The 144,179-nt window shown below is 45.0% G+C and overlaps 1 protein-coding gene across 5 annotated transcripts; it reads right to left on the bottom strand.

Annotated features, from left to right (window-relative positions):
• Window positions 1-23,981: 23,981 nt before the first annotated feature.
• Window positions 23,982-138,527, bottom strand: SLC35B3 (solute carrier family 35 member B3). 5 transcript variants are annotated; one of them, XM_073566929.1, is made up of 10 exons: window positions 138,390-138,527; window positions 93,074-93,329; window positions 83,475-83,596; window positions 62,130-62,284; window positions 48,728-48,835; window positions 40,510-40,607; window positions 36,265-36,357; window positions 32,577-32,688; window positions 30,071-30,140; window positions 23,982-24,382 (listed from the first exon to the last, which is right to left on the bottom strand). In XM_073566929.1, exons 1-10 carry the CDS (start codon window positions 138,458-138,460, stop codon window positions 24,355-24,357), a joined length of 1,113 nt encoding a protein of 370 aa, XP_073423030.1. In that variant the 5' UTR covers window positions 138,461-138,527; the 3' UTR covers window positions 23,982-24,354. The 5 variants fall into 5 exon arrangements, with proteins under 5 accessions (XP_073423030.1, XP_073423021.1, XP_073423049.1 ...); XM_073566920.1 differs by having other exon boundaries at window positions 23,982-24,592; window positions 138,390-138,525; XM_073566948.1 differs by lacking the exon at window positions 138,390-138,527 and adding an exon at window positions 96,554-96,696 and having other exon boundaries at window positions 23,982-24,592.
• Window positions 138,528-144,179: the final 5,652 nt, after the last annotated feature.

The following is a 144,179-nucleotide window of genomic DNA, read 5'->3' as shown; positions in this document are numbered from 1 at the left end:
CAAGGAACTTATCTAGATATGTGGTGAGAACTTTGAACCCACAAGGGCTTCACAGAAGTTTATAACGTACAGCGGTACAATTAAAAAATCATATTTTTTCCACAAAAATGATCTTTTCACCCCCAATTTTTATTTTTCCAAGGGTAACAGGACCCTAAAAGTTATTGTGCAATTTGTCCTGAGTACGCTGATACCCCATATGTGGGTGTAAATGACTATTTGGGCGCATAGCAGAGCTCGGAAGGGAAGCTGCGCCATTTGACGTTTTTGGCTAGAATTGAGATCGGACACCATGTCGCGATTGGAAAACCCCTGATGTACCAAAACAGTGGAAACCCCCCACAAATGACACCATTTTGGAATCTAGACCCCCCAAGGAACTTATCTAGATGTGTGGTGAGAACTTTGAACCCCCAAGGGCTTCACAGAAGTTTATAACGTACAGCAGTACAATTAAAAAATCATATTTTTTCCACAAAAATGATCTTTTCACCCTCAATTCTTATTTTTCCAAAAGTAACAGGACCCTAAAAGATATTGTGCAATTTATCCTGAGTACGCTGATACCCCACATGTGGGGGTAAACCACTATTTGGGCGTATGGCAGAGCTCGGAAGGGAAGCAGCGCCATTTGACGTTTTTGGCTGGAATTGAGATCGGACACCATGTCGCGTTAGGAAAGACCCTGATGTACCAAAACAGTAGAAACCCCCCACAAATGACACCATTTTGGAAACTAGACCCCCCAAGGAACTTATCTAGATGTGTGGTGAGCACTTTGAACCCCCCAGTGCTTCACTGAAGTTTATAACGTCCGGGCGTGAAAATAAAAAAATCGTATTTTTTCCACAAACATGATCTTTTAGTCCCCATTTTTTTATTTTCCCAAGGGTAACAGGAGAAATTGGACCCCAAAAGTTGTTGTCCAATTTGTCCTGAGTACGCTGATACCTCATATGTGGGAGAAAACTACTGTATGGGCACACGTCGGGGCTCGGAAGGGAAGTAGTGACGTTTTGGAATGCAGACTTTGATGGAATGGTCTGCGGGTGTCATGTTGCGTTTGGAGAGCCCCTGATGTACCTAAATAGTGGAAACCCCCCACAAGTGACCCCATTTTGGAAACTAGATCCCCTAATGAACTTATCTAGATGTGTGGTGAGCACTTTGAACCCCCCAGTGCTTCACAGAAGTTTATAACGACCGTGCGTGAAAATAAAAATATCGTATTTTTTCAACAATCATCATCTTTTAGTCCCCATTTTTTTTATTTTCCCAAGGGTAACAGGAGAAATTGGACCCCAAAAGTTGTTGTCCAATTTGTCCTGAGTACGCTCATACCTCATATGTGGGAGAAAACTACTGTATGGGCACACATCGGGGCTCGGAAGGGAAGTAGTGACGTTTTGGAATGCACACTTTGATGGATTGGTATGCGGGTGTCATATGCGTTTGGAGAGCCCCTAATGTACCTAAACTATTGAAACTCCCCACAAGTGACCCCATTTTGGAAACTAGACCCCCCACCGAGCTTATCTAGATGTGTGGAGAGCACTTTGAACCCCCAAGTGCTTCACAGAAGTTTATAACGCCTGGGCGTGAAAATAAAAAAAACTTTTTTCCGCAAAATTATATTTTTGCCCCCAATTTTTTATTTTCCTAAGGGTAACAGGAGAAATTGGACCCCAAAAGTTGTTTTGTAATTTGTCCTGAGTAGGCTGATACCCTACATGTGGGGGTAAAACACTGTTTGGGCACATGGCAGAGCTTGGAAGGGAAGGAGCACCATTTGACTTTTTCAACGCAGAATTGGCTGGAATTGAGATCAGACGCCATGTTGCCTTTGGAGAGCACCTGATGTGCCCAAACAGTGGAAACCCCCAATTATAACTCCAACCCGAACCTCAACACACCCCTAACCCTAATCTGAGCCCTAGCCCTAACCCTAGCCCTAACCCTAGCCCTAACCTAACCCTAACCCTAGCGGGAAAATGGAAATAAATACATTTTCTTTTAGTTTTATTATTTTTCCCTAACTAAGGGGGTGATAACGGGGGGTTTGATTTACGATTTATGGCGGTTTTTATGTTTGGCGGCTGTCGCACGCTAAAAGACGCTTTTTATTGTAAAAATAGTTTTTGCATCACCACATATTGTGAGCTATAATTTTTCCGTATTTTGACCCACCGAGTCATGTGAGGTCTTATTTTTTGCGGGACGAGTTGACGTTTTTATTGGTACCATTTTCGGGCACGTGACATTTTTTGATCGCTTTTTATTCCGATTTTTGGGACGCAGAATGAACAAAAACCAGCGTTTCATGAATTTCTTTTGGGGGGGTGCGTTTACACCGTTCCGCGTGCGGTAAAATTGATAAAGCGGTTTTATTCTTCGGGTCAGTACGGTTACAGCGATACCTCATTTAGGTCGTTTTTTTATGTTTTGTCGGTTTTTTGCAATGAAAACTATTTTATATAAAAAATAATTATTTTTGTATCGCTTTATTTTGCGAGCTATAACTTTTTTATTTTTTTGCGGATGATGCTGTATGGTGGATCGTTTTTTGCGGGACAAGATGACGTTTTCAGCGGTACCATGCATATTTATATGCGTCTTTTTGATCGCGCGTTATTGCACTTTTTGTTCGGTGGTATGATAATAAATCATTATTTTTTGCTTCGTTTTTTATTTTTATTTTTTAAGGGGTTCGCTAAAGGGGTTAACTAATGGGACAGTTTTATAGGGCAGGTCATTACGGACGCGGCGATACCAAATATGTGTACTTTTATTGTTTTTGTTTTTTTTATTTTGAAAAAATGGATTTATTGGGGAATATTTTTTTTTTTTTTACTGATTTATTTAGCGATTTTTTTTTTAATTATTTTTAACACTTTTTTTTTTACTTTATTACCTTGTCCCAGGTGGGACATCACTGTCCTGTGACAGATCGCTGATCTGTCACATCACAGATCACTGTGACAGATCAGCGATCTGTCACAGGCACTGCTGCAGACTTCCTCATGCCTGCGCTTTGCAGGCAGTGAGGAAGTCAGCTCCCTGCAGGCCCCCGTCGCCATCTTGGATCCGGGGGCCTGTAGGGAAAGAGCCCCCCGCAGCAGCGCTGCACATTGCGCTGCCGTGGGGGGCTCAGGGAAGCACGGAGGGAGCCCCCTCCCTGCCGATGCTTCCCTTTAACCCCCGGTACACCGCGATCGCGTTTGATCGCGGTGTGCAAGGGGTTAACGTGTCGGGGGCGGTCCGTGACCGCCCCTGACACATTGTGCCGGGTGTCAGCTATGATAATTAGCTGACACTCGGCCGCGATCAGCGGCGCTCACCACGTGGGCGCCGCTGATCGCGATGACGTAATATTCCGTCCATGGTAATTAGGTCCATGGTCACATGGATGGAATATTACGTCAATTGTAGGTAAGGGGTTAACTGCCATTTCTTAACTACATTTCAAACTGAGGAAAGGGCAACTTGAAATCGCTTTGCCATCTTCTTATAGTCTTCTCATGCTTCATGGGCCCCCACCATTTTCAGAGTGCTAGGGAGCTGCTTAGAAGAGCTCGTGGTTGCTGTTTTTTGGCACAAACTTAGAGGCTGGGTTTTTATAAAGATGGGAAATTTGCATAATCTGGTCTTTCCTAATGATGATAGCAAACAAGCCATAACTCTAACAGGCTAATTAAGGTCTGAAATCTTTGTCAAAGTTACCTGAGCAAACAAATCTCAAGGGTGCCCAAACTTTTGCATCAGCCCATATTCCTTTTTGTAATTTTTAAAATGTAAAAGAATATAATTTTTTTTTGCCTAAAACACAAAGGAAATATGTCATCTAACTTTAGGCCTTCTAGAGATTATTTAATCTTCAACTTGCTTAACTGTTCACAATAACAATAATATTGACCGTTGTTGCCCAAACTCTTACACGGTATATAAAGACCCATTTACTCGTTAAAAAAAAATCCTTTATTCAATCTTGTCCAAAGACATTGCGGAGATAAAATTCAGACACAGGTAACAGCAGTTTTGTGATTTATCGAGTCCCTATTCGTCCTGCCCAAACATAAAATTTATAATCCTCATTAATGAAAAAAGGAAAAAAAGTCCCTGGGCTAGTGGATATGATTCAGTGAAAAGGTGATACTTTTTTTTTTTTTTAACAAAAGTTAAATAGAGATGATTTACTATAGCTATTAAGACTGTGCAAACGTACAATATATCAAAGTAACTCATATTTGAAAAATCTTACAGCATCTTTAGTATGTGTACTGTTTACACAATATATTGGTTAGCCTACTAAGTTGGGCCAAATTGTTGTGCAATTTTAGTGATCAGGATTGCGGTTTAGATCTCTGTAGTAAGGATGGCCAATGTGTTTACATTTTCCTTTGACCAAGTGACTTTTTACATTCTTTGCTTCTGGTTATCAGCATTCTGTCAGGTTGCCTGCATGTCCCCAACTGCCACTATATACCTATAAAAGGTACACATGGATTTCTTTAATCTGATAAAGTGCTTAATATTGCTGCAACATTTGAAGAATTAACTTTTTTTTGCATCAATGTACACGTGCTTCTCACAAAATTAGAATATCAAAAAGTTATTTTATTTCAGTTCTTCAAAATTAAAAGTAAAACTCAGAGTCATTACAAGCAGAATGATGTATTTCAAGTGTTTATTTCTGTTAATGTTGATGATTATGGCTTACAGTCAATGAAAACCCAAGTCATTATCTCAGTAAAGTAGAATACTTTATAACACCAGCTTGAAAAATGATTTTAAAATCCAAAATGTTGGCCTACTGAAACACCAAGGTTACTTACCGGTAGCCGTTTTTTCCGGAGCCCATGATGGCACACATGAGGGGATCCGTCCAGTCAGGACAGGAACCCTACTGAAGATAAAAGGGCGGTACCTCTCCCTCGCTTCAGCTGGTTTACAGAGCATGAGAGGCCCCCCGGGTTAGTACACATGGTAAAACTATCACATTATATTTAACTAAAAAAAAAAAAGCACCCAAACTACAGTGCACACCAAAGGAGTGATAAGGGGGGGGGGGATATACAGGTGCCGTCATGGGCTCCGGAAAAACCGGCTACCGGTAAGTAACCTTGGTGTTTTCCCGTCTCCCTTGATGGCACACAAGACTTTTGTAGAATAATACACCTTAGGGAGGGACCACCACTTGTAGCACACTTCTACCAAAGGTTAGGGAAGTAGAGGAAGATAGATCAAGTCGGTGGTGCTTAAAAAAGGTTGAAGGTGAGGACCAAGTAGTGGCTTTACAAATCTGCTCAATCGATACCTCAGCCTTCTGTGCCCAGGAGGTAGCCACGGGTCTGGAGGAGTGAGCCTTGATGCCTTCTGGAACTGGAGCGCCGCTTGCAGAGTAGGATAACATAATGACCTCCCTGATCCATCTGGCAATGGTACATTTAGCTACCCTGTACCCTTTTCTACTACCCTGAAAGGCTACAAACCGGGACTGATCTTTCCTCCACTGACTAGTCATTGACATATATTGTAATATGGCCCTCCTTACATCCAATGTAAGGAACTTTTGCTCCCCAGCATTTCTAGGATTATTACAGAATGATGGCAAGGAGATCTCCTGAGTCCTATGAAACTTGAGGACCACCTTGGGGAGGTAGGCCGGGTTCTGGTCTTAGAACCACTCCGTCATCCAAAATCTGCGTATATGGAAGGCATATAGACATAGCTTGTAGGTCGCTCACTCTACGGGCCGATGCTAAGGCTACCAGTAATACAGTTTTAAGTGTGAGTAGTTTTGGTGACAGCTCTTGTAATGGTTCAAAGGGATCTTCGGTTAAAGCCTCTAAGATTAGATTCAGATCCCAGGGTGGTACCTTTTGGGATAATGATAGGCCTCGACCTACTACAGGACTTTATGAACCGGGACACCCACCTATTGGATGCTAGGTTGCAGTTATATAGGGCCCCCAGAGCTGAGACTTGGACTTTGAGGGTGTTAGTGGCTAACCCAAGTTGCAGCCCCTACTGTAGGAATTCTAGGATAGGTACCACTGGAGCTACATCCCCTAAAGGTTCCCCCAGGAAGTCTAGGAACTTTTTCCACGTTCTACCATTGATTTTGGATGTTATAGGTTTCCTACTCTTCAACAGGGTGGAGACTAACCCTGGTGAGAATCCCTGGCGACTCAGTAGCACCTTCTCAAATTCCAGGCTGGCAGATGGAAGCCCTTCACCTGAGAGTGGACCACTGGTCCCTGGGAAAGCAGGTCTGGAACCTCCGGTAAGATCCACGGATCTGTCACTGACATGAGTCTCAGAAGGGAAAACCAAGGCCTCCTCGGCCAAAATGGAGCTATAAGAATTACTCTCGCTTGATCCTCCCTGATTTTCTGGACTGCTATTGGGATCATTGTTATCGAGGGGAACGCGTAGGCCAGGGAGAACTTCCAGGGTATTTGTAGGGCATCTACTGCAAAGGGGTATTCTTTTGGATTTAGTGAGCAGAACTTCCTAACCCTCCTGTTGCGTGAGGTGGCGAACAGGTCTATTTCCGGTTTGCCCCAAGCTTGAACTATTTGTTGGAAAACTTGGGGGTTTAGTGACCATTTCCCCTGTCTTAGGTATCTGCGACTCAGGAAGTCTGCTTGTGTATTTTCGACACCCCTTATATGCAGTGCCGTGATGGATAACAGATGTTGTTCTGCTAACTAGAAAAGTAGATTTGATATTTTCATGAGGCCCTGAGATCTCGTTCCCCCCTGGAGGTTGATGTAAGCTACCACTGCACGATTGTCCATCATGACTCGAGTTTGGCGGCCCTGAAGCAAGGGGAGAAAATGTTTCACGGCTTTCTCTACTACCCATAGTCCTTTTACATTTGAATCGTGATCCTTTTCTAGCGAGGACCAGGTTCCCTGTATTGAGTGGGATCTCCGGTGTGCTCCCCCACCCTATAGCACTCGCGTCGGTTGTAATGATGTCCTCGACAGGTTTCTACCATGGGACACAAGCTGTTAGATGCTCTTCTACAGTCCACCAGAGTAGGGAATCTCTTACAGCCATGGAGAGACATAGTTCGCCCTCTAAACGTCCTTTCAATTGTTTCTGTGCTGACAGAATTTCCCACTGCAGTTGTCTAAAGTGGTACTGTGCCCACGCTACGGTGTCAATGAGCCTAAAAGGGACATTGCGTTCCTCAGCATCATAGCCGGTCTTTGCATTGCTGTGCGAGCTAGGCCCCTTATCTTGGTCACTTTGTTCTCTGGTAGGAGGCAGCGCTGTCGCTCGGAGTCCAGTATTAACCCTAGGAAGGATTTCACTTTTACTGGTGTTAATCTTGACTTGGGGATGTTTACTATCCATCCTAACCCTATTAAAGTTGATATCACTTCCTTCACTTGGTGTGTGCAATGGGTCTCCGATCTCCCTACCACAGGGAAGTCGTCCAGGTAAGGGACGATCACTATCTCCCTTGGAACAAAGAAACGACATTACTTCGGCCATCACTTTGGTGAAAACTCTGTGGGCTGTAGACAGGCTGAATGGAAGGGCTGCGTATTGGTAGTGTTTGAACTGACCTTGGACATAGAGCGCTACTTTCAAGTACTTATGATACTCCCGATGGATTGGGATATGATAGTAGGCATCTTTTAAGTCTATCACTGCCATGAGGCAGTGCTGGAACAGGATTTTTGTGGCCGTATTGATTGACTCAATTTTGAAGGAGCAATTGTCTAACCACTGACTGAGTCTCCTCAGATTGACTATGGTCCTCCAAGAGCCATGTGGCTTTGGTATTAAAAAGAGGGGGGGGGGGGGGGGGAGTAAAACCCCCTTCCTTCTTCTTGAACTGGGACTTCCTGTAGGACTTGTTTTTGCACTAGTCCAAGACTTCTGTCTCCAGGGCCAGTTGTTGCTCTTGGGCTTTCCTTCAGGGTGTCATTATAAAAGTTTGCCTGGGCGGACGGGTGAATTATATTTTTAAACCATCCTTGATTATGCTTAGGACCCATGTACTGGGGGAGATATTTGCCCAGGCGGAAAGGAAGAGAGAAAGCCTTATCCCTACCTCCAACCTGATGTCATTGTGGAGATTTTTTGGAGGAAGTAGAGGGCCCTTTAAACATATAGCCCGATCTTCTCTTTTCTTTAAAGTCCCAATTTTTCCTATCTTCCGGGGGAAGACCCCTGTTAAATCTTCTCCTCCGAAAGGGCTGCTTTTTGGGTTATCCCGGAAATCGGGGAAAGCTTTTCTTCATATCCCCCGCATGCTCTAAAATTTCCTCTAGTTTTTTCCCCGAAGAGGAATTGGCCGTCACATGGAATGGAACAGTATGTTTCGATGGCAAATACCCCAGACACCCTTTAAGCCACAGGGCTCGTCTTGCCGCGTTTGACAAGCTCGCCGCTGTTAATCTCGCGGAATCTGCCAAGGCATCCGCTAGGAACGCCGCTGCTCCAGGTAGTGTCAGATTAGACAGTATTTTGTCTCTAGAAGCTTTATCCCTGATCTGGTCCTCTATTTGTTGTAGCCAGACCATGAGGGCACGGGCGGTACAAGTACCAGCTATTGCCGGTGTTAATCCACCTGCTGATGCTTCCCAGATGTTTCAGGAAACTATCTGCTTTTTTGTCAAGCAGGTCTTTCAGCACGCCAGATTCCTCTAATGGTAGGGATACCTTTTTTTGAGGATTTAGCTACGGCACCATCAATTTTTGATTTTTTTCCCCAGGTTTCTGAGTCTTTTTGTTTGAATGGGTACCTCCTTTTCGATGTAGAAGGTAAGGCACCCGACCTCTCCGTTTTTTTTACATTCCCTGTCAATTAAGGCCCTTATCTTATTTACAGGGAAGGTGCATTTTTTCTTTTCCTCCAGCCCTCCAAACATAACATCCTCCAATGACTTAGGCGTCTTTTCCTCCTTAAGGCCCATTGTAGACCTGACAGCTTTGACCAGCTTTTCCACATCCTCTGTTGGGAAACATGGACGGCCCCCGATATCGCTGTTCGAGGATTCTGAGGACTGAGTAGAGGAAGAGGAGGCGGACAGGGATTTTTCCCCGACCTTCCTGCACTAGCGAGGCCTCTGAATCAGAATCCCTTTTGCGGCTTCTTCTATCTGTCTTTTTGAGGGCTGCCTATAGGGAGCCTTTCACTTCCTCTTGTATTATAGCCCTAAGGCTAGTCACAAAATCAGGGGTCTCATCCCGTATGGTTTGGTTTATACAGTCAGCGCAGAGATCTTTCTGCCACTGAACTGCCAGCGGGTTTCTGCATAGGGCACATTCTCTATTCTTTGTTTTGCCGCTAGAATTCCTCGACCCCTAGAGATCAAACAGAAAAATGGAACCCCGTTACCATAAGAATGACATTCACGTAGATCACTCACCACCGCTGTCAATCAAGGGTACCAATCGCGGAGGCTCATCAGATGCACTTGACATTCTTTCTGGACGTCGCAGTCATGTCGGTCATTTTTACGACTGCCGCTCCCACCACTTGAGTGCCTACTCCTGGCGGTTTGACAAGGCATCTGGCGAGAGCTCCTGCTGATGCCGCCACTGCTCTTCTTGCCTCACTTCCATTGTGAAGTTTTAGGCATGAGTCTTCCCTTTTTAAGAGGGATCCACTGCACTCTACGCCTTCTCCGGTGCCCATTGACAGAGTCTCCCCCCCCCCCCCCCGCCACGCCGCCGGGATGATTATTTGCCGGTCGTTTTTTTTTCTTCTACATGGGCGCCACCATCTTGGATCCGGCGCCGCCCCCGACGTCCGCAGAGGGGGGGAGAGTGGCGCGGCAGCTACGGCAGAGCCTCTGGACCCAGGGCCGTGCTGCACATACGCCCGCTCGGACACTGAGCCCCTGGGGAACCCACGGATGGCGCTTCCCCCTCCACAGCGCACAGGGTCCGCCTGATCTTCCACGCCAGCACAGGAGGGGCAGGTATGTGTGACCGCTGTCTTCAGCACACGAGTCCCTATCAGGACAGGAAACCCAAATGAAGCGAGTGAGAGGTACCGCCCTTTTATCTTCAGTGGGGTTCCTGTACTGACTGGGCGGATCCCCTCTCTCGTGTCGTCATGGGAGATGGGAAAATGTATGTTCAGTAAACACACTCATTACTTGGTCGGGGCTCCTTTTGTATCAATTACTGCATAAATGCGGCATGGTGGCGATGAGCTTGTGGCACTGCTGAAGTGTTAAGGAAGCCCAGGTTAATTTATTAACAGCCGTCAGCTCGTCTGCATTGTTGGATCTGGTGTCTCATCTTCCTCTTGACAATACTCCATAGATTCTCTATGGGGATAAGGTCAGGCAAATTTGCTGGCCAATCATGAAAAGTGATACTGTTGTTTTTAAACCAGGTATTGGTACTTTGGCAGTGTGGAGAGAAGCAAAGTCCTGTCGGACAATTAAATTTCCATCTCCAAAACGCTTGTCAGCAGAGGGAAGCCTGAAGTCCTCTAAAATGTCCTGGTAGATGTTTGTGCTGACTTTGATCTTGATAAAACACAGAGGACAAACACAAATGAAATGCAAAATTTACTTTCATCTGAAAGCAAAGCTTTGGACCACCGAGCAACAGTCCAGTTCTTTTTCTCCATGGCCCAGGTAAGACGCTTCTGGCGTTGTCTATTGATCATGAGTGGCTTGACACAAGGAATGCGACACTTGTAGCCCATGTCCTTGGTACGTCTGTGTGTGGTGCCTCTTTAAGCACTGACTCCAGCAGTATTGTATGCCTTGTGAATCTCCCCCCAAATTTTTGAATGGCCTTTTCTTAATAATCCTTCCAAGGCTGCGGTTATCCCGGTTGCTTGTGCACCTTTTTCTACCACACGTTTTCCTTCCACTCAACTTTGCATTAATATGCTTAGATACAGACCTCTGTGAACAGCCAGCTTCTTTAGCAATGACCTTTTGTGGCTTATCCTCCTTCTAGAGTATGTCAATGACTGCCTTCTGGACATGTCAAGTCAGCAGTCTTCCCCATAATTGTGGAGCCTACTGAAATAGACTAAGGGACCTTTTTAAACACTCAAGAAGCCTTTGCAGGTGTTTTTGTTAATTATTCTAATTTACTGAGATAATGAGTTTTGGGCTTTCATTGGCTGTAAACCTCCCTCCGGAAAACCAAAAAAAATTCTGTAGCGTAAGCCAGGTCATATCTCACTTTTATAAATAGAGCAAACATGTACTGTGGCCCATACACTGAATGCCACTTAGCATTCTCACACACGATACTCCTTTTATGGCTATTTTCAAGTATGATGCTTCCAAAAATGCCCCCACCCAGAGTATATTTCACCACATTGAACTCCCTTCTCCATGTGCAATATGACTCCATAGTGCCTCCAACAAGGCATAACACCCCCAAAACGAACCCGACACATTGATACCCCTAAAGTGCCCCCTCTCACAATGTCCCAAAAGGTTCCCCTAACAGTGATGTCCTGTAAGTATGACTGACGTTTCCACAGCCCACCCACCACAAGTACTAATATTTAAATATATATATATATATATATACACACACACACACACTTCTTACCTACCTTTGTTTCACTAGCATTCTGCTATGGCCTGTGAGGAGTGAGGCTCCAGACGGCAGGTGCGAAGTAGTGACATCATTGTGCCTGCAGTGTGCCAACTGTCAGACACTCAGGCTGAATGCTCCCTGATCCATAATGCTATTCAACCGTATCCACATCCTAAGGATACCGCTGAAATTGTGATGCGGTGTCTGTCCTCCCTGACTCGCAAGCCCCATTGCCACTGCGCGGTATGCCGCTTGGGATCATATGCAGCTACTAATGAGGCACGACTAACCCCGTATTGACCAGGACAAGTCCTATATCGGATCTTCCTATCACACCTCCTTGGGCATGATTGTTAACCTTCATTATCGTAGGACCATTATCATGTACCGTTTAGCAGGTCCAAGGCAGGACTAGTCAAAGTAAAGAAGTACCTTGCCAGATTAGTCCAGCTTCATGTGCAGCATTGCAGGAAAAAAAAAGTTAGTTCTTTAAATATTACAGCATTGGCAAGCACATAAACTCTTTAATCTGATCAGATGTTTTAACACACAAACATTTGCGTATGGTAAAACACATTCAGCTCATTTTTAGTTTCATACTTAAATAACCATTATTGTTTCAACCTCACATATAAAAAAAAAAAAAATATATATAAAATGTAAGAAATTGTCAAATTTTTTGAGTGAAAGCTACTTCCTTCTTCATGTCAGCCACTTCTGTTACTCCTGAACTCAGTCACTTGCAGAAACTGCTCAAAGCTATTTTTGCTAAAACGAGACTGCCAGCTCATTGAGATGTCAGATTACAGCTGCCTGTTGAGGTCTATGAAGTTTAGGGGGAATACAGGATATGAAATACATGCTACAGCTTTCATGCAAGCATTTTACCGCATCTCAGAGCTGGATTCACAGCTTCAGAACTCAGTATTGTGGTCTAAAAGGTTTCCATGTTGCTTCTGACTCTGAATCATAAATATGAAAGTAGAATTCCCTGTGGTTTTACAGTGCACAGGAGACATCTTAGCACCAAGTCTAGGGCTACTAGCTCAGAGAAAGTTTAAAATTAGAACTACAGTGCCTACAAGTAGTATTCAACCCCCTGCAGATTTAGCAGGTTTGATAAGATGCAAATAAGTTAGAGCCTTCAAACTTCACACAAGAGCAGGATTTATTAACAGATGCATAAATCTTACAAACCAAAAAGTTATGTTGCTCAGTTAAATTTTAAGAAATTTTAAACATACAAGTGTGGGTCAATTATTATTCAACCCCTAGGTTAAATATTTTGTGGAATAACCCTTGTTTGCAATTACAGCTAATAATCGTCTTTTATAAGACCTGATCAGGCCGGCACAGGTCTCTAGAGTTATCTTGGCCCACTCCTCCATGCAGATCTTCTCCAAGTTATCTAGGTTCTTTGGGTGTCTCATGTGGACTTTAATCTTGAGCTCCTTCCACAAGTTTTCAATTGGGTTAAGGTCAGGAGACTGACTAGGCCACTCCAACACCTTGATTTTTTGCCTCTTGAACCAGGCCTTGGTTTTCTTGGCTGTGTGCTTTGGGTCATTGTCTTGTTGGAAGATGAAATGACGACCCATCTTAAGATCCTTGATGGAGGAGCAGAGGTTCTTGGCCAAAATCTCCAGGTAGGCCGTGCTATCCATCTTCCCATGGATGCGGACCAGATGGCCAGGCCCCTTGGCTGAGAAACAGCCCCACAGCATGATGCTGCCACCACCATGCTTGACTGTAGGGATGGTTTTCTTGGGGTCGTATGCAGTGCCATTCAGTCTCCAAACGTCACGTGTGTGGTTGGCACCAAAGATCTCGATCTTGGTCTCATCAGACCAGAGAACCTTGAACCAGTCTGTCTCAAAGTCCTCCAAGTGATCATGAGCAAACTGTAGTCGAGCCTTGACATGACGCTTTGAAAGTAAAGGTACCTTACGGGCTCGTCTGGAACGGAGACCATTGCGGTGGAGTACGTTACTTATAGTATTGACTGAAACCAATGTCCCCACTGCCATGAGATCTTCCCGGAGCTCCTTCCTTGTTGTCCTTGGGTTAGCCTTGACTCTTCGGACAAGCCTGGCCTCGGCACGGGAGGAAACTTTCAAAGGCTGTCCAGGCTGTGGAAGGCTAACAGTAGTTCCATAAGCCTTCCACTTCCGGATGATGCTCCCAACAGTGGAGACAGGTAGGCCCAACTCCTTGGAAAGGGTTTTGTACCCCTTGCCAGCCTTGTGACCCTCCACGATCTTGTCTCTGATGGCCTTGGAATGCTCCTTTGTCTTTCCCATGTTGACCATGTATGAGTGCTGTTCACAAGTTTGGGGGGGGTCTTAAATAGTCAGAAAAGGCTGGAAAAAGAGATAATTAATCCAAACATGTGAAGCTTATAGTTCTTTGTGCCTGAAATACTTCTTAATACTTTAGGGGAACCAAACAGAATTCTGGTGGTTTGAGGGGTTGAATAATAAATGACCCTCTGAATAAACTTTTCACAATTTAAAAAAAAATTAAACAAAGAAATAACATTCTTTTTTGCTGCAGTGCATTTCACACTTCCAGGCTGATCTACAGTCCAAATGTCACAATGCCAAGTTAATTCCGAAAGTGTAAACCTGCTAAATCTGCAGGGGGTTGAATACTACTTGTAGGCACTGTATATAGCATGCAGAGGAAAAAAAAATGACAAAAGCAGTATAAAAGTCATATAATGGCCTCAAATAGTGTTCTTCATTATGTACACTTACCACAGCAAAAAAAAAAAAAAGTCATGTGAAGTGACTGGTATACTTTACAGGAGTTCTCTTCATCCTGTGGCCTTCATACACTATAGCAGCAGGCATAATAGATTTCAGATCACAGCCTAACAAGGGTATATAACATTTTTTCTACTTTAATTGCTCAAATACATCTAATAAAATGAAGAATCTTTCCACATATACTTAATATAGAATACATTCTATTGTTTTTGGAACTCCTGTTCATGGTTACTGACTAAGGTTATCCACCAAATACAGTCAGATGTACTGATTCACGAATTCCCATAAGTGGTAATTTGATGAACCTCCTTCTTTCATCATGTAAGGGAATGAAAAACTAGTAAACTGAATGTACAATAGTCTTCTATAACTTATAGGTGGAATTTTGATTACTACATATACATTCAGACAGATTTAGGCAAAGTGTAAGTGCCATGAGAAAGAAGTGGGGAAAAATTCAGCAACTGTAAAAAAAAAAAAAAGTGATAAAAAAAAAAATTTGGTTCATAAAAAAGCAAGCAATTTGAAGAAAAAAAAAAAAAACATTAAAAAAGACACCCTGGGTCAACATATTTCAAGCTGCTAGCTCAGTCATATTCCTGGTGTGAAGGGGTAAAAAAAAGTCAAGAATGACAAAAGGAGGAGAGCAATGCAGGAAACCAAAGAAGACAGGGATTGGTAAGAGTATTACTACATTTATTACTCTACATAGGTAAAAACTTGTGGGAGTGTTAATTGAAATAGATCTTACTTTAATGTTATCTCTAATGTATTACGGTACTTTTCCACCATAACAATAGGATATGCCATCACTGTATCATCGGCAGGGGTCTGACCCTTTGGACCATCACTTAATAATGATGGGACACAAAATGTAGAGCACTGCAACCTCTTCTAAAATTTTCTTACACAGGAGAAAAAAAAACAGTCAAGGGGACATAGGGCTGCTAAAAGATTGACATCTCTTGGTAATATTTCATCACTATATGAAAATCCCTCTTAGCGTGTGTGTTTCTAAAGATCTAGCACGTATGTATGTATGACTTACAAAGCACAAGAAAATGAAGTATTCTCTAAAATATCAAATTTGAAATAAACTTCTTGCCTAGTTGTAATCTGAATTTACAAGTAACAAGCAAGACCATGAACATATAGCCAATATAAAAAGACTGCTGGAAACAGAGGGGAGAGAGGACAAAGGTAATGGATGTGCTGCCACTACTTCCCTGCTGTAGCAATTCTAAGAGGTTGATTCTTGCCATACAATTCTATTTGCAGTCGAGATGAGCTTTAGACAGTCGCCATTATTTATTGCACAAGTTACAGGATGTAACACAGAGGTCACAGCAGCTCCAGTAAATTAGATTATTCTGATGTAACAGGGAAGCTAAATAGGTAATAAACATTTCATTTTGTTCTCCGTTCTGCTATTTTATTAATGTATGTATTCCTATCACATTAGTAAAGTCTCACAAGTGAAAAAAAGGCCATGTGTGCAGTCTCCTGCTCAACGGTTCTTTTCTAGAGGCAGATTCTCGGGGAGATCTGTTGTGTATGGCCCAGAGATCTTAACACCTTATTTACATATGAAGAAAACACAAATTTCTTTGGAATTAGACATTGGATCACATATCAAGGTTTCATTTTATGCAACTTTCTATGTGACTTGCAAGCCCATGTAGAAGGCTTATGAGGGTTAAACCTTTAACAGATTCCCATTAATTGATTTTACAGTTTAACTTAAGTATAGAAAAGCCAGGTTATTAGCACAGTTTGATATGAAGAATGGTATTAAATTACAAAAATGCCAATACCAAACCAAGCCCCATCAGTGGCAAGGGTTACATTGTATGACATCTGCACAACTAACAATACTGCTGATGCCTACCAAATTTATATATCTTTCCAACATAGCTGCTTTCCTGAGGACAGAAATGACAGTCTGGAAGGACTGAAGCATTTTTTTAATCCATGCTTTACTAATAGAGTTGGTGTAAATCAATTCACAAGATCAGATCTAGTGGCCATGTCAGTAACCTGTGGTTGGTTGCTGGGCAGGAGCTATGTGAAACGTCTCTTACATAATGACATCCACGACTCTTCTGATTAACCAGAGATAGCTCAAATGTCCCAAGTGACATCCCGCAACGTTGACACTGCACCAGTCCAGCTAAAAAAAACACAAAAAAAAAAGAAGAGCAGCGGATGACGGTAGGAGAGGATTCTCAGTGCTTTCGTCCAGTGGCTACAGATTATTGATGTGGCCGACAGACCAAGTTTAATTTACACCAACTCTGTTTACTACCATATTTGTGTGAAGATCCTTTAAAGGGATCTCCAGTACTTTATACTGATGGCCTGTCCTTGGCATATGTCATCACTATAGATGGTTGGGGTGTGTGACATATCTGCCTCTATTCAAAATGAATAGGGGTAGAGCTGAATATTCCAGCCGCAGCCTCTATAGTTGATAAATATAAGTAGCTAAGCTACACAGCGCTTTAATCAACTATTTTTACTATATTTATTCAGTTTTCAGGACATTTTACAGCAGGTTTGTCTTTACATTTTCTGTCTCAATTTTTTTTACTCATTAGAAATGTCAAATTACTGGTATTATCTATATGCTGTCAACAGTTACTGTCAAACAGTCGATATCAATCCTGCAAGTTGTAGAACTTTAATTAGCTTAAACTGAATGATGTTGGGGAAAAGAAGGAATATGTTTTAGCTCCCAATATAAGATAATCCTTTAGATAATCCTTTAATCGTCACACCATGGGGAAATTCAGAATTAGTAATCATAAGAAAGTAGCCAACAGAAGTGTATGGGCGAGTTAGGGGAGATAACTGTCGCATGAATGAGCGTTTGGTCGCTAGTTATCTCATCTTTAGAAGTGTAAAATTTACTTGCATTTGATCTTTGGGAGATAGCGAAAGATCATCTACACCCAATTTTATCATGCTGTAGTAGTAATGGGATTAAAAAAAATATACATTTCTCCTTCGTCTCATTGGGGGACACAGAGACTGTGGGTGTGTGCTTCTGCCGTCTGGTGGCTGACACTAAGTATACAAAAAAAGAGTTAGCTCCTCCTCCGCCGCATACACCCTCGCCCCCAGACCGGGCGTAACTCAGTTTTTTGCTTAGTGTCTGATGGAGGCACACGCAGTCTGGAGCTCCAGACTAGATTTTTTTTTTTTTTTGTTTCTTTTTTTCTATGAAGATAAGACAGGGGCGACGGATCCTATAGAGAGGGTCCGATCTCCCCAAATCATCAACGGGTGACCACGTGTGAGTAACCCTCCACGTGTTTCTCTCCCGCACCGAGGGACACATCTGGGACTTTTCCCCAGACAACCATTTTTCTTTTTTATTTTGTAAAGAGGCGGCAACGCATCCTGATAAGAGGATTGCGGTTTCCCCATCGTCCCCAACAGGCGAGCACGTGTGAGTGATCCTCCACGTTGTTCTCTCCTGCAACGTGGAAATGCCCCTACCACCCCTAGGTAGTGAGTCCAGGGGTGGAGTTGGAGGCGCAGGTAAGCAAGGGATTGAAGCGGAGAGCGGAGAGCGGTACAGTAGCCTCCCCCTCCCTGCCCAGGGATGGGGTTGAGAAGCACCTCAAGAGAGCCCCCTCGGCGGCCCGGCTCACCTTTTGTTAATAGGCCGGGACCAGGTAGTCCGCCTCTCACCCGGCGCTGCCCCCGGCGGGTAACGCCACACGCGGAGTGCGGCCGGAGCCCCGCGGGCGGCCGCGGCCCCCGCTGTATGGGGAGATCCGTGAGCGCGCGCCCGCCCGCCGACTTCCGGGGGTAGCCGGAAGCCCCGCCCACTAACTTCCGGGGGCGGAGAGTGGCGGGCGCGCACAGTGACCGGGGAGCTCCCGCCCCCCTCCCTCGAACGCCGCACGTGGAGTGCGGCCAGAGCCCCGCGGGCGGCCACGGTCCCCGCTGTATGGGGAGGTCCGGAGTTCCGCGCGCCCGCCGACTTCCGGGGGTAGCGGAAGCCCCGCCCACTAACTTCCGGGGGCGGAGAGCGGCGGGCGCGCACAGTTACCGGGGACCTCCCGCCCCCCTCCTTGCATTTCCTCGCCGGTGGGGCCGGAAGCCGCCCCCTATCTCCCGGAGTGCGAGTGCCCCGGCGAGTAACGCCGCACGCCCCGTGGAAGAGACGCAAGGTGGGACATTACCAGTGGGTAAGTGCAACCCCGTTGCGAGTGCCGCACTAGTAGTCAAGGAAGGGGTTATCCTCCTCCTCCTACCCTACCTTGCAATATGTCTGGCAAAGGGAAAGCTCACTCTTTCCTATACGCTGTTTGCGTTTCCTGTGGGGTCAGGCTGCCTAAAGCGCAGCCGGGTAAATTTTGTGAAGCCTGCGAGTCGGAGCGAGCCCAGGAGCCCCCCATTGTTGCAGAGCCCAGAGGTCAGGACCCTCCAGAATGGGCGGTGTCTTTATCACACTCTATGATGTCCCTTACAAGGGCAATTGAGTCTCTCCAAGGCCCAGGCAGGGACAAGGATGGAGGTCTGCCAGCGGAAGACAGCTCGTCCACGTCTCAGGACCCTCCGACCGTTAGAGGCCGCTCCAGCACCAGACAAGCTCATAGCAAGAGAGCTCGTTCCCCGTCGGCCGGACCCTCTGGGGCTTCGGCGGCAGGTATTAGGGTATCTCGTTCCCCGTCGCCGAGCTCAGGAAGCGAGCAGGATGAGGGCGAGGAGGAGGAGGAGGCCTGGAATCCAGAAAGCCTGGGATACCAAGACTCGGTGGACAGCCTCATTGAGGCAGTCAACCAGACATTAGAGATCGAGGACGATGTGTCCACGGCCTCAGGTCACAAGGTCTCCTTCAAAAAGACCAGGCGACCGCATAGAAGGTTTGCCACGCATCCGGAGTTCGAGGAGCTAGTTCAGAAACATAGGGAACACCCGGATAAGCGTTTTGCAATGCAAAAAGCGCTGCAAGCTAAGTATCCGTTTCCTCCTGAACTCCATAAGGGATGGGTGGAGTCGCCAGTAGTGGACCCACCGGTATCACGTTTAGCGTCCAGATCGCTATTGTCGATACCCAGCGGTTCTTCTATCAAGGACCCAACTGATCGCCTTATAGAGGGGCTTGCCCGCTCGGTGTATGAGGCAGCGGGGTCGGCCCTAGCCCCCTCCTTTGCGGCTACTTGGGTGGCTAAGGCCATGGTTTCATGGGCGGACGCTCTGCAGAATGCCCTCCAAAACAGAGATCTGCCTGCGGAGGTCTTGGAGGTGACAAATCAGATCTTAGGGGCAAGTGATTTTCTCGTCAGCGCCTCTCTGGACGCGGCCGAGTGTTCTGCGGTGGCAGCAGCAAATGCGATCGCCGTTAGGCGAGCATTATGGCTGAGATTGTGGAAAGCGGATTCTATCTCCAAAAAGTCCTTGACCTCATTGCCTTTTCAGGGCAATCGGTTGTTCGGTGAGAAGCTTGATAAGCTTATCTCAGAAGCCACAGGGGGGAGGAGTAGTTTCCTCCCGCAGCAGAGGACTTGGCCAGCATTCAGGCAGACACAGAGGCGTTTTCGGCCCTTTCGTAACCCCTGGAGGGGGACTTCGGCCAGAGCATCCACCTCCGCAAATGATGGTCAGATTAGGGAAAGGCAAACCTCTTACAGAGCCAATCCGCTGGGTAGAGGCCGAGGCCGTTTGCCCAGAACAAGGGGGGCCAGATCCCAAAAGCCTCCAGCAAAATGACTCGAGGCGCTTCGTACCTACGGACGACAGAGTGGGCGGACGCCTACTAAGGTTCAGCCACGTTTGGGTCGCAGTGGCACGCGACGCTTGGGTGGCAGAATTGATATCGTCCGGGTACAAGATAGAGTTTCTCGCACTCCCGCCACGGCGATTCTTCCGTTCCCGGCTTTCCGGAACAGAATCGCAGGCGGAGGGTTTGTTACAGGCCATAATGACGCTACAGCGCAACGGGGTCATTGTCCCAGTGCCGAAAAGCGAAGAGACACAAGGTTTTTACTCCAACCTGTTTTCGGTCCCCAAAAAGGACGGGACAGTAAGGCCAGTATTAGATCTAAAAATCCTGAACAAATTCATCAGAGTCAGGCGGTTCCGGATGGAATCCCTCCGTTCGGTCATTGCAGCCATGGATCCAGGGGAGTTCCTGGCCTCGATCGACGTGCAGGATGCATATCTGCACATTCCGATTTTTCCTCCACACCAGAGGTTCCTGCGTTTTGCGATCGGAGGGCGACATTTTCAATTTGTTGCTCTGCCCTTCGGTCTGGCCACTGCTCCCAGAGTCTTTACGAAGATAATGGCGGTGGTTATGGCCATCCTGCATGCTCGGGGCATAACGGTACTACCTTACCTGGACGACCTTTTGGTAAAGGGGCCGTCGTTTCAGGCGTGCCAGGAGAATGTCAGTATCACGCTGGATACCCTGGCGCGTCTAGGCTGGTTGATCAATCGGAACAAGTCGTCTTTGGTTCCAGCCCAGAGAATCGTATTCCTAGGCATGGTTTTCAACACCTCCCGGGGGCTGGTGATCCTCCCTCAGGACAAGGCGCGAAAGATCAAACAGGGGGTACGGAACCTTCTACAGCCAGGCTCCAGATCCATCCGGTACGGCATGAGTGTGTTGGGCAGAATGGTGGCGGCGATGGAGGCAATCCCGTTTGCCCAGTTCCATCTCCGTCCGCTTCAGCATGCGCTCTTGTCAGCATGGGACAGAAGGCTGCTATCCCTCAGTTATCGGTGCAATTTGTCTCCGCTGGTCCGACGATCACTCCGATGGTGGACTCGCGACTCGTCTCTGGTCCAGGGGAAACCCTTTCCCCCGGAACAGTGGTTGGTGGTGACGACCGATGCAAGCCTGCAAGGTTGGGGAGCAGTTTTCCAGAGTCACACAGCCCAGAGGCGGTGGTCCATTCAGGAGATAATTCTCCCGATCAACATTCTGGAGATACGGGCAATACGATTGGCCCTGCGACATTTTCAGTGTTTCCTGAGACACCGGCCGGTGCGCATTCAGTCGGACAATGCTACAGCAGTAGCATATGTCAACCATCAGGGGGGCACGCGCAGCCAAGCAGCCATGCGCGAGGTTGGGCTGGTACTGCGTTGGGCCGAAAAGAACCACGTGGTAATTTCAGCGGTGCACATTCCGGGAGTCGAAAACTGGGCGGCAGATTTTCTCAGCCGACAGGGGGTCGCGGCAGGGGAATGGTCCCTGCACCCCGAGGTTTTTCAACAGATCTGCCAACGGTGGGGGACACCAGACGTGGACCTTATGGCATCCAGAGAGAACGCCAAAGTACAAAGGTTCGTCGCTCGATCCCTCGACCCGCAGGCGATCGCAGCAGACGCTCTGGTGCTTCCATGGAGCCAGTTTCGTCTCCCGTACTTGTTCCCCCCGCTACCTCTGCTACCAAGGGTCATCAGAAAGTTAAGGAGAGAGAAGGTTCCAGCAATTCTGCTAGCTCCAGACTGGCCTCGGAGGGCCTGGTATGCAGATCTGGTTCAGCTAGTGGTGGACGTACCCTGGCGTCTACCAGATCGGCCGGACTTGCTGTCCCAGGGGCCGATCTACCATCCGAACTTAGGGGCCCTGTGTTTGACGGCGTGGCCATTGAATCTTGGCTGTTAACACAGGCAGGATTCAGGCGCGATGTGGTGGCCACGATGGTGAGTGCCCGAAAGCCTTCCTCGGCGAAGGTATATCATCGGACTTGGGAAGTTTTTTTCCGTTGGTGTAGGGATCGCGGAGTGGCTCCTCTGGTTTTTTCAATCCCCAACGTACTGGCTTTTTTGCAGGCAGGGCTGGACGCAGGATTGGCTCCGAGTTCGCTCAGGACGCAAATCTCGGCCCTGTCGGTCCTTTTTCAACGAAAGGTCGCTTCGGTCTGGCAGGTTAAGACGTCTATGCAGGGGGTCGCACGTTTAGTACCCCCCTATAAGGCGCCGACGGAATCATGGGACCTGAACTTGGTGCTCAGGGCCCTTCAGGAGCCCCCCTTCGAACCCTTACAAGAAGTCTCCTTACCTTACCTGTCCAGGAAGGTCGTTTTTCTGGTAGCTATTACGTCTATTAGGCGGGTTTCGGAATTGGCGGCTTTATCTTGTAAACCGCCGTTCTTGACTTTTTATAAGGATAAGGTAGTTTTAAGGCCAGCTCCTCCCTTCTTGCCGAAGGTTGTCTCTGCATTCCATATCAACGAAGACATTGTCTTACCCTCGTTTTGCCCGGCACCGGTGCACAGGGTAGAAAAGGCTTTGCACACACTGGATCTGGTAAGAGCTCTTAGGAGGTATGTGACAAGGACAGCATCTTTCCGCCGGACAGACTCTCTATTCGTGATCCCAGAAGGGCGGCGGAAGGGGCTTGCTGCGTTCAAAGCGACTTTGGCCAGATGGGTTCGCCTGATGATTCAAGAATCTTATGAAATCAGTGGCACGCCGGTTCCGGCAGGGATCAAGGCACACTCGGCTCGAGCAGTGGGTGCCTCATGGGCACTGCGACACCAAGCTTCAGCGGAACAGGTGTGCAAAGCAGCTACCTGGTCCAGTTTGCATACGTTTGTCAAACATTATAACGTACATACCCAGGCATCCTCGGATGCAAGCCTGGGAAGAAAGATTCTCCAGGCAGCAGTTGCGCACCTCTAATCAGGGGCGCAAAATAGCATGGATTGGGTGAGCTAAGATCCCGCCCAGGGACTGCTTTAGAACGTCCCACAGTCTCTGTGTCCCCCAATGAGACGAAGGAGAAACATGGATTTTTGTGAGTACTCACCGTAAAATCCTTTTCTCCGAGACGCTCATTGGGGGACACAGCACCCACCCTACTAGCCAGTTGGCTTTTGCTTATTTTAAGTTATAAAAATCCTTATGTAAGGATCAGGGTGGTCCCTTTTCCAGACGTATAATTTCTTGCCTGAGTTTAAGGCGCGTTCTCCTACTGCTTATGCACTAAACTGAGTTACGCCCGGTCTGGGGGCGAGGGTGTATGCGGCGGAGGAGGAGCTAACTTTTTTTGTATACTTAGTGTCAGCCTCCAGACGGCAGAAGCACACACCCACAGTCTCTGTGTCCCCCAATGAGCGTCTCGGAGAAAAGGATTTGACGGTGCGCCGACGCAACCAAAATGCAGCAGGTTGCGTTTGGCACAGGTCGGCACACCGTCAAAAGGACGCATGCGCCGCCAAACGCATACTGCGCACGGCCTGCGCCCCCTGTGAGAAAGATAGGGGACGCATGGCGCATGCAGCGTCATGCGCCGGTGGGCGGAGCTACCGGCGGGGAGCGGCAGGGGCTTAGCGGCGGCCGTGCGCAGGCCGTCGCTGCGCTCCAAAACGCTAGTGTGAAACTAGCCTAAATTAATATTTTCTGTAGTGTCCTTAAGTTATTTTTCCCTAAAATTTCAGAAAATGTTTGCATTACAGTCCATTTCGAGTCACACATTGGGAAATTAACTATAACACAAAAAAAACCAACTGGAAAGAAAATGGATCAAGAGAAGTAAAAAATGTGCAGCTCACCGAACCACAAAAAAAAAAAAAAAAAAAGAAGGTAGCTGTTACATTCTGATGTCAAAAAGGCATGGTCCATATACATTTGCATGTCGCTGAACAATATGATTTAAATGCAATGTTTGCAAGTCAAAGTTACAAAACCTGTAATTCATCATTAGGATCTAAAGATGAAAACATTTATTAGAAGAGAGTCTCCATGTGCTAGACAAATATGATCCATACCTACCATGATACAGGGCAACAATATGATATATGCACTTTATACATACATATAAATTGATGTTTGAAGACTGACAGCTCTCTATTGAAACACTGACTTAAGAACAGTGAAAATAAAAATGCCATAAAAAAGTCATGGTCCACTAGTGTGTATGCCTCCAGTAGAGAGGTAATAGGTCCCAGAGTACCATACATCATATGAAGACACCACAAAGTGTCATGTCCAGTAAAATGCTCATTAGAGAGCGGAGTGAAGAAATCACCTTCTTGGCTTACACTTCAGCAGCAACAAAGCAGACAATATGCCTTCACCTTCTCATTAGTGTAGCAGATTCCCTTTGGAAAAATATAATCATTTAATGATTAAGATTACAAAAAAAAAACAAAAACATATCTTATACAGTCTGTGAGAACGTCCTTGATTTCACTTCTGTGCCCCTTCTCCTCAGAATATTATATAGATGAGTCAATTTCAATTTGTCCATGTTTTTACTGTATACATTTAAGAATATTCCAAGTACAACCAATAATCCAGACCAAATATATCTGCAAAGGCAAGAAAAGAAATGAAGGCTCAATGTATATAATCCAGAGTAAGCAATGAACAGTTCAAATCAGTAATGTTAGGAAACTAGATTAAAAACAGTGTCCCATCTGTCCCAAGTTCAGCGTTTTGTATAGAAATCAATGTACAGAAATCATGTACATAAATTTATGAGAAAGTTTGTTAGAACCCCTAAACCCATTAAAACCAAAATCTGAAAAAATGTACACTATTCAAAAAAATAAAGGGAACACAAATACCACATCCTAGATATCACTGAATTAAATATTCCAGTTGCAAATCCTTATTCACTACATAGTGGAATGTTTTTAGAACAATAAGGCTGGGTTCACACGTAACGGAACTCTCATGGAAATTACCGCGAGAATTCCGGAATTCCATTCCGCGGGAAAATCGCATTTTAAATTCCCACGATTTTCCAGCGGAAAAACTAGCATTTTGCAAGCGTAATTAGCTTGCAGAATTGCTAGTGTTTTCCAAGAGATCTGGAGCATCGCTTGGAGAACTGATTGACAGGTTGGTCACACTAGTCAAACATAGTGTTTGACGAGTGTGACCAACTTTTTACTATTGAGGCTGCCTATGCGGCATCAATAGTAAATGATAGAATGTAAAAAATAATTTAAAAAAATATTGTTATTCTCACCTTCCGACGTCCTGCGCAGCGCCTTCCCGCCTCTCTCCACGCTCCCAGTAATCCTTTGCGAGAATTACCGCGATGACATCCGTTCTCGCGGGATCGCGACGTCTTGCGTCATTCGCGAAGACGTCGCGCGAATGACCGCAAGACTTCGCGATCCCGCGAGAACGGACGTTATCGCTCGCAAAGGCTTACTGGGCCCGGGAGCGTGGAGAGAGGCGGGAAGGCTGCGCGGGACGTCGGAAGGTGAGAACAATATTTTTTATTTTAAATTCTATTTTTTACAGGGATATGGTACCCAAAGCCCGGAGGACAGTCTCCTCTCCTCCGGACCGTGGGTACCATCCGCAAATGTTCTGCTTACTTTTCGCATGGTGTGCACAGCCACATGCGGAAAGTAAGCAGAACAATGCATTCCTATGGGTGCGGGATCGCTGCGATTCCGCGTAATTAATGAGCATGCTGCGTTTTTTTAAAAACCGCAGCATTAGCACAGAATTGCGGAATCCCATAGGATTGCATGGGATGCTTATTTTTCATGTTTTCAAAATCCGCAGCGGAAACGCGAAAAAAACGCCACGTGTGAACTCAGCCTAAAGCATAAAAATGTTCAATGTAAATCAAAATGAATATCCCATGGAGGAATCATACTCAAAATCAAAGTAAAAAAATCAAATTACAGGCTGATCCAACTTCAGTGGAAATGCCTCAAGACAAGGAAATGATGCTCAGTAGTGTGTGTGGCCTCCACGAGCCTGGATAACCTCCCTACGTCAGGGCATGCACCTGTTAAGGTGGCGGATGATCTCCTGATGGATCTTCTCCCAGACCTGGATTAAAGCATCAATCAACTCCTGGACAGTCTGTGGTGCATCCGATTCATAGCAACAATGCCTTCATCATGCAAGAACTGCTGACACACATCAGTCACATGAGGCCTAGCATTGTCATGCATCAGAAGGAACCCAGAGCCCATTGCACCTGCATATGGTCTCACAATGGGTCTGGAGATCTCATCCCAGTACCCAATGGTAGTCAGAGTACTTCTGGCTAGCACATGGAGAGCTGAGCGGCCCTCCAAAGAAATGCCTCCCCACACCACTAATGACCCACTGCCAAACCGGTCATGCGGGAGGATGTTGCAGGCAGCATAACATTCTCCACGGCTTCTCTAGACACTGTCACATCTGTCACTAGTGCTCAGTATGAACCTGCTGTCATCTGTGAAGAGCACAGGGCGCCAATGTCAAATTTGCCAATCTTGGTGTTCTCTGGCAAATGCCAACCACCCTGCACGGTGTTGGGCTATAAGCACAACAGCCACTTGTGGACAGTATGAGCAGACACATGAACATTATTGGCCTGTTGCTGGGTTGTTGCCCTCCTACGGCCACCTACACGTCTCCTGGTATATAGTTCATGGTCTGCACACTGTGCTGGCAGAAACAGTTACCCTTCTTTCCCCAGCTCACACTGATGTGCTATCCTGGATGAGCTACACTACCTGAGCTACTTCTGTGGGTTATAGATACTGCCTCATACTATAGTACAGTACTTATAGGGATGAGAGCTATGGCAAAATGCAAAAGTAACAACAGGCAAAAAGGATGAGAACAGAGAAATGGTCTGTGGTCACCAACTGCAGGACTACTCCTTTATATGGGTTGTCTTGCTAATTGCTTATCATTTCTATCTGTTTGTTCCATTTGCACAACAGCAGGATAAATTGATTAACAATCAGTGTTGCTTTATAACTGTACAGGCTGATTTCACAGAAGTGTGATTGACTTGGGAGCCTACATTATGTTTAAGTGTTCCCTTTATGTTTTTGAGCAGTGTGTATACATATATATACATAATTAAAATCCCAGGGGTGGGGAAGCATACAGCCTTCTACTGTAGCATAATCTTAAGTCATCTAGGCTATATGAAATATTTGAGGCTCATAAATTTAGGGTTTCTTCGGGATAATTTCAAAGGTTACTACTTATTTATCGGCTCTGGTAGGTTAGAGAACTGCAGGGTCTACAAGGAGTCACTCAGTTTACCTCACTTTGGGAAACCCCTTGGCTTTCTAATCTTAGTCAGTAGGATTTAGGAATTGATTAAGGAATTTTCTCAACTATAAACTGAGTTTTGGACACCTACTCTCAAATGTTATAAAAACCTTCAGTTGAGACATGCATGTCAGGCACAAGGCACATACCCAATAGATTCCAACAGGAGAAAGGTTGTGTAGCCCACAATAACTTTAAAGCTTTGGCAAATCAGCTGCTGCTGAACCACAGGTCGCAAGATCTAAAGAGGAAAATTAAAATGTTTTTTGTGCGCTGCTGGTGGCATCCCACCAGAAAACACAAGGGTTGAAGCAAAGTGATTTTAATATCGATGCATTTCGAAGTTATCAAATTTCCTCCTCAGGATATAACATGAAGAAAGTTTTGTTTGTATCCTGAGGAAGAAGTTTGATAACTTTGAAACACATCAATATAAAAACCGAATTGCGTCAACCTTTGTGTTTCCTGGATCCTTCCTTTGGGACTCCAAATGCAGCGCAGAAAAAAAACATTTACATTTTCCTCGTTAGTACATACCAAAGAATATGATGGTACATAGAATTGCTACTTCACATAACCCTAGTGGTCGGATCTCCATATTATACAGTGCCTTATTAGTTCGGGTTTTGGCAAAGTACCCATCACATTCTAAAATAAAGTGGGAAAGTGTAATAGGCCCTATAAAACATGGTCAATGGCAAAAAATTTTGAAGAGGGTCCCGCAACGGTCTCTGAGTGAGTCTCATAGATTATCCCAGCTATATGAATTACATCAAGTATAAAGAATAGCAATTCTTATTCGACATAGGATTCCGGCCAAATCGTATTTGAACTAAATGTAAAATAAACTTTACAAACACATTACACATGATGTGATCCTGTCCTAATCTGGAACCTTTCTGGAAAGGGGTGCTGGAAATTATAGATAAGGATTATGCAATTCACTTACCGTATGTTTCGGACTATAAGAAGCACTTTTTCCCCAAAACATTTTTGGGGAAAATGGGGGTTTGTCTTATAGTCGGAATATACTTACAAATACTGTGGCGGCAACAGGAGTCGGGCAATTCTGTGGCGGTCCAGGTCTGACGCTGCCAAGTGATGATCACACTCCCTTCCCAGGCTGGTGCGGCTGGTGCAGCAGTGGTGCTCTGTGGTTTGGGGGGCTTCGCCGGCATTTTGTGAAAGCCCGAAGGCCCTGTACATCCATTGCTGCAATGCGGTGGCCTCTGGGAAAATGGCCGCCGGGGACGGAGCATGCTCAGATTGAGATATTGGCAACGAGATCTCGGGATGAGATCTCGATCTGAGTACGTGCAGCCCCGGTGGCCACTTTTCCGCATTGCAGCAATGAATATATGGAGCCTCCGGGCTTTCACAAGATGCCGGCGGAGCCCCCTGCACCACAGAGCACCAGCGCCGAACCTTCCGCAGCAGGCTGAGATGGGATTTCCCGGAGGCAATCACACCTGCCGCACTAGCCCGGGAGTCATATTACCGGACCACCGAACATCTCCTGTGACCCCGCTTTACCAGCACTACTGATCCCCCACGGGTAAGCTGAATTCGGTAAGACACACCCATTTGACACATTAATTTTTTTTCCCTATTTTCCTTCTGAAAATTTGGGGTGCGTCTTATGGTCCAAAAAAAAATACGGTAATTGCTATTCCTTTTGTGTGTATACTGGGGTATTTTGAGGATTTGACTACTGATGAATAAGGTAAGATGGCTGCGACTCGTATATTGTTCATGGCCAGGAAATTAAAAGCTCAATATTGGACAACGGATCAGGTCCCTACAATTCCGGAGTTTGTAAATAAAATCAATTGGTTACAGATTTTGGCAAGGGGCATTTATGTAACAAAGGTATATTACTAAAAAATTTTTAACGGTTTGGGCCCCACAGATGAATGAGTGGGGTTGGCATCAAGACACTTCGAGATACTGTCTGGGTCTCTTCTGAATACTAGGTCTATGTAGTACATCAATTCCAGATGCATTATATTTCGTAAAGACACCTTTTCCAAAATACCCGTATTCATCTGTAGTTAATCTCCAGTTAACTGTAATGAACCTAGTATGATATTTTCTCCTTTATCGAACTGTTCATCTTTTGCAATTCTTCAATATGACAGGTTATCCTGATTTGGGGGGGGGGGGGGGGGGTAGGGCTTTTTTTTTTTTTGTTTGCAATGATCCTTAAAATTTTAAAATCTTCCATAAAAAAAAAAAAAATGATAAGTGTTGTATGCATTTTTTTTTTTTACAACAGACTACTAAATATATATAGTTCAGTAGGATTATAGTTGGTACTTTATAGACCTGCATATCTTTTCAGACCTATTAAAAGGGGTTGCTGCACCATTTTAAATAAATAAATCAAGATCATAAGTAAAAACAAGCACCTTTGTTATAAAAAATCCTTTCCATTCACGAGAACAGTACTTGCAAGCTCTTTCCAACAGAGCTTAAAAGGGCTGTTCCAAAGTCGGCCAGATTGCTGGTTCCAGACAGTTTCAGTGCCACTGCACTCCTCCTATGCTGCAGAGGAAAAGCTGCCCCTGTCTGCAGCATCTGAGAGTGCACAGTTCGTGTCAGTGGGGTGACCATGCCGCTGGTAAGAACAGTCAATATGCTTCTGCTCTATCGCCCCCCAGAAAGCCAGGATAGCGGTGCGCTCCTGTTCAGCATTAGAAGAACACTTTAACTATGTAGTCTTATAAATAGTTTACATTGAAACAAGATTTAAAAATACTTACTGAATGGTGAAAGGTTTAGAAAAAAACAAGAAGGATAGTACAATGGTCATTGCCTTTCTTCCAGTTGTAACTGCAAAAATAACAAAAAATAAAAATAAATGGTTTTCTCCAATACAACCATAGTATGCACATAAAATCTGAGGCTTTAATTTGAAAATATGTTATTGAAGAGTCTACTGACATGGCTCATAAAGCTGGGTTTACATGAGCTAATTACTGATCAATAGAATGGATGTCAAGATAATAAATGATCATTGCATTCTAGTTTTCTTTACAATTTACACAGCCTTCCAACTTTTCTGAAATTAAGGTTATATTTCCAGGTGATATTCTTTGTAAAATAGCTTCAAAGAAGGAACATGCTTAAATGGGATGTCTAGGCTTAGGATTCAAGTCTGCAGCCACCAAGTTACTACAGATTTGGGAATCCTCATATTGCGCACTGTCAGGTTGCTCCAGTGCACGGAGCAGTTGGGCACAGGGCTACAAGCATGCAACTTGCATACATGTGGTCAAGTGTTGACTAGACCTGTCCGGCCTCACTTGATACACTTGTACTGAGTGAGCCTGCGCATGAGTCAGCACGTGGCTGCATGTTGTGAACCCACGGCTGCCCGCTCCAGGCAGGCAGGAGCCAGGAGAATCCCAACAGCTCACAATGTGAGGATTCGCAAATCTGCAGTCACATACAAAGACGGCAGCCTTTATAACCATCTTGGACAATTCCTTGTATATCGTATTTCTAGAAAAACAAAATCTTTATATAGTGGATAACCATTGCGTGTGGTCCACTAAGCATATTACATTATATGAAAATAAAAAAAAACAAAACTACCACCACCTTTTTTTCAGGACATGTTCAGATCTCTTTGTATTATAAATAGGAATTAGCAAATAGCTTTGGCTCCCTCCTTATCCGAATAGCTATAGCACTTACCAAATAGCTGCATCGGGAACCCGGATACCTGGAGCGCTCCCGATGATCAGCTGTTAGGCGCCGCAGCTGCATATGTCGCGGCTGTGTGACCGTCACAACAAACAGGCTCTCCATACATGTGTAGTGACTGTCACAGAGCCGCGACACATGCAGTTGCGGTGCCAAACAGCTGATCATTCTAGCGCTCCAGGTATCCGGGTTCCCAATGCAGCGATTCGATGATCGCTATAGCTGTTCGGATAAGGAGGGAGCCGAAAATATTCGCTTGTCCCTAATTATAAACTATACATCTAGTATAGTGTGTGTGTGTATGTGTGTGTATGTATGTATGTATGTATGTATGTATGTATGTGTGTGTGTATGTATGTATGGGATTGGCATCCGCACCGTCGCAGCTACAACCAAAAAATTTAGCACAGTCACACGTCTGGACCCCGAGAGCGTCATAAGCTATGTTATGAGGCAAAATTTTAACCCCGCGTGTTCCGATTCACCAAAAAATTTTGCCCCTATCTACATAATGGGGAAAAAGTGTACGTATGGGCATCTGCACCGTCGTAGTTACAGCCACAAAATTTTGCACAGTCACACGTCTGGACCCCGAGAGTGTAGTGTCCTAGGCTATGTAGTGAGGCGAAATTTTAACCCCACACGTTCCAATTCACAAAACAATTTTGCCACTATCTACATAATGGGGAAAAAGTGAAAGGAAAAGTGTTGGAGGCAAATTGACAGCTGCCAGATGTGAACAAGGGGGACTTAAAGAATGAGAGCGATGGCGCCAAAGAGTATATACCGTACAGTTGCTAACGTGGGGCCCTGACATGGGATACTCACCACACACGGGGATATGAACACACACAAAATGCGCCACACACTACCACGTGCTTCAACACATATATCACCCTCAGCACACATTTCACCACACATACACCAAACTCGCCACATAAAAGTCGAAACACAAAAGTCACCACTCAAAACTCGCCACGCTGTCCCAGAGCTGTTTAAAAGATGAAAAATGAGCTGTGATTGGTTGCCATCAGCAACAGTTTTCTTTGTAGACAGTTGTGGTATCTAAGGCCTATTATTCTTATCATTTCTATAGTGTTGTCGGCCTTCTGTAAAGGATTTATTACAATTTATTACCGTGGCAACACAGACCACCCTCTGACACAGACTGCAGGGGGAGCCCAGTATCACACAGGATAGGATTAGATACACGGCTCAGCAGTCAGTATCACACGATAGGATTAGATACACAGCTCAGCAGAAAGTATCACACAGGAGAGGATACTTGGGTAATTGTTTAATTAATTTGTGTTGCAAATCTGTAGTGTTGAATATATGATGTGAAATGTTTTTATGTGCAATATAATCATTATAATTTGTTATAACTAACCACAGTTGGTTACTATGCCCAGGCAACGCCGGGCTCTTCAGCTAGCATTTCTATAAATCTGCTATTCATCTTTCCCTGTCCGATTTTTTGATCGCCACTTATCAAGAGTCATGTTCATGTGTTTGTCAGCAACACACACTTATACGGGGACAGTTTATGAAGAAAATTACCTGTCACAGCAGCAAGAGCTCCAAAAATTTTAATCAATGCAAGAACGAACGAAATCCCAAAATAGCCAGTGAGGGAGAAAAAGAATGCATAACCGTATGTCTGAAATGGAAACTAAAGAGAGGGAAAAAAGTCAGAAAAGTTATAATAAACAACACCAATGAGGAATAGTTGCAGAACTATGGAAATCACACAGGTTATGCTCTTGGTGGGATCTGAACACCCCCCATAGCCCAGAGCTGAAAGGCTACAGTGCTAACCGCTGTGCGAATGGAGAGAAAAAAAAAAAAAAAAGAACCACCAAAATTTTCTAAATATCTCGATTCATTCAGTAATAGCACTACGTGACCTGAAGTAACATGTATTTACACACCTGGGCTGCCATGTATAAGCTTATTAACAGACTAGATGGAGGCCCGATGCTATCGCATCGGGAGGGCGGTAATGTCATGATGGGGGCAGGCTTTGCAGCGTTGAGAATCTCTCCCCCATGTGCTCACCCACCTATCCAGGCTCTCTTTCCCCATGAGCTGCCTTCTCCCATCTGTGCGCTCTTCTTTGACCTGTCTACCCCCATGTGCCATCCCCTTGTCTGCTGTCTCTCTCTCCTTCCTGTGCTGTGTTCTCCCCTCATGTGCCGTCCCGTTTGAGCGGTCTCCCCTGTGCTCTGTCTCTCTCACCCGTGTCTGACTGTGTACAGATCATACCACAGCAACTGGGCAGGGGAGGAAGCAAAAGACAATACTGACATTACAGCAGGAGATCACAGAGGATACATTTTGTGAGGTAAAATATTGTTTAAAAATAGTCAGTGAAATATTTTACCTCACAAAACGAATCCTCTGTGATCCCCTGCTGTAATGTCAGTATTGTCTTTTGCTTCCTCCCCTGCCCAGGAGATGTGGTATGCTCTGTACACGGTCAGACACAGACAATTTTTAAAATGAGCTTTCGTTCGTGGGAAAACCCCCTTAATGTGACCACTTCCTCTGCCTGTAGACACATCACAAATTTGCCGCCGGGATCAGCCGAATGATTCACTGCGCCGGTGTTCCGCTGGTGGTACTGTGCAAGAGGCTGCATGAGTGTGTGAGGTGCATACGGCGTATAGAATGCGTGTGTGTGGTGCGACAGTGTTCCGCTGGTGGTACCACACAATAGGTTGGTATCAGCAACAGTTTCCATATTGAGACACCCATCACTTGGGTGTCCCAATATGGCGGTGGGTGAAATTCCTCTGCTTGGAATTCTGGGATACAGTGACATCTGGACAGAACAGGAAATGAAAACTTTACAAGGCAATTATAATGGATGTCTTTGGAATGTTCTGCCATGACAAATGTCAGCACTCAAATAATCAAGATCCACTGGTGGCAGTTCTCTTTACAATTGAAGGTCTTGTTACCATACATTATGCCCCCTCACACCACAATCCCAGGAGTAGAGCAGATGTGATGTTCTCCCATTGCATTGCTCACATGAGTCTGGCTGATTCAATGAGTCACTTGTAGTGATCCATTTTGTATTTCAAGTGTAAATAAATGCTATATACCAAGCTTATGTAGTCAAACAGGGTATAAACAACCCATCAGAAGGCATTTGAGCTTGACATGATGGCAATGTAGGCTAGAGTGGAAGTCTATACCCTTCAGCGATGAGTCTCACTTATCTTTGACACCCTGAAAGCTGGAGATTGGTCTTGAGGCAATGTGAGCAACACCATTGAGCACATCTTGGACGTCACTGGTCAGCAATTGCAAAGGGAGATGTCAGCAGCGGATATAGAGGATTTGCGCACCGAAGTGCATTCAAGGCGGCAGAACATTCCTCAGACAACCATTATTAACCCCTTCATGACCTTGGGGTTTTCAGTTTTGGCATTTACGTTTTTGCTCTACATCTTCCCAGAGCCGTGACTTTTTAATTTTCCAGTCAATATGGCCATGTGAGGGCTTGTTTTTTGTGGGACGAATTACACTTTTGAATGAAATAATTGGTTTTACCATATTATGTACTGGAAAACATGAAAAAAAAATTCAAAAGGCAGTGAAATTCCAAAAAAAAAAAAAAAAGAAAAAAAAAGAAAAATTCAACATTTTATTTTTTTACCATAATTGCCAAATTCTAAAACTGACCTCCCATTATGATTCTCCAGGTCATTATGAGCTCACACATGACAAACATGTATAATTTATTTTTTATTCAAATGGTGAAAAAAAAAAAATTAGTAGTTCGCAAAAAAGAAAAAGGCACTAAGCTGATGTTTTCATTGATACTATTTTGGGTTAGATGTTTTCATTGCCTGTTATTGCATTTTATTGCAATGTTGCGGTGACAAAAAAAAAAACCATGCAATTTTGGCATTTTGATTTTTCTTCTCGTTACGATGGTTCCGATTGGATTATTTTATATTTTGATAGATTGGGCGTTTCTGAATGGAATGTAGGGACACAACCATTGTGTGTGTGTATGTATGTGTATATATATATATATATATATATATATATATATATATATATATATATATAAATAATCTGTGAAGCGGTTAACATGCAAAGTAATGCAAGTTTTTCAGTGCGTAGCAATCATACTTGATATCCATACTTGATTCTTAATCCTTTCCTAAAAGATGGTGTTTACTCCTGTGGTGCGCACTTGACTCAATTTTGGTACGCTGATTGGTTGTCATCACAGCTGGGGACCCATGCTCGTTATGGCAGCACTCCTGTGAATGCCAATGGCTGGCGTTCATAGGACAAAGATTTGTGCTATGTGCAGCAATACTGTAGATAGCACAAGTGATTACATGATCGCAACTCCTTTAACAAATACAATAAGTAATACAAGTAAAAAAATAAATAAATCACCCCCTTTTTTTTCCTTGAAAATTTAATTAAAAAAAAACCAAAAGAAACTTATAAGTGGTATCTAAATGTTGGTAAAAGTTTGATCTATCAAAGTGTTAAACCTGATCGGTAAATGGTGCAATGAGAAAAACTCCCCAAAACTAGAAGACGTCAGAATTAGGGTGTTTATTGGACACTGCAACATGAAAAAATGCAAGTAGAGGCGATCAAAAAATTGTATCCAATTCACAATGAACACTCTAAAGAAAAATTACAGAATTATGCTTTTTTTTAGCCCCTTAGTGATCAGGCCAATTTTGACGTTAATAACCACGCCAAATTTTCCAATTCTGATCAGTGGTACACCCCTCTATACTGAAATTACATATCTACACACATTTTCCAATGTCTTTTTGCAGTTAATCTCTTCATGTGATGTCTATATTGCCTTTAAAAGTACATTCATCTTACAGCCCCCGATAATCTACACAAGGGCAAAATACTTGAATGGATATAGGGTCTGATGCACTCTGGTCTAGGTCTAAAATGAGAAAAGGTGACATTATAAAATGAATGCACCCGGTATATATACAACCCGACTGGTGTATTAATTCTGAATAAATAAAACATGCCATTACAGTGTTTTTTTTTTATGGAAGGAAAAAAATTATTTGTGAAGCGAATATACGGCTTGAAGGTAGTGCCTATTTTGCAGCCTCTGCATAACATGACAAGTATATTTTATGCTGTCATGCACTATTGCTTTGCATTAATACAGTTCTCAGTCGTATACCAGCCATTCCTTTTCTTTTTTTTAATCAAGCAGCTCTATTTCCGCACTCACCTTGGAACAGAATGATACAGCGGGAGTCAATCCACTGGTAACGGCCAAGCCTAGTAAAATGTAAACAAATCCTATGGAATATGAATACAGAACCTGAAAATAATAATAGAAGACAGATTTTCATTGTTATATTGTATCATTATATAGTCATACAAAAAAATACAATGAGGTTGTCACTGGCTTCCAATTCCATTTTTCTCCATTCAAACAAATTAATACAACCCTCTCCCCTCAATAACACTCCAGAGAAATCTGTACTCATACTATTTTTTTTTAAATGATTTATATACATTAGAATATCTGCCATTCAGTTATAATAATTAGTTTGCACATGTAATGACCATAGCTATATAATTTAACCTGGAATGATCATATCACAAGTGTTCATGAAACCAGAAACTGCCATATGTTATCTCTCAGGAGTACTCCATATGGTAGGCCTGGAACATTCAACCAGGGTCCCCAGATGTTGTCACTAGAGTTGAGCGACTTTGGTTGGATTGGGTTTCATGAAACAAAATTTGAGTCGGATGAAATTGGTCCGACTAGGGCAATAAAAAAAAAAAAAAAAAGGAGTTTCTTCCGAAACCCGACCCCAATGCAAGTCAATGGGGAATAAAAGTCGGCATTGAGTGGATGAATGTCATCCGCTCAATGCCGACTTTTATTTCCCATTGACTTGCATTGGGGTCGGGTTTCGGACTAAACTCCTATTTTTTTTTGCCCTAGTTGGACCAGTTTCATCCGACTCAAATTTTGTTTCATGAAACCCGATCCGACCAAAGTCGCTCAACTCTAGTTGTCACATTTCTTGAATGCTTTTCTCTTTCTATATACCCCTTTTTACAACCAAATAATATTGTTTAGCTTATTTAGTAACTCATTAACCGTCAGTGGTTGTTGAGCCAATGTTGTACAATAAGTTTGTAGAGTCTGGGATTGATTAGTAGGATTCTGACTGAGAATTCTCAGTAATCTCGAGTAGAAACCCATTGTTACCAGTGTGCATTGGACTGGTAACCACATATGTACGGTCATCTACAGTGGCATATAAAAGTTTGGACACTCCTGGTAAAAGCTACTGTTATTGTGAACAGTTAAGCAAGCTGAAGATGAAATCATCTCTAAAAGTTAAAGGTGACACATTTCCTATGTGATTATATATCTAATATATAAAGCTCAAGTGTGTGTGTGTATGTATGTATGTATGTATGTATGTATGTATGTATGTATGTATGTATGTATGTATGTATGTATGTATGTCCGGGATTGGCATCCGCACGTCGCAGCTACAGCCACAAAATTTGGCACAGTCACACGTCTGGACCCTGAGAGTGTCTTAGGCTATGTTGTGAGGCAAAATTTTAACCTCGCGCGTTCCAATTCACCAAACAATTTTGCCACTATCTACATAATGGGGAAAAAGTGAAAGGAAAAGTGTTGGAGGCAAATTGACAGCTGCCAGATGTGAACAAGGGGGACTTAAAGAATGAGAGCGATGGCGCCAAACAGTACGTACCGTACAGTTGCTAAGGTGGGGCCCTGACATGGGATACTCACCACACACGGGGATATGAACACACACACAAAATGCGCCACACACTACCACGTGTTCAACACATATACCACCCTCAGCACACATTTCACCACACATACACCAACCTCGCCACATAAAAGTGTGTGTGTAAAAAGCCCCGCCCCTCATTATGATGTCATAATGGTTGCCATGGCGACACTGATGTCATCCTAGGTTGAAAGCCCTGCCGCTCATTATGATGTCATAATGGTTGACTATGGGAAGGAGGATGTGTGATGGGTATATGGGCACTGGACTATGGGATGGAGGATATGTATGACGGGTATATGGGCATGGGACTATGAGATGAAGGATGTGTGATGGGTATATGGGCACAGGACTATGGGATGGAGGATGTGTGATGGGTATATGGGCACTGGACTATGGGATGGAGGATGTGTATGACGGGTATATGGGCACTGGACTATGGGATGGAGGATATGTATGATGGGTATATGGGCACGGGACTATGGGATGGAGGATATGTATGATGGGTATATGGGCACTCGACTATGGGATGGAGGATATGTATGATGGGTATATGGGCATGGGACGGAGGATGTGCGATGGGTATATGGGCATGGGACTATGGGATGGAGGATGTGTGATGGGTATATGGGCACTCAACTATAGGATGGAGGATATGTATGATGGGTATATGGGCACCGGCCTATGGGATCGTGGATATGTATGATAGTTATATGGGCACAGGACTATGGGATGGAGGAGAATTATAATTTGCTATAACTAACCACAGTTAGTTACTATGCCCGGGCAGCGCCGGGCTCTTCAGCTAGTATATATATAGTCCCATGCCCATATACCCATCACACATCCTCCATCCCATAGTCCCATGCCCATATACCCATCATACATATTCGCCATCCTATAGTCGAGTGCCCATAAACCCATCACACATCCTTCATCTCATAGTCCCATGCCCATATACCCATCATACATATCCACGATCCCATAGGCCCGTGCACATATACCCATCATACATGTCCTCCATCCCATAGTCGAGTGCCCATATACCCATCACACATCCTCCATCCCATAGTCCCATGCCCATATACCCATCACACATCCCATAGTCCCATGCCCATATACCCATCACACATCCTCCATCCCATAGTCCCATGCCCATATACTCATAATACATATTCGCCATCCCATAGTCGAGTGCCCATATACCCATCACACATCCATCATCTCATAGTCCCATGCCCATATACCCATCATACATATCCGCCATCCCATAGTCCCGTGCCCATATACCCGTCATATATATCCTCCATCCCATAGTCCAGTGCCCATATACCCATCCCACATCCTCCATCCCATAGTCAACCATTATGACATCATAATGAGCGGCGGGGCTTGCAACCTATGATGACACCGCATCGCCATGGCAACCATTATGATATCATAATGAGGGGCGGGGCTTGATACACACACTTTTTCCCCATTATGTAGATAGGGGCAAAATTGTTTGGTGAATTGGAACGCGCGGGGTTAAAATTTCACCTCACAACATAGCCTAGGACACTCTCGGGGTCCAGACGTGTGACTGTGCCAAATTTTGTGGCTGTAACTGCGACGGTGCGGATGCCAATCCCGGACATATACATATGCACAATTGAGCTTTATATATTAGATAAAAAAAAAATAAATAAATAATAATTATATTATCGCATCGCGGAAAAAATCGCAGCATGCTCATTCTTTTGTGCGGAATCGCAAAGAATTGCCGCGATTCCGCACCCATAGGAATGCATGAGAATCGCTTACTTCCCGCATGTGGCTATGCCCACCATGTGCGAAGTAAGCGTCTCATGTGCGGTTGGTACCCACGGTGTGGAGGAGAGGAGACTGTCCTCCAGGCCCTGGGTACCATACCCCTGTAAAAAAAGAATAAAAAATAAAAAATCGGGGTATATTTACCTTCCGATGTCCCGCGCTGCATTCCCGGCCTAGCGTTCCCAGTAATGCCTTGCGGCAAGGCCCTGTAATGACGTGGTCTCGCGAGATCGCTATAGCAACGCGAGACTACGTCATCACAGGTCTCGCTAGGCATTACTGGGAACGCTGAGGCCCGGGAATGCAGCGCGGGACGCCGGAAGGTAAATATACCCCGATTTTTTTATTTTTTTTTAGCATTTTAACATCCTATCTTTTACTATTGAGGCCGCATAGGCGGCCTCAATAGTAAAAACCTGGTCACACTTGTCAAACACTATGTTTGACGAGTGTGACCAACCTGTCAATCACTTTCCAAGCGATGCTTCAAATCGCATGGAAAGTGCTTGAATATCGCACACGAAAATCACGGCAAAATCGCGATCATAATCGCGGTGAAATCGCGCGGAAAAAAACGCGCGATTTCTGGGAAGGAGTCCGGTTTTTAGTCAGCGTTTTAAAACGCTACGTGTGCCCACAGCCTTACATGCCGCTGTATCTGTCCCAAAAGGATAATGCTGGAGATGTCCCTAGTCTGTTTGGCCCGCTTAATATCATTTATAGTGGTTCCCTCTGAGGTAGGAGATACCAAGAAGAAAACATTAAACGAAAAAAATAAATAAATAATAAGGACTATAATATTCAAGGCAATTCTTTTTCCTAGATTCAAGTAATGTGCATTTTTTTTATTAACGAAATGTACCCCTTACCATTTCGGAGTTAGATCCATTGTGTAATTTCATAGCTTTTTCTTGTACATTTCCTATTACAGCATCAGCACAAAGGGCAAGAGAAATGAGCAGCACACCTTGAAACATGAAAGAACAAAATCAATCCAGCTTTACCTGCTATTACACTTAAAGCATACAAAACAGGAGTACATACTCCATACACTGTTACCTCTAAAACTGCAGCTACTTATAGGGAATCTCACCTATTTTTTGCCCTGAGCTGCCGGCACCGCCATCAGGGGCTTAGCTACAGCATTCTGTAATGCTGTAGATAAGCCCCCGATGTAACCTGAAAGATAAGAAAAACGAGTTATATTATACTTACCCGGGGGTCCGGTTCGGCGCCTCCCATCTTCTAGCGATGACGTCCTTCTTACTTTTGCCGCGGCTCCTGCGCAGGCGTACTATGTCTGCCCTATTGAGGGCAGAGCAGAGTACTGCTGGGCGCAGGTGCTGGGAAAGGTCAGAGAGGTCCGGTGCCTGCGTAGTGCAGTACTTTACTCTGCCCTCAACAGGGCAGATAAAGTACGCCTGCGCAGGGGCCGCGGCAGAAGGAGGACGTCATCGCTAGAAGATGGGAGGCGCCGGACCGGGACACCCACCGCACTGGACCGCGCCCCCCCCCACCGGTGAGTATAATCTAACTAGTTTTTCTGCTCTTTCAGGCTACATCGGGGGATTATCTACAGCATTACAGAATGCTGTAGATAAGCCCCTGATGGCGGTGCCGGCAGCTCATAGGGCAAAAAATAGGTGACAGATTCCCTTTAAAAAGATTGTCCACTACATTTTGTAATCCCCCCATCGACATCGATTTACACCTTGTAAATAAATTTAGTAAATACACACTGCTGCCATATGGCCTCTGAGCGGCGCCATCGCTGACCGCTCAGTCCACATCACGTGACCCCGGCTGCAGCCGCCGCTGACATTCGCTGATGTCACATCAAGTTCCAGAAACCCTTCATTCACCCAGGCGTGATCCAGTCGCAGGCACCACCCACTCCGATTGACTGGGCTGTGGGCGGTGTTTCACCACACGTTACAGCTGAGTATCCAAAAGTGCACTTGCGGCCAATGAAAGCAGAGGGAAAGCGCGCTCTGGACAATAGGCTGTGACGTGCGGCGATACTCTGCCCACAGCCCAGTCGGTCAGGGGGATGCCCGCGACTAGGTCACGCCTGGGTGATGCAAGGGGTTCTAGAACTTGACGTGACATCAGCGGATGTTAGTGGCGGCTGCAGCCGGGGACACGTGATGGAGACTGAGCGGTCAAGCAATAGCGCCATTAAGAGGCACATGTGCCAGTAGTATATATTTACAAGGTTTAAATCGATGGGGCATTATAAAATGTAGTGGACAACCCCTTTAAAGAGGAAGCCATTAATATTTCACCGTTTTACATAGTCTAAATGTTGAGGCTGTGTGCACACGTTTCGGATTTTTAGTGTTTTTGCCACAAAAACGTTGTGTAAATGCAAAAAATCAGAAACGCATTGCATTCAATGTCATTCCGTAATGATGTGCTAATGCAGCGTATTTTTCCGCGGCGGAATTGCATCGCGGAAAAATACACAGCAGGCTCATGTTTTTGCAGAATCGTGGGGATTCCACACACATTGGAATGCATTTTCCGCTTACTTTTTGCATGTGGCTATGCCCACCATGCGCAAAGTAAGCGGAAAATGTACGGATGGTACCCACGGTCTGGAGAGGAGACTCTCCTCCAGGCCCTGGGTACCATATCCCTGTAAAAAAAAAAAAAAATTAAAATAAAAATTCATGATATTCTCACCTTCCGGCGTCCCCCGCAGCATTCCCGCCTGTCAGCCATGCTCCCGGCATCTTCCGGTCCCATTGATGCCTTGCGACAATGACCTGTGATGACCTAGCGATCTCGTGAGATCCTACGTCATCTGGGGTCATTGTCGCAAGGCATCGCTGGGAACGGGACTTGCCGGGAGCATCGCTGAGGCCTGGGAACGCTGCGGGGGCCGCCGGAAGGTGAGAATAACACGATTTTTTTTTATTATTTTTAACATTATACATCTTTTACTACTGATGCTGCATAGGCGGCCTCAATAGTAAAAAGTTGCTCACACTTGTCAAACACTATTGTTTGATAAGTGTGACCAACCTGTCAATCAGTTTTCCAAGCGATGCAACAGATCGCTTGGAAAATGCTAGCATTCTGCAAGCTAATTACGCTTGTAAATCGTTAGTTTTTTGCGGGAAATCCGCATGTTAAAATTGCATGGCGAGCAAATCCAATTATTGATATTTGCATACATTTCCGCTCACATCTCATTTGAAGTATGCATGCGGATTTCCCGCGGCAGGGAGTTGCGGAATTGCAGGGGAAGTTTCCCCGGCAATTCCGCACGTGGGAACATAGCCTTATACTTTGTTTCTGAGATATGGCCCCCTCTTTGCTGCATATAAATCAAGTCCAGTTCATCCAAGGGGCATGGTCCTTAAAGGTACTGTCACACTTAGCGATGTACCAGCGATCCCGAGCAGCGATATGACGCGGTCAGGATCGTTGGCGCATCGCTAAGTGGTCGCTAGTGAGCTGCCACATAGGCAGATCTCACTAGCGACATCGCTGGGGACTGGGGTCGCTACTTACCTGTCACACTAGGCGATCCTGCGTCCTCCCGCCCGGCTCCACGCGTCGCTCGTCCTCACAGCAGGAAGCGCCGCAGGAAGCTGACGACGAGAACAGTCCTGGACGTTCTCGCGCGATCAGCGATAACCAGCGGGGGAGCCGGTCGTAGGTAAGTATCAGACACAGCGATATCGCTATAACGTCACTAGTTATAGCGATATTGCTAGCGATATCTCTTAGTGTGACATGCCCTTAAGAAGACAACTCATAGAAAACAGTTTAGAGGATAATGAAGAAATTTGCTAAAAATAGATTTATACATACAATACAGCCCTTTCTTCCATTTTGGGTATATCAGGAAGATAGGTGCAGAAACAAAAAATTGACACTAGATTCTGGAGAAAAGCTGACCTTACATAAGGTAAAAAATATTTATGGCAAGTGACAGGCCTTCTTTAATGGGAGCATCATTATTAAAGTCCTACAACAAAGCAAATTTATAATGCCGACTATATAAAAGTAACGTACAAAGTAAAATTCTCAGTGTTGGCTCTGCCTAAGCGCAGAGGAAGCAATGGAAGCCCTCTTCCAGGCGGGGGTTTATGATAAGAATATCTGTATGAGACAGCATAAGAGTATGCTTTGTTTATACTAGCTGAATAGTTTTGCTCCCTTTAGGCAAAAATGTCATCTGAATAGATTTGTCCCTCACAATGTTCAAAGGAATCTGATTAAATTATGTAAGTAGAGCTTCAGCTGGAATCAGACTAGTTTATGTATCAATGTTTCTGAGAAATTTATGAGTAAAAGTCAAGTGAAGTCAATTTGGCATTTAGTAACTAGCATCCAAACTGCTTCCCTTAGGCAACTGAATCCTTAAGAATTTTTCATTTGAAAGTTAATATAAAATAGAGAAAGTAGTATGTTTTCTGAAAGCCTCGATGCCTGCAAGACTTTTGCTGGTTTATGCATTTATCCATGCATATGCTAGTGTCAATACTCATTTAACATATGTTACCCTAATACACTGCCTTTGCAAAGAATAATACGTTGTAATAAACTTCAGTTCATAGCCTTCTTTTTCCCCCTTCTTATTGTCTGTTCTGCTTCACTTTTATATGCAAAAAGATACGCTACTGTGACTACAGTTACTTTTGTTAAAATTGCAAGGCGAGCAAATCCAATTATTGATATTTGCATACATTTCCGCTCACATCTCATTTGAAGTCATAGATTTTGTTTGCACTTGAGACAAGTACAGTAAAATTATGACAGCCATACATTTTTGGAAACAGAAGTTTAAAAAAAAACAAGAAACCTGCATAGAGCCAACTGGCTAAACACCATACAGATTATACTGATTAAGAGACAACTCAAATGATCAGACAAAACATTCTGATTACCGTATATAAAAAATTTACATATACTGTAGAATTAACAGATTTCATTTAATCCTATATGTTTGTTCAACCAAAAGGCCTTAATAAAACACACAGAAATCAATGTGAAAGGAAATTTGAAGAGATCATGATGAGCACTGACCTGTGTGCACTATTAAATTATATACACCTGTATTATTATAACTTACAGCTATCTGAAAACCTCCAGGCATTGTAACATATTTAATATAGTCCATTGCCCTAATGTCTTTCTGAAACATCTTGCGGAAAGATCTGCTTTAGCTGCCTAGTTCATGCTTCTTAAGTAGCTGCTTTGAACTGCACATCGACCAACAAATTATACTCAAACTCTATTTACAAACACTCCACAAATGAGCATGAATAGGGGAGCAGAGAGGCTCGCATATGGGCAAAATAAGATAATGGAGTATACAGTAGTATTTGTACTATAAGACGCACAGGACCATAAGATGCACCTAGGTTTTAGAGGAGGAAAATAGGGAAAAAAATAGAAGCAAAAAATTTGGTCTATTCTGTACTTAATATCCCCTATCCTGGTATATATGGTCTCCTCATCCCCATCCTGATACACATGGCCCCCCTCATCCCTATCCTGGTATGCCTGTCCCCCCTCATCCCTACCCTGGTATGCATGGCCCCCCTCATCCCTATCCCGGCATGCATGCCCCCCCATATCCCTACCCTGGCATGCATGGCCTCCCTCATATCCCTACCCTGGTATGCATGGCCCCCTCACCCCTACCCTGGCAAGAATGGTCCCCATCATCCCTACTCTGGTATGCATGCCCCCCCCCCCTTCATCCCTATCCTGGTATGCATAGCCCCCCTCATCCCTACCCTGGTATGCATGGCTCCCCTCATCCCTATCCTGGTATGCATAGCCCCCCCTCATCTCTACCATGGTATGCATGGCCCCCCTCATCCCTACCCTGGCATGCATGGCCCCCCTCATCCCTACTCTGGCATGCATGGCCCCCCTCATCCCTACCCTGGCATGCAAGTCTCCCTCATTGTTATACTGGTGTGCATGGCCCCCTCATCCCTATTATGATGTTCATGGCCCACATCCCCATCCTTGTATGCAAGCCTCCTCATCCCTAGCCTGGTATGTATGCCCCCCTTAACCCTATCCTGGTAGGAATGGTCCCCCTCATTCCTATCCTGGCAGGAATAATTGCTCTCATCCCTATCCTGGTATGCAGGGTCCCCATCTCGTCCTAGTATGCATGGCCCCCTCCTTAACCTGGTATGATTGGCCCCCCCATCCCGGTCTTGCATGGTCCGATCAGAAAACATATTAAAAAAAAAAAAAAAAACACATTACACTTACCTTTCTGGCACTCCCTCGCCGCATCCTATTCCGATACCAGCAATTGCTTTATGCTTGTAAGCAGAGCTTCGCAGGAATGTCATGCGCTGCTTGCAAGCTGAAGGGCAGCAGCTGAACTGCTCAATGCTCTGCACGCCGGGACTGTGTGTGCAGAGTGCATTGAGTATTCATTGCTCTTAGCGAACACAGTGTCAGCTGGAGACTTCCTGCAGCTGCCAGCGGTCATGTGTGCCGATACTTAAGAGAAATGAATAATCATGGAATGGGATGAATATTCATTGCTCTTAAGTATAAGGAAAGAATGGGACCAATCATACCAGGACTCGGATGGGGGGCCAATCATACCAGGATAAGGACAGGATGGGACCAATCATACCAGGACTGGGATGGGAGCTAATCAAACCAGGATGCCGTTAAAGAGAAATGAATATCCATTGCCCTTCATGCCCATGGGCGTGGAATGCAGGGAATATTCATTTCTCTTTAGCAGCGGGCACAGAAGTTAGCCGCAGCCGCCGGCTCCTGCCTCTGTAACCCGCTGCTCTGCCGAAACCGCTCCCCCACCTCCCAACCACAGCCAGAGCTGGTACATTGGACTATAAGACGCACCCCCCCATTTTCCTCCACATTTTTGGAGGAAAATAGTGCATCTTATAGTCCGAAAAATACGGTATATGGATAACAGCAGAATACAGTTTATGTTAAAGGGCTTTTCCAGGTACACAGACTACTAGAACATTGTAAAGCCTATGTAAAAATGAAGAAACTTCATAATTTACTAGTCAAAATTCTGCCCTGTTCTTAAAGGGAATCTGTCACCTATATTTAATGATATCATGTAAAGATATCACTAACTTGTGCGTCCCATAAGGATTCTAGTAGGGCTTTTGACTCCCCCTGACCCCACACCTTTGAGGCATAAATACCTTTTTAGCTTGTTGGGGATGCATGCAAATCGCCGCGGCCCGGTCCGATGGGCGTGGCTTAGTGGTCTTCTCCCCCCCACCTCCTCGGCTTGCTTCACGTAATCTTCGCCTGTGAATACCACAGACGCCGTTCATTTCCTCGCTTGCGCAATGTAAAGGCCCCCGGCGCCTGCGCAGTATGCTTTGCCCAACTGTGGGCGAAGCATAAAATCGCTACTGCGCAAGCGCCGGTATTTTCCAGCGCGGTCAATGCCCCGGAAGTGTTTCCTGCATGTGTGGGGAGCCCTCTATTTTTGATTACCAGCCTTGCTGAAGCCGACAACTGGGGGTTGCAGCCACAGCTGTCAGTTTTGCCTGTTTGGTTATCAAAAATACAGGGGAACCTACGTCAGTATTTTTACTTATATGAATACTCTCATCAACCACCGCCTTCTCTCGCTGTTATCAGCTGAATACAACTCAACATTGTCACCTGCTCGCGCTGATCGCAGAGCCAGCAGGGGGAAATGATAAGAGCTGTCTTCAGCACCCAGCGACGGGGAACAGCAAAAAAACAGTACTGTTTGCTTACCAGGCGCCGCTACACATGGTACTGATGCGGCACACGGTTGCCATAAGCTTTACAAAGGGACTCGGATATCTCCGGTACTAGTTTTTACAGCTACGGAAATATCAGGATGTGTGAAAAAGGCCTTAAAGAGCCAAACGTCAAGGACTATAGAATATGCATACCCTGTCTCGCAGTGCTGTGTCAGACAGGTTTGAAGCGATTCCACTACTAAGTAAGGGAATCGTCGTTCCAGGAGACGTGCAGCTTTACCATAGCAGCTGCAGATAGCAGCTGTATTAGACTTGTATGAGGAAGATAAATAATAATCTTTATTTTTATATAGCGCTAACATATTCCGCAGCGCTTTACAGTTTGCACACATTATCACCACTGTCCCCGATGGGGCTCACAATCTAAATTCCCTATCAGTATGTCTTTGGAATGTGGGAGGAAACCGGAGTACCCGGAGGAAACCCACGCAAACACGGGGAGAACATACGAACCCAGGACTCCAGCACTGCAAGACTGCAGTGCTAATCACTGAGCCACTATGCTGCCCATACGAGATGCGCGCAGCATTGTGAACTGGTATTTTCAAGAAAAACATCTTAACCTTTTACATGAAGGGGAAAAATATTCTAAATTGAAAGTCACTTCTGGGCAAAAATATGTTAAAAAAGTGTGTTGGTTCTCTAAGTAGCTTATCCACTGTGGAAGTTTGGCATACAACAGTCCATGTCTCTGCTTTTTCAATACCCATAAGTATGACTAAGCTTCTTTTACATTTACCGGGTTATTTGCGGTCCGTTATTGCAATAACGGACCGCAAAAAACTTGCGGATCGCCACTTTTCAGGTTTCCAATACTATGGAAGTAGGTAATATTGGGGAAAAAAAAAAAAACTGTGTTCCGCAAAACCGGAAGTGACGGTGCACCACAAAAACAAACTTTTGTTTGTTTTTGCGGCCCCATTGATTTTCAATGGGGGCCGTGTCCGTAAGCCGTAAAAAGGATCGAGCAGGCTCGACCTTTTTTCACGGCCGCAAATACGGCCCTCACGGTCATATAGCGCACCGTGGAGTTTTTGCGGGCCGATTTTGCAGCCCCATAGAAATCTATTGGGGCCGCAAAAACACGGTAAAAGTAAAAGAACCCTAAGAGATTGAGTGTATTTGCAACCAAACCTGACATTTCAGGTTTAACTACAGGTCAAAATAAAACACAATTACAAAAAATTATATATGAATCATGCATGTAATAAGACAAGTTAATTTGTACATCCACAGTGTCGCATGATTCACCATAAGGTTAGTAATTCAGTTGGAGAACTTTGGACTGTGTAGTCATTTTGAATCACCTTACCTGTCACATTGAAGTTTGGTGCTACAGTGCTATCCGCCAAAGTAAACCATATAAGACCAGCACTCATGCACAAAGCTGCAGTCACATCCACAGCATTATAACGCTTCCCTACAGACAAAAAAGGAAAATAAATTATGTCCACACAAAATCCTATATTAGCAGTAGTAAGGGACAAAGGGCAAGAAGAAAATACATTAGATTGGGCAGAATATGTTCACATTTACAGTGTGTTTTCAAAGTTCACAATGGAAACCACAAATCTCTGTTACAACCCTTTGTGGTGCCAACGCCAGACAGACTCCATTGATTTTTAAAGGGATCCCTTGTGTTCTACCAAGGTGTCAGTCATTTATACAGCAAATATACACTCATGTCCAATAAAAGTAAAAGGTAAAATGAATAAGATAACTCATTGTCTAGTTGCAATAGATTCTACCATAGGGTGGGCAGTGATTAGTCAGCTCTTGAGGTTGATGTGTTCAAAGCAAAAACAATGGGAAAGAAAAAGGATCTGACTGGCTTTGACAAAGAACATATCGTGATGGCTAGATCATTCTGTCAGTGCATCTCTAGAATGGCATGTCTATCAAAAGTGGTCCAAAGAAGGAAAACTGGTGAACCAGTGACAGGGTCATAGGCGCCCAAGGCTCATTAATACACACGTGGAGAGAAGGCCTGTCAGTCTGGCTGTAGGGCACAGAAATGCTACTGGAGTGCTGAAAAAGTTACTCCTGGTTAGGAAACAAAGGTGTCATAACTCACAGTCCATAGCATGCTGGTGTGGGCAGCTGCGTTACAGGCTGGTCAGTATGTCTTTGTTGATCCCTGCCCATCACTAAAAGCATCTACATTAGGCATTACACAAGATCAGCGATGGTGAAACCTATGGCACGCAGAGCCCTCTCAGCTGGTACGCTGCATCACGTCATCCTTGTTCCGATGCTGCAGCTTCCTGTCTCACACATCGAGCGGCGCGGCTGGATGACATCATTTAGCTCCACGGCCGCTGTGCCAGTGAGAGGAAGAAAGCTCCCGGCGCGCGGAGAGGTGAGTGTGGCAGTTGTGCCAGTGAAGCTGCTGTGGTGTGTGTGTGTCAATGATGGGGAGAGGGCCAATGATGGGAGTGATGGTGAGAGGGCCAGTGAAGGGAGTGATGGGGAGAGGGCAATGATGGGGAGGAGGAAATGATGGAGGTGGTGAAATGGACAATTTCTACATGAAGGGGATCATGATGGGGCATATTTCTGCATGAAGGGTATCATGATGGGCCACGTCACATTTTTTTCTTTTTTTTTTTTTTTTACCTAAAATGTTATAGCCCCAGGTTATTAACTAGAAAAAAAAGGGATAATAGGAGAACATGGACAAAAGAAATTGTTATACAATATGTCTCCTGAGAACAGAAATACCCCATATGTGGTCAAAAACTACTTTAAAAGGCACAGTGCAAAGCTTACAAGGGAAGGAACCCAATATCAGAGTGAAGATTTGAAGTGCCATGTCACACTGTTAGATCACCTAAAGGTGCCAGAACAGCAGGACCCCCAATAAATGACCCCATTTTACAAATTACACCTCGTAATGAAATCATCTTGTGGTTTAGTTACCACAATTTTCTTGGGAACATAGCAACACTCATATGTGGCTATACAATACTGACTTGGGAGGGATGGAGCACTATTTGACTCTTGAAGACCAAATTTTCATAGACTAGGTTGCAGACATATATAGTATATACAAAGCCCCCAAGTGCTAAAAAAGCAGAATCCCCCTCAATTGACCCCAATTTGGAAATTATACCCCTCTGAAAATCATTTACAGGTGTAGTGACGATTTCAATTCCATGGGTGTTTTTCAAAAACGTAGAGCGCAGAGGGAATGTGAGGAAAGTCTTACTGCAATCTTTGGGAGGCAGAATAAACAAGTCAATAGTAAGTGAAGAATCGCTTTTATTTATTGTTTTCGCCGTTCCTCGTGTGGTATAAGTGATTAGACGACTTTACTGTTTGGGTCGGTGCGATTACAGTGATACCAGATTTATATAATTTTTTATGATTGCCCGCTACTTTTACTTTTTTTTCTTTGTCCCTCTACATTAATCTGATCACCAGTTGATGCATAAAATCTGCGTTATTACATAGACAGGTCACCTGTTACACCATGCCTATGGCTGGGGCACACCAGATAATTGTTTGACCTCCGGGTGCTATGACACCATCTGCTTCCCCGTGATATAGTCGCGGGGGTGCTGATGGGGATGAGAAGACTTCCTCTCTCAACCTTCCAAATATACAGTGATTGCGGCACCTAGAGGGTTAACCAGCCAGGGGCGGTGCGGGCACCTGCCCTGGCTGTTCCCTCAGTAGCTCAGCTGTAATGAGCTCCCAGCGGTAATCATGAGGGGGAAGTGCTGATATTTCAGCACTTCTCGGCAATCACATGCTAATATCGGTCAATCAGATTGACTGACAGATTGCATCCGAGAGCAGGGACCACTCAAGTGAGTTCAGTGAGACTCCATTGGTTCCTTGGGCAGTGAGTAAGAGTCCGTGCTGTGATGGTAATTGAGGAAAAAACAGTATTGTGTGCCAGGAGAAACTGGTGACGAAGAAACACATATCTAAGTACTAAAAGGATATGGAGAGGCTCGAAGTAAAGGAAGTAAACTGCCCATGGAACCAACGGAGTCTCACTGAACTCACTTGAACCTCAAATTCTGGATTCTAGATGTAAAAAGTGGTTCATTTATCGACTTTTGCTTATCTTCAAATACGTGCTGCGACATTTCTCAGCATCGTCATATTTGTTTTATATAATTCTATTTGATTGTTAATTGCAATATTTTGCTTTTCTCTTTGAAAATATTTCACGAAGTCACGGAATTCATTACTAGCAAGACCTCCTTTGTAGTGTATGCATTGTTTTGCCCATGTGGTTTTTTCTACATTGGGAAAACGATCCGGCCCCTCTGTATAAGATTCAGGGAATATTTCAATTCTATCAGCACAGGAAAGGGTGTCCCTAGACTTATAGAACACATGAGGAAGGTGCATGGAGGGAATGCGGAAGCATTACTGTTTACGGGCATTGAAAGGGTGTCTGCACAGCAGCATGGAGGGAGTCATAAAAAACATTTTTTACGAATAGAGGCTAAATGGATCCTCCGTACAAAAGCCACAGGTCCTTTGGGTCTAATTGAAAAAGTGGATATGTCCGTATTTCTCTGAAGTGGTTATCATTGCTAGTTTTATTGCATATCGTGTGTGTAAATTATGCTTGTTTTTATTTTTGGGGTTTTTTTAAGACACGTTCAGGTAAAGGGTGGAGTTTCTTTTGTTCACACATGTGGTATAAATTAGTGTTTCCTTGAGCCTGAGCATGGGACCTGTTGAAGTGCATTGTGCATGAAACGGCTGTCGTCCGTCTTTTTGCATTTCTCCCGTGCCATTGCCTATGCTTTATTAATATGAAATAAAGTGAATCATTTCAAGAGAACGGTGAGTGCCATCCTGCTGTCTTTTTCTACTATAAAACAATAAAAAACTGTGATGTACAATGTCTGCAAGATATGTTTTCTGTTGCAATGTGCTAACAAACCCTCCATTTTCTTTGAGAAGCTGCCTGCCAGTGTCTCAGTTACATTGCACACTACAGCAGCTTCCCTTCCCCCGAGTGCCATAAACCAATTTCCTGTCACCCCATTTGGCTTCTCATGTGCCTCGGCTGAAAGAGAAGAGAAAAAAAAGTGCGGGAAAAACTTCTTTGTTTGAAACGAATAAAACTATGAGAGACTATACCATAAGAACCAAATACCCTAGAGATATGAAAATCATATTTTTGTAACCTGAGCGGTCCCAGCTTCGAGACCGCGTATGTTTCGAAGTTCTACCCTGTCCAGAACATGAGATAGGATTTGCGCCCAAATGGACGGTCATATCGCATAGATGTTTGATGTTTTCTTGATGGGCTCATTACGCTGGGAAACATGATACCACTGATGAGTCCATACCAGCTTCTCCCATAAAGTTATAGCTAATCTAAGTTTTGTAGCCAAAACATAACTTGGATAAGAGAGGTGGGATCAACCCAGAATGCACCTCTCTGTGATGTCACATAGGAAAGTCTATAAGGCATTTCCTGGGCAAACCAGCTCAGAACAGCTGCAGAGTCCGTGCTGACAAGAACTCAGATGAGCGGAGAAGTGCAGCTCCGCCTCCACCCACCTTAGCCGCATGGTCTGCCTAAGGAACAATATGGAACTGTGAGTGTAATCTCTTTGTTTTCTCCACTTTTATTTTATACCTGTACTGTACATATTTTATGTCTCAATTTTATAGCAACTTTTATCTGTAATCACTGTCCTCTTTCGGAAAATAAATGAAATAATTATTTAGATCTGTCTCTATGCTCTAAGACTCGAACTATACGCCTTTGATAGATAATCGCTACTAATTCAAGGGGTTTGCCACGGACCCTCTTAATTTAACACTGTGAATTAAGTAACCGTGACTGGTGGCAGCGCGTTGTGTACGGCTATTACGGCTTGCTGGCAGTACAGAAGGGTCTTATATTGCTGAATAAGGGTCTGCGGCCACAGCATTGATAATTCCCTTACTGCAGAAGCCTAATTGCCGGTTCACAACAGGCAGCCCGTCCGGCGACCAATTATCCTAGGTGCAGTTCCCTGACTGACCTGAGGGTAAGGGGGGCGCCGGAGAGCTGCGAGTTCCAAGGTGGAACTGAGAAAGTGGGATATACACAAATCCCCGCAGTACTTGGAAGATTGATAGCAGTGGTGGGGCATCCAAATTAAACTCCCCCTGCGGCAAATTGTAGAGCGAGATTAGCTTGCTGGATATTTTTGTCACATGGTGCCAGTGGTGGGATAACTAAGATAAGCCCCACTGCGCCTGTGATAGCCGTGTGCCGGCATTGTGTCACGTCCCTCCGTCCGCTGATACACCGGTGTCAGTGGTGGGATCGTGACATAGTGGTGACACAGGGTCCGCTGTCCGTCGCGTTTTGGTGGCAGCGGGACCCCCGTTAGTCGTCGCCCGTAAGTGGACGAACGGCCGTGGGCTGTTCGTCACATATTGGTGGCAGCGGTGGGATAATCCTAGAGCATTAGTGATTTGGCTTGAGCAATCATTCCTCTCACTAAAGACCTGCACGGTTCCTGCGGGAATCCTGCATCATAGGTTTTGGAGAACAGACTCAGTGGTTACTAGTCCTGAGACATTAGTGTGTACTTGCAAGTATCCCCCTCCCGTTTCTTCGTTTTTCTTTTTCTATCTTTTATTTGGCAACCATGGTGGCGATGACAGTGGAGTGGTATCAGAAGCAGAAAAAGGACACCCTTGCTGGGTTATGCACGTACCGAGGCATAGACGCCGCAGGCGGAACCAAAGATCAAATGATCGCGGCTCTAGTGCAGCTGGACAACGACCAGAATCCAGCGAGCGCAGAAGTTGGCCCAAGTTGCCATGGGGCTGCAGCAGAGGCTCCACTCCTGAGCGCTGGCCCCACATTCAACCAGAACGGGGTGGACCCCTATCTGCAAATGGCCTTGGACGAACTCCCCGCCGAAGACAGGGATGGGCGGGTGAGGCTGATCCAGCAATATCGGCAGGAGGCCCAAGCCGAACGTGAGCGCCAAGCTGAGGCTGAGAGGGTCGAGCGTCAAGCCCAGGCTGAGAGAGCTGAGCGCCATGCGGAAGCTCAGAGGGCCCATGAGCTGGAGATGCTCCAGCGGGGGTGGAATGCCCCCACAGCCCGAAGCCGTGAGCCCAGCAGCGTCCAGACTCCTAAACCCCGGCCAGAGCATTTTCCCATGATGGAAAAGGATGGGGACTTGGACACGTTTCTGCGAGCCTTTGAGAAAGCCTGCAGACAGTACCGACTGCCCGAAGACCAATGGGCCAGGTACTTGACCCCAGGGCTAAAGGGCAAAGCTCTGGAGGCGTTTGCTTCTCTTCCGCAAGCGCATGATGATGACTATGACGCCATAAAGCAGGCGCTGATCGCCAAATACCGTCTGACACCTGAGGTATACCGAAAGAAGTTCCGGCACCTCCAACGTGGCCCACACGATAGCTACAGTGATGTGGTGCAAGGACTCAGGACCCACTTTGACCAGTGGATCCATGGACTGTCCGTTGAAACCTTTGAGCAGCTAAGGGACCTGATGATCAAAGACCAGTTCTTGCATCTCTGCCCAGCTGAGGTCCGACAGTTCATCCTGGACCGCGAACCAACGAACGCGGACAAAGCGGCGCAGATCGCCGACAACCACGAGGCCAACCGGAAGCCCGAGACGCGGAGGCCAGTCGCCACCAGCTGGAAAGGGGGTAAGCCAGCAACCAACCCCAATGCCCCAGCTAGCCGTCCCTCCGGAGGCCCTGTCCCTGTTGCCAACAACAGGCCGGCTACTGACAGTCGCCTGTGTCACCACTGCAAGCGGCCTGGTCACTTCTCTTACACCTGTCCGGATAGGCCGAAGAACCCCCCAGCCAAGGCCCCCGGGCCCAACGCCTCTGTTCTTTTGGTGGGAGGTGTGGTTGGGAGGGCTGACGACAACGTTCAACCTGTTCAGGTGGGGGCCCGTCTTGCTACAGGCCTCAAGGACACCGGGGCTGAACGAACCCTCATCCGTCCTGGACTGGCGGCCCCTGAAGAGTTTGTTGAGGGGAAAACCCTGACTGTCACCGGGATTGGAGGCACCCGTTGTCCCTTGCCAGTGGCACGAGTTTTTCTTGACTGGGGTGCCGGGAGCGGGTTGAGGGAGGTGGGAGTGTCTGAAAATTTGCCCACTGATGTTTTATTGGGGACTGACTTGGGGAGGATGGTTGCATACTATGTCCCTGACACCCTTCCCCAAACTGATAATAAGGGTAACGTTAACCCTGATGTTGATGATGGGAAACTGAATGTGTTACCTGTTAATGCCTTGATGAGTAATGATGCAACTAACAACCATTCTTTCCCAAGGTATGATGCTGATGCTGATGTGAATGTACCAAAGCAAACTGATAACCATTCTTTTCCTAGGAATGATGATGTTGATGTATCTGTGCCGACTGAACCCGTTAACCCTTTCTTTGAAACGGTAGATGTGTCCACAGGTACCGAGGTGCTCAGCCCCGTCACTCTGCGGAGTGAGACGGCTGAGGAACCCCTGGCAGGAGCAAGCAACGGTGCTCAAGAGAATGGGGAGGTGCATGGGGACCATGAGGAAGGTAATGCCATGCAGCTGACCAGTGCCACCGAGGAAGGTAACTGGCCCATAAGTAGCACCGCTCCTGAAGTGTTGGGGGTGGATGGGGAGGTAGAGCCCAGGGCAGCACCAGCTGGTGGGTCTGAAGAAATCCCCAGGGAGACAGCATACATAGCAGCTGTCACACGCAGTCAGAGTGCCCAGATCGCAGGTAACGCACTGTCTTCTGGACCCTCTGCTGCTACAGGAGAGACTGAACCAGAGGTGAACCCAGAGCCGGTTCCAGAGGGTCCCAGTAAAGAGGGGACCCTGACGTCACTTCTGGCAGCCTCCAGCATGGAGTTCCAGGCTGCTCTGCACTCAGATGCTAGCCTGGAGAAATTGAGAGGTCTCGCCGAGACGCCCACCTCCAAGTCTGATAAGGAGAGGGTGTTCTGGGAACGAGGAAGGTTGTACCGGGAGACAGTACCCGGAGATCCTAAAAAGGAGTGGTTGAGGGAAAGACAGCTGGTCGTCCCCTATCAGTTCAGAACCGAGTTGTTGCGGATTGCCCATGAGATTCCACTCGCTGGACACTTGGGGATCAGCAAAACAAAGGCACGGCTGTCTCAACACTTCTATTGGCCCAAGATGGGGACAGATGTAACACACTACTGCCGCTCCTGCGCCACCTGTCAAAAAGTGGGTAAGGCGGGGCCTGCTCTTAAGGCTCCCCTTATTCCTTTGCCGGTGATAGAGGAGCCTTTCCAGAGAATCGCGGTGGACATTGTAGGACCGCTGTCCGTCCCCAGCAGCTCCGGAAAGCGATACATTCTCACCGTGGTAGACTACGCTACCCGGTACCCAGAGGCAGTAGCTCTGTCTTCAACCAGGGCAGATAAGGTGGCTGACGCACTGGTGACCATCTTTTCAAGAGTAGGATTTCCCAGGGAGATGCTTACCGATCAAGGGCCCCAATTCATGTCTCGCCTAATGGAGGCTCTCTGTGAGAAAATGCAGGTGACGCACCTGGTATCGAGTCCGTATCACCCACAGACTAATGGTTTGTGTGAACGCTTCAACGGTACCCTCAAACAGATGCTCCGCATACTGGTTGAGACCCAAGCGCGCGACTGGGAGCGGTACCTCCCACACCTGCTGTTCGCTTACAGAGAAGTTCCGCAGGCCTCGACCGGGTTCTCCCCCTTCGAGCTCCTGTATGGCAGGCGAGTCCGGGGACCCCTTGGGTTGATAAGAGAATCCTGGGAAGATGAGCCAAACCCCACAGAAGTGTCCATCGTGGATTATGTCATGCGCTTCCGTGACAAGATGCAGACCTTGACGCAGTTGTTGCATGACAACATGACGCAGGCTCAGGCTGACCAGAAGCGCTGGTACGACCAGAACGCCCGGGAGCGGACCTACCAGGTGGGTCAAAAGGTGTGGGTGTTGGTCCCTGTACCAACGGATAAGCTTCAGGCAGCCTGGGAAGGCCCGTACGTCGTCCACCAACAGCTCAACCCGGTCACCTACGTGGTCACGCTTGACCATGCTCGGGGTAGGCGCAAGGCCTTTCACGTCAACATGCTGAAGGCGCACTACGAACGTGAAGCTTGCGTCCTACCGGTCTGCAATCTGCCAGAGGATGGGGAGGAAGATTCCCTCCTGGACATGCTGGCCCAGGCCAAGGCCAATGGGTCCATTGAGGACATGGAGATAAGTGGTTCGCTCACCGTGTCCCAGCGGTTGCAGTTGATGGCCACCCTGGAACTCTTCCGGCCCGTGTTCACCAACCGTCCTGGGAGGACGGAGTTAGCGGTTCATGAGATGGACACCGGGAATCATGCCCCATTACGGCGAACACCTTATCGGATCTCTGAAACGGTGCAACAAGTCATGCGCCAAGAGGTCGATGAGATGTTAAGGCTGGGAGTGATTCGACGGTCAAAAGGTGCGTGGGCTTCACCTGTAGTCCTCGTGCCTAAAAAGGATCGAACCACCCGGTTCTGCGTGGACTACAGGGGGCTCAACGCCATCACAACCCCTGATGCCCACCCAATGCCGCGCATCGAGGATCTGCTCGAGCGGTTGACAAACGCCAACTACATATCCATCATGGATTTGAGTCGGGGATACTGGCAGATTCCCCTGAGCCCTGAGGCGCAGGAGAAATCCGCCTTTATCACCCCCTTTGGACTGTACGAGTCCACGGTCATGCCCTTCGGCATGAAGAATGCCCCTGCCACTTTCCAGCGGATGGTCAACCACCTGCTTCGGGGACTGGAGGAGTACGCGGTGGCGTACTTAGACGATATTGCCGTCTTCAGTTCCACCTGGGAGGAACACCTTCAGCACCTCCAGGAGGTGCTCAAGCGTCTTCACCAGGCAGGCCTGACCATCAAGCCGGGGAAGTGCCAGATAGGCATGCGCAAGGTCCACTACCTGGGGCACCGGGTAGGCGGGGGTTCCATGAGTCCGGAGCCAGGAAAAGTGGACGCAATCGTGTCCTGGCCCACCCCCAGGACCAAGAAACAGGTGAAGTCCTTCTTGGGCACTGCAGGGTACTATAGGCGGTTCGTACAGGACTATAGCGCCCTTGCCAAACCCTTGACTGACCTCACCAAGCAGAGGCTACCCCAAACAGTCAACTGGACAGATGACTGTGAGGCGGCTTTCCAAGCTTTGAAAGCAGCCCTGTGCAACTCTCCAGTGTTGAGAGCAGTCGACAGCAGTCGCCCGTTTCTGGTACAGACCGACGCCAGCGAGTTTGGCCTCGGTGCTGTGCTTAGCCAGGTCGACTCGGGGGACCAAGAGCACCCCGTGTTGTACCTGAGCCGGAAACTTTTGCCGAGGGAAGTGGCATACTCGACCATCGAGAAGGAGTGTCTGGCCATGGTGTGGGCACTGCAGCGTTTGCAGCCCTACCTGTATGGGCGCGCCTTCACGGTGGTAACCGACCACAACCCTCTGAGCTGGTTGCACACAGTGTCCGGAACCAATGGAAGATTGCTCCGCTGGAGCCTTGCCCTTCAACAGTACGATTTTACTGTAAAACACAGGAAGGGCAGTGAAAACGGCAATGCCGATGGGTTGTCCCGCCGGGGCGAACCCGCTGAGGTGCGCATGGCCGATTACCGAGAGGTAATGCCTCCTTAGCGCCCTCTTAAGGGGGGAGGTGTGATGTACAATGTCTGCAAGATATGTTTTCTGTTGCAATGTGCTAACAAACCCTCCATTTTCTTTGAGAAGCTGCCTGCCAGTGTCTCAGTTACATTGCACACTACAGCAGCTTCCCTTCCCCCGAGTGCCATAAACCAATTTCCTGTCACCCCATTTGGCTTCTCATGTGCCTCGGCTGAAAGAGAAGAGAAAAAAAAGTGCGGGAAAAACTTCTTTGTTTGAAACGAATAAAACTATGAGAGACTATACCATAAGAACCAAATACCCTAGAGATATGAAAATCATATTTTTGTAACCTGAGCGGTCCCAGCTTCGAGACCGCGTATGTTTCGAAGTTCTACCCTGTCCAGAACATGAGATAGGATTTGCGCCCAAATGGACGGTCATATCGCATAGATGTTTGATGTTTTCTTGATGGGCTCATTACGCTGGGAAACATGATACCACTGATGAGTCCATACCAGCTTCTCCCATAAAGTTATAGCTAATCTAAGTTTTGTAGCCAAAACATAACTTGGATAAGAGAGGTGGGATCAACCCAGAATGCACCTCTCTGTGATGTCACATAGGAAAGTCTATAAGGCATTTCCTGGGCAAACCAGCTCAGAACAGCTGCAGAGTCCGTGCTGACAAGAACTCAGATGAGCGGAGAAGTGCAGCTCCGCCTCCACCCACCTTAGCCGCATGGTCTGCCTAAGGAACAATATGGAACTGTGAGTGTAATCTCTTTGTTTTCTCCACTTTTATTTTATACCTGTACTGTACATATTTTATGTCTCAATTTTATAGCAACTTTTATCTGTAATCACTGTCCTCTTTCGGAAAATAAATGAAATAATTATTTAGATCTGTCTCTATGCTCTAAGACTCGAACTATACGCCTTTGATAGATAATCGCTACTAATTCAAGGGGTTTGCCACGGACCCTCTTAATTTAACACTGTGAATTAAGTAACCGTGACTGGTGGCAGCGCGTTGTGTACGGCTATTACGGCTTGCTGGCAGTACAGAAGGGTCTTATATTGCTGAATAAGGGTCTGCGGCCACAGCATTGATAATTCCCTTACTGCAGAAGCCTAATTGCCGGTTCACAACAGGCAGCCCGTCCGGCGACCAATTATCCTAGGTGCAGTTCCCTGACTGACCTGAGGGTAAGGGGGGCGCCGGAGAGCTGCGAGTTCCAAGGTGGAACTGAGAAAGTGGGATATACACAAATCCCCGCAGTACTTGGAAGATTGATAGCAGTGGTGGGGCATCCAAATTAAACTCCCCCTGCGGCAAATTGTAGAGCGAGATTAGCTTGCTGGATATTTTTGTCACATGGTGCCAGTGGTGGGATAACTAAGATAAGCCCCACTGCGCCTGTGATAGCCGTGTGCCGGCATTGTGTCACGTCCCTCCGTCCGCTGATACACCGGTGTCAGTGGTGGGATCGTGACATAGTGGTGACACAGGGTCCGCTGTCCGTCGCGTTTTGGTGGCAGCGGGACCCCCGTTAGTCGTCGCCCGTAAGTGGACGAACGGCCGTGGGCTGTTCGTCACAAAAACCATACAAATATTTGGCATCGCCACGTTCAGAATTGCCCGATCTATCAATATAAAAAGAATTAACCCGATAGAGAAAAAAGTCAAAACGCCAGAATTACTTTTTTTGGTCGCAGCAACATTGCGTTAAAATGCAATAACGGCCAATCAAAAGATGGTGTCTCCACCAAAATGGTATCATTAAAAACGTCAGCTAGGCATGCAAAAAAATAAGTCCTCACCCAACACAAGATCAAGAAAAATGGAGACGCTACGGGTATCGGAAAATGACACTTTTTTATAACAAAACGTGGAATTTTTTTTCATTACTTAAAAAAGAACCTATACATGTTTGGAGTCAATGACTTGGATAATCATAATGGCAGGTCAGTTTTAGCATTTAATGGACATGATAAAAAAAAAAAAAAAAAAAAACTGTGGGACTGCACTTTTTTTTTGCAATTACACCGCACTTGAATTTTTTTTCCCGTTTTCCAGTACATGGTATGTTAAAACCAATGATGTCGTTCAAAAGTACAACTCGTCCCGCAAGCCCTCACATGGCCATTTTGACCAAAAAAAAAATATAAAAGTAATGGCTCTGGGAAGAAGGGGAGCAAAAAAAATGAAAATGCAAAAACAAATACCCCTGGTCGTTAAGGGGTTAAAAAAACAACTTTACACATTTGATATTGCTATAATTGCACTGACCTGTAGAATCATATTACAAAGTCAATATCATGAACATTTAAAAACAAAACACTAAACAGTGGCAAGATTGTATTTTTTTTGGTTATTTCACTGCACTTGGAATTTTTTACCAATTTTTCAGTATATTGTATGGTAAAGTTTATTATGTCATTCAAAATTACAACTTGTCCTGCATAAAAGCAAACCCTTAGGTTATGTGCACATGTTGCGGATTTTGATGCGGATCCGCAGCGGGTTTTTCCGTGCGGATTTGCATCAAATCCGCAGTGTAGTGAACAGGCCATGTTAGTCTATGGTAAATGAATCACTCTCTCTCCGCACAAGGGAGAAAATTGACAAATCCAATACAACCTAAAAAATCCGCAAACCAAAAACGCATTACAATCCGCATCAATTCCGCAGGAAATCCGCACGCGTTTACACCTGCGTTTTCTGCAGAAATTCCGCAGACTAATCTGCAAATTCCGACACAGCCATGTTGATGGAAAAATGAAAAGTTAAGCCGCCTGGAAGAAGGCGAAGAAAACACAAAAGTGCTTAAACAGAAAAATTGCCCGATCATAAAGGGGTTAATGATCAATTTAGACTTATTTACAGGCATTTGTATTAAAACACAATTCATATTGTTAATTGGAAGTCATTTTCTGATAATCAGGAGTATTATTATTCAATGGTCAAACCAATAGAAGTGACACAAACATCCTATATTTTATTGGCAAAATAAAAGGATGCAACAGATATGGTCTCCCTAACCGATAGTACATTTAGTACATACAAAAAGAGACAAATTCCTACCTTGAATAAATACACCGCCAATCATGACAGGGATCAGCTTACAGCATTTAAAAATAACCTGAGTAGGATAATTCAGATACCCCAGAGAAGTGTTTGAAAGGCCCATGGTGCCCACTGTCAGGAAAGCTATGATCATGTAGGTTTTTGCAGGAATTCTGAAAAAGATAAACATTATAGTGAATATCCTTAAAAGCAATTTTATCAATTTATGTCTGTGGGTTTTATCTCCCACCTCTTCAAGACTAAGGCTATGTTCACATATTGCGTTTTTTTATGCCAATTTTAAGCTGCATTTTACAGTACCAGCAAGGGCTATATTTCAGAAATCTCATGCAGAGTTTTTTTTCCCTGGCCGATTTGGAAAACTGCTATGTTTTTGAAAACTACAGCATGTCACTTCTTTCAGCATTTTTTCACCCATAGGAAACAATGGTCAAGCGCAAATATGCAGTATATTTCGCAGGTATCAGTTTTTGCTACTTTTTTAGTGTAAAAACCTAAGGAAGTTAAATCGGGCTTTTTTGGGCCACTAAACGTTATCAACATGCAAAAGAGAACAAAAATGCAGCAAAAAAAACCAATGTGTGAATATAGCCTTAAGCTGGCCATTCACTACTTCCACAATAAATATGGCCCTGTGTGAAAGTTTTTTTTTTTTTTTTTTTTAACCCCAAATGGAAAAAAAAAAAGCTATAAGCTGCTATCTTACACCACTGGCATTGGCCATCTGCATACTCTAATATGTCCAATTTTAACGCATTGATTTTGAGAGTTTTTTGTGACACATTGTACTTTATGATAATGGTAATTTGTGTTGATATTTTCTGCATTTATTTCTAAAAATATCAGAAATGTCTCAAAAATTTCCATTTAACTTTGAATTATCCACATAGACATACCACACAAAAACATTAATGAATAACATTTCCTTCGTGTCTGCTTTACATCAGTACCATTTGTGAAATGTTGTTTTATTTTGATAGCATTTTAGAAGATTTAAAAATGTGGCAGTAATTTTTCATTTTTTTAAGGAAATTTACAAAACTTATTTTTTTAGGGACCCATTAAGTTTTGAAGTGACTTCGGGGGGTCCTATACATTGGAAACCCCCAAACGTGACACCATTTTAAAAACGTATAGAAAGAACACCGTGAGCACAACTCAAGATGTTGTTAAACCGTTAAAGCAACAAATATGAACCTAGCACTCAACTTAAAGGTATTTGTAAGGCGGTTTATTGTAGTACACGAAAAAAGATGTCTATAAGCTCTACACAATCTATATACCACACGGTATGCTTGACATTCTTATGGATTGCTGCTATATATTTTCTATGGCTCTTTTTAAATTATTTGGTGTGATATGGGCAGTGTGGGATACCTGGCGTTATCTGCGACCAATTTATCCTATTTTTGTATGACCATTTTGACTATTGTTTGTATATACTTCTGTTTTCCTTTGTTTTTGTTTCCTTTGCTATTTTTTCTGTTTTATATGAAGTTTTGCTTTGTAATTATATTTACCCTTGTAGTAACTGAAGACGGTCACATTGACAGAAACGTCTTTTTTCATGTACTACAATAAACCGCCTTACAAATACCTTTAACCCCTTCACCCCCAAGGGTGGTTTGCACGTTCATGACCGGGCCAATTTTTACAATTCTGACCACTGTACCTTTATGAGGTCATAACTCTGGAACGCTTCCATGGATCCCGGTGATTCTGACATTGTTTTCTCGTGACATATTGTACTTCATGTTAGTGGTAAAATTTCATTCAAATAACTTGCGTTTATTTGTGAGAAAAACGGAAATTTGGCGAAAATTTCACGATTTTCCAACTTTGAATTTTTATGCCCTTAAATCACAGAGATACGGCACACAAAAAACTTGATAACTAACATTTCCCACATGTTTACTTTACATCAGCACAATTTTGGAACCAAAATTTTTTTTTGTTAGGAAGTTATAAGGGTTAAAAGTTGACCAGCGATTTCTCAGTTTTACAACACCATTTTATTTTTAGGACCACATCACATTTGAAACCACTTTGAGGGGTCTATATGATAGAAAATACCCAAAAGTGACACCATTCTAAAAACTGCACCCCTTAAGGTGCTCAAAACCACATTCAAGAAGTTTATTAACCCTTTAGGTGCGTCACAGGAATTTTTTTGAATATTTAAAAAAAAATGAACATCTAACTTTTTTTCATAAAAAAAACACTTCAGGTTCAATTTTTTTTATTTTACCAAGGGTAACAGGAGAAATTGAACTGCAAAAGTTATTGTGCAATTTGTCCTGAGTACGCAGATACCTGATATGTGGGGGGGAACCACTGTTTCGGCGCATGGCAGAGCTCAGAATGGAAGGAGCGCCGTTTGACTTTTTCAATGCAAAATTGGCTGGAATTCAGATTGGACGCCATGTCACGTTTGGAGAGTCCCTGATGTACCTAAACAGTGGAAACCCCCTAAAAGTGACACCATTTTGGCAACTAGACCCCCCAAGGAACTTATCTAGATATGTGGTGAGAACTTTGAACCCACAAGGGCTTTACAGAAGTTTATAACGTACAGCGGTACAATTAAAAAATCATATTTTTTCCACAAAAATGATCTTTTCACCCCAATTTTTATTTTCCCAAGGGTAACAGGACCCTAAAAGTTATTGTGCAATTTGTCCTGAGTACGCTGATACCCCACATGTGGGGGTAAACCACTATTTGGGCGCATGGCAGAGCTCGGAAGGGAAGCAGCGCCATTTGACGTTTTGGGCTGGAATTGAGATCGGACACCATGTCGCGTTTGGAAAACTCCTGATGTACCAAAACAGTGGAACCCCCCCACAAATGACACCATTTTGGAAACTAGACCCCCTAAGGAACTTATCTAGATGTGTGGTGAGCACTTTGACCCCCCCAGTGCTTCACAGAAGTTTACAACGCCCGGGCGTGAAAATAAAAAAAATTCGTATTTTTTCCACAAACATGATCTTTTAGTCACCATTTTTTTATTTTCCCAAGGGTACCAGGAGAAATTGGACCCCAAAAGTTGTTGTCCAATTTGTCCTGAGTATGCTGATACCACATATGTGGGAGAAAACTACTGTATGGGCACACGTCGGGGCTCGGAAGGGAAGTAGTGACGTTTTGGAATGCAGACTTTGATGGAATGGTCTGCGGGTGTCATGTTGCCTTTGGAGAGCCCCTAATGTACCTAAACAGTGGAAACCCCCCACAAATGACCCGATTTTGAAAACTAGACCCACTAAGGAACGTATCTAGATGTGAGGTGAGCACTTTGAACCCCCAAGGGCTTCACAGAAGTTTATAATGCCAGGGCATGAAAATAAAAAAATCGTATTTTTTCCACAAACATGATCAATTAGTCCCCAATTTTTTCATTTTCCCAAGGGTAACATGAGAAATTGGACCCCAAAAGTTGTTGTCCAATTTGTCCTGAGTACGCTGACACCCCATATGTGGGAGAAAACTACTGTATGGACACACGTCAGGGCTCGGAAGGGAAGCAGTGACGTTTTGGAATGCAGACTTTGATGGAATGGTCTGCGGGTGTCATGTGCGTTTGGAGAGCCCCTGATGTACCTAAACTATTGAAACTCCCCACAAGTGACCCCATTTTGGACACTAGACCCCCCACGGAACTTATCTAGATGTGTGGTGAGCACTTTGAACCCCCAAGTGCTTCACAGAAGTTTATAACACTCGGACGTGAAAATAAATAAATCATTTTTTTCCACAAAAATGATATTTTTGCCCCCAATTTTTTATTTTCCTAAGGGTAACAGGAGAAATTGGACCCCAAAAATTGTTTTGCAATTTGTCCTGAGTAGGCTGATACCCTACATGTGGGGGTAAAACACTGTTTGGGCGCATAGCAGAGCTTGGAAGGGAAGGAGCACCATTTGACTTTTTCAACTCAGAATTGGCTGGAATTGAGATCAGACGCCATGTTGCATTTGGAGAGCCCCTGATGTGCCCAAACAGTGGAAACCCCCAATTCTAACTCCAACCCGAACCCCAACACGCCCCTAACCCTAACCCTACCCCTACCCCAACACACCCCTAGCCCTAACCCTAGCCCTAACCCTAATGGAAAAATGGAAATAAATACATTTTTTTAATTTTATTATTTTTCCCTAACTAAGGGGGTGATAACGGGGGGTTTGATTCACTATTTATGGCGGTTTTTATGTTTGGCGGCTGTCGCACGCTAAAAGACGCTTTTTATTGTAAAAATAGTTTTTGCATCACCACATATTGAGAGCTATAATTTTTCCGTATTTTGACCCACCGAGTCATGTGAGGTCTTATTTTTTGCGGGACAAGTTGACGTTTTTATTGGTACCATTTTCGGGCACGTGAAATTTTTTGATCGCTTTTTATTCCGATTTTTGGGACGCAGAATGAACAAAAACCAGCGTTTCATGAATTTCTTTTGGGGGGGTGCGTTTACACCGTTCCGCGTGCGGTAAAATTGATAAAGCGGTTTTATTCTTCGGGTCAGTACGGTTACAGCGATACCTCATTTAGGTCGTTTTTTATGTTTTTGTCGGTTTTATGAAATGAAAACTATTTTATATAAAAAATAATTATTTTTGCATCGCTTTATTCAGCGAGCTATAACTTTTTTATTTTTTCGCTGATGATGCTGTGTGGCGGCTCGTTTTTTGCGGGACAAGATGACGTTTTCAGCGGTACCATGGCTATTTATACGCGTCTTTTTGATCGCGCGTTATTACACTTTTTGTTTGGCGGTATGATAAATCATTTTTTGCTTCGTTTTTTATTTTTATTTTTTAAGGGCTTCGCTAAAGGGGTTAACTAATGGGACAGTTTTATAGGGCGGGTCGTTACGGACGCGGCGATACCTAATATGTGTACTTTTATTGTTTTTTTTTTTATTATTTCCAAAAAATGGATTTATTGGGGGAATATTTTTTTTTTTTTTCTAATTTATTTGGCGATTTTTTTTTTAATTATTTTTACACTTTTTTTATTTTTTTTTTACTTTATTAAATAGTCCCAGGTGGGACATCACTGTCCTGTGACAGATCGCTGATCTGTCACATCACAGATCACTGTGACAGATCAGCGATCTGACACAGGCACTGCAGAAGGCTTCCTCATGCCTGCGCTTTGCAGGCACTGAGGAAGCCAGCTTCCGCAGGCCCCCGTCGCCATCTTGGATTCGGGGGCCTGGAGGAAGGGAGTCCCCCGCAGCAGCGCTGCACATTGCGCTGCCGTGGGGGGCTCAGGGAAGCACGGAGGGAGCCCCCTCCCTGCCGATGCTTCCCTTTAACCCCCGGTACACCGCGATCGTGTTTGATCGCGGTGTGCAAGGGGTTAACGTGTCGGGGGCGGTCCGTGACCGCCCCTGACACATTGTGTCGGGTGTCAGCTGTGATAATCAGCTGACACCCGGCCGCGATCAGCGGCGCTCACCACGTGGGCGCCGCTGATCGCGCCGACGTACTATCCCGTCCCCGGTCATACGGGCCCTGGTACCGTGGACGGGATAGTACGTCGGATGGCAGGAAGGGGTTAAGTTGAGTGCTAGGTTCATATTTGTTACCATTTTAAAAACGGCACCCCTTCAGCAAGTTCAAATTTGCTTTCAGGTAGTTTATTAACCTCTTAATGACCGCCGATACGCCTTTTAACGGCAGTAATTAAGGCCATTTAAACCACAGCGCCGTGAATTCACGTGAATTAAATGAAAAAAGCATATATAGAATGGGAGGAATAGGGCTAAGTGACAGCACATGTGAAAAAGACTTGGGTATACTAATAGATCACAGACTGAATATGAGTCAACAGTGTGATGCAGCAGCAAAAAAGGCAAATGCAATTCTAGGGTGTATTAACAGAAGCATACAGTCTAGATCACGTGAAGTCATTATTTCCCTCTACTCCTCTTTGGTCAGACCTCATCTGGAATATTGTGTCCAGTTTTGGGCACCACATTTTAAAAAAAGACATCAACAAACTGGAGCAAGTTCAGAAAAGAGCGACCAGAATGGTGACCGGTCTGCAAACCCTGTCTTATGAGGAAAGGTTGCAGGATTTGGGAATGTTTAGTTTGCAAAAGAGAAGACTGAGAGGAGACTTAATAGCTGTCTACAAATATCTAAAGGGCTGTCACATTGTTGAAAGATCAACTTTATTCTCATTTGCACAAGGAAAGACTAGAAGCAATGGGATGAAACTGAATGGGAGGAGACACAGATTAGATATTAGAAAAAAACTTTTTGACAGTTAGAGTGATCAATGAGTGGAACAGGCTGCCACGAGAAGTGGTGAGTTCTCCTTCAATGGAAGTCTTCAAACAGAGGCTGGACAGACATCTGACTGGGATGATTTAGCGAATCCTGCTTTGAGCAGGGGGTTGGACCAGATGGCCCAGGAGGTCCCTTCCAACTCTACGATTCTATGACCGCAAAAAAAAACAAAAAAACGGGTTTTTGCATTTAATTTCTCTTTCCTCTGATGTGATCGCACATCAGAGAAAAGAGAAATAAGGTCCCCGATCCCCCCCCGGTACCTCTCCGTGATGTGATCGCACATCAGAGAAAAGAGAAATAAGGTCCCCGATCCCCCCCCCAGTACCTCTCCATGCTCGAGGGTCCCCTCCCGGTGGTCCAGGGTCCCACCGGCTATCATAGTGATCAAAATAAAAAAAATAGTAAATAACCCCCCCCCCATTTATCACCCCCTTAGGCTGGTTTCACATTAGCGCTTTTTAAGCGCACGCACGGCCGGGGGTAGCTCCGCCCCCGAGCCGGCTCTCTGCCCGGCGTGCCCGCCCCTTGCTTGTAGCGCCGCCTCCTAGCGCACAGCGGCACCTGCGATCGGCGCACCCTATCTTTAGCATAGGGTGCGCAGATCGTGCGCAGGCCGTGCGCTAGTTGCGCTTTGACCTGCGCTGCGCACTTTTGGCGGTGCGCCGTGCTCGCCAAAATCAAACTTTTCGGATTTTGGCGCGCACGGCGCACCGTCAAAAGTGCGCAGCGCAGGTCACAGCGCAACTAGCGCACGGCCTGCGCACGATCTGCGCACCCTATGCTAAAGATAGGGTGCGCCGATCGCAGGCGCCGCTGTGCGCTAGGAGGCGGCGCTACAAGCAAAGGGCGGGCACGCCGGGCAGAGAGCCGGCTCGGGGGCGGTGCTACCCCCGGCCGTGCGTGCGCTTAAAAAGCGCTAATGTGAAACCAGCCTTAGTTAGGCCAACATAGTGAAATAAAGAACATTTTTTTTTTTTTCATTTTTCCATTAGGGTTAGGGTTAGAATTAGGATTAGGGGTGTGTTGGGGGTAGGGTTGGAGCAAGAATTGAGGGGTTTCCACTATTTACCAACTTTGGGGGTCTAAAAATTTGGGGCTAAAAATTCACTTTTGTGGAAATAAAAAAGACTTTATTTTCACGGCTCTGCGTTATAAACTTCTGTGAAGCACTTGGGGGTTCAAAGTGCTCACCACATAGCTAGATAAGCTCCTTCAGGGGTCTAGTTTCCAAAATGGGGTCACTTGTGAGGGGTTGTCTTACCGAATTTTCACTTTGAGAGGGGCAAGCCCCTTACTTACGTAGCGCTCACTAATATACTAATTAGGCAAAAAGACTGTTAGGTCTTTATTTCGGTAAAACAATTTATATTTTATTAATAATGAGATAACAGAAAAAAAATATTTAAGCGAGTAATGACTTAGGTAACACTTTGATATGTGTGTTATAGGCACATGAATTATAGCAGCACTAGTCTAGCATTACATTGATCATCATCATCATCATCTATAAAATAGAGAAAAGTAAGCATCAATTCGTTTTTTACCGGATATTGTAGCATCACTCCTCCCTCGGGGGACTCGACGGGTAAAGAGGCAACATCCAGTTAACACAACATCACAGAAGTTATGCGTCCATAAAGCCTTCTGGAAACGTCCCTCCCTACCAGTGAAAGTCCCCTTTGTTTTATATTGTTTATAATCAGATATCAGTTCAACCATGCGCAGTACTTTCTGCAAGTAATGCTTATATAACACGTTCATGCTTGGCGCCTGCGTGGTTAATCTTTGAGCTCGTGGCCAGCTCGTGTTACGCAGGCGCATTGTGGTTGTTTTTCACTGAAACCACCGTGTTCCTAACAGGTCATATATCGGTCAAGTTCAGCTCTTCTAAACTTGTGCTGAATTAAATGCAAAAAGTGAACAATAAGACTCGTGATCACCTAATCTGGAATCTGAATACCTATCTTATTCATGCACACACCATACATATCACATAGGTATCACAGGGGTTTATACTGTTTAGGCACATCAGTGGCTCTGCAAACGCAACATGACGCCCGCAGACCATTCCATCAAAGTCTGCATTCCAAAATGGCGCTCCTTCCCTTCCGAGCTCTGCCATGCACCCAAACCGTGGTTCCCCCCACATATGGGGTATCAGGACAAATTGCACAACAACCTTAGGGGTCCAATTTCTCCGGTTACCCTTAGGAAAATAAAAAATAGCGGGCTAAAAAATCATTTTTAAGGAAGAAAAAAAATGATTTTTAATTTTCATGGCTCACCACACATCTAGATAAGTTCCTTAAGGGGTCTAGTTTCCAAAATGGTGTCACTTGTGGGAGTTTTTCACTGTTTAGGCACATAAGGGGCTCTCCAAAAGCGACATGGCGTCCGATCTCAATTCCAGCCAATTCTGCATTGAAAAAGTCAAACGGTACTCCTTCCCTTCTGAGCTCTGCCGTGCGCCCAAACAGTGGTTTATCCCCACATATGGGGTATCAGCGTACTCAGAACATATAGCACAAGTACTGTGGGGGTATGATGTCTCCTGTTACCCTTATAAATATAAAAATTTGGGAGCGAAAAGATCATTTTTGTGGAAAAAAAAGATTTTTTATTTTCACGGCTCTACATTATAAACCTCTGTGAAGCACTCGAAGGTTCAAAGTGCTCACCACACATCTAGATAAGTTCCTTGGGGGGTCTAGTTTCCAAAATGGGGTCATTTGTTGGGGGTTTCCACTGTTTATGAACATCAGGGGCTCTCCGAACGCAATATGGCCTAAAAATTCAAAGTTTTAAAATTGCAATATTTTCAAAATTTTTGCCAGATTTCCATTTTTTTCATAAATAAACACAAGACATATCGAAGAAATTTTACCACTTACATGAAGTACAATATGTCACGAAAAAAATCTCAGAATGAGCGGCATACATTAAAGCGTTCCAAAGTTATAACCTCATAAAGTGACAGTGGTCAGAATTGTAAAAATTAGCCTGGTCATTAAGGCCTGTTTCACACTTCAGTTTTTCACCATCAGTCAAAATCCGCCGTTTTGCAAAAAAAACGGATCCACCATTTTTCTTGGCGGATCCGTTTTTTTCCCCATTGACTTGCATTATGGGCGGATTTTGACTGATGGTTGTCCGTCCCATCCGTATTTCTGCGGATCCACCAAAATTTTGGCATCCGCTGACATCACAGGACGGACAATGCAATGTTTTTTTGGTGACCGGATCCGCATTTTTGCCTTTCGCTACAGATTTAACCCTAAATCCAGTGTGGCTGCTGAACAAAACTCTCTCTCTCTCCTCACTGCGTGACTGCCGATCCTTACCGCGTGATTGCCGACATTGCGGTGACCCGACATCTTCATCATGACCATTTGCCGCTGACATTCCCGCGATAGCCCGCCCTCTTCTTCGGGGACATTCCCGCGATAGCCCGCCCTCTTCTTCGCGGACATTCCCGCGATAGCCCGCCCTCTTCTTCCCGCGACATCGGCGGTATTTTTATTTCAGCGCGGTTCCTTTAACTTTCCCTCGTCGGCGGATCCCGGCGCACCAACGGTCCGGTGGCTCCCGTTGGTGTTTCCACGGCTACGGATCCGTTCTCCGCCTTTTTGGCGGATGACTACTGACACAAAAAACATAAGTGTGAAACAGGCCTAAGCTGCAAACTGGCTCTGTCACTAAGGGGTTAAACTCATCGGGTGCTTTTCAGGAAATAATGAAAAGTAGCATAACAGGAATGAAGAAATTTAATTTTACCATCAAAATGTTGATAACTTCTGAACAAGCCACTGCAGTCGGCAGACTTTAAGGCCATTATTTGGCAATGAATTGCCGTAACAAACATCAGTCACACAATCAAGATCTCAGGGTGCCGATGGCATTAAGGAGGGAGCCCCCAAGCACTATTAACCATCTAAATGCTGTAGTCTTATTAACAGCAGCATTTAAGGGGTTAAACTACCACAGTCCGTACCAACACTGATCGTGACTGATGCAACAAGTTGTTAGCTATAGAGTACAGCCGACAGCTACAGTATTGTCACCCGTTGTGGGATGGCAGTCTATTATAACATAGGTCAGTAAAAAGACATATTGGTGGTCACTAAGGCTATGTGCACACGCAGTTTTAGGTCCTGCGGATTTTCCGCGCGGATTTGGAAAAATGTAAAGGTCAAAAGACCTGCGGTTTACCCTGCGGTTTAGCACCTCTACAATGGAGGTGTGAAACCGCAGCGGAATCCGCACAAAGAATTGACATGCTGCGGATTTGAACCCGCAGCAAATCCGCGCGGAAAAATCTGCAGCACATGCACAGCGTTTTTCAGTTTACCATTGAAAACAATGGTACTGTACAACACAGCTAAATCTGCTGCGGACCCGCAGAGCCTGAAACGCTGCGGATCTGCAGCAGAATCCGCACTGTGTGCACACAGCCTAAGGGGTTAAAGGGAACCTGTCACCTCGTTTTGCCGCTATAAGATGCGGCCACTGCCTTTCGGAGCTTATCTACAGCATTCTGTAATGCTGTAGATAAGCCCCCGGTCTGACCTCAAAAAGAAAAACAAGTTTCATTATACTCACTCGGGGGTGGCGGACCGGTCCGATGGCTGTCGCAGGTTCGGCGCCTCCCATCTTCATGCAATGTCGTCATCCTGCTTGCTTCGTGCCACGCTCCTGCGCAGGCGTACTGATCTGCACTGTTGAGGGCAGAGCAAAGTACTGCAGTGCGCAGGGAAAGGTCAGAGAGGCCCAGCGCTTGCGCACTGCAGTACTTTAATCTGCCCTCAACAGGGCAGACGAGCATGCCTGCGCAGGAGCGCGGCACAAAGCAAGCAGGATGACGACATCGCATGAAGATGGGAGGCGCCGGACTCGGACCTGCAACACCCATCAGACCGGACCTCCCCGAGTGAGTATAATAAAACCTGTTTTTTTTCCTCTTTTAAGGTCGGACCGGGGGCTTATCTAGAGCATTATAGAATGCTGTAGATAAGCCCCAAAAGGCAGAGGACACATCTTATAGCGGAAAAACGAGGTGACAGGTTCCCTTTAATATGCCTAATGTAAATATGTGTAAACATGTAAAAGTAAACACTCCCTTTAAAGGGAAGGTGCCGCAATTTTATATAATTTGCAAAAAAAGAGTAAGTAACAAAACATGTTGTTTCAGCAAATGTTGTACTAACCAGGATTTATGGTTTGTTTGTAATAATGTTTTAATGTAGCCACTGGGCGCTGCCATCTTGATTTGCAGATCTGTGGAGGACTCATACAGTCTGCAAATATGGCCGTCCCTGGACATAGGAGACTGCGGTCGGCTCCCGACCCCACCATGCAGCCTCATTAGCAGAGAACTGGGCACGCCCCTGTGGGCTGCACCATTCACTGCTGTAGGTGTGGCTGGGCGCCATTTTACTGTAGCCCAGTGCTATCTGCTGAGCTCCACGTTCTGCACTGTGCTTCCTGCTCCAGCTCCACTGTCCTCCTGCTCTGTCTCCACCTCCTCACTCACAGCTCCAGTGATCTCCAGTAATCTGACACCTTCCCTTTTAGGACAGCTTTTATGGCTGTCTGAGGAGGACAGTGACATATACAGCCCATAGTCTAGTGTATAATTGGGGGGGGGGCTGGAAGTTTCACCAGTGTGGGCATATCTGTAATACTGTCTGGTGTGATACTGCCTGCTGAGCAGTGTATCTAATCCTCTCCTGTGTGATGCTGACTGCTGAGCCGTGTATCTAATCCTCTCCTGTGTGATGCTGACTGCTGAGCCGTGTATCTAATCCTCTCCTGTGATACTGTCTGCTGAGCAGTGTATCTAATCCTATCCTGTGTGATACTGCCTGCTGAGCCGTGTATCTAATCCTCTCCTGTGTGATGCTGCCTGCTGAGCCGTGTATCTAATCCTCTCCTGTGTGATACTGACTGCTGAGCCGTGTATCTAATCCTATCCTGTGTGATACTGACTGCTGAGCCGTATATCTAATCCTATCCTGTGTGATACTGACTGCTGAGCAGTGTATCTAATCCTCTCCTGTGTGATACTGACTGCTGAGCCGTGTATCTAATCCTATCCCACGTGATACTGACTGCTGAGCCGTGTATCTAATCCTATCCCATGTGACACTGCCTGCTGAGCCGTGTATCTAATTCTCCCCTGTGTGATACTGCCTGCTGAGCCGTGTATCTAATCCTCTCCTGTGTGATACTGACTGCTGAGCCTTGTATCTAATCCTCTCCTGTGTGATACTGCCTGCTGAGCCGTGTATCTAATCCTCTCCTGTGTGATGCTGCCTGCTGAGCCGTGTATCTAATCCTATCCCATGTGATACTGTCTGCAGACCTGTGTATCTAATCCTCTCGTGTGATACTGCTCTCCTGAAATACTCTGTGCTGCTGTCACCCTGCTGGTTTTATGTGTGATCTACATTGTGGTATTGTGTGAAGTATATGGCGGTATTATGTGAGAACACTATGGCAGTATTATCTGCTAAAAGCATTCTAGGGTGGTTCTGGCTGAGCACCTGCACACGGGTCAGGGGTAATAGGTGCAGTCAGGGGAGGGCTAGTGAGGCAGCTGAAGAGAGGGGTCTCATTTTTATCGTTACTGTATGGCTCCATTCCCCCCAGCCTGCTTCCCAGCGTCACCCCGGACTGCGCCTGTCGCCTCGCTTTCATACATCGCCAGGACAGGATCTGAGGAGGGGAATGGGGTCTTTGCATGTAAAGTCTGGATCAGAACAGGCCATCAATCAGCAGAAATGTTTCCTGGATTTCTGTGGTGCTGTCACCCTGCTCCTCCCCCATATATCTCCCTCTGTGACCCCCCATAGACCAGCACACTGCTCTCCTGAAATACTCTGTGGTGCTGTCACCCTGCTCCTCCCCCATATATCTCCCTCTGTGACCCCCATAGACCAGCACACTGCTCTCCTGAAATACTCTGTGCTGCTGTCACCCTGCTCCTCCACCATATATCTCCCTCTGTGCCCCCCATAGACCAGCACACTGCTCTCCTGAAATACTTTGTGCTGCTGTCACCCTGCTCCCAGAATCCTTGCTGCCTGCCATCCTCGGTGACCGAAGACCCATTCCTCGCCTCAGATCCTGTCCTGGCGATGTGTGAAAGCGAGGCGACAGGGGCCTGATATATGGTGGAAGGAGCAGAGTGACAGCAGCACAGAGTATTTCAGGAGAGCAGTGTGCTGGTCTATGGGGGGCACCCTGTTCGGTGCCAGGGATTGTACATAGAGTGCTGTGTTTTATACACATGGATGGACCGTCTGCTTGTCTGCTCCACAGAAATCCAGGAAACATTTCTGCTGGTTGATGACCTGTTCTGATCCAGACTTTACATGCAAAGACAGTCAGTAACTTTGCAGGCCCCATCAAAATGGCTGCTCACTGTGTTCCTAGATGTCATAGGTTTTTGTGCCAGATTTCAGTAGCTGCTCCCCCTAGTGTTAACAAGTGGAAATGCCAAACTTTTTAAAATTATTTTTCATATTTTGCAAAATTAAAAACAAATGATATTTTTTAAGAAAATGTAAACATTAATGCTTTACATTTTTTCAATTGCTGAAAAAAATTTTTTTGGATGGCACCTTCCCTTTAAGGCTAAGTGCACACGTAGCAGAAAATTTCTGCTCAAAAACCTGACTCCCTTCCCAGAAACTGCGCCTTTTTTGTCGTCGCGGTTTTGATGTGTGTTTTTTCCGGCGCGTTTTCAAAACGCATTGAACTAGCCAGAAATGCGGAAAAATCCGCGAAATTAATGAGCATGCTGCGTTTACCGCGATGCGTTTTTTTCGCGGTAAAAAAAGGAGATTTTTGTGTACTCACCGTAAAATCTCTTTCTCTTAGCCTTTAATTGGGGGACACAGAACCTTGGGTGTTATGCTGTTGTCCACTAGGAGGCGACACTATGCATAATCTGAAAAAGATTAACTTTGGCTCCTCCTCTGCAGTATACACCCCTGGACGGCGTCAGCCTTCTCCAGTTTTGTGCCAAAAGCATAAGGAGGAACGTAACCAAATAACATAACCATGCCTGTGAGAAGGCTACTATGTACGAGCTCAAAGAACAATATGAGAACTCAACAGGAAACAACAGCCCATAAGGGCAACAGGGTGGGAGCTGTGTCCCCCAATTAAAGGCTAAGAGAAAGAGATTTTACGGTGAGTACACAAAAATCTCCTTTATTCTGTCGCCTAATTGGGGGACACAGAACCTTGGGACGTCCCAAAGCAGTCCCTGGGTGGGAGGCAGTGGACGAATATTGTGCTGACAGTCCCCTAGACTTGGGGTACTGCCGCCTGCAGAACCAGTTTACCCAGGCTCGCATCCGCTGAGGACTGGGTATGAACACTGTAGTGTTTCGTAAACGTGTGTAGGCTAGTCCAAGTGGCCGCCTTGCACACTTGTTGTGCCGAAGCCTGATGCCGAATGGCCCAGGAGGCCCCTACTGCCCGTGTAGAGTGTGCCGTGATACCGGCCGGAAGAGGGGAACTGTTAAGTCGGTAGGCCTCATGTATGGTGGACTTGATCCACCTGGCAAGGGTAGCCTTGGAAGCCGGCAACCCCTTGCGACTACCTTCCGGAAGAATGAAGAGGGAATCAGATTTCCGGAAAGGTGCAGTCCTGGACACGTAAATCCTCAATGCTCTGACGAGGTCAAGCGTATGCAGAGCCTTCTCCACTCTATGAACCGGAACCGGGCAAAGGGAAGGCAGTGAAATCTCTTCATTAAGGTGAAAGTTGGACACAACCTTCGGAAGGAAGGATGGTACCGTGCGGAGAACCACCTTGTCCTGGTGAAAGGCTAGGAAAGGCCGTCTGCAGGAAAGTGCTGACAATTCGACACACTCTGCGTAACGAGGTGATCGCCACTAGAAAAACCACTTTCTGAGACAGAATGGAGAGTGGAACTCCTCTAAGAAGTTCGAAGGGTGGAGCTTGCAATGCTGTCAGGACCAGATTGAGGTCCCACGTATCCAGCGGACGTTTGTAGGGAGGAACCAATCGGGAAACTCCCTGGATGAAAGTCCTTACTTGCGGTTTAATAGCAATGCGCTTTTGAAAAAGGACTGAAAGCGCCGACACCTGACTCTTAAGCGAACTTAAGGATAGCTTGGCATCTAGGCCCGATTGAAGAAAACCTAGTACCTTCGGGAGGGAATAAGGGAGTGGGACTTGTCCATGAGATTCGCACCAAGAAAAGAAAGCTCTCCAGGTACGATAATAGAGCTTGGCGGAGGCAGGCTTCCTTGCTCTGATCATAGTTGCAATGACTGCCGGTGAAAAACCTGCCTGGGTTAGAATCCAGGTTTCAAGGGCCATGCCGTCAAATTGAGAGCCCCTGAATTCTGGTGGAAGAACGGACCTTGAGACAGAAGGTCGTGACGGTCGGGTAGACGCCAGGGGGCGTCTGCCGTAAGTTGGACGATGTCGGCGTACCAAGTACGTCTGGGCCAGTCTGGCGCGATGAGGATGGTCGGAACTCCCTCTTGCTTGATCTTCCTCACGACGCAGGCGATTAGGGGGAGGGGTGGAAAAATGTACAGGAGTCGGAACTGGGACCAGTCCTGGACCAGGGCATCCGCTCCGAGCGACCGCGGGTCATGTGTCCTGGCCATGAAATTGGGAACCTTGGTATTGAGATGGGATGCCATTAGGTCCACATCCGGGGTTCCCCAGCGTTGACAGATCTGGTAAAAAATCTCGGGATGGAGAGACCACTCCCCCGAGTCCATTCCTTGCCTGCTGAGGAAGTCGGCTTCCCAGTTTTCTACACCTGGAATGTGTACCGCAGAAAGTACCGACCTTGTGTCTTCCGCCCAGCGGAGGATATGAGCCACTTCTCTCATCGCCTGGGCGCTGCGGGTCCCGCCTTGGTGGTTCACGTATGCCACAGCCGTGGCATTGTCCGACTGTATCCGTATGTGCGAGGCTGCAAGCAAGTGATGAAATGCTCTCAGTGCCAAGAGAATGGCCCTGATTTCCAGAACATTGATAGGCAATGTCACTTCCCTCGGTGACCACTTGCCCTGTGCCCTGTGATGTAGGTGCACCGCCCCCCAGCCTGTCAGGCTTGCATCGGTAGTCAGGATCTTCCATTGTCCTGAGAGGAATGGCTTCCCTCGTGTAAGCGAGTTTGGTTTGAGCCACCAATGCAGGGACCTCCTGGTTGATGACGTCAACCTGAACTCCCTGTCGAGGGAGAGAGGGTTCCTGTCCCAAGATCTGAGTATGGCTAGTTGAAGGACCCTGAGGTGAAACTGGGCAAATGGCACTGCCTCTATTGCTGCTGCCATCCTGCCGAGGATTCTCATGGCAAACCGGAGAGATCGAGGACGACTGCGGAGTGTGCGAACTCCCAGACGGATGGCCAGTGTCTTGTCCTTGGGAAGGAGCACCAGGCCCCTGGCGGTGTCGAATACCATTCCCAGGAATGTTAGAGTCCGAGTTGGAATGGTCGACGATTTCTGTAGGTTGACTAGCCATCCCAGGCGACTCAGTTTCTAGAGTGATTGAGACACTGACCTCGCAGTCTTTGAAAGTGGGAGACTTGACGAGGAGGTCGTCCAGGTACGGGACGACTAGGATGCCTCTTGAGTGCAGGACGTCCATGGTGGCCGCCATGACTTTGGTGAACGTTCTTGGAGCCGTGGCGAGTCCGAACGGAAGGGCGACAAACTGGTAGTGGTTTTGGTTGACCGCGAACCTGAGAAACCTTTGGTGGGCGGGAGCAATTGGTATGTGGAGATACGCATCCTGTATGTCTATGGAGGCGAGGTATTCTCCCTGCTCCATGGATGCAATGATGGACCGGAGGGACTCCATGCGGAAATGACGGACCCGTACGTAATTGTTGAGCTGTTTTAGGTCCAGTATGGGTCGGACGCCGCCTCCTTTCTTGGGAACTACGAACAAATTTGAGTAGAATCCTCGGAATCTCTCGTTCGCGGGAACCGGCACCACAACTCCTGATTGAAGGAGAGAGGAAACCGCTTGGTGGAAAACACGAGCCTTTTCTGGTGGTGTTGGAGGAACAGAAAGGAAGAACCGGTTCGGTGGAACGGAAGTGAACTCTATCTTGTATCCGGAAGACACTATTTCCCTGACCCACATGTCTTCTGTAATAGGCAGCCAGACTTGCTGAAAGAGTAAAAGTCGGCCGCCTACTGGTGGGGTGTCTTCCGGAGGTCTCGAGTCATGATGAAGTGAAGTTCTGAAGTTTTCCTCCCTTGGGTTTCGCTTGGCCTGCTTTCGACTGCCAAGCCCTGTCCGGTCGCTGCTGCGTCCGTGGGTTGTCTCTGCGTGGAGAACGGTTGCGGTTTTGCACTGGGCGCGAAACGGACCAGCCCGAGGAATTCCGAAAGGATCGGAATCGCGTCTGGTTTCTTCGTTTAAACGTGCGTTTCGGTTTTAGTTGAGGGAGAGAGGTACTCTTACCCCCAGTGGCATTGGCTATCATGGTGTCCAACTTTTCGCCGAAAAGTCTTCCAGTAAAATACGGAAGTCTCGTGAGGGACTTCTTTGAGGCCGCATCCGCTTTCCATTCTCGCAGCCAGAGGATGCGTCGGATCGTGATGGCGTTTGATGCTATTCCCGCTACACTTCTGGCGGAATCCAGGGCTGCATGAATTATGTAGTCTGCTACCACTGCCATCTGGACCGCTTGGTCCGAGAGTTCAGGATTTGAAGCCTGAAGACCCTACTGTAGTTTTTTGGCCCAAGCCAGGATGGCCTTGGCTGCCCAAACTGAAGCAAACGCAGGGCCCAGAGAGGCGCCTGCCGCTTCGAAAATAGAACGAGCCATGCGTTCTACTTGCCGGTCTGCTGCGTCCCTGAGGGTTGAGCTATCCGGCAGAGAGAGTAAAGTCTGCGCTGCTAGCCTAGAAACCGGAGGGTCCACTTCAGGTGGATCTGTCCATTGTTTGGTGTCTTTCTGTGGGAAGGGGTACTTCGCTTCCAAATATTTGCGATTAGCGAATTTTTTGTCAGGCTGCGCAAACTGTTTGGTAAGTATTTTCTCAAACTCATCGTGATTAGGGAAGACCTTAGGTGGTTTTTGAACACTTTCGAAGCAAATCCTCTGTTCTGGGACTTCCGGGGGCGACTCTGGAATTTTTAGCACCCGATGAATGGCAGAAATTATGTCCTCAACTAGCGCTGTATTGCTAGGGGGAGAAGGTACCACGGACCTGACCTTTTCATTATCTGAGTCGGAGTCACAGATACCCTCCGAATCCTGTGCCTCGCTAAGGTGATCCCTGGAGGGCGACCTGTGGCGGGGGTCTTCTGTGGTGGGGGATCCCTGTGGTAAATTGCACTGTCTGTCTGTGGCAGGGGACTGCCCAGGAGACCTGGAATGACGCTGTCTCTCCCTAGAGGGGGACGACCTTGTGCTATAGTGCGACTCAGGTGATCGAGACCTGTGGGTCCGCTTACGTCTGTGAGAGTCGGAAGCAGCATGTTCCTGAGACAAGCTGTCCGTTTGCTGTGTACCGTCCATAGCCGGGGCCCGACTCTGCAGAGCTTGCAGTAATGTAGCAGTTAGGTTGTCTATGGACTGTGACACAGACTGAGACATCTGAGTTGCCCATTCCGGCGTGGCCTGTGACACTGAAGCGTCAGTAGGGACTCCCTGGGGTTCTGACCCAGAGTTCTGGATGCAGTCCCGGCAGTGCGGATACGTGCTGCCACTAGGGAGCGTGGCTTTGCAGGCTGTACAGAATGCATAGAAACATTCCTGCCTGGTTCTCTTCCTTGAGCCCGGCATAGTGCACAGAGGCTGGCTATAAGGGATCGTACAGGGGTGGCTACGCAGAGGGAACCCACAGAAAGCCTTATAGGAAGTATAGATTCACAGCTGAGTAATGAGAACCCAGCTGTGAGCTTACCCCACCGGTGTGCCCCTAGGTCCAGCGCCGACAGATCCCAGTTCTGTGCCCCCCGGAGACCGCTGTGATGTTCCTCTCCTGGATCTCATCCAGAAAAAATGGCCACCGGGGCTCTGAGGAGAGGGAGGAGGGGGCGGAGAGGCGAAAAGGGCGCGCTGGGCTGTGTAAAAACGCCCCCTTTCTGCCTCAATCCGCCCCTTCTATGACACTCCAGTTTGTCATTTTGGTCATCCGGGGGGCGGGCCGGGGGGGCGGGGAAAAGGCGGCGGCTTCAGCTAGGCCGAAGCCGCGGCCTAAATTAGAAGCCTGATGCCCAGGAGGGCTCCAGAGCGGCGCGGTAGTCCGGGGGGGGGGGGGGCCGATTTGTACCAGACCCCCCCAGAATGGTCGACTGGATAGCGGTGGGGGTAGCAGGGGTAGCGTTTTTTGTATGGGGGGCCCCTGAAGCGCTATGGAGCCGCTGCTGTTGCAGAGACAGGGACGCAGAAAAGCCCTGTCTCTGCTGTGCCATCCAGTCCGCACCCTCCCCCGGCCCCAACAGGATCCCTCAGCCAGCCTGGGGTCCCTGGAAGCTGCGAAATGCTGCCTGATCTCCGACCCTACCTGAGGCGTCTCAACCTAATACCCCCTGCGGGGGATTAGGGAGGGTGCGTCTGTCACCGTCAGGGGGTCTTCATCCTCGCCTCAACCTCAACCCAGACCCCTTAAAGGGGTTGGGGAAGGAGGGGGGTCTCGACCTCGAACCAGGACCCGAGGGACTGGGGAGGGAGCGACATGGGGAAAAAAACCACCTCGACCTCAATCGGGTACCCCTAATAGGGGACCGAGGAGGGAGCCATGCCGGGAGTCTCGCTGGAGACCCACTTTTCTTCATCTGTATTTCCGGTGAAAAAAAGGGAAAAAAAAAAAAAAAACGGAAGAAAAAAGGTGTGCCTCCTTGCGACACTAAGGCCTGTTTCACACTTCCGTTTTTGTGTCCGCCAAACGGATCCGTTTCCGTTTTTTTGACGGAAACGGATGCAAACGGATCCGTTTTTAAAAAAACGGATCCGTTTTTTGACGGATCCGCGGTAACCGCTATGGGACAAAAACGGATCCTGCAAAAAAATGGCGGATCCGTTTTTTTACGGAAACCAACGGATTTTGACGGATTTGAAAAAACGGAAGTGTGAAACAGGCCTAAGCAAAAACTGGAGAAGGCTGACGCCGTCCAGGGGTGTATACTGCAGAGGAGGAGCCAAAGTTAATCTTTTTCAGATTATGCATAGTGTCGCCTCCTAGTGGACAGCAGCATAACACCCAAGGTTCTGTGACCCCCTATTAGGCGACAGAGTAATCACATCAATATGCACAAAAAGTGCAAAATGCATAGAAATTAATGTGAAGCTTATTTTTAGCGGTTTTATAGCAGTTTTATTGGCAATTCCGCTAAAAAAACGCTGTGTGTGAACACAGCCTAAAGAGAATCTGTTACTCGATTTCACAATTTCATCTTCAAATAAGATGCGGGTCCCACCCCTTAAGAACAACGGTCCTCCCCTCAGTCATGGATGCCGTGAACAGATAAGTGGTAGTGCCTGAAGGGGTCTCTCCACTAACACTTATTTATGGGTGTTTGAAATACGAAAACAAAAAAACAACACACCAGAACAAGTCATTAAGAGCTACCTGTCCATTTACAATGGCTGCGAGTCAGCAGTTGACAATGGTTTATTTTATATATTCAATCTTCATTTCACTCAGCAGTGTTAAGACAGAAAAAGTCCCCTCGCTAACTTGGCCAAATGTTAGGTCAGTGTGCAAGAAGCCCAAGTTTCTGCTGTGCAGTTTACAATGGACATTACACTAGATATTAGAATTATTATGAGACCTTGAACCCTCATGCGTTACATCCCCTAATCCAAGCACTCGTATTAGAGCAGTAAACAAGCTGTGCATATGTATATTTATGCATACATGGCTCTCCGCAGAGATAGATGTCTGAGCGCTGACATTTATGGTACATCACTTTTTAAAATCTCATTTTGAACTATAAGACTCTTCTAAACGTGCAATGCATCAATGAGGTAAAACATATTAGATCTGCAGAATAATATAAATATATATTTTTACTGACCTTCTGCGTTTATCTTGTGTCAGTTGTAGTTCTACTAATCCGAACATAGAGTAAAACCCAAATTGTACTAATGTCAAGTACCAACCAAATGGTTTAAAACCTTCAACAGAGAATATCAGCTCCTGTAGAAGAATCATCATCCAGTTAGTGTTAAATGACCAAATGAATTGTGCTGAAAGGGGAAACATATAAACTATAAGTAAATATCTGCTTGTGTTTGTATATATACTTATGTAGCAATTAAAGTGCGCGTTACAGAGGGGAAAAAAAAAATCACAAAATCTTTGTTTTCTAGGTCTAGTGTAAATCCAGGTCCACTTACTTACGGCAGGTGCCCACCTCTAAACTGACCAGTGTACAAATAAAGTTAATATATTACGGTACACTTGGTGAGTGTAAAGTGGTACAAAAAAGTAATACTTGTACACACAATGTATTTATAGTCCTCAAAAGTAGTATTACCTGTGCTTGATTGTGTATACAGACGTGTCCTTCACATGACTCCTTCTCTAATGTAGTGCGTTAGTCCATATAACCATATATAATGGTTAAGTTGTGGTCCCTCAAAGGGTTATTCCCTTTTTAATAAATGGGTATCATCAGATAGTGCTTGTACATACAATTGTACAATTACCTACTTGTTAACATGTCAAGAACGGCTTAAGAGTTTTATACTTTTCTTTTAATTTGCATACAGCTTGATGCCTTGGAGAACTACCACCGCTGTTAGTCAGCTGAATATGAGCAGTTATAAACAAAACAAAATTCAAACCAAAAGGATAAACAATTGAATGGAGAAGAGTCCACGATAAAAAAAAAAAACAACTTAATATTTATTGAATGACAATTATCTGTTCCCTTGAAGTTGGTGGCGAAATGCGCGTCGGGGTGAGGGGACACCGGGGTGAGGGGACACCGAGGTGACCTCATTTAGCAGAATCTGCACTTCCACTCTACATTCAGGTAAAAACAGCACTAAGCACTTTACCATCACTGGAATCACTCTGTTCCATTTATAGCATCACAAACAGATATATATATATTAATTTATGATCAGTGTTTTGGCCCCCCTATATTTTATATATCTGCATTCTGCAACTGTATACATTACCTGATTGGACTCCTGCACAGCTCCTCCTATCTAGCTATAGTATTAGAGACTCACGGTATTGAGAGACTGGTACACAACCCCCAAATCATCCTTTATATCGTTTTTTTGCCTTGTGTTAGCCATCTGCTGCATTGCAAGGAATTGGAATTTAATACCACTAATAATAATAATCTTTATTTTTATATAGCGCTAACATATTCCGCAGCGCTTTACAGCTTGCACACATTTTGAACACTGTCCCCGATGGGGCTCACAATCTATATTCCCTATTAGTATGTCTTTGGAGTGTGGGAGGAAACCGGAGAGCCCGGAGGAAACCCATGCAAATACGGGGAGAACAGATGTTGTCCTTGGTGGGATTCGAACCACTGAGCCACCGTGCTGCCCTCTACTTATCTTATTACTTTTATTCCATCCTTGTCTTTTGGTTGCCACCTCTAATCGTCCCCCTGTTACTGTAACATCGCTGCTTATTATTTTAGTGATTTTTTTTATAATTGTGATTCAATAAATATCAAGTTTTTTTTTATTATGGCTCTCTTCTCCACTCCATTTGATAATTTATGCTTTTGGTTCTAATTTTGTTTTGTTTATAGCTTTTCTTTTCTACTGAACATGTAAGCGCTAATTTGATGCCGGATAGGATTGCAGGAGAGCACTGTTCCTCCTAACCCCAGCCAGCTTCAGTGTAACAAGCTAAACAGCTACAGTGGTCGGTCTCCTAGGCAATGACCTGTAAACAAAAGTAAATTGTTTTATAACTCAAGAATGGCTGTGAATTTTAATAAGCAGTAAATTGCAAAAGTAAACAAGCACTGTGCCGAAATTCATACATGAAGGTGAAAGTAACCTTTCAAGCGGACAAGTGCTATATTATCTTATAGTCAAAGATTCTTGAGCAAAACCGGTGTGTCTCTCTCTCTCTGCATTTTTTGGTCAATAATGCAGGGACAGAGACCGATCTGGCTTTTTTTTTTTTTTTTACAGACATCATTGCAGTCAATGGGTGAAAAACGCTGGCATAAACGCACAGAGAATTGACACGCTGCAGATAATTTTCTGCACCAAATCTACAAGTCAAAAAAAAACGCAACGTGTGCATGACACTTCAGGCTTCTCATTCACTTTGCTAGCATCAGGTTTTCTTAACAAATCCGCACGTAAAAACGTGGCAAAAACACACAGTGTCCACATGGCTTAAGAGTAACTGATGTGTGAAAGGGTTTGAACACTGTCAGAAAACTTTTGCCTGCCCCTTCAGTTCACTGTATATAAAAAAGCACAAATTAGTTACCCTTCTCTGGCTGCAGCAACGTCAAAGCGACGCAATTGTTGCAACTAATCACTGAAATACATCAGTACAGCAGCTGAGCAGTGTCGACAAGTGTCATTGTAGCCTATAGACAATTACCGCTGCAGCGCCAGAGACGGCACTGTACACAGGGCAGGTAAGTAAAGAACAGTTTGTTGCAAACAACAACAAAAAAAAAAAAAACCCAAAAAACAAAACCAACTGACTCAATGAGTCCAGTGCAGTGTCTCCACCGCTTTTCCTGCTGTCTGGCATTGGCTGCGGTACTACCGTCACATTGACAGCCAATCAGTGAGCTCTTTGGCTGCCAGATTAGATGGAAGGCTGGGCTCAAAGCCAATTAGTTCACTGTCTGTCACGCTGTTCCTGTGACTTCAGCACTGCAGCCAACGCCATAGAATAGGAACAGTGGTAGCTGGAGGACTTGAGAATGATAAGTTCAGTGCACGGATATTATATATATATATATATATATATATATATCGTGCTTCTTTAAAAGAGTCCATGTGGGTTTATTTGCTCCATAAACCCCATAGCAACAACACAAGGTAACCGGCCTTCACAGCAGGCAAAAGAAACAGAAAACCGTCCTTAGCTGGGCTTTGTTCCCTCAGGCCCTGTGAGCACACAGGCTAGGGCAATGTCCAGCCCAGAGGCTCCGTCTTGAGCCATAGACACATGAGGCCTTCTACCTCCCAAGTCACAGACTATGTGCTAAACCACAGCCTCCATTATGTAGGCTGTAACCACAACCACGTGAGGTATGATCACATGGGCATGACCTCACTGCAGGTCCTGAAGGAAAACAGTGGTACAGTCAGCACCCTCACCCAGAGGTGAGGTAATATGGGTAGCCAGACCCTCCCATCTCTCATAGCTACCCGCAACCCGCACCAGGTGCACTAAACGACATACTAGTGATTATGTCCACAACAGACAAAATACTCCGAGTTGCATCTCGCAGGGAACATCCATCCCTGTGACTTGTACCTCCCATTAACCACCAGTCAGTCACACCACTAAAATATATATATACGGTATATACACACATACATATACGCATTGGCTGCAGTATCAAATTGTTCCCAGGCATGAGCATTAACTGAAAGGTGAGAAGACATTTTATGTTTTTAGTTCATAAAGCAAAAGAGCATGTTCAGATAAAAAAAAAAAAAAAAAAAATTTGAAGTAAATCTTTTCTTCTCCTCCTGGACTGATCTCTCACTCTCAATTCACTGCTAAAATCTTGTAAATCTGCGTTCAGCGAATAGGTATTTTCACATTACTTAAATAGTTGATGTTTATAAAGTTCTATAGAGTTCTCGCTTTAGAGAACTTCAGGTATAATGTCTGCCTCTATCTCCTCCCTTCTCCATAGAATCTTACGAGCAGCAATTGCTTTCTATCTCAGCAATGAGAAAATCTGTCTTTACTGAATGCAAAGCCAAAAACTTAGAACAAGGATGAATTCTCATCATCACACAATAAGAGAAAAAAGAATGGATCTACCTGTGGCAAAACATTTTTGTATCCCCGGTCATAACATCATGGATATGAAATTACTGGTTTTGAAAAGTAACTTCACATCTCAGAGAGAGAGAAGAGTCAGGGAGTACAAGCTCATGATGACCTTTGAAACTCTCAATGCCGGAATGAATGTGTCGCAAGGATTTATGTCTTTTTATATCAATTAAGGAATTTGCTCCTAAGACCTTTGGGGTCTCCTAATGTGTTGTGATGCCCCCACATCAGAGGACAATAAAACATCCAGGCTCCTTATCTATGAACTGGTCCAATATTTATGTTTCTCGCTATCCCATAATGATAGTTCTGCTTCACGTCACTTGTGCATAAATATGTGACTCTTCAGATTTTGTATTAGTCAATGCCTGATGAAGAGACCTGAGTAGTCTCAAAAGCTTGCAATGTGTTACCATCTTTTCAGTTAGCCATTAACCCCTTCACCCCCAAGGGTGGTTTGCACGTTCATGACCGGGCCAATTTTTACAATTCTGACCACTGTACCTTTATGAGGTCATAACTCTGGAACGCTTCCATTGATCCCGGTGATTATGACATTGTTTTCTCGTGACATATTGTACTTCATGTTAGTGGTAAAATTTCATTCAAATAACTTGCATTTATTTGTGAAAAAAATGGAAATTTGGCAAAAATTTTGAAAATTTCGCAATTTTCCAACTTTGAATTTTTATGCCCTTAAATCACAGAGATACGGCACACAAAAAACTTGATAAGTAACATTTCCCACATGTTTACTTTACATCAGCACAATTTGGAACCAAAATTTTTTTTTGTTAGGAAGTTATAAGGGTTAAAAGTTGACCAGCGATTTCTCATTTTTACAACACCATTTTATTTTTAGGACCACATCACATTTGAAGCCACTTTGAGGGGTCTATATGATAGAAAATACCCAAAAGTGACACCATTCTAAAAACTGAACCCCTTAAGGTGCTCAAAACCACATTCAAGAAGTTTATTAACCCATTAGGTGCGTCACAGGAATTTTTTTGAATATTTAAAAAGAAATGAACATCTAACTTTTTTTCACAAAAAAAATACTTCAGGTTCAATTTTTTTTTATTTTACCAAGGGTAACAGGAGAAATTGGACTGCAAAAGTTATTGTGCAATTTGTCCTGAGTACGCTGATACCTGATATGTGGGGGGGGAACCACTGTTTCGGCGTATGGCAGAGCTCAGAATGGAAGGAGCGCCGTTTGACTTTTTCAATGCAAAATTGGCTGGAATTCAGATCGGACGCCATGTCACGTTTGGAGAGTCCCTGATGTACCTAAACAGTGGAAACCCCCTACAAGTGACCCCATTTTGGAAACTAGACCCCCCAAGGAACTTATCTAGATATGTGGTGAGAACTTTGAACCCACAAGGGCTTTACAGAAGTTTATAACGTACAGCGGTACAATTAAAAAATCATATTTTTTCCACAAAAATGATCTTTTCACCCCCAATTTTTATTTTCCCAAGGGTAACAGGACCCTAAAAGTTATTGTGCAATTTGTCCTGAGTATGCTGATACCCCACATGTGGGGGTAAACCACTATTTGGGCGCATGGCAGAGCTCGGAAGGGAAGCAGTGCCATTTGACGTTTTTGGCTGGAATTGAGATCGGACACCATGTCGCGTTTGGAAAACCCCTGATGTACCAAAACAGTGGAAACCCCCCACAAATGACACCATTTTGGAAACTAGACCCCCTAAGGAACTTATCTAGATGTGTGGTGAGCACTTTGACCCCCCCAGTGCTTCACAGAAGTTTATAATGCCCAGGCGTGAAAATAAATAATTCGTATTTTTTCCACAAACATGATCTTTTAGTCACCATTTTTTTATTTTCCCAAGGGTACCAGGAGAAATTGGACCCCAAAAGTTGTTGTCCAATTTGTCCTGAGTATGCTGATACCCCATATGTGGGAGAAAACTACTGTATGGGCACACGTCGGGGCTCGGAAGGGAAGAAGTGACGTTTTGGAATGCAGACTTTGATGGAATGGTCTGCGGGTGTCATGTTGCCTTTGGAGAGCCCCTAATGTACCTAAACAGTGGAAACCCCCCACAAATGACCCCATTTTGAAAACTAGACCCACTAAGAAACTTATCTAGATGTGAGGTGAGCACTTTGAACCCCCAAGGGCTTCACTGAAGTTTATAATGCCAGGGCATGAAAATAAAAAAAATCGTATTTTTTCCAGAAACATGATCAATTAGTCCCCAATTTTTTCATTTTCCCAAGGGTAACAGGAGAAATTGGACCCCCAAAAGTTGTTGTCCAATTTGGCCTGAGTACGCTGACACCCCATATGTGGGAGAAAACTACTGTATGGACACGTCGGGGCTCGGAAGGGAAGCAGTGACGTTTTGGAATGCAGACTTTGATGGAATGGTCTGCGGGTGTCATGTGCGTTTGGAGAGCCCCTGATGTACCTAAACTATTGAAACTCCCCACAAGTGACCCCATTTTGGGCACTAGACCCCCCACGGAACTTATCTAGATGTGTGGTGAGCACTTTGAACCCCCAAGTGCTTCACAGAAGTTTATAACACTCGGACGTGAAAATAAAAAAAATCATTTTTTTCCACAAAAATGATATTTTTGCCCCCAATTTTTTATTTTCCTAAGGGTAACAGGAGAAATTGGACCCCAAAAATTGTTTTGCAATTTGTCCTGAGTAGGCTGATACCCTACATGTGGGGGTAAAACACTGTTTGGGCGCATGGCAGAGCTTGGAAGGGAAGGAGCACCATTTGACTTTTTCAACTCAGAATTGGCTGGAATTGAGATCAGACGCCATGTTGCATTTGGAGAGCCCCTGATGTGCCCAAACAGTGGAAACCCCCAATTATAACTCCAACCCTAACCCCAACACACCCCTAACCCTAATCTGAGCCCTAACCCTAGCCCTAACCCTAGCCCTAAGGCTGTGTGCACACTCTGCGGATTCTGCTGCGGTTCCGCAGCGGTTTTGGCTGCTGCGGACCCGCAGCAGTTTCTGCTGCGGTGTACAGTACCATGATTCCCTATGGGAATTAAAAACCGCAGTGCAGACGGTGCGGAATTTTCCACGCGGATTATCTGCGGTTTTCAATCCGCAGAAAGAATTGACATGTCAATTCTTTCTGCGGATTCTCCTGCGGTTTGCCATCTCCTCTATTGAGATGAAAAACCGCAGGACAAAACCGCAGAGCAATCCGCAGGTAAAACCGCAGGTCTTTTGACCTGCGGTTTCACCTGCGGATTTTACAAAATCCGCGCGGATGAATCCGCACCTAATCCGCAGCGTGTGCACACAGCCTTACCCTAACGTGAAAATGGAGATAAATACTTTTTTTTTAGTTTTATTATTTTTCCCTAACTAAGGGGGTGATAACGGGGGGTTTGACTTACTATTTATGGCGGTTTTTATGTTTGGCAGCTGTCACACTCTAAAAGACACTTTTTATTGTAAAATAATTTTTGCATCACCACATTTTGAGAGCTATAATTTTTCCGTATTTTGACCCACCGAGTCATGTGAGGTCTTATTTTTTGCGGGACGAGTTGACGTTTTTATTGGTACCATTTTCGGGCACGTGACATTTTTTGATCGCTTTTTATTCCTATTTTTGGGACGCAGAATGAACAAAAACAAGCGTTTCATGAATTTCTTTTGGGGGGGTGCGTTTACACCGTTCCGCGTGCGGTAAAATTGATAAAGCGGTTTTATTCTTCGGGTCAGTACGGTTACAGCGATACCTCATTTAGGTCGTTTTTTTATGTTTTTGTCGGTTTTATGCAATGAAAACTTTTATATAAAAAATAATTATTTTTGCATCGCTTTATTCTGTGAGCTATAACTTTTTTATTTTTTCGCTGATGATGCTGTGTGGCAGCTCGTTTTTTGCGGGACAAGATGACGTTTTCAGCGGTACCATGGATATTTATATGCGTCTTTTTGATCGCGCGTTATTACACTTTTTGTTTGGCGGTATGATAATAAATCATTATTTTTTTGCTTCGTTTTTATTTTTATTTTTTAAGGGGTTCGCTAAAAGGGTTAACTAATGTGACAGTTTTATAGGGCGGGTCATTACGGACGCGGCGATACCTAATATGTGTACTTTTATTGTTTTTTTTTTATTATTTCCAAAAAATGGATTTATTGAGGGAATATTTTTTTTTTTTTTTCTAATTTATTTGGCGATTTTTTTAAATTTATTTTTACATTTTTTTTTAATTTTTTTTTTACTTTATTACATAGTCCCAGGTGGGACATCACTGTCCTGTGACAGATCGCTGATCTGTCACATCACAGATCACTGTGACAGATCAGCGATCTGACACAGGCATTGAAGAAGACTTCCTCTTGCCTGCGCTTTGCAAGCACTGAGGAAGCCAGCTTCCTCAGGTCCCCGAAGGCCCCCGTCGCCATCTTGGATTCGGGGGCCTGGAGGATAGGAGCCCCCCGCAGTAGCGCTGCACATTGCGCTGCCGTGGGGGGCTCAGGGAAGCACTGAGGGAGCCCCCTCCCTGCCGATGCTTCCCTTTAACTCCCGGTACACCGCGATCATGTTTGATCGCGGTGTGCAAGGGGTTAACGTGTCGGGGGCGGTCCGTGACCGCCCCTGACACATAGTGCCGGGTGTCAGCTGTGATAATCAGCTGACACCCGGCCGCGATCAGCGGCGCTCACCACGTGGGCGCCGCTGATCGCGGTAGACGTACTATCCCGTCCACGGTCATACGGGCCCGGGTACCGTGGACGGGATAGTACGTCAGATGTCAGGAAGGGGTTAAAAGGTATCAACCACTGAGGACTCTCAATTCTGAATATTTTTCTATCTACTGGCTAACACAGTACAAAGATATAAATCTTTCCTGTTTACTAAATGCAGATTTTACAGTTTTTACCTATCAACTGGGATTGAAAGATCAGTCCAGTAACAGCAAGCAGATTTGTCTGCCAAGATATAAAAAGCTGCTTATTTTCATATGTACATTTTATTTAAGAAATAAAAATTAAAATGACAATTACTCAATGACCCATTTAGACAAGTTGATAATCTGGAATCGAGCAATCATGATTATTAACCTGGATGGCTAGACAGGCAGGCATTCATACCAATGAGAACATTTATCATTCGTCATGCAAGATTTTTTTTAAGCAAGCCTAAAAATGTATTGTTCTTGGCAGCCAATTGTTCTTTGTAAAAAGGTGTTTTGCTACCAACAACATGATGCTCTATGTGCAAAGAAAAAAAGGTATTACTACCTTTGCACTAATAATCCCATTTTATATTTGTATATTATATATAGCTCTTATACATATATGTAAGAATATCACATTGGTAAAGTTATTCTCAGATTTACGGTATAAATCTGAGCCATTTCAGAAGAGTTTCTATAGCGTCATGTCATTCCTGATGGGATTTTCCAGTTAAATTTTATAATGTAACTATGGGCATTTCAGTCCCAAACTAATGTTAAAAAATGTTCCACAAAGCTTGATTAATTTTGAAGCCAGTCTATTAACTCTCTACTTACTGAAATACTCCTGTTTATAATATAGCAATACAAATAAATTGACAATTTCCAGGACTATAAGAGACATATTGAAATCTCTAGCCAGATCTAAGAATTATTTTCTTAAACTATTACCTGCAAATATCCATATATTAAATAAAAAACAAAAACTCCGGTAACACAAATAAAAAACTGCACAGGCTTCTGGAACTGGCTGAGATTGATGCCAAGCACCCGGATGTCATCCACAGACTTAATGTGAGGAGACATTGCGTCTGTCTTTGAAGGAATACTGATGGATATATACTTCCTTGAGTTGTTAAATTTCAGATCCATGTTGACAGGTTGGGTGACACGATCATCTGACTGCTTCTCTTCACCATCAGAGTTGCTGAAACAAACAAAACATTTTTGTTGAAAAAATATATATATAAACATGACGTAATAAATGGTAAACCCCTCAAAAAACACTAAATGTTTTCAATTCGCAATGTGGATTATACTTTACAATAGAATTCAATACGAAGGCTTAAAAAAAAAAAAAAGAGCCCTGAGGCTGCGTGCACACGTTATTTAAACAACTTCCCCAAACATGAACGGGGATATAGAGGCATTAAGACAGTATTAATTAAAATAATTTTATTCAAACATGTTGAAATAATGACACCTAAACAAGGAATCCTCATAGGTAAAAAACCAGAAGTATAGAAAAACCTGGAAAGCTATAATGTCATGATATATAGTTACACACATAGCAAAAAATAAATATATATGAACATATATTATGTAACTAACAAAACAATGAAAAGTGCACCGTGCAATTGTGCCACATAATAATCAGTACAAAAAATAAAAAAAAATTTAAAAAAAAGTTTTTTTGCAATCAGAATAAGCAATATAAAGTGCACAGTGCAACTGCGCTATATGAGGGCCAGTTTATGAAATGCAGTGTATAATACACCATTCCTTGTAATTTCCTGACCAAAATGTATCACACTGCATAAAACAAAAATGGCATGATAAAAATAAAGTGCTTCGTGCACTGCTCCAAAAAGCTACCAGCCAAAAATGTTTGATCCAGCAATCATTATATATCACAAACTGATCCAAATGTATTACTCACAGTGAAAAATTCCTGGTTAACCAGACCACCCGGGTGTACCCCGACAGCACTGTTTCGCCTGACTGGCTTCCTCAAACAGGTGCATATGTGTGCCCACGTTGAGGGTTTTTTTTGCGGCGCTTTTCCGCTGCCGAATCGCCGCGAAAATGCATCCCATGGGATTCCGCAATGCTGTGCTAATGCTGCAGATTTTTCCACGGCGGAATCGCATAGCGGAAAAATCTGCAGCAAGTCCATTCTTTTTGCTGAATCTCGGAGATTCCACACCCATAGGAGTGCACTGATCCGCTTACTTTCCGCATGTGGCTATGCGCACCATGCGCAATGTAAGCGGATCATGCGCGGATGGTACCCAGGGCCTGGAGGAGAGGAGACTGTCCTCCAGGACCTGGGTACCATAATCCTGTAAAAAATATAATAAAAATAAAAAATAGAGATATAATCGCCCTCCGGCGGGCCCCGACATCCTTCCCGCCTCTCACCATGCTCCCGGCATCTTCCGGTCCCAGTAATGTTTTGCGCGAATGATCGCTGATGACGTCACGCTCGTCCTTCGCCCAAAGCATTACTGGGACCTGAAGATGCCGGGAGCACCGCAGAGCAGATCGGGGGCCGTCGGAAGGTGAGAATAACAATATTTTTTATTATTTTTATTATTTTAACATCCTATATATCACATTTCTAAGGGATGACTGCTACGTCATCAGAGGTCATTCGCGCAATACATCCCTGGGAACGGAACTTGTCGCCAGTGCCAATAAGGGCCAGGACGACTCCAGGGGCCGCCAGAAGGTGAGTATATCCCTATTTTTTATTTTAATTCTATTTTTACAGGTATATGGTACCCAGGGCAGAGGCGAGTCTCCTCTCCAGCAGGCCCTGGGTACCATCCGCACATGAAGTGCTCACTTCACGCATGGTGGGTATAGCCAATGCAATCCTATGGCGGTGGAATCGCCGCGATTCCGCAGAAATAACGGGACATGCTGCAGATTTTACTGCTATGCGATTCCGCAGCGGTAAAATCAGCAGCATTGACACAGCAACTGTGGAATCTCATAGGATTGCATGGGATGCGCTTTTTAAGCGTTTCCGCGGCTGCAGAAAAGCAGTGGAAACGCTAAAAGAAACGCAATGCGGGCACACAGCCTTTAAAGTGCTTTTGTCACGGCTCGGTCATAATTATTTCAATGCTAGCACCAGAGACTCGGCTGAACCATGACAAAATAAGTGATGGCTTGGTTATACATGAGACAGAGCAGAGAACCTGACATCTCTCCAGCAGAGTCTCTTTAGAGGGGCTGTCTGGACCTCACCTACATAGACCTGCTGGAAGCATGCATGACTGGCAGGTATTGCACCCCTGTCTAGTGACAGCCATCACACCTACAGTTAGGGCAGTGAGAATCTGGAATTCCCTGCCTGAGGAGGTGGTGATGGCGAACTCAGTCGAAGGGTTCAAGAGAGGCCTGGATGTCTTCCTGGAGCGTAACAATATTGTATCTTACAGTTATTAGGTTCTGTAGAAGGACGTAGATCTGGGGATTTATTCTGACAGAATTTTATAGGCTGAACTAATGTCTTTTTTCTGCCTTACTATGTTACATACCTGCTGGGAGTATGGAGGTAGCCGCAGCCCCGCACAACAGCATCTTTCTATTCTGATCTGGTCACTGAATGCATGAGACATTGTTAGTAACACACAGATAGTGGAAGCCTGCGTTTATAACTGACCCGTGGACTTTGTGCCACAACTTCTCCCCGGATGTTATAGAGGCTCTCCTTGTGCCAGACTTGGCACCCCCACATATCGTTGGCATACATTACCCTGCACGTAGTAAGTGTCCTGACCCCGACCAATAGCCGGCGGGCCTGGCTGCTCCATTCTGGTCAGGTCTCCCCTTTATTCCCATCCTGGCCCTCTATGACTGAGATCGGCCTGTTTCTAGGTGCCGGCCCAGTGCAGAGGTGGTTGCCGCGCTCCACTGTGTACAGAACCCCCGTAAGAATGAATAGCACTTATTACAGAAATAGTGAGGGGCTTCTGCACGTTTTATATTATGGAATAGACATAGCCAACCCCTAGCACTGAGACGCTGCAGGGTCTCAATTAGTGATGGGGCCCCCCTGCATAGGACCCCATAATGGGCCACCTCAGGGAAGCCACACCTCACAGCCCATGCTACTGAGGAGCCACCACACCCGATCAGGAAGTGCTGGCCCTAATCATGTCCTGCTCTTTACCAGAGACGTGTGACGAGAATACATGCCAAGAGCTGGACACACAGCGGGGCTAGCCGGGCACCGGGTCACAGCAGACGGCGGGGTCTCCCGGGCACATTCCTCCTATGGCAGACAGCGGAACACTCCCGGAAGCCGCATACTGGGAGACGGCCAGTCCGCCGGTACCGAGCAGTATGGCCGGCACTGCCCGCTGTACTGTTCACAGTCGCCGCTTCCGCGTTGTGACGTCACGCCCTGCTGCCGCTTACCTCACAGGCCTGGGCGGGAGGACGGGCTGTGCAGTGTGCAGGGCGCCGGTTATCTCCCCGGCTCTCAGACATCGCTGCTCTTCAGCCGGTCATGTCAGCCCTTACTCCTATCAGCACAACACTTTGTCCTTTACCCATTAGAACCTTTTTCTATTCATCTTCTCACTATCTTTTCCCACAGTTGGACCCTTGTTGTCCACGTTTGTGGCCATTTTTTTTTTACTTAAAGGGAACCTATCACCAGCAAAAACGCGGTATGTTCACACTGGGCGTCTTTTATGCTAATTTTCAGCTGCTTTTTACAGTACCAGCAAAGCCTGAGATTTCATAAAGCTCATGCACACACATTGGTATTTTGTCATCAGGACTTTGTGCTTTGCTGCGGTTTTTGGACAGAGCATGTCACGTTCAGGGTATGTACCCACGTATGCAGAGAAAAACGGACTTCTTCCCAGGAAACCGCGCTTTTTTAATGTTTTTTTTGTGCATTTTTTGCGCGTCTTTACAGGAGCATCCTCCTGCTCATAGAATATAGTTAGAAATGCGTTTTTTCCGCGAAATTAATGAACTTGCTGCGGTTTTTTCCGCAATGTGTTTTTTTTGCTGAAAAAAACGCATCATGTGCAGAAACATTGTGGAATTCATTAAAAAGAATGGGATGCTTCTTGTAAGCATTTTTGAAGCATTTTTGCCGGGAAAAACGCAAAAAAAACGCTTCCATGGGTACACAGCCTCAGTGTTTTTGCAGCGTTTTTCACCCATTGACTTGGATGGATGGTGAAAAAAATGCTGCAAATACGCAGGTTGACTTTTTTTGCAGCATATTTTGCTGCAGAAAAGTCAAGGACAGCCGGCTGTGACATCACTCGGCTCTGCTACCTCTGGGTGGCAGGCGGCATGGTTGCATGATTCGTCTATACAGCCTATTATCCAGCAGAGACACTAAGCCGATGACCCAAACCCCATTCACTTGAATTGGGGGGGCGACAATACAGTGTTTGCCACGCTGTCATGTGCATGATAGTGTGACAAACACCGCTACTGATCATTGGGGAAATCATCCTTGCTGGTCAGAGCCGTGGTTCCCATGCTGTCAGAAGATAGCATGAGCACTCAGCTGTGATCGGAGGTATAAAGTTTACCTCTGGTCACTGGTGTCAGCTGATGGGATAACTGCTCCCATCATCCGACACCTGCAGCCGCTAATAACAGTGAGAGCAGGAGCGGATGATGGGAGTATTCATCTGCGGCTCCTATACTATAAATAAATAAAAAAAATCGATGTGGGTTTCCCCCTATTTTTGATAACCAGCCAGGTAAAGCTCACAGCTGGGGGCTGCAACCCTCAGCTTCAGCAAGGTTGGTTGTCAAGAATAGAGGACTTCCCACGCTTTTTAAAAATTATTTAAATAAATAATTTTAAAAAACGGCATGAGGTCCCCCCTATTTTTTACAACCAACCTTGCAAAAGCAGACAGCGGAGGGCTGATATTCTCAGGCTGGTAAGGGGTCATGGATATTGGTCCCCCCCAGCCTAAAAATAACATCTATTAGATGTGTCAATTCTGGCGCTTTGCCTGGATCTTCCTATTTGCCCTGCAGCCGTGGCAAGTAGGGTAATAGTTGTGGGGTTGATGTCACCTTTCTATTGTAAGGTGACATCAAGCCCACAGCTTAGTAATGGAGAAGCGTCTATAAGACACCCATTCATTACTAATCCTATAGTTACAGTACGTGAAGAAAGGAATTGTGGATGTTCCATGCCATATATGGTTTATTTCCTAAACAAGTAGTATGTAAGCTTCGAAACACATTGACAATAAAAACCTTAAACCTATTTTGTGTGTACCTGCCCTGGACTTACCTTTCCACTTACCAGCAACGCGGAACATCCACAATTCCTGCCCCATAGAATGATATTGTCCAAGTCCGATGAGTACGCTTATGTGAGTGAGCCCTTAGACCAGGAGTAGGGAACGTTTTTTGCTGCCAAGGACCATTTGGATATTTAAACCATCCTTTGGGTGCCATTCAAAATTATCAACTTAAAAATGACCCTGCCTTATTTGGTAAAACTTTAACTAACCTACTCTACTGTGATGGCTGGAACTTTTTATCTTTGTTGTGTCTGTGATGTTAGGTGGTATTGATGGTGTTGCTACTCACAACTGCTTTTCCAGATTTGTGTCGGTCGCGAGCACAGGCGACTTTGAGATTATACGTTTTTTAAAGAACTTGCAGCAGTATGTCATACCGAACACAGACATATATTACACTGCGGGTCTCCTCACATTGGGAATCTCATCACTGCCTAGATTTATAGAACTCAAGCAGTGGGAGATCTGCAATACACATCACATAATTGACACCAAGACTGCTGTGCATACATCACATAGGAGACAACAAGAGTGTCATCTACACATAATCTAGGAAAAACAGAAAGCTTTATACATCACAGGAGACACCAAGACTGCGGTATATACTGTACATCACATAGGATATACGGAGACTGCTAGATACATCATATAGGAGACAAGAGAGTCAGCTGTATATAAACATCACGTGGGAGACATCGAGACTGCTGAATAGATTACATAGGAGACACCGAGACTGCTGGATATCTGAAGATCTGAGGTTGTGGGTTATAATAATCACATAGGCAGGTAAATGATGCATCTATTTTTATATCTTACGTCCATGATTTTACAACAACTCCAGGTACTTGGCCATAATACATTGCCCCTCCCTGGGGCTGGTAGATACACTGCCCCAGTATCAGGTTATAGTCACTGTCTTCCAACGCTTGGTTGGCCTTCAGTTTTTGTATCTCCAGCCAGTATAGTCAGTAGTCACAGTCCACTCTCCATAACATGACCGTAGCATATGTATCTCTTTCCAGCTGGCAACAACAATCCTTAAGATAGTTCCTTAAATCCAGACGATAGATATCATAAACGTGTATCATGCTCCAGCTGGCAACCAAACTCCATAGGCCATCCATACAGGGGCACTAGGACCTCACGCACAGATCCTCGGCATCTCTGCGCCAACTCAATAAACGTGTCTTATTGTTCTACCTCCCTGGGATCATCCCACTGAATGGCAGAAGTGTTCACCCCCCCATCCCTCCCAAAGCTAAGTGTGCATTGGTGGAGGTATTTTCCTCAGACCGTGCCCCTTCACCTGGGACTGCATATGAGACCCTCTGTGGTGACGGCTCAGCTGGGTCTACTATCCCCATACACACAATGGGACTAGTGGCTGGGAGAACAATGGCTTGAGGCACCTGAGACACCGACAAGAGTAATGGAATGATTGCTTTAGTTGATTACCAATCTTGGGTTTGGCCTTGTGAAGGCTGGATCTTATGCATACATGTCTTCCACTGCTTATTGTCGCTGAATGGAAACATTGATTCCTGAGGCTGATCTGACGAGCAAGCAAATCTCTAATAAAACACAGCAAGCAAATCTCTAATAGAACAAAACAATAAGATTAACGTAACTGGGGCTCCGTGCTGGGAAAAGTCTGCATCCCTAAGAGCCGCGGATTCTGCTCTATGTGCATTGGTCCAATAGTCTTTAGAACAAGACCAGCTCCTCACACTAACATAGGAGACACAGAGACTGCTGTATACATCACATAGGAGACACTGAGACTGCGAGACTTATGTATGTACATCACATAGGAGACCCTGGGGCTGTTGTATAAACATCACATGAGACTTTGGGGATACAGAATATTACATCATGTGAAACGTCGGGGCTACGGCATGTACCTCAAAGGAGACCCTGGGGCTGCGGTATATACATCACACCAGATATGGGGCTGTGGTATATATATCAGAGCAAACATAGTCCTGCAGTTTATACATCATAGGAGTCCCTGGGGCTGGGACATATATATCACAGGAGATGCTGGGGCTTCAGTATACATATACAGCTCTGGCAAAAAATTAAGAGACCACCACATCAAAACCCTGTCATGGGCAGCCCAATCTCCAGACCTGAACCTCATTGAAAACCTCTTGAATCTAATCAAGAGGATGATGGATAGTCACAAGCCATCAAACAAAGAAGAAATGCTTTAATTTTTGCGCCAGAAGCAGTATGGAAAGACTGGTGGCAAGCATGCCAAGATGCATGAAAACTGTTTTTAACCCCTTACCTACAATTGACGTAATATTCCGTCCATGTGACCATGGACCTAATTACCATGGACGGAATATTACGCTGATCGCGGCCGAGTGTCAGCTAATTATCATAGCTGACACCCGGCACAATGTGTCAGGGGCGGTCACGGACCGCCCCCGACACGTTAACCCCTTGCACACCGCGATCAAACGCGATCGCGGTGTACCGGGGGTTAAAGGGAAGCATCGGCAGGGAGGGGGCTCCCTCCGTGCTTCCCTGAGCCCCCCACGGCAGCACAATGTGCAGCGCTGCTGCGGGGGGCTCTTTCCCTACAGGCCCCCGGATCCAAGATGGCGACGGGGGCCTGCAGGGAGCTGACTTCCTCACTGCCTGCAAAGCGCAGGCATGAGGAAGTCTGCAGCAGTGCCTGTGACAGATCGCTGATCTGTCACAGTGATCTGTGATGTGACAGATCAGCGATCTGTCACAGGACAGTGATGTCCCACCTGGGACAAGGTAATAAAGTAAAAAAAAAAAAAAGTGTTAAAAATAATTTTAAAAAAATCGCTAAATAAATCAGTAAAAAAAAAAAAAATATTCCCCAATAAATCCATTTTTTCAAAATAAAAAAAAACAAAAACAATAAAAGTACACATATTTGGTATTGCCGCGTCCGTAATGACCTGCCCTATAAAACTGTCCCATTAGTTAACCCCTTTAGCGAACCCCTTAAAAAATAAAAATAAAAAACGAAGCAAAAAATAATGATTTATTATCATACCACCGAACAAAAAGTGCAATAACGCACGATCAAAAAGACGCATATAAATATGCATGGTACCGCTGAAAACATCATCTTGTCCCACAAAAAACGATCCACCATACAGCATCATCCGCAAAAAAATAAAAAAGTTATAGCTCGCAGAATAAAGCGATACAAAAATAATTATTTTTTATATAAAATAGTTTTCATTGCAAAAAACCGACAAAACATAAAAAAACGACCTAAATGAGGTATCGCTGTAACCGTACTGACCCGAAGAATAAAAACGCGTTATCAATTTTACCGCACGCGGAACGGTGTAAACGCACCCCCCAAAAGAAATTCATGAAACGCTGGTTTTTGTTCATTCTGCGTCCCAAAAATCGGAATAAAAAGCGATCAAAAAATGTCACGTGCCCGAAAATGGTACCAATAAAAACGCCAACTCGTCCCGCAAAAAATAAGACCTCACATGACTCGGTGGGTCAAAATACGGAAAAATTATAGCTCACAATATGTGGTGATGCAAAAACTATTTTTACAATAAAAAGCGTCTTTTAGCGTGCGACAGCCGCCAAACATAAAAACCGCCATAAATCGTAAATCAAACCCCCCGTTATCACCCCCTTAGTTAGGGAAAAATAATAAAACTAAAAGAAAATGTATTTATTTCCATTTTCCCGCTAGGGTTAGGGTTAGGGTAGGGTTAGGGCTAGGGTTAGGGTTAGGGCTAGGGTTAGGGCTAGGGTTAGGGCTAGGGTTAGGGCTAGGGTTAGGGCTAGGGTTAGGGTTAGGGCTAGGGTTAGGGCTAGGGCTCAGATTAGGGTTAGGGGTGTGTTGAGGTTCGGGTTGGAGTTATAATTGGGGGTTTCCACTGTTTGGGCACATCAGGTGCTCTCCAAAGGCAACATGGCGTCTGATCTCAATTCCAGCCAATTCTGCGTTGAAAAAGTCAAATGGTGCTCCTTCCCTTCCAAGCTCTGCCATGTGCCCAAACAGTGTTTTACCCCCACATGTAGGGTATCAGCCTACTCAGGACAAATTACAAAACAACTTTTGGGGTCCAATTTCTCCTGTTACCCTTAGGAAAATAAAAAATTGGGGGCAAAAATATAATTTTGTGGAAAAAAATGTTTTTTTTATTTTCACGCCCAGGCGTTATAAACTTCTGTGAAGCACTTGGGGGTTCAAAGTGCTCTCCACACATCTAGATAAGTTCATTAGGGGGTCTAGTTTCCAAAATGGGGTCACTTGTGGGGGGTTTCCACTGTTTAGGTACATCAGGGGCTCTCCAAACGCAACATGACACCCGCAGACCATTCCATCAAAGTCTGCATTCCAAAACGTCACTACTTCCCTTCCGAGCCCCGACGTGTGCCCATACAGTAGTTTTCTCCCACATATGAGGTATCAGCGTACTCAGGACAAATTGGACAACAACTTTTGGGGTCCAATTTCTCCTGTTACCCTTGGGAAAATAAAAAAATGGGGACTAAAAGATCATGTTTGTGGAAAAAATACGATTTTTTTATTTTCACGCCCGGACGTTATAAACTTCTGTGAAGCACTGGGGGGTTCAAAGTGCTCACCACACATCTAGATAAGTTTATTAGGGGGTCTAGTTTCCAAAATGGGGTCACTTGTGGGGGGTTTCCACTGTTTAGGTACATCAGGGGCTCTCCAAACGCAACATGACACCCGCAGACCATTCCATCAAAGTCTGCATTCCAAAACGTCACTACTTCCCTTCCGAGCCCCGACGTGTGCCCATACAGTAGTTGTCTCCCACATATGAGGTATCAGCGTACTCAGGACAAATTGGACAACAATTTTTGGGGTCCAATTTCTCCTGTTACCCTTGGGAAAATAAAAAAATGGGGACTAAAAGATCATGTTTGTGGAAAAAATACGATTTTTTTATTTTCACGCCCGGACGTTATAAACTTCAATGAAGCACTGGGGGGTTCAAAGTGCTCACCACACATCTAGATAAGTTCCTTGGGGGGTCTAGTTTCCAAAATGGTGTCATTTGTGGGGGGTTTCTACTGTTTTGGTACATCAGGGGCTTTCCTAACGCGACATGGTGTCCGATCTCAATTCCAGCCAAAAACGTCAAATGGCGCTGCTTCCCTTCCGAGCTCTGCCATACGCCCAAATAGTGGTTTACCCCCACATGTGGGGTATCAGCGTACTCAGGATAAATTGCACAATATCTTTTAGGGTCCTGTTACTTTTGGAAAAATAAGAATTGAGGGTGAAAAGATCATTTTTGTGGAAAAAATATGATTTTTTAATTGTACTGCTGTACGTTATAAACTTCTGTGAAGCCCTTGGGGGTTCAAAGTTCTCACCACACATCTAGATAAGTTCCTTGGGGGGTCTAGATTCCAAAATGGTGTCATTTGTGGGGGGTTTCCACTGTTTTGGTACATCAGGGGTTTTCCAATCGCGACATGGTGTCCGATCTCAATTCTAGCCAAAAACGTCAAATGGCGCTGCTTCCCTTCCGAGCTCTGCTATGCGCCCAAATAGTCATTTACACCCACATATGGGGTATCAGCGTACTCAGGACAAATTGCACAATAACTTTTAGGGTCCTGTTACCCTTGGGAAAATAAAAATTGGGGGTGAAAAGATCATTTTTGTGGAAAAAATATGATTTTTTAATTGTACCGCTGTACGTTATAAACTTCTGTGAAGCCCTTGTGGGTTCAAAGTTCTCACCACATATCTAGATAAGTTCCTTGGGGGGTCTAGTTTCCAAAATGGGGTCACTTGGGGGGGTTTCCACTGTTTAGGTACATCAGGGGCTCGCCAAACGTGACATGGCGTCCGATCTGAATTCCAGCCAATTTTGCATTGAAAAAGTCAAACGGCGCTCCTTCCATTCTGAGCTCTGCCATGCGCCGAAACAGTGGTTCCCCCCCACATATCAGGTATCAGCGTACTCAGGACAAATTGCACAATAAGTCTTGCAGTCCAATTTCTCCTGTTACCCTTGGTAAAATAAAGAAAATTGAACCTGAAGTATTTTTTTTGTGAAAAAAAGTTAAATGTTCATTTTTTTTTAATATTCAAAAAATTCCTGTGACGCACCTAAAGGGTTAATAAACTTCTTGAATGTGGTTTTAAGCACCTTAAGGGGTGCAGTTTTTAGAATGATGTCACTTTTGGGTATTTTCTATCATATAGACCCCTCAAAGTGGCTTCAAATGTGAAGTGGTCCTTAAAAATAAAATGGTGTTGCAAAAATGAGAAATCGCTGGTCAATTTTTAACCCTTATAACTTCCTGACAAAAAAAAATTTTGGTTCCAAAACTGTGCTGATGTAAAGTAAACATGTGGGAAATGTTATGTATTAAGTTTTTTGTGTGCCGTATCGCTGTGATTTAAGGGCATAAAAATTCAAAGTTGGAAAATTGCGAAATTTTCAAAATTTTCGCCGAATTTCCGTTTTTTTCACAAATAAACGCAAGTTATTTGAATGCAATTTTACCACTAACATGAAGTACAATATGTCACGAGAAAACAGTGTCAGAATCACCGGGATCCATGAAAGCGTTCCAGAGTTATGACCTCATAAAGGTACAGTGGTCAGAATTGTAAAAATTGGCCCGGTAGTTAACGTGCAAACCACCCTTGGTAGTGAAGGGGTTAAATATCAGGTTATTCCACAAAATATTGATTTCTGAACTCTTACTGAGTTAAAACATTAGTATTGTTGTTTCTAAATGATTATGAACTTGTTTTCTTTGCATTATTTGAGGTCTGAAAGAACTGTTTTTTTTTAATTTTGACCATTTCTCCTTTTCAGAAAAAAAGAAACAGCATTTATTGCTAGGAAATTCAGAGACATGTTGTCAGAAGTTTGTAGACTTAGGAATGGCGGAACGCACTAAATAAATAAATAATAAAGTGCGTTTGCCGTTCGGGGTCCACCGTGCAGAAGGTGTTATCACTGCTGCTGAGTAATGGCAGACGTGCTATATGGCGGTATAACGCGCAGGGGTTAAACGCCACCCGATGTGCGCTGAGTGGACTCTGTTAGCTCACAGAGGCGCTGTAACATAACCACAAATGCCGAGCCTGTTAGACTCACAGGTCTCAGCTAAATTGCACGCGCGGTATACAGTCACAGGACACGGGCCCAAGGCTGAGGTCGGTGTCCGTCTAGACCTACCGTGCGTGCGGCGTCGCTACTGCGGACGCCGTTAAATGCTGCTGAATGCAACGCAGAGGCAGACACAGCCGCTATGCGATAGTGCCGTGAGAGATGTGACACCACCGGACGCTAGTGTAGAGGTGTGGTGTGCACAGTGGCCTAAGGCTTGCCACTGACTGGCGCTGACTCTTTCTCTAGTTCCCTATCCACATGCGTAATATCAGAGGGAGGGGAATCTTAATAAGTCAGTCACCAGAATCATACATCCATCACCATTCACACATCTAGCAAGTAAAGTCTATACTAGCACATGGCCGAGCGGCCATGCGGGCCTTTTATAGCCGTGCGCTGCCGGGACCTTCCAGATCTCTGAGATGGACCAATCAGATCTGGAGAAGGCCCGGAGCACGTGACTCCTGACCTCCAGTGGGAGATCATCTCGTGAGCATGCTCAGTGGAGAAGCAGAGGGACTTAGCCTCTGGAATGGCTTGCTGCAGAGCAGCATGTGAGGCTCTGGATTCCTGTTTTGTCGCTGCAGGAATCCGACGCCTAACAGTAGACTAAAAGAACAATTTACATTTTACTCAAAAATATACCTATAAAGAGAAAAATCAAACAAACTGGACATTTGGAAGTGGTCTCTTAATTTTTGCCAGAGCTGTTTATCACAACACATGCAGGGCCTACTACATATACATCATCACAGGAGATGCTGCGGCATGAACATCCCAGGGGACATGGACTGTGGCATATACATCACTGGAGAATCTGGGACTGCGATTTTTACATCACAGGAGATGCTGGGGCTGTGGTATATACATCACAGCAGACATAGGGCTGCGGTAGAGACATCATACCAAACAAGGGGCTGCAGCCTATACATCATAGAAGTCACTGGGAATCGGACTGTGACCTAAACACTACAGGAGATGCTGGGACTGCGTTACATACATCACAGAAGATGCTGGGGCTGCGGTACATACATCACAGGAGATGCTGGGGCTGCAACAAATACATCACAGGAGATGCTGGTGCTGCTTCATATACATCACAGGAGACATGGGGCTGCGGCATAGACATCACAGGAGACATGGAGCTGCGGCATAGATATCACAGGTCACTTGGGGCTGCAGTATAGTCATCATAGGAGATGCTGGAGCTGTGGTAAAGATATCACACTAAACTCTGGGGCTGCAATATATACAGCACAAGAGCCGTGGCACTGTGGTATATACATCACATAGACATTAGGATCTGGTATATACATCACAGGAGACATGGGGCTGCGGTATAGGCTTCACAGCAGATATTTGGCTGTGGTACAGACATCACAGGAGATACTGGGGCAGTGCTGTGGTACAGACATCACAGGAAATTCTGAGGCTGTGGTATGTACATCCCAGGAGACACTGGGGCTGGGGTATAGTGATCACAGGAGACATGGGACTACAGCATATACATCACAGGAGATGCTGGGGCTATGATATAGACATCACAATAGACATGGGGATGCAGCATAGACATCAGAGGAGACTCTGGGGCTGTGGTATAGACATCACAAGAGATGCTGGGGCTGTGGTATAGACATCACAGAAGAGGCTGGGGCTGCCACTGCTGTCTTTACCTATGGGACAGAAGCACATAGCGCGTTAACTCTGCCCGCAGAGTACGTTCAGATACTGGCATTGGCCAGCTTGAGGACTCAATCAAAAATGCATGCGCAGCATTTAGTAGTGAAATTAAAAGAACCAGCGGCCATCAAAATGGAGCTGCTGGCCCAAGTATTGTGGTTCCTGGGAATCTGCTCGGAGACCAGAGAATAGGTCAATGTTTACAGCCCGTAGCCTGAGGTTCATCACCCCTGGTTTAACCCCTTAGTGACAGAGCCAATATGGTACTTAATGACCTAGCCAAATTTTACAATTCTGACCGCTGTCACTTTATGAGGTTATAGCTCTGGAACGCTTCAGCATATCCCACTGATTTTGAGAATGTTTTTCGGGACATATTGCACTTCATGTTAGTGGTAAAATTTCGAAATAACTTGTGTTTATTTCTGAAAAAAATGGAAATTTGACAAAAATTTAGCAATTTTCAAACTTTTAATTTTTGTACCCTTAAGGCCGGGGTTAGACTTGTGAGAAACTCGCACGAGTGTCGTACGTCAATACCCGACACTCCCACCGACACTTGGGACCGGACCGTTCAGCTGCCTAGAAATACATGAAGCTGAACGCTCCGGTCCCGAATGCCGGTGGCAGTGCTGGGTATTGGGTCGCGAGACTCGTGCGAGTTTCTCACAAGTCTGACCCCGGCCTAAATCAGAGAGTGGTGTCACACAAAATAGTTAATAAATAACATTTCCCACATGTCTACTTTACATCAGCACAATTTGGAAACATATTTTTTTTGTTAGGACGTTATAAGCGTTAAAAGTTGACCAGCAATTTCTTATTTTTCCAACAAAAGTTACAAAACCATTTTTTAGGGACCACCTCACATTTGCAGCGAGTTTGGGGGTCAATATTACAGAAAATACCCAAAAGTGATGCCATTCTAAAAACTGCACCCCTCAAGGTGCGAAAAACCACATTCAATAAGTTTATTAACCCTTCAGGTGCATTACGAAAACTAAAGCAATGTGGAAGGAAAAAAATGAACATTCTACTTTTTTCACCAAAAATTTACTTTGGAACCAATTTTTTTTTATTTTCACAAGGGTATCAGGAGAAAATGGACCATAAAATTTGTTGTGCAATTTCTCCTGAGTACGTCAACACCCCATATGTGGGGAAAAGCAACTGTTTGACTTTTTGACCGCAAAATTGGCTGGAATCAATGGTGGTTGCCATGTCACGTTTGGAGACCCCCTGATGAACCTAAACAGTGAAAACCCCCCAATTATAACTCCAACCCTAACCCTAATCCCAACCCTAACCATAACACTAACCACAAACCTAACCCTAACACACCCCTAACCCTAATCCCAACCGTAATCCCAACCCTAGCCCCAACCCTAACCCTTACTTTAACCCCAACCCTAACTTTAGCTCGACTTACTTTATCCCAACTCAATTTAGCCCAATTCTAACCCTAATGGGAAAATGGAAATAAATACTTTTTCTATTGTATTATTTTTACCGAACTAAGGGGGTGATAAAGGGGAGTTTGATTTACTATTTTTTTTATTTTGATCACTGTGCTAGGGTCTATCACAGTGACCAAAATGAACCTATAGGAAAAATTTACTATTGTTGCCGAGTCCTGACCGGCAGATCTCGGCGGGAGCACTGCCATTTTCAGCTGGAAAAAGACGCCGGCGGCTCGGGGGAATTCACGGGGGGTTGCAGGGAAAACGGAGGTACCGGGGGGATTGGGGGACCCTATTTCTCTCTCCTTTGATGTGTGATCATATCAGAGGAGAGAGAAATTGCATGGAAAATTGGACTTATTTTGCGGTCGCCGTTCTACCATTAATAATGACGACTGCAATACCGGGTCGGTAAAAACCGACCCGAATCATGTTCTCTGAGGGTAGCTGGGACCTCAGAGAAATTCCCACTCTGGGGGGCACTATACCCTTATTCCTCTTTGCCAATAAAAAGCGGGCTGTGGTTTAAGTACCCTTAACTGCCGCCGTTAAAAGGCATATTGGTGGTAATTATGGGGTTAAACTAAGTTCTCACAATGAGTGCTTGGTACGTTTTTTATGTTGCAGATGTTTTGCAACTTTTCAGCAAGAAATAGTCAAATTAGGCTTCTTTCATTTCTTCATTACATTTTTGAGTGAGTTTTAATTATATGCATTTTTCCAGCTGAGGTTTTTGTATGTAATGTCTTAAAACTGCTTAATTTTTTATACTTCCTGTTTCTTAGCTTTGTTAAAACTATATTGATAAAGTTTGTGCACATTATGTGTGTATACATATGTTTTTTAACTGTATCGGCAAATAAAATGCGTATTTACTGCTAAAGAAGTTATTTTGTGTATTTTAACACCTTCCCAACAATTGAATTGCATATACACGTTATGTAAGGGAAGGCCTTCCCTACCAATGCAGTATATAAAACTCATGGTTTCGCTCACACTTGCGAAGAAAAAAACACTATAGATTAAACTATAGGTCTTCTTACATCTGCAATAATTTTCTCATGCCAATTTGGCATGCAAAAACAATCGCAGCATGCTGTGATTGCATCCGAGAATCAGAACGCACACATCCGTATTCGTCTATGGGTGCATGTGAAACATTGCACTGCATTTGGATATCACCCAAGTGCAGGCCATATTCTAAATATAACCAAATGCACCAGAGAACTGAAAAATGCAATGAAAAATGCTTTAAACCTTTGATATATTTTAAAGAGAACCTATCAGCTGATACATGCGACCCAAATCATGGGGATCATGTATCAGCCACTGGCTGAACGATCCCATCCAGGTATGTTTGACTCTTAAAAGGCTGCAGCCGCAGCGGACCGAGACGCGCTACACACTAGTCATGCAGGTGGATTCCCGATGGCTTCACCTCATCCGCTGAGAATGACTGGCATGCCTCTTCTTCTTCCTATGCGCACGTATAAGCAAAGGCTTCCCATTCACTGTCAGCTGGCAGGAAGAAGCTGCTGGGGACCCACCTGTACGATTAGTGTTTAGTGGGGCTCTGTCTGCTGCGGCTAATAATAGTATATATTCCTCTGAGACCAAAACTCTGCCTATTCACCAAGCAGCTCATGGTAAAAGCAGGAACATTGTTCTGCCGTTGGCCGACTGAGGGTGAGCGGAGTTTCAACTGCATCAATACTGAATGATTTTACCCTAAATACCTGGTGTTTAACAGATAGCCCTTTAGTATCCAAAAGAGCCAGCTCTTTTTGGTGAAATGAGCCAAATGATCAAGTTCCCCAAGAAGAATCAGACAGCCCATTACTAATTTCAACTTTGTTTGTGACTTATTCACATGGGCACTTTTTATACCTTTCCATTTTCACAAGTTTGTAGCTCCAGCTCTATGCTCAGATTGGTTCTTTTTTTTTAAAGCAGGTAAATGCAAGCTCTGAAGCCCATAATTGCTGCATTTATACTGAACTACACAAGCCTCAGAGCCTGAAGAACAGCTTTTATTTCTGACATAAGCATGTTATATATATGGCAGAAAACAGCTAGATACTACCCCATTGCCACTTAAGATGTTTCTACGACTATGTTATTAAATGGAATTTGGATGTTTGCCAACAATAAACAGCAAATTAAGGTATAAAGTGCTATTAAGAAGATGCGCAGTGTTTAAGTGCTATATAGAGTTAGACAATCACGTTTGTTCATTTTATATCCAGTGAAAGTAAATTGCTGCTGTTAGAGATTAGAATTTAATGTCATTATAATGAGGCACATCGAGATTAATAAAATCAAAGAATGCTACAATGTTGATGTTTTTTTCAAAATGGAAGTTACAACAATAAGGTTTTGTATGTTTTAGGGGAAGTAGAGGAAATTCTAGGTTTAAATGTATTCTGTGATGTGCCCTATGTTGAGCTGTTCATCACATAGATGCTTCAACAACCACTCAGTAAAGTAAGACATATAAGGAGTTGAGAGAGAACTAAACAGAACTCCTTCCAATTGCAACTTTCCTCACAGAGCCTTATTTTTCAAATCTGATGTGTCACCTTATGTGAGAATAACTTTTTTTGATCAAATAGATTTTTATTAATCAGAATTCAAAATACAGAATATACAGTAAATCTTCCACAAACAATAGATTTACAAATTGAACATCCTTGTTCCCCCCTCCCACCCCCCCATGTAGACAGCTTATATAACTCTTTTCTCCATAAGATTTCTCTTACACCGTAATTTACCATTAGTCATCCTTTTTACCCATATTGTCAATCAAACCATACAAAACAGAAATGTTCCTATGTCCGGGTATTAATGGTCTATCCACAACACCAGCATTGTAAAATATAGCACATTCCCATCAGTTAACTGTACCGTATTGTAGCCAGGGATTCCACAACCTCTCATAGGTTTTAGAATTGCCTCTTTTAGCATATATCCTTTCCTCCAGCTGGATGATACAAGACACCTGTTTCACAAACTCTCTCCCAGAAGGTGGTTCTTTCCTGATCCAGTTCCTCGCAATCAGCTTCCTTGCTACATATAGTAGTCTGGCTATAGCAAGCTTTGCACTATTAACTATGTCAATTTCCTCCACATATCCCAGTATGCAGACCAGTGGGTTTTTGGGTATAACACTTCCGTAAGCCCCTTCTATTCTGTTAATGACATTAAACCAGAACGCAGATAGCCTGGGACAAGTCCACATCATATGAAGGATTCCGGCATCAGACCCCCCACATCTTGGACAGTCAGAGTTGTCCCTCAGCCCCATTTTAAACATCAGAAGGGGGGTACGGTACACACGATGGATCACTTAAAGATGGGACAACCTAGCTGGTTCACTCATAGTGAGTTTGGGGACATATTCTAGGATGCTGTCCCATACCTCGTCAGTCATCACCCCAATCTCTCCCTCCCATTTGGATCTGGCTTTAAGTGGGAACCCCATTAAATGTGTATGCAATATATCTTTGTAGGTGTTAGAAATTACCCCTTTTGTAAGTCCAGCACCACCACATATATAGTCCAACACTATGTCAGATTGTATCTGCAGGTTTCTGGAAAGTTTTTGAGCTGTAATGGCATGCTGTACCTGACAGTAGTGGTACCATTCAGAATCCAGCAACTGAAACTCACTCTGTACTTGCACAAACGTTCTCAGCTCCCCATTATCCATAATTTGAGACATTAATGTCAGCCCCCTACTTTTCCAGCCTTCCAGTCTCCCAATTTTCCGAATCTCTGGGAGGTTACTATTATCCCATATAACTGTGAATCTAGTCAACTCGGTCACCCCTCTCACCCTCTTTAGTCTGTTCCACAGGTCTTGTAAGAGTCGCAGAGTGGGACACGCATCTCCCATTACACCCATCTTCGCATCCTCTAGGCCAAGTATCAACGAGCTTCTATTTAGTACGTATTCCAGCACTCCTCTGATGACGCCTGCCTTCTCTTGATTAGACCATCCTCTGAGATGTTGACTTTGGGCAGCTAAAAAATAAAGTTCTGGATTTGGTAGTGCCAGTCCCCCCTCATCCTTTGGTCTTTGCAAGGTTTCAAGCCTTATTCTAGGTTGTTTCTTACCACATACCAAGGCCCTAAACAGTGAATTCACCACTCCGAACCTTTTCTGCGGTATCCAGATTGGGGAGTTGTGTAATATATATAAAAGCTTGGGCATTAAAACCATTTTAAGTATATTAATCCTTCCCACCACCGACAAGTGTAATTTGGTCCAAGTATCCGCCTTAGGCCTCTTTCACACATCAGTTTTTTGCCTTCAGGCGCGATCCGGCTTTTTTTTGTAAAACCGGATCCTGCAAAATGCAATGCCGGATCCAGTTTTTCCCCATTGACTTGCATTAGCGCCGGATCGTGCCGGATGGCATTGCGTTTCATCCGTTTTTTGCCGGATCCGGCAACTTGTCTCATTCCGGCGTCTGGAAAAAACGGCTACTGTAACGTTTTTTGTCTCCGGCGAAAAAGCCGGAAGCGCCGGATCCGGCGCTTCCAGCTTTTTGCTACAATGAAAGTCTATGGGCGCCGGAATGCGCCGGATCCAGAAAAAGACGGATCCAGCCACCGGATCCGGTTTTTTTAAGTCTGCGCATGCTCAGATCCAATTGGCCAGCCCCCAGGAACAGATATAACCTGCTAGACGGATCCGGCAAAAAAACGGATCCGTTTCTACAGTTCTCCAAAATTTATGCCGGATCCGTTTTTTCTAAAAATAGCCGGATCCTGCCTGACGGCAAAAAACTGATGTGTGAAAGTAGCCTTAGTTCTTAGAATTGCCAGTAGAGGTACTAGATTAGTATTAAGGTACTCAGTCACCGGTAGGGAAACCTGTATCCTCAAATATTTAAACATTTCCACACATTGTAGTTTGTTGGCCCCTATGTCTTCCTGAGTCCATACCACCTCCTTGTCCACTTTAAATAGGCTTGATTTAGACCAATTTATGGTCAGTCCTGAGAATTCACCGAACCCCTCAATGGTCTGCACAGCATGATCCAATGAAGCCGAGGGGTCCCCTAGGAATAACAAAAGGTCATCCGCATACAGGGCCACCTTTTCCTCCAAATCGCCATATTGAAATCCCTTTATTGCCTTGTTGCGTCTAATAGCAGCCGCCAATGGCTCTATCGCAATAGCGAACAGGAGTGGCTACAGTGGACAGCCTTGCCTCATTCCTCTATGCAGCTGTATTCCCGCGGACATTACCCCATTAATCATAACTCTAGCTGTGGGTTGACTATACAATAGCTGAATCCACGCTGTAAATTGAGGACCAAAGCCCATACTATGCAGCACTCTCCACAGGTATGACCATTCTACAGAGTCAAAGACTTTATGGGCATCAAGTGAGGCTATCACCCTCCCACCTGGGTTATCGACTGGCAACTGCAGATTGAGATATAGCCTCCGTATATTGGCTGCTGTTGATCTGTTGGGCATAAACCCCGATTGATCCATATGGATCAATGTATCAACAACACCAGATAGTCGGTTTGCCTGCACTTTAGCCAGTATTTTCACATCAGCTGTCAGCAAGGATATTGTCCTGTATCAATCTGGAATTCCTGGATTTTTACCGTCCTTAGGAATCACCACTATCACCGCCTCCCGCATAGACGCAGGCAAAATCCCTTCTTTCATAGCCTCCTCAAACACTATTAATAGCTTGGGTAGCAGAATTTCTTCTAGGTGTTTGTATATTTCCGCAGGAAGACCGTCTGCTCCCGGGGCCCTCTCATTAGTCATGCCATGCAGAGCCATCTCCAACTCCTCTACTGTGATAGGAGACTCCAACTTATCCCTATCTTCCATAGATAGTGTCGGAAGCAGTCCGGCTCCTAGAAATGCCTCCGCCCCCCCTTCCCCTCCCATGCTACTCGATGAATAGAGGTTCTGCTAAAAACCTGCGAAGACCTCCAGAATTTCCGCCGTCTCAGTAACCCTTGTCCCCTTTGCAGTATCCATACTATGTATAAATAAGCTGCCTCTCAGGGCTGCAGCTATAATCGACAATAGATGACCAACTTTTTCCCCTTCTTCGTAGAATCTAATCTTCTGAAAAGCCTGCTTCTTAGTTGCTTTATCTAGTAGTAACCTATTGACCCTTTCATGTGCCTGCCTAAGTGTCAGTTGAGTGTCGGGTGTAGCGTGCTGTGCCATTTCTATTTCAGCCCTAGTTAGGGCTTCCAAACTATCCACCTCATCTCACTTAGTTTGTGTCTTTCTCCTACATATATCCCTGTATAGAATTCCCCGGAGATATGCCTTCATGGCGTCCCATACCACCAGAGGATGAGCACTACCATCATTATGGACAAAGAATTCCCCAATCTCCCGCATGATGCCCTGCATATTTATATGTTGTATCCAGGCCGGATGTAACTTCCACTCTCCCCTTATCCCCCCTCTCAAACGCTCCCGCTTAATGGACACAAGAATGGGACTGTGTTCCGAGATCAAAACCAGGGGAAGAGTCTTGAGGAGATCATTTGCATATTCCCAGTGCCTTCTGGGATAAGTGAAGAGTCTCCGCGAGCTCTACGATCACTGGGTTTTGGCTGTTGCAGCTGAAAAGAGGAAATCGGAAAAACCGCGCGCCTATCGGCGCGCGAATTTTGGCTCATCTTTCATCGTTTTTAAGAAATCTCAAGATGGAAGAGGCTAGGAGCCATTTGGTGAGCTGCATTTCTTGCTACATGTTCACAGACTTACCAGTGGAAAAGCCAAATTTCACATGCCACAAATGCAAGCTTGTGTCCCTGTTGGAGGAAAAGTTGCAAAATCTCGAAGAGAGGTTGGCTACGTTGAAGATCATTAAGGAAGGTGAAGAGTTCTTGGACAGAGCAGAATTATCTCTTCATGTTACAGAAAGAGAAGAAATTCGAAGTGCACCTGAAGAAACAGAGGAATGGAGACATGTGACCCAGAGAAGCAGGAGGATCAGGAGGCAGTCAGCACCCATACTGCTCAGAAACCAGTACCAGGCTCTCACGCAGGAAAATGATGAAGAAATACATCAGGATAAGACTTTGCCAACAAACAGCAACCTTGTACGCCTTCAGAGTCCTCCTGGATGGAGAAAGAAAAATGTTGTGAAGAAGAAACGGAGAGTGGTGGTCATGGGGGATTCCCTGTTGAGAGGAACAGAGGCCGCTATCTGCAGACCGGATATAACTTCAAGAGAAATGTGCTGTCTTCCAGGTGCAAAAATTAAAGATGTGTCTGACAGGATATCAGGACTCTTCAGACCTACAGATGACTACCCATTCCTGCTACTACATGTGGGGACAAATGACACCGCAAGAAACGACCTGGAAACCATCTGCAGAGACTTTGAAGACTTAGGCAAGAAAGTGAAAGAACTGGGAGCGCAGGTGGTCTTCTCTTCCATCCTCCCAGTGGATGGCCATGGAACAAGGAGGTGGAATAAGATTCTGCAGGTGAACAACTGGCTACGTCGATGGTGCCGTCAGCAACGATTTGGATTTCTGGATCACGGAGTGAACTACTTATACGATGGACTACTTGCTAGAGATGGGGTGCACCTTACGAAGACTGGAAAGCATGTATTTGGAAGTCGCCTTGCTACACTTGTAAGGAGAGCTTTAAACTAGAACAACATGGGAAGGGAAGCAAAAGACCAGAAAAAGCCATACACCTGACAAATGCTATTGAGAACTCTGCTAATAGAAGTGGAAAGGAAGAACAAAGACGAAAGAATCTAATTAATAAAAATATTGGAGAAAGAGAAACCAATCACAAACTAAAATGTTTCTATACTAATGCACAAAGCATGGGCAACAAACAAGGAGAATTGGAACTACTAACACAGGAAAAGAAATATGATGTCATTGGAATCACTGAAACTTGGTGGGACGATACACATGATTGGAATACAAGACTAGAAGGATACAACTTATTTGCAAGAAACAGACTTGATAAACGAGGAGGAGGTGTTGCATTGTATGTTAGAAACGCGTATATCTGCACAGAGATTGAAGCTTCAGAGACTGGGAGTTCTGTGGAAACTGTTTGGGTAAGAATACAAGGACAGAACAATGGAAAGGACACCATTGTAGGCATTTACTACAGGCCGCCTGTGCAAGCTGAAGATATGGATGAACTCTTTATGCATCAAATGGCCAAGTTCTCCAAAAAATATGACATAGTTGTCATGGGAGATTTCAACTATCCAGACATTTGTTGGGAATCTCTCTCAGGCAAAACTAACAGGTCAAGGAAATTCTTATCCTCTCTTGCTGACAACTTTATCTTCCAAAAGGTAGGGGAGAAAACAAGGGGAACTGCTACCTTGGATCTAATCCTTATAAACAGGGAGGAAATGGTTGAGGAGGTAAAAGTGGCTGGAACCCTAGGAGGTAGCGACCATGCTATTTTAGAATTTTGGATAACTAGAGGCGGAAGACCTGTGAAGACTCAGACGTCAAGGTTAGATTTCAGAAAGGCAGATTTTAAGGGATTCAGAAAGATAATTGGAGGGATCCAATGGCTGGATATCCTTAAAGACAAAAATGTCCAGGAAGGATGGGAAATCTTGAAAAATGAAATTCTCAAAGCACAGTTGTTAACAATTCCGAAAAGAGGGAAGAATAGGAAGCATTTAAGGAAACCAGGATGGATGAACACAGAACTTAAGCACATGCTAAAAAGGAAGAAAAAAATGTTTATAAAATGGAAAGAGGGAGGCATATCTAAAGAAGAATATAATGCTGTCTGCAGAATCTGCAGGGCACAAATCAGATTAGCTAAAGCTGAAAATGAATTGAGGCTTGCAAGAGATGTCAAAAGCAATAATAAAGGATTTTGGGGATATGTCAAAAGTAAAAGAAAAGTCAAAGATGCTATAGGATTTTTACAGGATGAAAATGATGAAATGGTAAGACAGGATGTTGAGAAGGCTGAACTTTTAAATTCCTATTTTGCATCTGTTTTCTCTCAGAAAGGAAATGTAACATCAACTGTTCTTCACTGTCCTATTAAGGGAATAGAAGAATCCAGGATATCTATAAACAGAAAGATAGTGAGGAAACACTTAGCTAACCTAAATGAATTCAAGTCTCCAGGTCCAGATGAATTACACCCCAGAGTACTGAAGGAGATAGCAGAAGAAATTTCTGAACCACTCTCCATAATCTTTGAAAATTCTTGGAGAACAGGAGAAGTGCCAGAAGACTGGAGAAGAGCAAATGTTGTTCCTATCTTCAAAAAGGGGAAGAAGGTGGACCCAGGCAACTATAGGCCGGTGAGTCTGACTTCTATACCAGGAAAGATCTTTGAACAAATTATTAAACAACATGTAAGTCAATACCTGGATAAGAATGAAGTGATCAAACAGAGTCAGCATGGGTTTGTAACTAATAAGTCATGTCAGACTAACTTAATTTCCTTCTATGACGGTATCACTGATTGGGTGGATCAAGGAAATGCTGTAGATATAGTATATCTTGACTTCAGCAAAGCATTTGACAAAGTCTCTCATACAATCCTTATTGAAAAAATGACTAAGTATGGAATGGACAAGGCAACTGTTAGGTGGATTCATAGCTGGCTTAGTGATCGGACCCAAAGAGTGGTCGTAAATGGCTGCACATCCAGTTGGAAGAATGTCTCAAGTGGGGTACCACAGGGCTCTGTCCTGGGCCCTGTATTGTTCAACATCTTTATCAACGATTTAGATGAAGGAATTGAGGGTAAACTGATTAAATTTGCTGATGACACAAAGCTAGGAGGGATAGCTAATACTAGAGAAGAGAGAGAGAGGATTCAAAAAGATTTAAATAAACTGGAGAAGTGGGCAGTAACTAACAGAATGGTTTTTAACAGGGAGAAATGCAAAGTACTACATCTGGGCAATAAAAATGAAAAAAGCATATATAGAATGGGAGGAATAGGGCTAAGTGACAGCACATGTGAAAAAGACTTGGGTATACTAATAGATCACAGACTGAATATGAGTCAACAGTGTGATGCAGCAGCAAAAAAGGCAAATGCAGTTCTAGGATGTATTAACAGAAGCATACAGTCTAGATCACGTGAAGTCATTATTTCCCTCTACTCCTCTTTGGTCAGACCTCATCTGGAATATTGTGTCCAGTTTTGGGCACCACATTTTAAAAAAGACATCAACAAACTGGAGCAAGTTCAGAAAAGAGCGACCAGAATGGTGACCGGTCTGCAAAACCTGTCTTATGAGGAAAGGTTGCAGGATTTGGGAATGTTTAGTTTGCAAAAGAGAAGACTGAGAGGAGACTTAATTGCTGTCTACAAATATCTAAAGGGCTGTCACATTGTAGAAGGATCAACTTTATTCTCATTTGCACAAGGAAAGACTAGAAGCAATGGGATGAAACTGAATGGGAGGAGACACAGATTAGATATTAGAAAAAACTTTTTGACAGTTAGAGTGATCAATGAGTGGAACAGGCTGCCACGAGAAGTGGTGAGTTCTCCTTCAATGGAAGTCTTCAAACAGAGGCTGGACAGACATCTGACTGGGATGATTTAGCGAATCCTGCTTTGAGCAGGGGGTTGGACCAGATGGCCCAGGAGGTCCCTTCCAACTCTACGATTCTATGATTCTATGATTCTATGATTCTATGATTCTATGATCACTGTCGGTAAGTATTGCACATCCCCCACCACTGCATTCATCAACTCATTAGCTAATGCCATGTCGATGCGAGATAGGGTATTATAAGAAGCTGAATAGCAGGAGAAGCACTGTTACCTGTCATTTCTTACCCTCCAAATGTCCATCAAACCCATTTCCCGAACTAAATTGCCAAATGGGGTTATAGTGTCACTCAATACTCCCAACGGCCTCCTATTCCTGTCCCAATAAGAGTCTATTACATTATTATAGTCACCCACTATCAAAAGAGGCAATGCTCCCCCTCTTCCTGAGATTTCCCAATTCTCCCTCAGCTTAGTACTCGAGTAGGGGGGTGGAATATAAATAGCGGCAATGCACATAAGGTGACCAAATAATTTACATTTGATGACTACACACTGCCCATCCGGGTCAATATGCACCTCTGTTTCCTCATATTGTATTGAAGTATGAATTAGCACAGATACCCCCCTTGCGTAGCTAGAAAAAGTAGAGTGATAGGCCCTCTGTATCTATCGCCTATTCAAGAGTCTCGTTGTGTCCGGTAAAAGATGAGTCTCCAGGAGGCATACCACCGATGGGCCCTAGGTCTTGTATATATTTGAATATAGCTGCCCTCTTAGTTTTGTCAGATAAACCCTTAACATTCCAACTTAGTACCTTAATTTCACCCCCCTCCATAGTGTTGATAACTGGAATTATTAATCGGTGTAGTTTTCCCCCTTGCTGTCTGAACCCATCGCTCCTCCCTCACCCCCCCTCCCATCCCCCCCTCCTCTTCTCCCCCTTCCTAGTGCATATACTCTCAAAGAGAGCTGGGTAATCTGGTCCCCTCTGACCATGTGAGAATAACTTAAAAATTTCTACTATGTTTTACATTGATTCTGAGAGGTACCAAATAATTCTGACTATAAGACGCACCGGACCATAAGATACACCCCAAATTTTCCGAAGGAAAATAGGGAAAAAAAATAATGCGTCAAATGAGGGGCCGTCTTACAGTCCAAATTCAGCTTACCGGGGGGGAGGGTGATCGGCAGCGCTGGTGGAGCAGAGTCACAGGCGGTGTTCAGTGGTCAGTCAATGATCTGACTCCCATACCAAACTGGGGCAGCAGTATGTTCCGCGGTTCTCGGTGGTGCGGGGGTTCCACTGACATTTTCTGAATGCCTAGAGCCCCAGCACATCCATTGCTGCAATGCGGTGGCCTCTGGAAAAATGGCAGCCGGACAGAACAGCACAAATCTGATGACATTATCTTTATATGTGACTCAATCTATGGGTAGGTTCACAAGAACATATCTTCTGTTCAAGTGCTATGTGTGAAAATATGGACAGAATTTAGACTTATGTTATTCAATGGGGCAGTGCAGAGGAGAGTTTTTTTCCTATAAATTAAATCTGCATTTGAAAAAAACAAAATTGGATGCCATATAGTGCTTCCATTTTTTAACGGATACATTGCAATTTTTTTTAACATAGCCAACTGTAAATGATATTGTAAATTATTAATACTTGCTGTTGAAATAAACAGATTGCACATGGTTGACAAGTGAGAAAAAAATGTTGGAGTTTAATCCAGAAAAATCATTTTTTACACAATTGTGTGACCCACTCAATTTATCAGACCAGTCACGTCTGTAAATTACCTCATGCCGGTCTGTATCATGAATGGATGCAGGAATTATTTGCTGTTTACAATGCATTGGTCTGGTTCATTGGGTCTGCATTATGTACGTTTTCAACATGGACAGCAAACAGACAAAAATTGTATTCGTGTGAATGTACCCTTACGCTAGATTTACATATATCTATTGCAGCAGGCTCGGTTTTTGGGAGCGTAGAGAAATATTTAACAACATTTTTCATGTTGAATATTTTGGCGAAAGGTTCTCTTTAATTGATTTCAAATCAATGCAAAAATGCATAATTTGCCATCAGAGTCCTCTTCACTATTGTCTCCCAAGCACTGGTCTGGGGGCACAACATTTACATGAAACATTTTGATCTGGACAACTGACCTGCACTTTCACCTGTCCAGTGCACTAACCTATGTGCTGGACAGGTGGGTATGATCCCACTGGAAATAATGGGATCAGTACCTCTATCAGATTCCATCTGGCATTTTAGTTAACGCTGGATGGAAATGATCATACATCTCTGGATACACTTGAAGTAGACCTTAATCGATACATTCAGTCATACTTTTAATTTCTAAACACGCATACTCTTATAATCATAATTTTTCATGCATTTACACGTGTGGTCAATATTGTTGGTACCCCTCGTTTAATGACAGAAAAACCCACAATGGTGACAGAAATAACTTGAATCTGACAAAAGTAATAATAAAGGCAATCTTCAAACAAGAGACAACTGGAGCAGTTTGCTCTTGAGGAGTGGGTCAAAATACCTGTCGAGAGGTGCAGAAGTCTCATTGACAGTTACAGGATTCATTAGATTGCAGTGATTGCCAAAAAAGGTTGTGCAACATAACATTAAGTTAAGGGTACCATCATTTCTGTCCAGGCCTATTTCATGAGTTAGATTTTTTTAAAATTCTGTGGAAGCATGGTTGAAAAGCAATGTCTGACTTTCATTTGTTCATTTTCATAGATTTTTGATTTATTATTGCTTTTGTCAGATTCAAGTTATTTCTGTGACCATTGTGGGTTTTTCTGTCATTAAACGAGGGGTACCAACAATTTTGACCACTTGTGTATTTTTAGTGATGCAGATGTGCAGAAGAATCATATGTATATAATTTACCATACATTTTAACAAAATGAATACATACTGTATATATTTGTGTATAAGCCCTCCCGTGTATAAGCTGACTCCCTTAATTTTGCCACAAAAAACTGGGAAAACTTATTGACTCTCGCATAAGCCTAGGGTGGAAAATGCAGCAACTACTGGTAAATTTCAAAAATAAAAATAGATACCAGTAAAAGTAAAATTAATTGAGACATCAGTAGGTTAAATGTTTTTGAATAGCCATATTGAATCAGGAGCCCCATATAATGCTCCATACAGTTCATGATGTGCCCCATAAGATGCTCCATACAAAATACGCCCCATATAATGCTGCACAAAGGTTAATAATGGCCCCATAATATGCTCCATACAAAATACACCCCATATAATGCAGCACAAAGGTTAATAATGGCCCCATAAGATCTTCCATAGAATTTTATGCCCCATATGCTGATCCATAAAGGTTATGGCCCATAAGACTTTCCATAGATTATGCCCCATATGCTGCCCCATAAGATGCTCCATAGAATATGTCCCCATATGCTGCCCTCATAAGATGCTCCATTGAATATGCCCCTATATGCTGCCCCCATAATATTCTCCATTGAATATGCCCCCATATGCTGCCCCCATAAGATGCTTGTCATGATCCATGCTGGATCAGGACTGATAAAAAGCACAGGTAACCTTTTTTTTTTCTTAAGCTGTGCTTAAGTTTGGTTTTTGCCCCCGGTGGCCATTAGGATTATTGCACTGTGGTGTCTTTTGTTCTAAATTTGCCCCCCCTGGTGGTGGTGAGCGTCATTGCACTCTGGTTTCTTTAGTTAGTGCACATGATTATAATGCAGGTGTGATTGCTCTGGCTCTGCTATAAAAGAGTCACAGGTGTTGCAATCAGCGTTGGTGATAGTGTTCATTTCAACCATCCTTGGTGGAGGAAGGAGCTGGAGAGCGTTCCTTGTAGCACTGTCTTAGCCCTGGTGTGGAAGGAGTCAGAGGGGATTTTCTTGTAGCTCTGACAGAGCTTGGTGGCAGCTATTCAGGAGGAGAGCTGCATTCTGGTGCTGGACTCTGTTGCCAGGAGCAAGTGCAACCGAGTAAAGCTAAGTGGTGTTTCCCTGTTTGTGTTATTCCTTAGTGTGTATTAGTACACGGTGGGGCCAGTGCCTGCGCCACCCAGCTCCCTAGCAAGGGATAGGTGTAGGGTCTGCTAGGGCGACAGGTGCGGAACCGGCACAGGGAGCGTTAGGAGCGTTAGGGACACTGACTCAGGGGAGTGCAGGAGGTCTCCACGTCCCCTTTCCCTATCACAGGGCCCACCGTTGTAACTGTTTCCCCTTTCCCCATGTCTTGTTGTAGTACCGGCTGGCTGGCCGTGTCACACAGGACAGTATCACGTGCCGCGTCTTGTAGTTTCAGTTACCGGCCTGCAGGTCGCGTCACACAGGACGGGTCATTGTGACATTATCACCAACCGACAACTTTTTTTTCTGCTGAGCCATGGACCTAGTTCAGACCTTTGCCCAAATGCTGCAGACCCTTACTGAGGAGATTAGGTGGCTGCATGGTGAGTTGGCTTTGGGGGCTTGGTTCAGAGACAGATATCCCTCCCTGACAGATTTTCTGGAGGGAGAGATCAATTCTTGGTGTTTCAACAAGCCTGCAAATTATATTTCAGGCTGCGCCCTTGTTTATCAGGGAGTGAAGAGCAATGGGTGGGAATCATTATGTCTCTTCTTAAAGGAGATTCCCAATCCTGGGCCTTCTCCCTACCGGACGATTCTCCATTATTGGTGTCCATGGACGAGTTTTTAGCGGCTTTGGCGCTTGTGTGTGGGGATCCTGTTGGCGCTGCCCTGGCAGAATCCCGACTCCGTAGGTGTAAACAGGGAGCCCGGGTTGCTGAGGAGTACTGCTCAGAGTTTAGGAGGTGGGCCACTAACACTCAGTGGAATGACCCCGCACTTAGGAGTCAATTTGTGCAGGGTTTGTCTCCAAAGTTGCAGGATACTCTGGTGCAGTACGCCGCCCCCAGGTCGCTGGAGACCGCCATGTCCCTTGCCAACAGGGTGGATAGACGCCTCAGGGAAAGACATATACAAAAAGTCCCCCCTGATGTCCTTGCTAGGGAGGAGGACCCACCAGTGCGGACGGAGGAACCCAGACAGCCCGGTGTTGTTGATACAAAAAAGGGGGTGTCTGCGGCTCATCATGGTGGGGGGGTATGCTTTTCCTGTGGGAAGCCTGGCCTTTTTATGAGAGCCTGCCCAGTTCATGCCAAGTCTCCAGATGAACCTATGCAAGTAGGAGGAGCTAGTTTGTATTCGGAGGTGCCTAAGGTTCGTGGAGTGGAATTGGCATGTTTGTACTGTGGGCAGACTGGTCATGGCCTGAATGCTTGCCCATTGCGCGCCAAATTATCTGTGCCATCTGAGGAGCCGCATTCCCTTGGTCGCTTGGAGGGAGGCGACCAGGGAGTATACATTTCCTCCATTTTGCCCCCCCAAGGTACCATGTCAGCAGAAGTCTTGGCTGGCGGGGTACCGGAGGTGATACCGGTGCTTGTGGACAGCGGAGCAGGAGTCATTCTGGTGGATGCTCGCTTTGTCCAGACTCATGGTCTGAGGTGTAGGACGCTAGACCAACCTATTAGCGTCCAGGCCATAAACTCTGTTCCACTGAGCCAGGGGAGCTTGACCCAAGTCGTAGAGAATATCCATCTACGTATAGGACATCATGAGGAGTCCTTGTCGTGCTACGTCTTGGAGGGAATGCCAGTACCTATTGTTTTAGGCCTCCCTTGGCTGAATAGACACAACCCGGTAATAGATTGGCGGGTGAGGGAAGTGGTCAGCTGGGGGCAGTCGTGTGAGGGCTGCTGCCTAGGAACTACTGTCTCTGCCGTCTCTCCCCAACAGACCCCTTCCTCTCCAGTGAGAGCAGCAGATGTGCTGCAGAAGAGTAGGGTGTTATGATTGAGTCACCGTAGGAGGCAAAAACAGAAATGCTAGCTAAGTCCAGAAAACCAGAGAAGTTGGCAGCTATCGGATTGCAGACCCCTAAACCTATCAACACAACTAGCTGTAGCCGTGGGGGGTTCTTACGATGCCCTAGACCCCTCGATCACAGCCGGAGAATTAAATAGGCCTAAAGAAAGAAAGGGGAAATCTAAACTGCCCCAGAGCAGACCCCAAAGCAATAGGCAGCCCCCAACATATAATGACGGTGAAGCAAGATGAAAATACCAACACAGACAGAAAGATAGACTGAGCAAAGAGGGGCCCAAGCTAACTTGATAGAAAAGGACAGGAAGGCTGCTGTCTGCAATCCGTGAAAAACCCTATGAAAATAAGAGCCAACAGACTGACAGTGAAAAAGGCCCTGAAGACGCTAGGCTTCAAAAAAGCTATGTCAGTACTCAGGAATATACTGAAGACAGAGCTACAGGCAAAAGGAGATTCAGCTCACCCCAGCAGGGAATGGCAGAATACTGAAAAGCAAGGAAAACAAAAAAACAAAACAAAAAAGCTAACAGGCAAAACAGAAAACTTAGCTTTAGGGAGCAGGAATCAGACTGGTGTCCTAGAAGTCCACAGAGAAATCACCCGCAGGGCAGAAGGGCGTCGGCAGCCTTATATCCAGTCCGTGACTCCACTCAGCCAGTCATCCTCATTAGACTCAGGTGCCTGATAATCAGGCTCATTACCTTCCTTTACCAGAATAGGGAGTTCACCAGACCCCAGTGACGAAGGGGATAATAAACTCACAACAGTACCTCCCCCTTGAGGAGGGGTCACCGAACCCTCAACCACGCCACCAGGGCGATCAGGGTGAGCCCGTTGAAATGCACGCACCAATCTTTTGGCATGAATATCAGAGGCAGAGACCCAGGAATTATCCTCCTGACCATAACCCTTCCACTTAACTAAATACTGGAGTCTCCGTCTAGCCAGACGGGAATCCAGTATTTTCTCTACCTCATATTCCATGTTACCTTCAACCAATACAGGGTCTGGAGGTGCCACCCCAGGAACAACTGGTTCAACAAACCTCTTCAACAAGGACTTATGGAACACATTATGGATTTTAAATGTGACAGGAAGAGCCAAACGAAAAGAGACCGGATTAATAATCTCCAAAATCATGTAAGGTCCAATAAATCTAGGCTTAAACTTAGGAGAAGCCACCTTCATAGCAATATTTTTTGATGATAACCACACCATATCACCAATCTTATACTGGGGACCAATGGTCCTATGTCGATTGGAAAACCGCTGGGCCTTTTCCTGGGAGAGAGATAACTTATCCACCACTTGGTCCCAGATCTGGTGCATTCTCTCCACCACAGTGTCAACACCTGGGCAGGCAGAAGGCTCCACCTGCCCTGAAGAAAATCGAGGATGAAACCCAAAGTTACAAAAAAAAGGTGACATCAAAGTGGCAGAACTAGCTCTATTATTTAAAGCAAATTCGGCCAAGGGCAAAAATGAAACCCAATCATCCTGATCAGCGGAAATAAAACATCTCAAATACGACTCCAAGGTCTGGTTTGTTCTCTCTGTCTGCCCATTGGTCTGAGGGTGAAAAGCAGAGGAGAAGGACAACTGAATTCCCAGCTTGGAACAGAAAGTCCTCCAAAATCTAGACACAAACTGAACTCCTCTGTCAGATACAATGTTCTCAGGAATCCCGTGTAAGCGAACCACCTGTTGCAAAAACAGGGGCACCAACTCAGAGGAAGATGGCAACTTAGGGAGTGGTACAAGATGAACCATCTTAGAGAACCTATCACAAATCACCCAAATAACAGTCATTCTTTGAGAGACCGGCATATCAGAGATGAAATCCATTGAAATATGGGTCCATGGCCTCCTGGGGACCGGCAAAGGCATCAACAACCCACTAGAGCGAGAACAAGATTTAGACCGGGAGCAAGTCCCACAGGACTGCACAAAATTCCTGACATCATGAGACAAGGTGGGCCACCAAAAAGAGCGACTCACCAGATCTCTAGTACCAAAAATACCTGGATGACCAGCCAATGCAGAGCAATGAACTTCAGACATCACTCTCTTCTTCCACTGGTCAGGAACATACAACTTTCCACTGGGACAACGCTCAGGTTTGTCCTCGTGGAACTCTTGCAGAGCAAGTCTCAAATCGGGCGAGATGGCAGAAAGAACTACCCCTTTGCCTAAGATGGTAGCAGGCTTGGTCACTACAGGAGAATCAGCAAAGAAACTCCTAGAGAGGGCGTCTGCCTTGACATTCTTAGTTCCAGGAAGAAAAGAGACCACAAAATCAAAACGTGTAAAAAACAAGGCCCACCTAGCCTGTCTAGGGTTCAAGCGTTTAGCCGACTCCAGGTAAATCAAATTCTTGTGGTCAGTGAGGACCACAACTTGATGTTTAGCTCCCTCCAACCAATGTCTCCACTCCTCAAATGCCCATTTCATGGCCAACAGTTCCTGATTCCCCACATCATAGTTACGTTCAGATGGAGAGAACTTTCGGGAAAAGAAAGCACAGGGATTCATTTTAGATGTTACAGGATCCTTTTGGGACAAAACAGCTCCTGCACCAATCTCAGTAGCATCCACCTCTACCTGGAACGGGAGTGAGACATCAGGTTGCCGCAAAACCGGGGCGGAGGTAAATCTTCGCTTCAGCTCCTGAAAGGAAGCAACAGCCTCAGGAGACCAATTCAACACATCAGCACCCTTCTTAGTCAGATCAGTCAATGGCTTGGCAATACTAGAAAATTTTGCTAGAAATTTCCGATAAAAATTAGCAAAACCCAAAAACTTCTGGAGGGCCTTCAAAGAAGTGGGCTGAACCCAATCATAAATGGCCTGTACCTTGGCCGGGTCCATTTCAATAGTCGACGGAGACAAAATAAATCCCAAAAATGAAATCCTCTGTACTCCAAAAAGGCATTTCGATCCTTTGACATACAGGGAATTCTCCCTCAAGATCCGGAACACAGTCCGAATATGTTCCATATGAGAATCCCAATCCTTGGAGAAGATCAAAATATCATCCAGATAGATAATCAAAAATTTATCGACAAAGTCTCGGAAAATATCGTTCATGAAGCACTGGAAGACAGAAGGGGCATTAGTGAGCCCAAAAGGCATCACCAGGTACTCCAAATTTTCCTCCGGAGTATTAAACGCCGTCTTCCATTCATCCCCCTGCTTAATGCGGATTATACGCCCCCCTGAGGTTAAGCTTGGTAAACCAGCAAGCACCTCTAACTCTAGAGAATAGATCCGAAATCAGGGGTAACGGATACTGATATTTAATAGTAATTTTATTGAGGGCACGATAATCAATACAAGGCCTTAAAGAACCATCCTTTTTGGCCACAAAAAAAAAACGGCACCTAAGGGTGAAGAGGATGGTCTAATATGACCCTTCTCCAACGCCTCCTTAATATAGGACCGCATAGCCTCGTGCTCGGGTACAGATAAATTGAAGAGCCGACCCTTGGGAAATTTACACCCCGGGCTTAGTTCAATTGCACAGTCATAACTCCTATGAGGAGGCAAGGACGCAGACTCATTCTCACTAAATACATCATAAAAGTCCGCCAAATAGTCAGGAACATCATGCGACTGAGGAGAGGTGGAAAAAACCGGAGCCTCACTAAAGGCACACCGACAACCCCAACTCACCACAGACACAGATTTCCAATCCAAAACTGGATTATGAATTTGCAACCAGGGAAACCCCAGAACAACGGCATCATGCAGACCATGCAATACCAAAAATCTGCAATTTTCTTGATGGTCTGGGGCGACCCGCATGACCACCTGGGTCCAAAACTGAGGTTTATTTTTAGCCAAAGGAGTAGCATCAATCCCCCGCAAAGGGATAGGCGACTGCAGAGGTGTCATCGGAAATCCACAACGTTTAGCAAAATCCAAGTCCATTAGGTTTAGCGCTGCTTCCGAATCCACAAAAGCCTTGGCGGAAAATGTGGACAGGGAGCAGATCAGAGTAATTGCCAGAAGAAACTTAGGTTGAACACCACCAACAGAAAACGTGTGTGCAAAGCGTTTCTCTCGTTTAGGACAAACAGAAATAATATGCGAGGCATCTCCACAGAAAAAACACAGCTTATTAAGCCTTCTGAACTCCTGACATTGCGCCTTAGACAAAACTCTATCACATTGCATAGGTTCGGACGTCTGTTCAACCGGTGGCAACACCTCTCGTGCAATCCTGCGTTCACGTAAACGCCGATCAACCTGAATGGCTAATGACATAGAATCGTCCAGACCAGAGGGAACAGGAAATCCCACCATAGTATCTTTTATGGCTTCTGACAAACCCTTCCGAAAGAGAGCAGCCAAGGCATTATCATTCCAGGTAGTAAGGACCGCCCACTTTTGGAACTTTTGACAGTACAACTCTGCAGAATCTCGACCCTGGTTCAATGCCAACAGGGTCTTTTCAGCCTGATCAATAGCATTAGGTTTGTCATACAACAACCCCAAAGCTTGAAAGAATGCGTTCACATTAGTCACAATAGGATCATCTGGTTTCAAAGAAAACGCCCAATCCTGGGGATCGCCACGCAGCAAAGAGATGACAATTTTAACCTGCTGCGCGGAGCTCCCTGACGAGTTAGGCTTCAAGGCAAAAAATAATTTACAATTATTTTTGAAACTCAAAAATTTAGATCGATCCCCAAAAAATACATCAGGTGTAGGGATCTTTGGTTCAACAGCATGCGAACGAGCAAGGTAGGCGGAAATTCCCTGCACTTCCGCAGCGAGCTGCTCCACATGATCAGACAATTGCTTTATCTCCATTGAGAGAAAAAAAATTCCCCCTACGGCCTCAGAGATATAGAGGAAAGAATATACACACTTTTTTTTTTTTTTTAAACACAATTCTTTCCTGCTATTGAGTACACTAGGATCTGCGGTATGGCGGGTGATTCTGTTATGATTGAGTCACCGTAGGAGGCAAAAACAGAAATGCTAGCTAAGTGCCGAAAACCAGAGAAGTTGGCAGCTATCGGATTGCAGACCCCTGAACCTATCAACACAACTAGCAGTAGCCGTGGGGGGTTCTTACGATGCCCTAGACCCCTCGATCACAGCCGGAGAATTAAATAGACCTAAAGAAAGAAAGGGGAAATCTAAACTGCCCCAGAGCAGACCCCAAAGCAATAGGCAGCCCCCAACATATAATGACGGTGAAGCAAGATGAAAATACCAACACAGACAGAAAGATAGACTGAGCAAAGAGGGGCCCAAGCTAACTTGATAGGAAAGGACAGGAAGGCTGCTGTCTGCAATCCGTGAAAAACCCTATGAAAATAAGAGCCAACAGACTGACAGTGAAAAAGGCCCTGAAGACGCTAGGCTTCAAAAAAGCTATGTCAGTACTCAGGAATATACTGAAGACAGAGCTACAGGCAAAAGGAGATTCAGCTCACCCCAGCAGGGAATGGCAGAATACTGAAAAGCAAGGAAAACAAAAAAACAAAACAAAAAAGCTAACAGGCAAAACAGAAAACTTAGCTTTAGGGAGCAGGAATCAGACTGGTGTCCTAGAAGTCCACAGAGAAATCACCCGCAGGGCAGAAGGGCGTCGGCAGCCTTATATCCAGTCCGTGACTCCACTCAGCCAGTCATCCTCATTAGACTCAGGTGCCTGATAATCAGGCTCATTACCTTCCTTTACCAGAATAGGGAGTTCACCAGACCCCAGTGACGAAGGGGAAAATGAACTCACAACAGTAGGGGCAAGTCTCAACCCTCACCATTGGCCAACCCTGGGAGGCGCAGGCCTCTTCGTGGAAGGGGTTGGAGGGTAGTGTACCCCTTTGTGAAGTGCGGGGGTGTGAGTGTGGTGACACAGGGGGTCACCTCTGTTGTCAATCCCAGAAAGAGTTCTCCAAATGGTGACAAACGAACGAGTGGCAATAAACGTTCAGGTCTGGACCTGTGTGTGAACGAGCATGTATGGGTGGCCACCAAAAAACATCCATTTGAAGTGTGTTATGGAGTGTTACCAGCTCATACCAAACATACACATACACCACTCGTTCCCCAGGTCAGCGCTTTGGAGATGTGTGGTGCCTCCAGAACATACATTGCCAATTCCAGCGGGCTCGTTTCTCATCAACCTGATGTTCAGGTAGTTGCTGGGGTGAACTCTGGGTCTGGGCGTCTCCGCTGTGGGTGGTTCCCTGATGAGGAGTGGTCTTGAGGGTCTAGAAGGGAGGGAACTGTCATGATCCATGCTGGATCAGGACTGATAAAAAGCACAGGTAACCTTTTTTTTTTTTCTTAAGCTGTGGTTTTTGGTTTTTGCCCCCGGTGGCCATTAGGATTGGTGCACTGTGGTGTCTTTTGTTCTAAATTTGCCCCCTGGTGGTGGTGAGCGTCATTGCACTCTGGTTTCTCTAGTTAGTGCACACAGGACAGTATCACGTCTTGTAGTTTCAGTTACCGGTCTGCGGGTCTCGTCACACAGGACGGGTCATCGTGACAATGCTCCATAGAGTATGCCCCCATATGCTGCCCCCATAAGATGCTCCATTGAATATGCCCCATATGCTGCCCCCATAAGATGCTCCATAGAATATGCCCCCATATGCTTCCCCCATAAGATGCTCCATAGAATATGCCCCCATATGCTGACTCCCTAGGGATTCTCAATTGAATATGCCCCCATATGCTGCCCCCATAAGATGCTCCCTTGAATATGTCCCCATATGCTGCCTCCATAAGATGCTCCATAGAATATGCCCCCATATGCTGCCCCCTTAACCCCTTACCTACAATTGACGTAATATTCCGTCCATGTGACCATGGACCTAATTACCATGGACGGAATATTACGTCATCGCGATCAGCGGCGCCCACGTGGTGAGCGCCGCTGATCGCGGCCGAGTGTCAGCTAATTATCATAGCTGACACCCGGCACAATGTGTCAGGGGCGGTCACGGACCGCCCCCGACACGTTAACCCCTTGCACACCGCGATCAAACGCGATCGCGGTGTACCGGGGGTTAAAGGGAAGCATCGGCAGGGAGGGGGCTCCCTCCGTGCTTCCCTGAGCCCCCCACGGCAGCGCAATGTGCAGCGCTGCTGCGGGGGACTCCCTTCCTCCAGGCCCCCGAATCCAAGATGGCGACGGGGGCCTTCGGGGGCCTGAGGAAGCTGGCTTCCTCAGTGCCTGCAAAGCGCAGGCATGAGGAAGTCTGCAGCAGTGCCTGTGACAGATCGCTGATCTGTCACAGTGATCTGTGATGTGACAGATCAGCGATCTGTCACAGGACAGTGATGTCCCACCTGGGACAAGGTAATAAAGTAAAAAAAAAAAAAAAAAAAGTGTTAAAAATAATTTAAAAAAAATCGCTAAATAAATTAGTTAAAAAAAAAAAAAATATTCCCCAATAAATCCATTTTTTGAAAATAAAAAAAAAACAAAACAATAAAAGTACACATATTTGGTATCGCCGCGTCCGTAATGACCTGCCCTATAAAACTGTCCCATTAGTTAACCCCTTTAGCGAACCCCTTAAAAAATAAAAATAAAAAACGAAGCAAAAAATAATGATTTATTATCATACCACCGAACAAAAAGTGCAATAACGCGCGATCAAAAAGACGCATATAAATATCCATGGTACCGCTGAAAACGTCATCTTGTCCCGCAAAAAACGAGCCACAACACAGCATCATCAGCGAAAAAATAAAAAAGTTATAGCTCGCAGAATAAAGCGATACAAAAATAATTATTTTTTATATAAAATTGTTTTCATTGCAAAAAACCGACAAAACATAAAAAAACGACCTAAATGAGGTATCGCTGTAACCGTACTGACCCGAAGAATAAAAACGCGTTATCAATTTTACCGCACGCGGAATGGTGTAAACGCACCCCCCAAAAGAAATTCATGAAAAGCTGGTTTTTGTTCATTCTGCATCCCAAAAATCGGAATAAAAAGCGATCAAAAAATGTCACGTGCCCGAAAATGGTACCAATAAAAACGTCAACTCGTCCCGCAAAAAATAAGACCTCACATGACTCGGTGGGTCAAAATATGGAAAAATTATAGTTCACAATATGTGGTGATGCAAAAACTATTTTTACAATAAAAAGCGTCTTTTAGCGTGCGACAGCCGCCAAACATAAAAACCGCCATAAATAGTAAATCAAACCCCCCGTTATCACCCCCTTAGTTAGAGAAAAATAATAAAACTAAAAGAAAATGTATTTATTTCCATTTTCCTGCTAGGGTTAGGGTTAGGGTAGGGTTAGGGCTAGGGTTAGGGTTAGGGCTAGGGTTAGGGCTAGGGTTAAGGCTAGGGTTAGGGTTAGGGTTAGGGTTAGGGCTAGGGTTAGGGCTAGGGTTAGGGCTAGGGTTAGGGATAGGGTTAGGGCTAGGGCTCAGATTAGGGTTAGGGGTGTGTTGAGGTTAGGGTTGGAGTTATAATTGGGGGTTTCCACTGTTTGGGCACATCAGGTGCTCTCCAAAGGCAACATGGCGTCTGATCTCAATTCCAGCCAATTCTGCGTTGAAAAAGTCAAATGGTGCTCCTTCCCTTCCAGGCTCTGCCATGTGCCCAAACAGTGTTTTACCCCCACATGTAGGGTATCAGCCTACTCAGGACAAATTACAAAACAACTTTTGGGGTCCAATTTCTCCTGTTACCCTTAGGAAAATAAAAAATTGGGGGCAAAAATATAATTTTGCGGAAAAAAATGTTTTTTTTATTTTCACGCCCAGGCGTTATAAACTTCTGTGAAGCACTTGGGGGTTCAAAGTGCTCTCCACACATCTAGATAAGCTCCATGGGGGGTCTAGTTTCCAAAATGGGGTCACTTGTGGGGAGTTTCAATAGTTTAGGTACATCAGGGGCTCTCCAAACGCACATGACACCCGCATACCAATCCATCAAAGTCTGCATTCCAAAACGTCACTACTTCCCTTCCGAGCCCCGACGTGTGCCCATACAGTAGTTTTCTCCCACATATGAGATATCAGCGTACTCAGGACAAATTGGACAACAACTTTTGGGGTCCAATTTCTCCTGTTACCCTTGGGAAAATAAAAAAAATGGGGACTAAAAGATGATGTTTGTTGAAAAAATACGATATTTTTATTTTCACGCCCGGTCGTTATAAACTTCTGTGAAGCACTGGGGGGTTCAAAGTGCTCACCACACATCTAGATAAGTTCATTAGGGGGTCTAGTTTCCAAAATGGGGTCACTTGTGGGGGGTTTCCACTGTTTAGGTACATCAGGGGCTCTCCAAACGCAACATGACACCCGCAGACCATTCCATCAAAGTCTGCATTCCAAAACGTCACTACTTCCCTTCCGAGCCCCGACGTGTGCCCATACAGTAGTTTTCTCCCACATATGAGGTATCAGCGTACTCAGGACAAATTGGACAACAACTTTTGGGGTCCAATTTCTCCTGTTACCCTTGGGAAAATAAAAAAATGGGGACTAAAAGATCATGTTTGTGGAAAAAATACGATTTTTTTATTTTCACGCCCGGTCGTTATAAACTTCTGTGAAGCACTGGGGGGTTCAAAGTGCTCACCACACATCTAGATAAGTTCATTAGGGGGTCTAGTTTCCAAAATGGGGTCACTTGTGGGGGGTTTCCACTGTTTAGGTACATCAGGGGCTCTCCAAACGCAACATGACACCCGCAGACCATTCCATCAAAGTCTGCATTCCAAAACGTCACTACTTCCCTTCCGAGCCCCGACGTGTGCCCATACAGTAGTTTTCTCCCACATATGAGGTATCAGCGTACTCAGGACAAATTGGACAACAACTTTTGGGGTCCAATTTCTCCTGTTACCCTTGGGAAAATAAAAAAATGGGGACTAAAAGATCATGTTTGTGGAAAAAATACGATTTTTTTATTTTCACGCCCGGACGTTATAAACTTCAGTGAAGCACTGGGGGGTTCAAAGTGCTCACCACACATCTAGATAAGTTCCTTGGGGGGTCTAGTTTCCAAAATGGTGTCATTTGTGGGGGGTTTCTACTGTTTTGGTACATCAGGGGCTTTCCTAATGCGACATGGTGTCCGATCTCAATTCCAGCCAAAAACGTCAAATGGCGCTGCTTCCCTTCCGAGCTCTGCCATACGCCCAAATAGTGGTTTACACCCACATGTGGGGTATCAGCGTACTCAGGATAAATTGCACAATATCTTTTAGGGTCCTGTTACTTTTGGAAAAATAAGTATTGAGGGTGAAAAGATCATTTTTGTGGAAAAAATATGATTTTTTAATTGTACTGCTGTACGTTATAAACTTCTGTGAAGCCCTTGGGGGTTCAAAGTTCTCACCACACATCTAGATAAGTTCCTTGGGGGGTCTAGATTCCAAAATGGTGTCATTTGTGGGGGGTTTCCACTGTTTTGGTACATCAGGGGTTTTCCAATCGCGACATGGTGTCCGATCTCAATTCTAGCCAAAAACGTCAAATGGCGCTGCTTCCCTTCCGAGCTCTGCTATGCGCCCAAATAGTCATTTACACCCACATATGGGGTATCAGCGTACTCAGGACAAATTGCACAATAACTTTTAGGGTCCTGTTACCCTTGGAAAAATAAAAATTGTGGGTGAAAAGATAATTTTTGTGGAAAAAATATGATTTTTTAATTGTACCGCTGTACGTTATAAACTTCTGTGAAGCCCTTGTGGGTTCAAAGTTCTCACCACATATCTAGATAAGTTCCTTGGGGGGTCTAGTTTCCAAAATGGGGTCACTTGGGGGGGTTTCCACTGTTTAGGTACATCAGGGGCTCGCCAAACGTGACATGGCGTCCGATCTGAATTCCAGCCAATTTTGCATTGAAAAAGTCAAACGGCGCTCCTTCCATTCTGAGCTCTGCCATGCACCGAAACAGTGGTTCCCCCCCACATATCAGGTATCAGCGTAGTCAGGACAAATTGCACAATAACTTTTGCAGTCCAATTTCTCCTGTTACCCTTGGTAAAATAAAGAAAATTGAACCTGAAGTATTTTTTTTGTGAAAAAAAGTTAAATGTTCATTTTTTTTTTAATATTCAAAAAATTCCTGTGACTCACCTAAAGGGTTAATAAACTTCTTGAATGTGGTTTTAAGCACCTTGAGGGGTGCAGTTTTTAGAATGGTGTCACTTTTGGGTATTTTCTATCATATAGACCCCTCAAAGTGGCTTCAAATGTGAAGTGGTCCCTAAAAATAAAATGGTGTTGCAAAAATGAGAAATCGCTGGTCAATTTTTAACCCTTATAACTTCCTAGCAAAAAAAAATTTTGGTTGCAAAATTGTGCTGATGTAAAGTAAACATGTGGGAAATGTTATGTATTAAGTTTTTTGTGTGCCGTATCGCTGTGATTTAAGGGCATAAAAATTCAAAGTTGGAAAATTGCGAAATTTTCAAAATTTTCGCCAAATTTCCGTTTTTTTCACAAATAAACGCAAGTTATTTGAATGCAATTTTACCACTAACATGAAGTACAATATGTCACGAGAAAACAATGTCAGAATCACCAGGATCCATGAAAGCGTTCCAGAGTTATGACCTCATAAAGGTACAGTGGTCAGAATTGTAAAAATTGGCCCGGTAGTTAACGTGCAAACCACCCTTGGTAGTGAAGGGGTTAAGATGCTCCATTGAATATGCCCCCATATGCTGCCCCCATAGGATGCCCCATAGATTATGCCCCCATATGTTGCTGCTGCCGCTACTGCAGGTATTAAAAAAAGACATGCTCACCTCTCGTCGCTGGGGGCCAGGTGCCAGTGTGCTGAGCAGGCGGCGACACCGGCACACTATGGGGGTCTGGTGTCACCGCTGGCTCAGGACCCGGCACCTGAGATATTCACCTGTCCCGGGTCCAACGCTGCTTGCCGCTGTCTGCCCGCCGGGTCCCTCTGTCAGTGACATCAGGCAGCAGAGGGTGCGCACTGACTACGTCATCACACCCTCTGCTGTCTGAACGTCACAGACAGAGGGACCCGAATGGGCAGACAGCGGCAAGCAGCGTTGTAACCGGGACAGGTGAATATAGCTTATACTTACCTTCCCCTGGTGCGTCTCTGCAGCCCTGCTTCTCCCACAATCTCCCTTTCTTCCTTCAGCGGTCGCGTGGTACTGCTCATTAAAGTCATAAATATGCGCATATTCATAACTTTAATGGGCGGTATCACCTGACCGCTGTAAGAAGGAAAGGAGACCGTGGGACAAGCAGGGAGGCTGCAGAGACCACACTAGGGGGGGTCAGTAAGATGTGACACCCCAGCTCCCCCTCCCCAACCTACCCCCTGGCTATTTGACTTGCGTATAACCCGAGAGGGGGACTTTCAGCCCAAAAAAATGGGGTGAAAATCTCGGGTACATACCTATTTTCCTTTTAAGTAACCATTCATTCATTTTAGGATAATGCATAATAAAACATTTAAAGAAATTGGCACCATTTTCCAGTCTTGTTAAAAGTTGCACCCTTCACCAGTATTTAGAAATATCTCCCAAACATTTTTAAAATAAAATAAAAAAACACACGCATCTGAAATAAGGAAAATATTTTTTGCAGATTCATGAGAACGCTAAACGTTAATCTAAAGATGGGTTGGTATATATTCGCACAATTCTCAGACATTACAATTAGTCAATCTGTGTAAGGGCTCATTCAGACATCAGTTTTTTGCATGTGACATCTAGCCCCGGTTTTCACATATAGAACTCGTATCTATTAGGCTACATGACTGTTCACATGTCCGAGTATTTTTATGGATGACTTTTCATAAAAATCATAGTTTAACTAGCTGGGAACCATATTAGAGATGTCACTTGTCTGGCATATTCCTGCCCCTCTCCAGGTGATTGACAGGTGTCTTCTGTGTGAAAAAGTTATCAATTACCAAAGCAGGTTGAGAAGAAGATGTCTGGTGAACTAGTCTGAACCTTGCCGGCTTTTCAATCTATAAATCAACCAGTGTCAAACCTCGGGCAGCATGAATCAAATGACAAGTTCCCTTTAACTGTAAACATTTTTCAATCATAATATCCATTTTTTATAGAATACCACTGCCGTGTAAAATAAAAGCATAAACATTTTAACCTAAAGCTAAAAAAAGAAATAATATTAGTGTTTCATTTTGCTCCATGTGCTATACTTACTGTGCAGGTAATGGTGTATTGTGAGACTTCCCATATGCTAATTCAGATAATTTTCTGCTAAAATCATATATAATTCAGTACCTTTCATTACTGCTGTTCTGATGGTTGTTCAAGCTACTTGAAGATGGCTGTGTGTTGTTTTCAGTAAACATAACCTCATTAAAATGAAGATACAAAAAAAACAGAATTGCTTAAGCTGATATACGGACTTCCTTGTTCTCTGATCTCGTTCTACTTCGTGGCCGTTACTAGTTAACTGGGAAGTGTTTAACTTGAGTCATTTGACACCATTCACATCCTGTATACAGGTGGAAGAATAGTGAATAATCCAGCGCTGCAAGAATGAAAAACATGTCCTCTTTACTAGAATTTAATCTTACATGCAACATACAGTAACAAATGTATAATTAACAATAACAAATGTATAATAATATTCATCATGACTGTTGAATTGAAATCAATAACAGTAAGTTTTTCTAAAAGTGCTCAAACCTTTCCCACTTCTCGACATTCAACATACCATACAGTGCAGTTGTCGGCTGTTTTATGCCTCTTTAATGCATTTAACTTTGTAATTACCACTATAAGTCTCTGACAGCAGCATTTCATTGGTGCGATCATATGTTCATGTTCCCTATTGAGACCAAAATCTAAAGTAAAATGCATTAAAAAAAGTTTTACAGAAATTATACATATACAAGATGCATCATTCCTTTATTTCTGCTTAATAAATGAAGAAGTATAAAAATTATAGGGACCCAGATGCTGCTGGGGGTAGCAGGAGCAGGGGAAACAACAGCGCAGCCGTGTCGGTGTGCATGTCGGCGCCCCTATCGGAGGAAGAGGAAGAACCATGCAAGAACGCCAGCTCTAGAGTACTTCCCTCCTTATGCCCCCATCTTTCAAGTCTGAAGGAATCTCTGTAGAAGAAGTGGGGCATGAATATTCTCCCTGGCCTCCTAAGATCTCCCTTCCAATCTACCAGGAAAAAAGTTTTATACCTTATCTTCTTCATGGCCAAGAAGCTCTTCACCTCAAAGACATCCTCATAGCAGCCTCGCACAAGTGTGGAACCAGGATCCTTCAAGAAGTGGCTCAAGATGACTGGTTTAAAGGGGTTGTCCACTACAACCCCCTTCTTGAACTAAATGTTTGGTACTGACAAAATAAAAAAATCCTATACTCACCTTCGGTGCTGGTGCTGTTCCAGCGGTGGCAGCACTTGCAGTTCTAGAGCTCTGATGCGGTGGAATGACGCATAGTGCTCGGTATCCAAGAACCTCTGGCATCACTATGCCCACCTTGGTACAGATTGAACATGAAGTCAGAGACCAGCTGCAGTCCTGGCTGCTTCTTCATGTTTAATCTGTACAAAGGTGAGGACAGTGACACCAGTGCTAATTGGGTGCCGGGAACCACATATCATATCACTCCACAGAGCTCCAGGACCGCTAGTGCTGACACCTCTGGAACGGCTCCGGTACGGAAGTTGAGTATAAATTGTTTTATTTTATGGGGGCCAAAAATTTACTTCAAGAACGGGTTTAAGGAGAGATAAGTGGAAGGTGTTAGGCGTGCGTAGCAAAGCTGAAAGCTTTAATTCATAGGACACAGCATTGATCTGAAAAAGAAATAGTGATGCGGCACTCACCTGGACCCGTAGAATCGTCAAGCAAGTGAAATGGCCATCATCTGTCTTTCTTCCCCACATGCCTCTATCCACTTTCCTGTCCCATGAACGATGTCTAAACCCATGATGGTTAAATAAAGGACAACATTTTTACAGCAAATGGGTGAGTGCCAAATCATTATTTTTTTTCATTTTACGTTTCATGTATTTTTCGATGCTGAGCACCGAGCACCTATTGCTTTAACACTGACAGTTTTCAGGTTAATATGATCCTCATCCATATGTTTGTGGACTCATTGTCTTAGTGCCATTCATCTGCTTCTCTCATTTTCTTACACAGTATTCATATGCTTGATGACCTCAATGGGATCGATAAAGCGACGACCCAACATGTAAGATAGACTCTTGAGACGGATGTATTTCGAGGAGAGCGTCATCTTATCTCCCAGCTGAAAACATGGTGGATCCATGAGTCTTTTGTCAGCATGCCTTTTCATCCGTTCGGAGGACTTTTCAAGAGTGGCTTTGGTGTGCCTCCAGATCATGGCAAAATCTTCAGTGATGGCATCGGCTACAGACACTGTAAAAGCTTTCAACACCGGAAGAGGAATACCAGGCTGTTGACCATAGACAATGAAGAATGGTGACTTCACAAAGGACTCGATTACTTGATTATCATAGGAGAACACTGCGAAAGGCAAAAGCTTGGCCCAGCCATCATGGAGCACATTCGTGGAATGCCGCAGAAAATTTGACAGAATTTGGTTGACCCTCTCCACTTGACAGATTAAAGATGGTATTCAGATGATAAGTCGAAGACCACATTCAAAACTTTACAAGTGGCTCTCCAGAATGTAATGTAAAATGGACTCCCATATCGAATACAAAGTGATGAGGAAATCCGTGAAGTCAGAAAATGTGCTGAATATACTTCTCAGCAGGTCCTGGAGCAGATGGAAGAACAGGCAATGGGGTAAAGTAAGCCATCTTTGAGAATCGGTCCACCACCACCCAGATAATGGAGCATCCTGATGACACAGGACAATACATGTTAAAGTCCAGGCTCGGTCTGGCCTGGCGGGGTACCAGGTAAATGCGAGGTGTACAGAGCGGAGCCACGCATGTACGAGGTGTACGGAGTGAAGCTGTGTGTGTACGAGGTGTACAGAGGGGAGCCGTGTCTGTACGAGGAGGTGATCGGAGCGGAGCCATGTGTGTACGAGATGTACAGAGCGGAGTCATGTGTGTACGGTGCGGAGCTGCGTGTGTGTGAAGTGGAGCCGCGTGTGTACGAGGTGTACGGAGCTGAGCTGTGCGTGTACGGAGCGAAGTCGCACGTGTACAAGGTGTTTGGAGCAGAACTGCGCATGTACAAGGTGTATGGAGCGGAACCGCACGTGTACAAGGTGTAAGGAGTGGAGTTGTGCATGTATTTTGGCATGGAGGGGCCCCATTTGAAAATTGCATCGGGGCCCATAACTTTGTAGTTACGCCACTGCATGTGGGGCTGTGCTGTATACCATTGCACTGTGCTGTATACCCTGTGGTGCTGTGCTGTATACCATGTGGGGCTGCGTTATATACCATGGTGCTGTGCTATATACCATGTGGGGCTGTGCTGTATAGCATGGACCTGTGCTCTATATCATGTGGGGCTGTGCTGTATACCATGGTGCTGTATACCATGTGGGGCTGTGCTATATACCATATGATGCTGTGCTATATACCATGTGGGGCTGTGCCATATGCCATGGGCCTGTGTTGTATACCATGTGAGGCTGTGCTGTATACCTTGGTGCTATGGTGTACACTGTGGCACCCCTGAGGCTTGGTCGCCACAGAGGTACTGCACCTTCTCCTAAGGTGTAGTGCCCCACCATTCAGGTAAGGTGGGAACTCCCTGCCACACCCCAACACCTGCATCCCACACACAGGATAGTTCAGCAGGGACACCTAGCAGCTTCAGGCTGGGGGTAGCAAAGCACCCTTCGTGGAACCCTGCTTTGTGCTGGGAGGTGGGTGGAGTTAGTATAAAAAGAATGGGAAAGATAGAATTACAGGTCAGTCTCCCAGAGGGGAGTCGAGGTCAGTCCCTTAGGGGGCCGTCAGAGAGAGTTAGGACAGGCAGACAGAAGGTCAGTCGGGACGGAAGCCACTCAGACAGGAGTGAGGGTCCCTGGAAGAAAGAAAGAGAAGAAAGAGTGCTGCAGCTGCCTCAGTGACCTGAGCCAGCTGGCATGGGAAAGAGAGAGAGACGTAGAACTGTAACCTGCATTTCCATAAGAGAGAGAAAGACAAGTACGGAACGAAGTGAAAGGAGAACAGAGAGGAGGAATGGGTTGGATAGGAACCCTGCTTATAGGTTCTCAGCGCACGGCCGGGGCCCGGTCCCCAAGGTTGTATGGACACTTATGGTTCTGCAGCAGACACCGGTGGAGTAGTTGGCTGTAAATGCACTACTCCCATCCAAGACTCAGGACACAACAGCCAAACGGATAGAGAGCCGGAATTCAGGAGAAGGGAGTCCCCGAAGCAGGCTACAGCTGTCTGTCATACAAGTGAGAGAGTTGTTAGGAACATCTGACAGGAGGAACTTCAGAGAATCACGGTGCTGGAGCTCTTCACACCAATAGGCGCTATAGAGGAGTCGCTCAGCAAAGGCACATGTTGGAGGAGTGCTGGCGGGGAGAGCCCTATCTTGCCTGGAGGTTGGCTGCGCCTCTGTCCCGGAGGACACGGTACCGACGCGGGCACCTGTGTGCACTACGAACTGTGAGTAAAGCTTTGAAACTGCAAGCCCTGGTGTCCTCCATTCATTCCCGCATCAGCACCGCTACATTGGGGGTATCAACATCTACACCATTCTGTGCCCCTACTCCTCCATCGCACCTACACACTGCCCTGGGACTACAGCTCCACCTGTGGGGAGCTACTCCATCTTAGCTGCATCACACCATCAGTCCCAGTGGATCTGCAAGCAGCGTTGGCTTACCATCTTACTTGCCAAATACCACGGGTGGCGTCACGAACTTTACATTACAACCAAACACCACGGCCATTGATATTGGGGCCCAGGGCCACGGACCGGGTCACCGCTGCTGTGACACATCATCCCCCTGACACCGGCCCGGTACAGAGTACCCCACAGCCCTGGGTGAAGCCAGCGGGGGCGACCCATACACCATGTGGTGCTGTTCTATATACCCTGTGGGGTTGTGTTATATACCATGTGGGTTGTGTTATATACTTTGTGGCTGTGCTATATACTATGTGGCTGTGTTATATACCATGGGGGGGTACATTATACATTATATTCTATGTGGGAGGCTGTTTTATGTAATATGGGGGGCTACATTATATTCTATGGGGAGGTGGGCTGTATTATATTCTATCCGTGGCTAAATTATATTCTATGGGGAGGCTGTATTATCTTTATTATATTCTATGGGTGGTGATCGCATCATACTCTATGAAGGGGCTACATTATACTATATGAGGAGGCTACATTGTATTCTATGGGGTGGCTGCATTATACTATACTATATGTGGGCTGCATTATACTGTATCGAGGACAATGGGGAATACATTATACTATATGAAGAACTATGGGATGCATTATACTATGGGAAGTGAATTTTACTACATGGATGACTGGTGGTGTATTATACTATATGGAGAACTATGAGGAGTGTATTATACTACATGGAGAACTGAGCAGAGTATTTTAATATATGGAGGACTATGAGGAGTGTATTATACTATATGGAGGACTATGGGGAGTGTATTATACTATATGGAGGACTATGAGGAGTGTATTATACTATATGGAGGCCTGAGGAGTGTATTATAATATATGGAGAACGATGGGGCACATTATATTATATGGAGGACTATGGGGTGTAAACTTTAGATGTGCTGCTGTCTGCTGATAACATGACACTGTATGGGGACAGATTGATCCATTAGTGATTGTTCTGTCCCCATCATTCTTTCTCAGACGGTGGAAAGAGGCTGGGAAACAAGTGTTGAACGACTTCAATATTGTCGATCGCACTCATTTAGCATCTTGAACTCAGCGCATGTAACTACAATCAGCCAAGTACAGAGATATCCTGGATGAAAATCTCTTCCAAAGTGCTCTAGACCTCAGACTTGGCCGAAGGCTCACTTTCCAACAAGACAATTACCCTAAGCATACAGCTAAAATAACAAAGTAGTGGCTTCAGAACAACTCTGTGACC

Source organism: Dendrobates tinctorius, unplaced genomic scaffold (assembly GCF_039654945.1).
Source record: "Dendrobates tinctorius isolate UK_male_01 unplaced genomic scaffold, ASM3965494v1 ptg000004l, whole genome shotgun sequence".
Lineage (NCBI taxonomy): Eukaryota > Metazoa > Chordata > Amphibia > Anura > Dendrobatidae > Dendrobates > Dendrobates tinctorius.
Note: the sequence above shows the minus strand (reverse complement) of the source record. Positions and strands in the feature narration are given on the sequence as shown.

Excerpts from the sequence above, each read along its gene's own strand:
- SLC35B3 (XM_073566920.1), bottom strand. The coding sequence starts at position 138,460 with ATGTTTACTGAAAACAACACACAGCCATCTTCAAGTAGCTTGAACAAC. Across the intron at positions 36,358-40,509 it reads ATGGATCTAACTCCGAAATG|GTTCTGTATTCATATTCCAT; the intron begins GTAAGGGGTACA and ends TATTATTTTCAG. Across the intron at positions 32,689-36,264 it reads CTGTATCATTCTGTTCCAAG|TTTCCATTTCAGACATACGG; the intron begins GTGAGTGCGGAA and ends CCCTCTCTTTAG.